General features: G+C 44.9%; 1 protein-coding gene across 1 annotated transcript; it reads left to right on the top strand.

Moving 5' to 3' along the window:
• The first annotated feature begins 61,496 nt into the window (after nucleotides 1–61,496).
• On the top strand, nucleotides 61,497–117,117 carry LOC122929284 (mucin-3B-like). The gene is made up of 6 exons (XM_044282801.1): nucleotides 61,497–61,792; nucleotides 62,515–62,571; nucleotides 109,924–110,095; nucleotides 110,238–110,405; nucleotides 114,695–114,904; nucleotides 116,836–117,117. Exons 1-5 carry the CDS (start codon nucleotides 61,774–61,776, stop codon nucleotides 114,882–114,884), a joined length of 606 nt encoding a protein of 201 aa, XP_044138736.1. The 5' UTR covers nucleotides 61,497–61,773; the 3' UTR covers nucleotides 114,885–114,904; nucleotides 116,836–117,117.
• The last annotated feature ends 27,062 nt before the right edge of the window (nucleotides 117,118–144,179 follow it).

Below are 144,179 nucleotides of genomic sequence, written 5' to 3'. Positions count from 1 at the left end.
GGAATGTGTTTTGGGGTGTCATTTTACATATACCCATGCTGGGTGAGAAAAATATCTTGGTCAAATGCCAACTTTGTATAAAGAAATGGGAAAAGTTGTCTTTTGCCAAGATATTTCTCTCATCCAGCATGGGTATATGTAAAATGACACCCCAGAACACATTCCCCAACTTCTCCTGAGTACGGCGATACCAGATGTGTTACACTTTTTTGCTGCCAAGGTGGGCAAAGGGGCACATATTCCAAAGTGCACCTTTCAGATTTTGCAGGCCATTTTTTACACATTTTGATTGCAAGGTACTTCTCACACATTTGGGCCCCTAAATTGCCAGGGCAGTATAACTACGCCACAAGTGACCCCATTTTGGAAAGAAGACACCCCAAGGTATTCCGTGAGGGGCATGGCGAGTTCCTAGAATTTTTTGTCACAAGTTAGCGGAAAATGATGATTTTTTTTTTCTCTTTTTTCCTTACAAAGTCTCATATTCCACTAACTTGCGACAAAAAATAAAAAATTCTAGGAACTCGCCATGCCCCTCACGGAATACCTTGGGGTGTCTTCTTTCCAAAATGGGGTCACTTGTGGCGTAGTTATACTGCCCTGGCAATTTAGGGGCCCAAATGTGTGAGAAGTACTTTGCAATCAAAATCTGTAAAAAATGACCGGTGAAATCCGAAAGGTGCACTTTGGAATATGTGCCCCTTTGCCCACCTTGGCATCAAAAAAGTGTCACACATCTGGTATCGCCGTACTCAGGAGAAGTTGGGGAATGTGTTTTGGGGTGTTATTTTACATATAACCATGCTGGGTGAGAGAAATATCTTGGCAAAAGACAACTTTTCCCATTTTTTTATACAAAGTTGGCATTTGACCAAGATATTTTTCTCACCCAGCATGGGTATATGTAAAATGACACCCCAAAACACATTGCCCAACTTCTCCTGAGTACGGCGATACCAGATGTGTCACACTTTTTTGCTGCCAAGGTGGGCAAAGGGGCACATATTCCAAAGTGCACCTTTCGGATTTTGCAGGGCATTTTTTACACACTTTGATTGCAAAGTTCTTCTCACACATTTGGGCCCCTAAATTGCCAGGGCAGTATAACTACGCCACAAGTGACCCCATTTTGGAAAGAAGACACCCCAAGGTATTCCGTGAGGGGCATGGCGAGTTCCTAGAACTTTTTATTTTTTGTCGCAAGTTAGTGGAATATGAGACTTTGTAAGGAAAAAAGAAAAAAAAAGAAAAAACATCATTTTCCGCTAACTTGTGACAAAAAATAAAAAATTCTAGGAACTCGCCGTGCCCCTCACGGAATACCTTGGGGTGTCTTCTTTCCAAAATGGGGTCACTTGTGGCGTAGTTATACTGCCCTGGCAATTTAGGGGCCCAAATGTGTAAGAAGTACCTTGCAATCAAAATGTGTAAAAAATGGCCTGCGAAATCCGAAAGGTGCACTTTGGAATGTGTGCCCCTTTGCCCACCTTGGCTGCACAAAAGTGTCACACATGTGGTATCGCCGTACTAAGGAGAAGTTGGGCAATGTGTTTTGGGGGGTCATTTTACATATACCCATGCTGGGTGAGAGAAATATCTTGGCAAAAGACAACTTTTCCCATTTTTTTATACAAAGTTGGCATTTGACCAAGATATTTTTCTCACCCAGCATGGGTTTATGTAAAATGACACCCCAAAACACATTCCCCAACTTCTCCTGAGTACGGCGATACCACATGTGTGACACTTTTTTGCAGCCTAGATGCGCAAAGGGGCCCAAATTCTTTTTAGGAGGGCATTTTTAGACATTTGGATCCCAGACTTCTTCTCACACTTTCGGGCCCCTAAAAAGCCAGGGCAGTATAAATACCCCACATGTGACCCCACTTTGGAAAGAAGACACCCCAAGGTATTCAATGAGGGGCATGGCGAGTTCCTAGAATTTTTATTTTTTTTGCATAAGTTAGCGGATATTGATTTTTTTTTGTTTTTTTCTCACAAAGTCTCACTTTCCGCTAACTTAGGACAAAAATTTCAATCTTTCATGGACTCAATATGCCCCTCACGGAATACCTTGGGGTGTCTTCTTTCCGAAATGGGGTCACATGTGGGGTATTTATACTGCCCTGGCTTTTTAGGGGCCCTAAAGCGTGAGAAGAAGTCTGGAATATAAATGTCTAAAAATGTTTACGCATTTGGATTCCGTGAGGGGTATGGTGCGTCCATGTGAGATTTTATTTTTTGACACAAGTTAGTGGAATATGAGACTTTGTAAGAAAAAACAAAAACAAACAAAAAATTTCCGCTAACTTGTGCCAAAAAAAATGTCTGAATGGAGCCTTACCGGGGTGATCAATGACAGGGGGGTGATCAATGACAGGGGGGTGATCACCCATATAGACTCCCTGATCACCCCCCTGTCATTGATCACCCCCCTGTAAGGCTCCATTCAGACATCCGCATGATTTTTACGGATCCATGGATACATGGATCGGATCCACAAAACACATGCGGACGTCTGAATGGAGCCTGACAGGGGGTGATCAGGGTAATCAGGGTGATCACCCCCCTGTCACTGATCACCCCCCCCTGTAAGGCTCCATTCAGACATCCGCATGATTTTTTACGGATCCATGGATACATGGATCGGATCCACAAAACTCATGCGGACGTCTGAATGGAGCCTTACAGGGGGGTTATCAATGACAGGGGATGATCAGGGTGATCAGGGTGATCACCCCCCTGTCAATGATCACCCCTCCTGTAAGGCTCCATTCAGACATCCGCATGATTTTTTACGGATCCATGGATACATGGAACGGATCCACAAAACGCATGCGGACGTCTGAATGGAGCCTTACAGGGGGGTTATCAATGACAGGGGATGATCAGGGTGATCAGGGTGATCACCCCCCTGTCACTGATCACCCCCCCTGTAAGGCTCCATTCAGACGTCCGCATGTGTTTTGTGGATCCGATCCATGTATCCATGGATCCGTAAAAATCATGCGGACGTCTGAATGGAGCCTTACAGGGGTGTGATCAATGACAGGGGGGTGATCAATGACAGGGGGTGATCAGGGAGTGTATATGGGTGATCACCCGCCTGTCATTGATCACCCCTCCTGTAAGGCTCCATTCAGACATCCGCATGATTTTTTACGGATCCATGGATACATGGATCGGATCCACAAAACGCATGCAGACGTCTGAATGGAGCCTTACAGGGGGGTTATCAATGACAGGGGATGATCAGGGTGATCAGGGTGATCACCCCCCTGTCACTGATCACCCCCCCTGTAAGGCTCCATTCAGACGTCCGCATGTGTTTTGTGGATCCGATCCATGTATCCATGGATCCGTAAAAATCATGCAGACGTCTGAATGGAGCCTTACAGGGGGGTGATCAATGACAGGGGGGTGATCAATGACAGGGGGTGATCAGGGAGTGTATATGGGTGATCACCCGCCTGTCATTGATCACCCCCCTGTAAGGCTCCATTCAGACGTCCGCATGATTTTTACGGATCCATGGATACATGGATCGGATCCACAAAACACATGCGGACGTCTGAATGGAGCCTTACAGGGGGGTTATCAAAGACAGGGGATGATCAGGGTGATCAGGGTGATCACCCCCCTGTCAATGATCACCCCTCCTGTAAGGCTCCATTCAGACATCCGCATGATTTTTTACGGATCCATGGATACATGGATCGGATCCACAAAACGCATGCGGACGTCTGAATGGAGCCTTACAGGGGGGTGATCAATGACAGGGGGTGATCAGGGTGATCAGGGTGATCACCCCCCTGTCACTGATCACCCCCCCTGTAAGGCTCCATTCAGACGTCCGCATGTGTTTTGTGGATCCGATCCATGTATCCATGGATCCGTTTAAATCATGCGGACGTCTGAATGGAGCCTTACAGGGGGGTGATCAATAACAGGGGGGTGATCAATGACAGGGGGTGATCAGGGAGTGTATATGGGTGATCACCCGCCTGTCATTGATCACCCCCCTGTAAGGCTCCATTCAGACATCCGCATGATTTTTACGGATCCATGGATACATGGATCGGATCCACAAAACACATGCGGACGTCTGAATGGAGCCTTACAGGGGGGTTATCAATGACAGGGGGTGATCAGGGTGATCACCCCCCTGTCACTGATCACCCCCCCTGTAAGGCTCCATTCAGACGTCCGCATGTGTTTTGTGGATCCGATCCATGTATTCATGGATCCGTAAAAATCATGCAGACGTCTGAATGGAGCCTTACAGGGGGGTGATCAATAACAGGGGGGTGATCAATGACAGGGGGTGATCAGGGAGTGTATATGGGTGATCACCCGCCTGTCATTGATCACCCCCCTGTAAGGCTCCATTCAGACGTCCGCATGATTTTTACGGATCCATGGATACATGGATCGGATCCAGAAAACACATGCGGACGTCTGAATGGAGCCTTACAGGGGGGTTATCAAAGACAGGGGATGATCAGGGTGATCAGGGTGATCACCCCCCTGTCAATGATCACCCCTCCTGTAAGGCTCCATTCAGACATCCGCATGATTTTTTACGGATCCATGGATACATGGATCGGATCCACAAAACGCATGCGGACGTCTGAATGGAGCCTTACAGGGGGGTGATCAATGACAGGGGGTGATCAGGGTGATCAGGGTGATCACCCCCCTGTCACTGATCACCCCCCTGTAAGGCTCCATTCAGACGTCCGCATGTGTTTTGTGGATCCGATCCATGTATCCATGGATCCGTTTAAATCATGCGGACGTCTGAATGGAGCCTTACAGGGGGGTGATCAATAACAGGGGGGTGATCAATGACAGGGGGTGATCAGGGAGTGTATATGGGTGATCACCCGCCTGTGTTTGGCGGATCCGATCCATGTATCCGTAAAAATCATGCGGACGTCTGAACGGAGCCTGACAGGGGGGTGATCAATGACAGGGGGGTGATCAATGACAGGGGGTGATCAGGGAGTGTATATGGGTGATCACCCGCCTGTCATTGATCACCCCCCTGTAAGGCTCCATTCAGACGTCCGTATGCTTTTTGCGGATCTGATCCATGTATCCGTGGATCCGTAAAAATCATACGGACGTCTGAACGGAGCCTGACAGGGGGGTGATCAATGACAGGGCGGTGATCAGGGAGTTTATATGGGGTGATCATGGGTGATCAGGGGTTTATAAGGGGTTAATAAGTGACGGGGGGGGGGTGTAGTGTAGTGTAGTGTGGTGTTTGGTGCGACTCTACTGACCTACCTGAGTTCTACCTTCCGTTTCTGTGAGCGCGCGCGCCTGTGTGCGCGCGTTCACAGGAAATCTCGCGTCTCGCGAGAAGACGCGTATATGCGTCCAGGAGGAATAAAGCAACCACCTCCCGGACGCATATACGCGTACAGCGGTCGGGAGGTGGTTAATGATTGATGGTTTATTTAAAAAAAAGTAAAAAAATTAAAAATCACCTCCCTTTCCCAAAAATAAAAATAAACAGTTTCAAAAAAACATCATAGGCATCGCAGTGTCTGAAAACACCCTTACTATTAAAATAGAACAATATTTTTACCGCATAGGGAACACCGTAAAACAAAACCCATAAAACTGTGGCAGAATTGTGTTTTTTTTTTCCAATTCCACCCCATTTGAATTTTTTTTCCTGCTCTCCACTACATCATGTGAAATTTTAAATGGTGTCATTACAAAGTACAACTTGTCCCACAAAAAACAATCCCTCATACGGCTATGCGAACGGAAAAATAAAAAAATTATGGCTTTGGGATACGTGGTGGAGTGAAAAGCAAAAATGCAAAAAAACTGAAAATAGCAGGGTCCTCTAGGGGTTTCTAGCAGAATTGTGTGTTTTTGTGAATATCCAATCCGTATGATATAATAAATAATGAATTATATAATTTTAGCTAAAGTCGTCATCAAGGTCAATGTCACCGTCTACATTGTGAATGAGGAGTTTACAGATGCCCTGAGTAATGAGAGCACCCCCGTATACAGAAACTTCTCAGCCAGGTTCACAGAACAGGTAAGTCCAGCATCTTACGGTATGTTACCGAGGAGAAGCACAGGGGAGGTGGTGGGGATACTTTTATTCCCGGGATTATCTCTGAGTGTATTATCATGATGTCCACACTTCCCTCATAATCCAGTCCTTAATGGGGGGGGGGGGGGCAGCAACTGGTTAGTTATACAATAAAATTATTTTTACGTTCAGCCGCAGCTCTAGCATTGACAACATTAATTTTAGAACCTCCCCCATGCAATCAATTGAGGGCCCAGGAATCAGACCTACATCAATCCCATTGTTTAATTGTACTATTATTCTGATGGGAAATCATCCTTAACTTTTTGGGACAGCACTATTTGTACATCATGATTACTGATAAAAATTAAGATTTGTGACAACTCACAATCTCAAATTTATTACATCTGCATGCATGTATTTTGGAGGAGAAAAAAAATAAGATAGGGAGTGTTTTAGGGCAGCTGTAAAAATTTTTTTTTGCAGTATCACAAATGACCACTAGAGGCTGCACATAGCCTGTTCTGTCCTTCTCCAGTCTTTGCTCACTTGGGATGGGAAGCAGGGTTGCCAACCAGAAGTTTTCTTTTATTTTTGACAACTTATCCTAAAATCATGGATAGCCAACATTTTTCATGGACAATTTGGAAAACCATGTTGAATGATAAAGATTATAAGCAATACATGGCTATTACTCGATATACTGATAGGAATTCATTATCAGCATGTACTGTGAGTTGTAAAATGATAATTAACACCAAAATAACATAGTCAAGAACCACCAGCTTAAAAAAATAAAAAAAAATAACAGACATGCCTATTTTTAAGGACTGTCCAGGAATTCCTCGGCGATTGGCAATTCTGATGGGAAGGGACTGGCACGGTTGAGGATGGAGGCATAATAGAAAAATTAAAACTTGGAAAATATTCCTTATCTATATATTTTTGTAAATATTATTTTGGCTAATCAAGGTTGCCCCAATTATATTGGCAAGCCGTTGGTGGAATACAAGGATGGCAGATATCAATCCTTAACTCACTTATATCCATTAGTATCCTTAACATCACAAATATAAATTATAGCCATAATGTTATCATTGTATGTAGACCCCCAACCCCTGGTAATGATCTTTGGGGATGGTTCTAAATGTCGGGGAACATAATGTAGAGAACATAATGTAAATGACAAAATCCTAGTATTTGATGATCACATGACTCTTCCTATAGTTGTAGAGCTCCTATGAGGCTGTCTATGTAGACATGCCCATGAGAAAAGATGTTTTTGGAATGATTTCAATTGTCTCTTGGATGTTTTATAAGACGCCATTTTGTTTTTCCTGCAGATGAACCATTTCTACAGAATGAGGGTTCCCTACTTTACAGAGGTCAGGATCTCCTCAATCAGGTGAGAGACTTAATACAATAGAGTAGATTTGGTGTAGAACATAAGGATGCACACTGACTTAGTGCATGCCTTTCTCAAGATTGAACGTTTTTGGTTCATCCACCGAATGAAAGCTCAGATCAGGCATACATCTTAGAAGGAGTTTAATCTTCTTTTACCCTTAACCCATCCAAAACCACCACAACCCCTTAGATGCATCGTGAGACTTTAATCATCATCTTTTACTCCATCGAAACCCTTACCCCATCCAAAATTACCACAACCCCTTAGATAAAATAAAGGGTTTTCTGGGTTAAAGAGGTTGTCCGGTCCCAAAATCAAAATTCTTTTTATGTGCTCCTAACACCCCTCACCATCCATCCATATGCCCCCAATACCTGTTTTTCATGTCTGAGCTTTCCTTCCCCCCTGGACGACATCACATTATCCTGGCAAATCTGTTTACTTTCTGCCCTTCTTGTTTTCTTGAATACATAACTTTATTGATACACAAGCCTGGCTGCACTGCACAGTGATGAGTCACAGGCTGGCCACAGCCCCCCCCTGCTCTGTCTGCAGCGGCTACTCCATCTACAACTCCTGTGTCCATGTTACTACACCCAGACTTGAATCTACTTCTCAACTAGTATCTAAATCCCATCACTGACGGTCCACAGGCTCTGCCCTCACATGTGTATCTAATCCTATCCTGTGTGATACAGCCTGCTGAGCTGTGTATCTAATCCCATCACTGACCGTCTGCAGGCTCTCCCCTCACCATCTCCAGAGTGTAATAAACAGCTGGAATCGGCAAGCACATCCAAACACATGTGTATCTAATACTAACATGTATGTGTGCCTGATACATAGCCTGTTGTATGCGATACTTCCAGCTGGTTTGTAACTAATCCCATCTTCAATGATACAGCCTGCTGAGCTGTGTATCTGCAATGAGCAGGACACCGGGTCAGTGAGGTTGCTATGCAGTGGGTCAGTATATAAGTCTATGGTTTGTGACGCCAATTGCAGCTTGCGCAGGTACTGTAGCAGGGCCCTTTAAGATGTTATAACTCACGTACCAGGTGAGGAATGCCAGAGGGGGATAATGTCTCTGTGTAGTAGGTATAGTAGTGTCAACGGTGTCTCCTACCTTGGTACTGCTGGACTCCTGGAGTTATGGTGGAATGATTGAGATCCAGACAGGAGATATAATCCAACTTGTCTTTACTTAATGGCAACAGATATCCATACGAGTTACAGCATAAGTATTTTTGGGTCCCAGCAGGTATTGGCAATATGTGGCAGGAATTTATATCTATTTCGCTTCTTGTCATATGCCTAAGACATCTGGCAGGTATTTATCTTCTGCTCTGTCTGTCTTCCGCTTGGTATGGGCCTGACTAGCTGAGGAGGGATTTGGCTTCTCCTGGACTCTGGATATGTACTCACAGCACTGCTCGCAGGGAATGGTGTCGTCCTGGAGATCTAAAGTTCTGGAGGTTGTTGCTTGCTTGTCACCAGCTGAGGTAGATTACTCAGGCATGGGAAGATGGATCCTTGGCCTCAGCCGAGGATAGATCCAGGGTTGGGATCTCTGTAGCTGGGAGCTCCTACCAACACAGCCTGCCCCTGGCAGGGGTGGCTGGTACACACTGGCCAAACAACTTCTTCTCCTCCTCATGAGACAGGACATGGGAACGTCCTACTTCTGCTCACACAGGGGAGGCTAGACTGGAATGGAATATTCCAGGCTAGATATACTAACTGGCTATGGTCTGCTACATTTTGCTGCCATCTGCTGGCGGACAGGGAAATTACAGCAAATACATAATACAGGCCTGGAAAATACACATAATTGAAAATGCAATGTTTGACTACACAAGATGGCAAAAAATAAACACTTAACATGTCGTAGCAGGGAAACAAAGTTTTTAGTGACATACTCTGGGATGTTACATATCTAATCCCATTTTGTATGATGCAGCCTGCTGAGCTATGTATCTAAATCCTTATGCACACTACCATATCCATTTTGCGTTCTGCAAGACGCAGATCCGCTAAATAAGGATACTGTCCGTGTGCGACCCATAGAGTCCTATCGATTTCAAGTCTGCATTATGAGGACCAGAATAGGACATGTCTTTTTTTTTTGCAGAACTGACATACAGATGTGGAAAACACATGGACACATCAGTGTGCTTTCCACATCCATATATCAGTACAGAAAAAGATAGAACATGTCTTATTCTGGACATAATGCAGATCTAAAACCCATAGAACTCAATGGCTCTGGAAAAAATGCACATCTCACACAGGCAGTATCCTTATTTAGCAGATCTTCTACTTGGATAAAGCAGAACCGATACGGTCCTGTGCATGAGGTCTAATCCTATCTTTTTTGGTCCTGACTGCTGAAGGGTTTATCTTGGGCCATCATATGTGATACACGTGAGATAAGACCATGATCAGCCTGGAAAACATGGTCCGTGTGTCGCCGCATCTCCCAGGCCGACCGCACTCTCCTGATCAAACTGACGATATGACAGTAATATATGATACAGCCAGTCTCTTATCTGGTCAGGGGAGCCAAGGTTGGAAATTGTGGCTGACACATGGACTGAGACATGGATTCCTGGGCCGATCACAGTAGTTTGCATGATCCCTATCACTCATACTGAGCCGCCATAACAGTGACATCCACAGTGTCCCCATAACAGTGTCATCCACAGTGTCCCCATAACAGTTGCATCCACAGTGTCCCCATAACAGTTGCATCCACAGTGCCCCCATAACAGTTGCATCCACAGTGTCCTCATAACAGTTACATCCACAGTGTCCCCATAACAGTTACATCCACAGTGTCCCCATAACAGTGACATCTAGAGCACCCACATAACAGTGACATCCACAGTGCTTGGTCAAAAATCTGGCAACTAAAATTTAATGTTGATAAGTGCAAGATAATGCACCTGGGGCGTAAAAACCCAAGAGCAGAATATAAAATCAGTGATACAGGTGTCCAATGTCTAGTTTTAAATGTCTTTGCTCCAAGGTGTTAATGAAACACCTCCATAACCACTGGGTTATGTGATTCTGTGATCAAGTAGACACCACGGTCATATTATTTACATATGAGCACAGGCTACTGGTGGGAGGAGAAACTATTCTATAATAGAAATCACCCATGAAGCCTCACTGAAAACCTACTAGTACTAGGTTTAGATTGAATATGTTCACAGAATATATTTGCCCTAATAATAGTTTTGACAAATATACATTATATGTTGAATATGGGGTCAAAGGCGCTTATCTTGAGGTAAAGGAGTCAAGTTTGACTTGTAAATAGATGTAGTCATTGTCCAGTTCTGAAAAGCCATTTGCATAACCCTCTTAGACAATTCTTATAGAGTTCATCTGTTTAGGATCCTTCCTCATCTCTTGGCTGGAGTGGACAGTAGTTAAGCAGAGCTTACCTCACTTTGGAGACCCTGTCCTGTCCAGAAAATCCATTAACATGAAAGAGCATGGCATAATATGTATTTCTTACTGTGGGAGTGTGGCAGGCGCAGCACTATGAAGTGCCTTTTGCGCTGTGGCATTAGAAGAATTTTGGTATCTCTGACTTTTAGTCTAACCAGACTATTACTCTGTAATTCCTCTAGCGCCATTCTATGGAAACAGTAGAAAAGAACACACCAAATTCTTAAAATAACTTCTTTATTAACTTCAACTTTTCTTCATATATAACACTGCCGCCTCCGCAGCAGATAGTCCATGTACATAACACGTGCTGAAAAGTTATCACAAAATGGCGTTATGCATAAGCTGGTGGTTCAACTGTTCAATCTTGTCATTCAACATAAAATGGTGGTTATATTTCTCTCTTTAGTATCTGTACTCTCACTTTAGGTTATTTAAGCACTTTATGATCTCTCTGTAAGTAAACACATATATATCTAGTTCAGTATACAGTTCTAAGCACAATACTAACAATATGAACATTATATAACTGTTTTAAATACCTATATTGGCCTCTTGTTCCCATAAAACTCAGCTCTCAGTGGAGTGAATGTCTCTTCAGCTCTTGTCTCTGGTGAATAATGATTCTAGTAGCAGAAGCTGGGGGTATTCCGAGACAGGCTGTGTGGGAGGCTGGCTGTGATTGGTGAAAACTCTTGCTGTGTGAGAGGATGGCTGTGATTGGGCTAGACTTCTGTCCAGTAACAACAGATTAACACCATACTTTACTTTCTGTTGTTTCTGCTGTGTCACTTAGCTTACCTTACATTACCAAATGAATCTTAAAGGCATATTATCTTTTTCTACTTCCAAAACATAATGTCACAGTAAATAACTCTACTTTTGTCTTTAACACATAAACATAGGAACTGTGTTAAGGTTATTGGCAGGTCTAGCTGTATAAACACATAAGCTATATTAGCAACCTAGGGCAGGTCTTAGCTGTGCACAGTGGAGGGTGGGCATCATCCAAACAACATAAAAATAAGAAAATTATGGGTCGGCTGTCCACCTAAGGGCGGACTAAACCACCCATGACCCTCGGGTGTATTAAAATACATAATCAATAATAATCATCAATTTGACGTGATAAAGCTATCTCCATAATAGTGTCAACAAAATATACAAAGTGCTTCTTCACTGATCATAAGTGACAGTACCATGAATAGTGTTGGATAAGGGTCCGTCATGGGGACACACCCCATGTCTCCCTCTCAAATCACATCATGCAATTGACAGACTTTCTTGTGGTTCGTGGTTGTCCACCATCCAATCTCACTCCATCTTAAATCTAAACAGAAAATGAAAATTAGAAACATACATATAAAAAAGCTTATATGCCCATAATAAAATTCACATCTTACAAAAAGGACTTGAAGCTGTTATACTCATTTAAACCACCTGGAACTACTGTATCCAGCACAGTAATCTACTTCGTTTCCTTTTGTAGTAATGCTTTTTTTGCGTCACCACCCCGCACCCCCAACCTCACTCTGTCAATCCCTCTTACCCTCAGGACACTGGGATCACTATAGTGGCACTTGAGGAAGTGCCATGGAACAGATTGTAATTCATCCACGTCCTGGTCTTCACTAGTGATGCCCCGAACTATTCGCCGGCGAATAGTTCCCGGCGAACATAGCTTGTTCGCGTTCGCCGCTGCGGGCGAACATATGCGATGTTCAGTCCGCCCCCTATACATCATCATTGAGTAAACTTTGACCCTCTACCTCACAGTCAGCAGACACATTCCAGCCAATCAGCAGCAGACCCTCCCTCCCAGACCCTCCCACCTCCTGGACAGCATCCATTTTAGATTCATTCGGAAGCTGCATTCACAGTGAGAGGAGGGAGAGTGTAGCTGTTGCTGATTCAATAGGGAAAGCGTTAGCTAGGGCAGTGTTCTGTGTCCACAGACTCATCTGCTGTAAGGACAGCGTCCTGACAGCACCCCAAAAAGCCCTTTTCAGGGCTGGTACATCAGTCTGCTTTTTTTTTTTTTTTCATATATATATATTGCAGTTGCCTGGCTGCCCGTGTGTGAGAGGCTGCAGGCTCAGTCACAGACAGTACTGTGTGCACACCATTCATGCAGGGTGTGACAGAAAATACCTTGCAGATAAAAAAAAAAATCTATTTAAAATTTAACTGTGATCTAATCACATTAGCAAGCCTGTGTGTGTCAGGCAGCATTACACACATGGACGTACAGTGTGATGATGATGATGATGATGTTGTACCCGCTGCTGCTTCCTTTGCTGAGGTGTCAGATACAAGTGAAGCGGTTGGTGTCCTCAACCACTGCTGTCCTTCTTGCCCCCTCTCAACCACCCGCCACTCCGCCTCTCACCTTGAGCAGTTCCATCTCATCTGCCCACAGTCAGGTGTCTGTTAAGGAAATGTTTGAGCGTAAGAAGCCAATGTCACAGAGTCACCCCCTTACCCGGCGTCTGACAGCTGGCTTGACGGAACTCTTAGCCCGCCAGCTTTTACCATACCAGCTGGTGGAGTCTGAGGCCTTCAAAAAAATTGCCGCTATTGGGACACCACAGTGGAAGGTACCCGGACGATTTTTTTTTTCTAATAAGGCAATCCCAAACCTCTACTCGGTGATTGAAAAGGAAGTCATGGCATCTCTGGCATACAGTGTTGGGGCAAAGGACCATCTGACCACTGATACCTGGTCTGCAAAGCACAGTCAAGGCAGGTATATAACCTACACTGCGCATTGGGTCAACTTAATGACGGCTGCCAAGCATGGAATGTGTGGCTCTGCAGCGGAGTTGATGACACTGCCACAACTTTCAGGCAGGCCTACTGCCACCTCCTCTACTCCTCCTACTCCATCCTCTTCCATAACCTCCTCGGCTGAGTCCTCTTCTTCTGCGGCGTCTGGCTGCACATCAACTGAACCCCCCCAGCTCCCCAGGGGCTATTCCACATCCCGGATAAAACAGTGTCACGCTGTCTTGGGGTTGACTTGCCTGAAAGCAGAGAGCCACACCGGACCAGCACTCCTGTCCACCCTGAACGCACAGGTGGATCAGTGGCTGACCCCGCACCAACTGGAGATCGGCAAAGTGGTGTGTGACAATGGAAGCAATTTGTTGGCGGCATTGAATTTGGGCAAGTTGTCACATGTGCCGTGCATGGCACATGGGTTGAATCTCATCGTACAACGCTTTGTGTCTAAGTACCCAGGCTTACAGGACGTCCTCAAGCAGGCCAGGAAGGTGTGTGGCCATTTCAGGCGTTCCTACACGGCCATGGCGCACTTTTCAGACATTCAGCGCCGAAACAACATGCCAGGGAGGCGCTTGATTTGCGACAGCCTGACACGTTGGAATTCAACACTCCTAATGTTCGACGGCCTGCTCCAACAAGAAAAAGCCGCCAATGAGTATTTGTATGACCGGGGTGCTAGGACAGCCTCTGCGGAGCTGGGAATTTTTTTGCCACGTTACTGGACGCTCATGCGCAATGCCTGTAGGCTCATGTGTCCTTTTGAGGAGGTGACAAACGTAGTCAGTCGCACCGAAGGCACCATCAGCGACCTCATCCCATTTGTTTTCTTCCTGGAGCGTGCCCTGCGAAGAGTGCTGGATCAGGCTGTTATCATCGCTTGCCGGACCTGCGGCAACGCTGCAAGAGGAGTATGCGGAAGAGGAGTCAGAGGAGGAATGTGGCTTTGAGGAGGAGGAAGACCAACCACAGCAGGCATCCCAGGGTGCTCGTTGTTGTCACCTATCTGGGACCCGTCGTCTTGTACGTGGCTGGGGGGAAGAACAGACCGTCAATGACATCAGTGAGGAGGAGGAATGGGAAATGAGTAGCTCGGCATCCAACCTTGTGCAAATGGGGTCTTTCATGCTGTCGTGTCTGTTGAGGGACCCTTGTATAAAACGGATGAAGTAGAACGACCTGTACTGGGTGGCCACGCTACTAGACCCTCGGTATAAACAGAAAGTGGCGGAAATGTTACCAAATTACCGGAAGTCAGAAAGGATGCAGCAATTCAAAACCAAACTAAAAAAGATGCTTTACACAGCTTATAAGGGGGATGTCACAGCACAACGGGAATCTAACAGGGGAAGAGGGGAAAGTAATCCTCCTCCTACCACGACCACGGCGGCAAGGACAGGACGCTTTACAGATGTGTTGTTTATGGAGGACATGCAGAGCTTTTTCAGTCCTACACATCGCCACAGCCCTTCGGGATCCAGCCTTAGAGAACGACTCGACCGACAGGTAGCAGACTACCTCGCCTTAACTGCAGATATCGACACTCTGAGGAGCGATGAACCCCTTGACTACTGGGTGTGCAGGCTTGACCTGTGGCCTGAGCTATCCCAGTTTGCGATAGAACTTCTGGCCTGCCCCGCTTCAAGTGTCCTGTCAGAAAGGACCTTCAGTGCAGCAGGAGGCATTGTCACTGACAAAAGAAGTCGCCTCGGTCAAAAAAGTATTGATTACCTCACCTTCATTAAGATGAATGAGGCATGGACCCCGAAGGGACTGACAGTAGGGGATACGTTTAACTAACAAAATGCCTGATGACATGCCTTGGCCTCAAAATGGTCCCCACGCTGCTGTATACCGGATGACTTTCGTGAATTCTCCGCCACCAACTAGGGTTCAAGCCGCAATGTTTTAGCCACCTTTGTGCCTGGAAAACATCAATTTTCAATTTTCAATCAATAACATTGTTTTAGCCGCAATGTTTTAGCCACCTTTGTGCCTGGAAAACATCAATTTTCAATTTTCCATCAATAACATTGTTTTTCAGGCATGTGTACAGGCCTAATTTTTCTGGCCTCTGGTGCTGCACTGTGGCTGCAAAAACAAAACTAAAAAAAAAGCACATACATGTGTCAATTCCCCTTTCGTGATCGTTACCTTGTTGTGGTGAAGGGGCTTGCATATCACAATGAAGTGATCATCACCTCTATGAGTGTGTTGGCAATGTTGCCACACTCCAGATGATAAGGCCGTTGCTTCATTATGATTAGACCAAAAGCGATCGGGACGGCTGGATGTTTTTTCATAGAAAAAACTAAAAAAAAAAAATATTTATCTTTTTTTAAGTTATATGGGTGGGTTTTCAATACATTAAATAAAATAAATCATAATAAAGTCTCTTAATAGTTTTATTAGAAATAATGCAGACAATTTAAAAAATCCCCATCAATTCCAATACAAAGCAAGTACAGAGCTCAGAACTAAATTATTCCAGGATGTCGTAATGGTTCGTTAATTCGACAATGGTTAATCAATTCGACACACGTCCCAGGATAGGGGACGTAACAGGGATTAAACTGATAGGAATAGTACTAGTTAAGACACCACTCATATAGGGTGTCACAGCACATTGCTCCGTGCACGCAGCAGTGCCCCAACTTGGGAGTAAGAGGACCGACCAAGCTGCTTTTTCCATCTCCCGGTTCCTAAAATCAAATCAGTTTGGTGTATCAGAGTTTGGTCTGTCACTGTGAAGGCAGTCGAAGATACCCGGCCTAAATTTTTTTTCACAAAAGGCAATCCCTGATATGGGACGTAACAGGAATTAAACTGATGAGAAGAGAGAACTACAGGAAATAGCACTCATATCGGGTGTGACAGTAAATTGCACAGCACAGGCGCAGTGACCGTGGATTCAAACAAAGGGGAGGGAGCCAGCGTTTTTTTAACCATCTCCCCATTCTAAAAATCTATTAAATTCACCTTTCCGGGACCCTTGGTGTTGTACGTGGCTGGGTGGAGGAAGAAACCTTCAATGACATCAACGGGACATGGCTAGCTTGGTATCCATCCTTGTGCAAATGGGAAGTTTGCGGTTGGGCAAATGGACTGTTTGCGGTGGTTTGCGGTGCATTAAAAGGGGAGTTTGGTCTATCAATGTCTGTGAAGCGGGCGTAACCCTTACACTACCTGATCGATACAACATCATACCTGATCGTATACACACACTGGATGTTTTAAACCACGTAAAATTTGGATTGTTAGGTGATTTATGCCCTTTATGGATTAAAATCCAACTCTGCGTCAACTATGTAATTTTCCATGGGAGTCCCTGTGGGTTTTAAAATTCGCCTGCCCATTGAAGTCAATGGCGGTTCGCCCGTTCGCAAACATTTTCAAAAATTCGCGTTTGCTGTTCGCGAACGGATAATTTATGTTCGCGACATCTCTAGTCTTCACATTGTGAGGCTGTGCGGTTTTTGCTGGCGTGTTCCAGTATCCGAGTTTTCAAGGCTCTAGTTGTCATGCCGATATAAATCAATCGGCACGGACAAGTTAGACAATATACGACTCTCTCAGGGGTACAGGTTATACAATGAACGATCTTAAACTCCACATCCCCGGAGGCATCATAGAAAGTGGTGGAACGTTCCATATACATACATGCAGCACATTTGCCACAAGCTCTCGAACCCCACAGGGGACTCTTACTCCCAAATATCCCCTTGGGAATATCTGCTACATAATGACTCCTCGTCAGCATGTCCTTCAAAGTTCTGTACCTTCTCCAAGTAATTTGGGGATAGTTGGGTAGGGAAGACGGCAGATCCCTGTCGGTCATCAGCACTGACCAATGCCTCTTCATTATCTCCTGCATTCTAAGCCATTCATTGTTGAAGGGAGTAATGAATCTAACTGAGCCATCTTTAGATTTCTCAAATGGCTTTTTTCTACACAATAAGGCCTCCCTCGTCTTGGTTTTGGCCATCTCATAGCCCTTTGTCACCACCCCCATCTGGTATCCCCTGTCCAGGAAGCGTTTTGTGAGGTCTGAGGATTGTTGTTCGAACCTCTCATCCTTGGAACATATATATGCCTCTTCCTCATAAATTGGCCTTTCGGTATGGCCTGTATTACCTTAGGATAATGTGATGAGGTGGCATGCAACAATGCATTCACCGATGTAGGCTTCCTATGCACATCTGTCGCTACCATCCCCCTATTCTCCTTTTTAATCATAATATCATGGAAGTCCAGCTCCATTGGGCATACAAGTGAGCCTGATGTTGAACTCATTAACATTGAGGGTGGCCAAGAAGTCATCCAACTGCGACGTGGAGCCCTGCCAGATGAAAAACACGTCATCGATATACCTCGACCAGAGCTGGGCCGCGGCAAAGCCCACCGAATTCTGGACGATTTCTCCTTCCCATATCCCCAGGAACAGATTTGCATACGAGGGCGCACAAGGCGTCCCCATCGCAGTCCCCTGGAGCTGTAGGAAGAAGCGATCCTTAAAAAGAATATAATTATGAGTTAATAAAAATTCCAATAATTTCAAAATCAACTCAATCAGATCATCGTCCAGATTCATCATTGTGAGAAAATATCTAGACTCTCTCAGGCCCTGGTTGTTGCATATCGACGTGTACAGGGACTCCACGTCGCAGGTGACCAGAAGCATATCATCCTCCAGGCACAATCCATCCAATCGCCTCAACATGTCAGATGTATCTTGTACAAAAGATGGCAGAGTCTCCACACAGCCCTTAAGATAAAAATCTATAAATTTCCCAATATTGGCACACAATCCACCAATCCCCGAGACGATTGGTCGTCCCGGTGGATTGGTGGCATTCTTGTGTACCTTGGGCAATAGGTATAATGTGGGGCTGACTGGAGACTCCACCATCAACCCTTCCATCATTTTGGAGCTGATGACATTATTAGTCACTGCCTCCTGCAGCAGCATGTATAATTCCGCCTGGTACTTAACCAAAAGGTTATCGTCCAGGCGCATATAACATGATGTTTCATTGAGTTGCCTGAAAACCTCCTGCTCGTACATCTGCACCGGCCAGATCACGACATTACCCCCTTTATCTGCCTGTTTAATAATCACCTCTTTGAGAGATTTTAATTCTCTCAATGCCTTCCTTTGTGGTGGAGTAAGATTATCTCTATATTTTTTAGATGAAATTTTCTTAAAATCTTCTTTCACTAACTTAGTGAATATATCCACTACTGGACAAAGTGACCAGGGGGGAATGTCTGTGATCTCCTGTGCAGGTGCACAGGGGTAGGCATCCCAGGCTGGCTCTCCTGTTCCTCTAAGAGGGACATCAAATCCTGAAGCGCCTGTTGTTCGGTTGCATTCACAGGTGCTGATTTATCGTCTTTCTTGTTGAAGTATTTCTTCAACAGTAATTTGCGGGAGAAAAGTTCCAGATCCTTCACTGCCTCAAAGAAGTCAAATTTCCCAACAGGGGAAAAAGACAGACCTTTTTGTAACACCTGTATTTTGGTAACACTAAGTGTTGGATTTCTAGTTCTTGTCGCTGTTGTTCCCATTTGTTCTCTTCTGAGATGGGGTGTGTAGATTGTACTTCTCTTTGTCCACGTCTTGACCTCGCCCAGGCTTTGGACGCTCCCCTAAAAAAGTCTGTCCACATTCTTCTTCAGAGGCAACCGAATTACTAGATATGGAGCGTCTCCTATTCCACGTTTTCTGCCACCTAAACACCTTGTTTTGTTGGTAATCTCTTAGGTCACGTTGGAATTTTGTAGCTTTAGTGGTTTGGATATCCTTCTCACATTTGAGCAAATCCTGCTCTACCACTTTGTCAAACTCATCCAGCTCCTCTTTAGTTAAGGCCTGTTGGATCTTCTCTTTCATGCAATCTATCTCCCTCTCTACAATTTCAAGGGATCTGCGGTCAGCCCTAATCAGCAATTCTACCAAGGTCTGGGAGCACCTGGTCAAGGTTTCCTCCCACTTGCCTATGAATATTGGATCCTCAATCTCCAGGGTCGGAAATACTTGGATCCGTAATCCCCTCGGGATGATGTTTTTTGTAAGTCATTTTCTAATGCCGCCTTATTCCACCACAGTCTAGTGCACCTTCTTAGGGACTCCGGGATTTTTTGCTTCAAGTCCTTAATATCTTGTTTCTCCACATCAGATGGTGTTTTGTCTCCAAATACCGATCCCAATTGGCTCAACCAATTAGTGTCACGTCTCCTAAAGTCCATATACGGAGGGTTTTCTGAAACAATATAAACAGTTATAGCCTACAATACCCCAATAGCAATACCTAACTCCCCAACCTACTACAACTTATACACCAAAAGGGCGAGGATTTTTCGTGGTAAAAAATCTCATTTTATTCAAATAAAACGATCAATACAGGTCAGAGCTAAGGGGACAAGACATGGAGACTAAGCCACAATATGGCTCTACAATGTGGAGAATCACATTTGGGGATGATGTAACCATACACAGCAGGTAACACAACTATTTAAGCAGAGACTATGAACACTGGAGTAGTTGCAGGTGCAGATGCTGTTCCCTAATGAATAACAACTACCTTCTCTCAGTCATAGCATCTAACAGATGGACACTGTAGGGTGTAGGAGGACGGTGAAATACTAATAAATTAGATGGTATTATACAAATAATTCAAGCCACTCGTCCCACCCTATGCCAGGTACCATATTACCAACCCATGTTGCTGCTGTGAACTGGTGACACAGATCCCCAAACGCTTCAACCTCGACACTTGTTTCGCCACGTAGGCTTTGTCAGGAGGTACAGACAAACTAAGACAAGATTGGGCATATAAAGACTAAAGAGGAGGGATTAATTACCACTGACCATGATCATCTGTACCAGGGGCGTTCCTGCGCGATACCGCTCATGTTGTATGACTGCCTCCTTCAGCATTTCCTGGTCATCTATTTGCGACCTGATCCAAGCACTTCCGGACAGCAGTCACACAGCTCATGCGCCGGCCGCTTCATCCCCCAATCACATGATCGCTAACTGGTCACCTGGTCCTGACGTCATAGACACATGACAATCTCCCAGGTCCTTCAACGATAGGTGCTCCCATTCATTGGTTGTTTCACTGGTAGGTATGTGATATCGATCTAGAGGTATATCGTCTTTTGTATATGCTGGAGGTAGATCTAATGTGCAGTTTGAATGAAGTCCTCTAACTCTCAGTCCTTTGACCCTTTGACTGTTCTCTAATGTGTCTCTCCCCGTCATTGTGATGAGTTTGAGCTTCACTGGTTCTACAGTCACACTCTGGGAATCCAGTAGAGCATAGGCATATACCTGTCACAACCAGACAGCTGGGAAGCTCTGACAGAAGCCTTTCAGAACCTCCTCCTTGAGTTTTCTTTGTTTTGAATTTCAGTTCCTCATCTCGTTAGCCTCTCTCAGCTGTCATGTAGTTGGACTGATTGCATCCCTTTAAATTCCTCCCCATAATGCATTAGTGTGCGGCTTATACAACTTCCTGGAGTGTGTGTGCATGCTGATCCTATTTTCCAGCCTCCTACAAGATAAGTGCTATACATTTATTTGTGATTTTCTGTTTGCTGGATCCCAGGTGACCCTGACTCCCTTCGTGTCTAGTGTAGGGAGCCGGTGGTCGTGTCCCCTCACTATTGTAGGGTGTTCAGGTGGTATATAGTCGAGGTACGTGGATATGCGATCATCCACCATTGGGATTTTCGCATAGGCTGAGCAGACAGGGAGAGTGCCAGGTCTTATGCAGGGGTCTCCCTTTTGTTCCTTAGTTTTGGATCCAGTGAGTCATATATTCATTTTTATGCACAGTAGCGTGTGTGTGAAGTTATTGAGAATGACCCTATCTGCACCTTGAATCTAATATACCCTTTTAGGGATAAATTTAAAGTAGGCCTGATACAGCAGAAACCACTAATTTAGAGAATTGCTAAATTGGGAATTGTATTTCAACCCAGAACAAAAACTGTGCTTTGACGGACACTAAATAACTTGACCAGCTAGAGCAATAACGACAGATTTGGGTGACTATAAATTTGAGGCCTATTATTTAGGCGCTGGGTGACAGGTATACGTTTACAGACAGGATTTTGTAAGGCCCAATAAACCTAGGACCCAACTTCCAGGAGGGAACCTTCAATTTGATATTCTTGGTAGACAACCACACCAGATCACCAACATTCAGGTCCGGATCAGGCACAGTTTTTGTTCTGGGTTGAAATACAATTCCCAATTTAGCAATTCTCTAAATTAATGGTTTCTGCTGTATCAGGCCTACTTTAAATTTATCCCTAAAAGGGTATATTAGATTCAAGGTGCAGATAGGGTCATTCTCAATAACTTCACACACACGCTACTGTGCATAAAACTCAAGGAGAAGGTTCTGAAAGGCTTCTGTCAGAGCTTCTCAGCTGTCTGGTTGTGACAATACCTTCTCGTTCCTCCTTTTAGGATTTAATATGCACACTGGTACAACCATTGATGTGCCATTGCTTTCTCCTTCCCTCACTCTGCAAGAGAATACCGATACTTTCTTTTCTTCCTCATTATCTTTAGGTATTGAGGATTTATCTTTCTTTGGATGTTCTTCATGTAGTGGTGTAGGATAGTGTCCTTTGCAAACACTGCATGTGGCCTTTTTCTTACACTCTTTAGTAACATGGCCTTTTCTTAGACATCCAAAACACAGTTGGTTATCCAGTACAAATTATTTATTTTAATCTGGGGACTTCTCCTTGCAGAAGATTTTTTGGTTTTTGGCACTTGTGCATGCAGAAGATTTTTTGGTTCTGTCTCTCTAATGATCCCAGTAGTGACTTTGAACTTGCTCTCGTAGGTATCTGGACCTTTAGCTGCTGTGTTGGTTGCAAAGCTAGTTGCTCTTGCGCGTCTTATATCTCTCACAGACCTTTCTTCTAAGGATTTTAAGACGTAAGATATAGGGATGAGCGAACCCGGACTGTATAGTTCGGGTTCGTACCGAATTTTGGGGTGTCCGTGACACGGACCCGAACCAGGACATTTTCGTAAAAGTCCGGGTTCGGGTTCGGTGTTCGCCGCTTTCTTGGCGCTTTTTGAAAGGCTGCAAAGCAGCCAATCAACAAGCGTCATACTACTTGCCCCAAGAGGCCATCACTGCCATGCCTACTATTGGCATGGCTGTGATTGGCCAGAGCACCATGTGACCCAGCCTCTATTTAAGCTGGAGTCACATAGCGCCGCCCGTCACTCTGCTCTGATTAGCGTCGGGAGAGGTTGCAGCTGCGACAGTAGGGCGAGATTAGGCTGATTAACTCCTCCAAAAGACTCCATCCAGTGATCGATCTGCAGCTGTGGGTCATTGAGCCTCTTATATTCAATTGCTCACTGTTTTTAGGCTGCCCAGACCGTTTGTCAGTCACTTTTTTCTGGGGTGATCGGCGGCCATTTTGTGTCTTGTGGTGCGCCAGCACAAGCTGCGACCAAGTGCATTTAACCCTCAATGGTGTGGTTGTTTTTTGGCTAAAGCCTACATCAGGGTGAAGCTGTCACACCAAGTGCATTTAACCAGCAATAGTCTGTTTATTTTTTGGCCATATACTACATCAGGGGCAAGCTGTCACCAAGTGCATTTAACCCTCAATGGTGTGGTTGTTTTTGGGCTAAAGCCTACATCAGGGTGAAGCTGTCACACCAAGTGCATTTAACCAGCAATAGTCTGTTTATTTTTTGGCCATATACTACATCAGGGGCAAGCTGCGCCTGTCACCAAGTGCATTTAACCCTCAATGGTGTGGTTGTTTTTTGGCTAAAGCCTACATCAGGGTGAAGCTGTCACACCAAGTGCATTTAACCAGCAATAGTCTGTTTATTTTTTGGCCATATACTACATCAGGGGCAAGCTGCGCCTGTCACCAAGTGCATTTAACCCTCAGTAGTGTGGTTGGTCAAGCTGTCACACCAAGTGCATTTAACCATCAATAGTGTGGTTATTTTTTGGCCATATCCCAGTCTAATTCTGTCAGTAAACGTATACCTGTCACCCAGCGCCTAAATACTAGGCCTCAAGTTTATATCCAGCTAAATCTGTCGTTACTGGTGTAGCTGGTCAAGTTATTTAGTGTCCGTCAAAGCACATTTTTTGTTCTGGGTTGATATACAATTCCCAATTTAGCAATTTCATAATTTAGTGGTTTCTGCTGTATCAGAGCTATTTGAAATCTATCCCTAAAAGGGTATATCATATTCAAGGTGCACATAGGGTCATTCAGAATAACTTCACACACCCGCTACTGTGCATTCCCAAGTCTAATTCTGTCAGTAAACCTATATCTGTCACCCAGCGCCTAAATACTAGGCCTCAAATTTATATCCTGCTAAATCTGTCGTTACTGCTGTACTGTTTTGGCTGGGAAAGTTATTTAGTGTCCGTCAAAGCACAGTTTTTGTTCTGGGTTGAAATACAATTCCCAATTTAGCAATTTCCTAATTTAGTGGTTTCTGCTGTATCAGGCCTACTTTAAATACATTCCTAAAAGGGTATATCAGAATCAAGGTGCTGATAGGGTCATTCTGAATAACTTCACACACGCGCTACTGTGCATTTCCAAGTCTAATTCTGTTAGTAAATCCATACCGGTCACCCAGCGCCTAAATACTAGGCCTCAAATTTATATCCAACTAAATCTGTCGTTACTGCTGTACTGTTCTGGCTGGGCAAGTTATTTAGTGTCCGTCAAAGCACATTTTTTGTTCTAGGTTGAAATACAATTCCCAATTTAGCAATTTCCTAATTTAGTGGTTTCTGCTGTATCAGAGCTATTTGAAATCTATCCCCAAAAGGGTATATAATATTCAAGGTGCACATAGGGTCATTCAGAATAACTTCACACACACGCTACTGTGCATTTCCAAGTCTAATTCTGTCAGTAAATCTATACCTGTCACCCAGCGCCTAAATACTAGGCCTCAAATTTATATCCAGCTAAATCTGTCGTTACTGCTGTAGCTGGGCAAGTTATTTAGTGTCCGTTCAAGCACAGTTTTTGTTCTGGGTTGAAATACAATTCCCAATTCAGCAATTTCATAATTTAGTGGTTTCTGCTGAATCAGAGCTATTTGAAATCTATCCCTAAAAGGGTATATCATATTCAAGGTGCACATAGGGTCATTCAGAATAACTTCACACACCCGCTACTGTGCATTTCCAAGTCTAATTCTGTCAGTAAACCCATCCCTGTCACCCAGCGCCTAAATACTAGGCCTCAAATTTATATTCAGCTGAATTTTAATATAATACATTGGGCCAAATAATATTTTTGTTGTTGTGGTGAACGATAACAATGAGGAAAACATCTAGTAAGGGACGCGGACGTGGACATGGTCGTGGTGGTGTTAGTGGACCCTCTGGTGCTGGGAGAGGACGTGGCCGTTCTGCCATATCAACACGTCCTAGTGTACCAACTACCTCAGGTCCCAGTAGCCGCCAGAATTTACAGCGATATATGGTAGGGCCCAATGCAGTTCTAAGGATGGTAAGGCCTGATCAAGTACAGGCATTAGTCAATTGGGTGGCCGACAGTGGATCCAGCACGTTCACATTATCTCCCACCCAGTCTTCTGCAGAAAGCGCACAGATGGCGCCTGAAAACCAACCCCATCAGTCTGTCACATCACCCCCATGCATACCAGGGAAACTGTCTCAGCCTCAAGTTATGCAGCAGTCTCTTATGCTGTTTGAAGACTCCGCTGGCAGGGTTTCCCAAGGGCATCCACCTAGCCCTTCCCCAGCGGTGAAAGACATAGAATGCACTGACGCACAACCACTTATGTTTCCTGATGATGAGGACATGGGAATACCACCTCAGCATGTCTCTGATGATGACGAAACACAGGTGCCAACTGCTGCGTGTGCAGACTGAACAGGAGGTCAGGGATCAAGACTGGGTGGAAGACGATGCAGGTTACGATAAGGTCCTAGACCCCACATGGAATGAAGGTCGTGCCACTGACTTTCACAGTTCGGAGGAAGAGGCAGTGGTGAGACCGAGCCAACAGCGTAGCAAAAGACGGAGCAGTGGGCAAAAGCAGAACACCCGCCGCCAAGAGACTCCACCTGCTACTGACCGCCGCCATCTTGGACCGAGCACCCCAAAGGCAGCTTCAAGGAGTTCCCTGGCATGGCACTTCTTCAAACATTGTGCTGACGACAAGACCCGAGTGGTTTGCACGCTGTGCCATCAGAGCCTGAAGCGAGGCATTAACGTTCTGAACCTTAGCACAACCTGCATGACCAGGCACCTGCATGCAAAGCATGAACTGCAGTGAAGTAAACACCTTAAAAACAAGGAAGTCACTCAGGCTCCCCCTGCTACCTCTTCTGCTGCTGCCGCCTCGGCCTCTTCTGCTGCTGCCACCTCGGCCTCTTCTGCTGCTGCCGCCTCGGCCTCTTCCTCCGCCTCTGGAGGAACGTTGGCACCTGCCGCCCAGCAAACAGGGGATGTACCACGCTGCAGCACGCACGGGTCAGTCGCACTGCGGAACAGCACCACTTCACCACCAATGACTGGGCCTCCATGCGAGACCTGTGTGCCCTGTTGCTCTGTTTCGAGTACTCCACCAACATGGCCAGTGGCGATGACGCCGTTATCAGCGTTACAATACCACTTGTATGTCTCCTTGAGAAAACACTTAGGGCGATGATGGAAGAGGAGGTGGCCCAGAAGGAGGAGGAAGAGGGGTCATTTTTAGCACTTTCAAGCCAGTCTCTTCGAAGTGACTCAGAGGGAGGTTTTTTGCAACAGCAGAGGCCAGGTACAAATGTGGCCAGCCAGGGCCCACTACTGGAGGACGAGGAGGACGAGGATGAGGAGGAGGTGGAGGAGGATGAGGATGAAGCATGGTCACAGCGGGGTGGCACCCAACGCAGCTCGGGCCCATCACTGGTGCGTGGCTGGGGGGAAAGGCAGGACGATGACGATACGCCTCCCACAGAGGACAGCTTGTCCTTACCCCTGGGCAGCCTGGCACACATGAGCGACTACATGCTGCAGTGCCTGCGCAACGACAGCAGAGTTGCCCACATTTTAACATGTGTGGACTACTGGGTTGCCACCCTGCTGGATTCACGCTACAAAGACAATGTGCCCACCTTACTTCCTTTACTGGAGCGTGATAGGAACATGCGCGAGTACAAGCGCACGTTGGTAGACGCGCTACTGAGAGCATTCCCAAATGTCACAGGGGAACAAGTGGAAGCCCAAGGCCAAGGCAGAGGAGGAGCAAGAGGTCGCCAAGGCAGCTGTGTCACAGCCAGCTCCTCTGAGGGCAGGGTTAGCATGGCAGAGATGTGGAAAACTTTTGTCAACACGCCACAGCTAACTGCACCACCACCTGATACGCAACGTGTTAGCAGGAGGCAACATTTCACTAACATGGTGGAACAGTATGTGTGCACACCCCTCCACGTACTGACTGATGGTTTGGCCCCATTCAACTTCTGGGTCTCTAAATTGTCCACGTGGCCAGAGCTAGCCTTTTATGCCTTGGTGGTGCTGGCCTGCCCGGCGGCCAGCGTTTTGTCTGACCGTGTATTCAGCACGGCAGGGGGCGTCATTACAGACAAACGCAGCCGCCTGTCTACAGCCAATGTGGACAAGCTGACGTTCATAAAAATGAACCAGGCATGGATCCCACAGGACGTGTCCGTCCCTTGTCCAGATTAGACATTAACTACCTCCCCTTAACCATATATTATTTTACTCCAGGGCACTTCCTCATTCAATCCTATTTTTATTTTCATTTTACCATTATGTTGCGAGACGACCCAAAGTCGAATGAACCTCTCCTCTGTCTGGGTGCCGGGGCCTAAATATATGCCAATGGACTGTTCCAATGTTGGGTGACGTGAAGCCTGATTCTCTGCTATGACATGCAGACTAATTCTCTGCTGACATGAAGTCAGATTCTCTGTTACGGGACCTCTCTCCTCTGCCTGGGTGCTGGGCCTAAATATATGACAATGGACTGTTGCAGTGGTGGCTGACGTGAAGCCTGATTCTCTGCTATGACATGCAGACTGATTCTCTGCTGACATGAAGCCAGATCCTCTGTTACGGGACCTCTCTCTTCTGCCTGGGTGCTGGGCCTAAATATATGCCAATGGACTGTTGCACTGGTGGCTGACGTGAAGCCTGATTCTCTGCTATGACATGCAGACTGATTCTCTGCTGACATGAAGCCAGAATCTCTGTTACGGGACCTCTCTCCTCTGCCTGGGTGCCGGGGCCTAAATATCTGACAATGGACTGTTACAGTGGTGGGTGGCGTGAAGCCAGATTCTCTGCTATGGGACCTCTCTCCAATTGATATTGGTTAATTTTTATTTATTTTATTTTTATTTTTATTCATTTCCCTATCCACATTTGTTTGCAGGGGATTTACCTACATGTTGCTGCCTTTTGCAGCCCTCTAGCTCTTTCCTGGGCTTTTTTACAGCCTTTTTAGTGCCGAAAAGTTCGGGTCCCCATTGACTTCAATGGGGTTCGGGACGAAGTTCGGATTGGGTTCGGATCCCGAACCCGAACATTTCCGGGAAGTTCGGCCGAACTTCTCGAACCCGAACATCCAGGTGTTCGCTCAACTCTAGTAAGATGCTGTTACAGGATTACATGCTATCCATGCTTCCTTATTGATGAACTCAGAGAACTCTTTAAAACTTGGAAAGTCCTTACCTAGCTCTAACTGTTCAGTCACATAGCGATTACATCTCAAAGCCACTTCTTCAGGTATGTAGCTTAGTTAGCATCCTGTGGTTTTCTAGATAATAGTTCAGTACTTCTAGTCCTCATACATGTGGGATGGCATTGCTGCATGCTTGCAGGAAGTCACCATACTTTTGGAGTTTGAAGTGTTCATTTGGACCTATTTTAGGCCAGTTATTTAGTTTGTCTCTAAAGGCTCTTTGTACTAAAAACGGATGACCATATCTTATATTCAATTTTTCCCAAGCTTGTTTGTAGGCTTCTTCATCTTTTCAATAGAAGTTACCTTCAAGAAATTTCTTAGCTTCTCCACCAACATATCTCTGAAGATAGAATAACTTGTCAACTAGACTGAAGCAATGATGCTCAATGATTATCTCAAAACTTGCCTTCCACTCCACTTGAACTTCAGTGCGTCTCCTGAAAATACAGTAGGTTCCGGAACGGGAAGTCTAGCTAGGACTGTTCTCTGTGGTCTTGCTGGGACAATGGTTGTAACACTTTCCTGAGCATTGCCATGGCATCTAGGAATAGAATCATCCGGTTCTATTTTCTCACTTACTTTTGAATTAGGTAAGTCCTTTTCTTCATCTTTTCCGGTAGAGATAGAGGGTAGATCCACACACCTTTTTCTTAACACTGGACTAGGTCTCTCTTTGTCTTTCTGAGCAGGGATGGAAGGATAATTACTTATTTCCTCACTAAGTGCTGGATATTTCCTTCCATTCTCCTGGGAGTATGTAGGAAAGTAGGAGTCTGCCGCTTCACTTAGTACAGATTTGAACCTATGACCACTCTGATTCATATCCTCCTCGTGTACTCTGATTCTGGCTTCTATGATCTTAACTTCCCTTTGCCTTTCCAGACTTTTCAATTCAGCTTCCATTTGATGGCGTTGTACATCATTATCAGCTTCCTTTTCAGCCATCAGTTGGCGCTGCGCCTCGATGGCAGCTTCCATTTAAATTTCTGCTCTCTTGACAGCAAGTCGTTCAGCTAATTCCTGTCTTTTGGCTGAAGTATTTGAGGACTCTGATATATGGGTGGCACTTTTGCTAGCGAAGGAAGCCCCACTTGAGATTGTGGTTACCCCTAAGGACCTATCATAGTCTCTCATTAAAAGCTCATTCATTCTACTTCTTGCTTTAACTTGATCATAGTTTTCTGCAGATGATAGTTCTCTCATGAGCTTTACCAAATCTTTAGTGACTGCAGTACATGTGTCCATGTTCCTTACAATATCCTGGGAAGGTGTCGTAAGCGACTGCAGGTTGACATATGCTGCCATAAGCTCTGATTCAGATTCTTCTACCGTCTCTACCAAATTACTCAAGTTCCCTTTTATACCTTCTTTAGCTTTTTACGAATGTCTTTAATGTATAATTTCCATTTATCATACTTTTTTTTTTCCTTTCAGTGCTTTTTCTTGCTCCAAATTTTCTAATATCTTTGGGGTCGGTTTTCTGGCATGTGATGAACGTCTTAGTTCATCTGTTTGGGCTATATTTTGTTGAGGCAAGACTAATGCTGCATCAGACTCTTCTACCTCAGATAGGTTCCCTTGCTCTTCCCCCTCTACTCTATCTATCTTTGTATCCTCTAACAGTGGCATGGTAATACTAGGTTCAGGCATTTTAGCTTTAATTGCTATAACAATCAGTACAAATATTAGGAGTCCTTTCACTTTAAATGCAATATAGACAAACGCAGAAATAAATGACTTTCACTTTATTGTAACAGCGATAAATGCAGGCAATAAATGACTTTTACATTAAATGCAATAGAGTCCATGTAATACAAACTGTCTTTTGTTTTACTTTAAAGTATTTATCTGAACACAAAAATATCTTTTTATGCCAAAGCCTATATGCAATGATAAGTAATAAAGGAAAGCTCTGACCTTATCATGAAGAGCAGGATACTGCGATTTGAAGGTTGCTGGAACAAATGTCTGTCTTAAAGGAGACTTGTCTTTCTTGATATGATGCGATGCTGTGCGCTGAGTTGAGATGCTCTGTGCAGACTTGCAATGCTTTGTGATGACTTGCGATGCGCTGGCATGGATACGCTGCTGCAGGCTTTGGGCCTAGTGGTGGGAAACTAGCTGACTGCAGTACGCGGTCATTCCGTGGATATCGGTGCAGGCACTCTAGCTCTGGACTTTGGCCTCCCACCATGCGTCTCTTTCTCTAGGGATTGCAGGAGGGTTGGGGCTCTTTCTCTGACTATTTTGTCTTTGCCGTTCTGCCACTTTAAGAGTCAGGTGCAGTTTGCCCTCTGAGGGCTATAGTTCCACTGTGACAGGCACATCACTATGAAGTGCCTTTTGCGCTGTGGCATTAGAAGAATTTTGATATCTCTGACTTTTAGTCTAACCATACTGTCTATTACTCTGTAATTCCTCTAGCGTCATTATATGGAAACAGTAGGTTTAAAGAGCACATCAAATGCTTCAAATAACTTCTTTATTAACTTCAACTTTTCCTTATATATAACACTGCCGCCTCCGCAGCAGATAGTCCACGTACATAACACGTGTTGAAAAGATATCACAAAATGGCGGTATGATTAAGATGGTGGTTTAACTGTTCAATCTTGTCATTCAACATAAAATGGTGGATATATTTCTCTCTTCAGTATCTGTTCTCTTACTTTAAGTTATTTAAGCACTTTGTGATCTCTCTGAGAGGTGAGAGAGGATGGCTGTGATTGGTCTAGACTTCTGCCCAGTTACAACAGATTAACAATATACTTTCTGTTGTTTCTGCTGTGTCACTGCTTACCTTACATTACCAAATGAATCCTAAGGGCATATTATCTTTTTCTGCTTCTGTGAACACAATATATAACAGTTATATGACATCCAAAACATGATGTCACAGTAAATAACTCTGCTTTTGTCTTTAACACATAAACATAGGAACTGTATTAAGGCTATTGGCAGGTCTAGCTATATACACATATAAGTTATACTAGCAACCTAGGACAGGTATTAGCTGGCCAGCTACAGGGAGTGCTTTAGGGAAACTGAACATTTACTGCTTGGTGTCATGAACTAGGGAGTGGGTAAGAGGAAGTGCACCCACTAGCTGCCACCCACGCCTCTGTCCCTGCCTACTTACACTAACTGTCCTAAGCGACTGGGCGTAACTGGGCGACGGTCCCTAACCTCTATAAGTGCAGAGAGGCAGAGTGGACAGAGACAGAATATAGCCAGGGAGAGGCAGTAGGAGGAAACCCTGCAGTGGATTTAAAGTCACGTAGTGTCAGGAGCGATACTAAAATGCCAGAGATAAACACTAACTTAGGCGAACAGGGGTAACAAGGATAGTAACCAACACGCCTAGGGTCAAACCAGGAATAGCAAGGACGGGTTAGAGTACAAGCCGAGGGTCAAACCTGGAGGTCACGTCAGTACACAAAGGCAGGCGAGGTCGGGTCAGGAACAAAAGCCAAGGGTCAAAATCCAGAGTAGCAGAAACACAGAGTAGTAGCTGTTAGGCACAGGACCAAAATCACAGGCAACCTGTGGCCAGCAGGCTGCCTGATTAAATAGTGAAAGGCTAAGGTAATGTGACATGGCCAGCATCATATAACCTGCTCAGACACAGAAGCCAAACACCAAGTGGCCAGCTCAGTGCTCAGCCTGATATTGTTGCCAGGGGAATTGAGAACGCCAACAGCACAGATAGCAGGAGCGCGGTCAGGTCCGCTGTGCCCCCTGTTACCTGGGAGACGGGGACGCCGCGTGCGTCATCGCTCAGGGAGAGAGGCAGGACACCAGTGGCGCAGCGCAGGAAGATCGAGTCGCCGGCGCCCTGTGACACTTGGTTTTTCTACAGACAAGAGACTTTATCCTATATAGATCAATTTAAGTGTTAAAATAGAGAAAATGTCACGCAAAAGAATCTGATGATGATACAACATAGACCGTCAAAATTTGAAGATGTAAATTTCAAAGCCAATTTCTTCCTGAAGGCCATGCTGATTTTGTGGTCTTAGAGACTTGATCAGTATACACAATTGAAATCTATAGGCCAGCTTTGTAGAAGAGATTATTACTTAATATAAGGCTGGATCTTGGGTCGACAATTGGATGTTGACTTTGCCTCCTCAGGAAGATAATGTTTGAGATAACGATCTGTAGATCATTACCACATCAAAGACAAGGATTTGCATAACATGGATCAAAAACCAAGGAACACCAGTAAAATTTGTTATTTTATGTTGTTATTTTAAGTTATGATTCAGAGTTAATTAGCTGTTGACATCACAGCCACTTATTCATTATCGTAAATTACATGATGTCATATAAGGAAACTGTACAGGCCGCTGATCTACCATAGATAGAGCGGCACTGGCCATAAATTTGAGCCAATAAAAATGATAAAGCCAGGTAGAGCTGCCAACTTATTTCACACTCTGAAACAAGTCTCTTAAATTCTCCTGTAATCGAGAAATAGTAACATAAAAAAAAGAGGAAACCTGAGAAGAAAGAGGAAATACATTTGCTCTCATGTTGTCCAATAAACAACGATTCTGTCCAGACGGGTTAAAACTAGAGATGAGCGAATTTTTCAAAAATCCGATCCACCGATTCGCCAAATTTTTGGGGAAAAATTTGGTTCAATCCAAATAAATTTGTGGCGAATTACGTAAAAAAACTGCTATTTCCTGGGTGCAGAGAGCCTTTATAGTGGTGTAGAACACTGTGCCTTGTAGTAACATCCATAGGGAGTCTGCTGTGGTAGTGAAACAATACTGTCAGTCCGTCTAACACGCACATGACAGGTGTCGCACTTAGAATCACTGCACAGTTCAGTCATTTGGGCAGTCAAGGGGCCAAAACTGACCAAATAACTGAAGTATGAACTCTGCCTTATAGGTTGATGTTAGCACCAAGAAGAAGCGCACTCCTGTTACACCGTCATAAGCTGATTCCACATAGATGTCTACAGAACCTGTTCTATTAAACGCTTATACAAGTAGAGCCCTGGAGAGGGTGTCAGCAGTAAGTTTGTGTTGACGTCACTGATTATTTTGCCCTTACTCTGATACGTTAGAACACTAACACACAAAAAACGGATTCTGTCTGTGGAGCTTCCGCCTTCACTCTGTCAGCATTTGATCAGTAATCCATCAGTATTGCTAATGGCAAAAAAAACTGGAGTGGATCCAAAACAGAGAAGACATGTGAAAGGAATATTTGCATGTCTTCTGTGTTTTGTACCCACTCCTGCTTTTGCCTACCAAATCATAAGCCAATTCTGATGGGACCATACAGGCCTTACAGCTGCTATGCAGAGAGGATCCATTGTGCGTCTAATTTTTCCTTATTTCTAACAGATCAGAAGACGGGTTAAATTAATGATGATGTCAGCCAAGCCAAAAAGTCTAAATAGTGGCCAAGTCATGAAGTGGGGAGGGTGGGAACAATGTGAGAAGTCCACATGGTAGCCCTATGACATAGTGGTAAGGTAAAAGCAACATGAGGAGACCACAGAGTGGCCCAATAACAGAGTGTGGAGGTAGCGGCAGCATTAGGAGGCCACATAGTCGCCCAATGACAGAGTCTGGAGGTGGCAGCAGCATGAGGAGGCCACAGAGTGGACCAATGACAGAGTCTGAAGGTGGCGGCAGCATCAGGAGGCCACAGAGTGGCCCAATGACAGAGTCTGGAGGTGGCAGCAGCATGAGGAGGCCACAGAGTGGCACAATGACAGAGTGTGGAGGTGGCGGCAGCATCAGGAGACCACAGAGTGGCAAGGTAACATAGTGTGGAACTAGGTGGCAATACCAGTACCCGATGACAATGGTGGGTTGAATAAGGAGCACTTGGCATCAGATGTGTGACATCAGGTGGGTGGCAGCATCAGAATAGAAGATGAAGCAGGTAGCCAAACAAGTCTGTCTTTATTCAAACAAAATGCATATCATATACTGTCTTGGCAAGGAAGGGGGTCATGACCATATTTGTACATATATGTGCTTATAGAAACACAGAATGTAAATGTCAATTAACCGCAGACGCATACAATTGAGAATATAGGAAATAACGGTTAGAGCTAGCAGTTTCAATCTATCGAAAATTGCAACGGTGGGGGCTAAGTTACTTCCTGCAGAGACTTTGCATGTCAAAGTTTCTGATCTATTAACTTCAGAGAGGTTGTCATACAATGTAAAATGGTTGCTGCAGACTTCAAGATAGAGTCTCATCCCTCACATCCCCCCATTTGAGAAAATGGTAAGCTCGTAAGATCTGGCTGGACGTACCCCAGATGTTTCACCTCATGGATGAAATGTACATCTGCAGGATGCCGTGCAAGGATTAGTTGAACCAGGGTTCCAAGCTCATCCATTGTCTCACTATGGAATTGGTAAAAAGTTACTTCTGTCTGCAGTCTTTTATTACATGGCAGAATACAATATACCACTATTACAAGCAAGATTATAATAACAAGCAGTGATACAAATATTCAAGATGGACCCTTCATCTTTGAGACATCTGTGGACTGTCACCGCCCAGAAGTACTGCAGAACAAGCTAATCCCATTCTGTCCTTTGGGATCCTTTCCAGGGGGGGGACAGTACCACAGATCATTCAGTCCCTCAAACAGCAACTGATGGTGCCATATCAAAGCATTGTCCCATTCATCATTCAGCCATCTTAGTTTTTAACAAAACTTGGAAGGGACCATCAAATCTGGGCTCAAATGTCTTTCTCACGTGCCTTTTTATGACAGTCCCTTCCACTGAGTCTGGATCTGGAATGGAAGCAAACACTTGTTTGTGATTGTGCTCCAACCTACGGGTGAGGGCCTTCATGTAACTGACCATGCTGTCAGTCTGGAGCTGCAACTGTTGAGGAAAATACAGCCCCAGTTTGGGTAAAGAACCAAACAAGATTTCATATGGGGATAGGCCAGACCTTTTCCCTGGGATGGTGCGGATGGAGTACAGGGCAAGCGGGAGGCACTCAGTCCAGGGCTTCCCGGTCTCCTTCATAGCCTTCTGGATTTTTAATAGTGCCGTTCAATCTTTCCACACGGCCACTGGATAGGCCGCGTGAAAGGCCTGAGTTACCCCAAAGGCTCCCATCACCTCCCTCATCACCTTCCCTGTGACATGGCTTTCTCTGTCTGATTCTATCACTTCAGGGACTCCATACCTGCACACAAGTTCACTGACCAGCTTCTTTGCAGTATTCTTGGCATTTGCAGGAGATACAGGGTAATCCTCCAGCCATCCTGAAAAGTGATCAACGCGCACAAGCACATATTCGTATGTTCCTACCTTTGGTAACTGTATATAGTCTATTTGCAGTCTCTGGAATGGGTAAAATGTCCTAGGTGTATGTATTTTACATGTCTTAACTACCTGTCTGGAGTTGTTTAGAGCACATATCATACAGCCTTGTACAAATCTACTGGCAATAGTGGAGAAACCAGGTGCGACCCATCTCTTCAGTACCGTGCTCACCATAGGACCCTTTGATTGGTGTGTGGGCCTCCTGTGCCATCATAGGATAGAGGGCTCTGGGGAGGCATATTTTTCCAGAAACTTCCCAGAGCCCCTGCCCATTCAGCACTTGTTAATTGGACACAATCATGTTCATCAGTATCTTGTAATTTTTGTAAAAGAGGGCCTGTACCCCCATTTCTGAATCCAAAATTGGTAGGAGAGTTGCAGGATTCAGAGTAGTACTTCTCTTGAAAGTAATGGACTCGATTAAAGAACATAGTAGTTGGCGTGCCATGGATATGTGCTTTGGTTGCACCTGACTTAGGATACCTTGGATGTCATGAGGGTCTGTACCACCAGGGAATAGTCAAGTACAACTTCAGAAGATTTTCCCACCATCAGCTGCACTGCCACGACCGCCCTGACACAAGAGTGGGCGCCGCGTGAGACTGGATCTAATCTTGCTGAGAAATAGGCAATTGACCTTTGTCTGTCCCCATGTTTCTGGGTCAGGACTGAGGTCCTATGGTCACTCAGTTCTGAGCAGAACAGGTTAAAAGGCTGGTCATAGTCTGGTATGCCCAGTGCCGGTGCTGACAGGATTGCCAATTTGAGTGAGTAAAAAGAATCCTCTGATTGAAAAGGGTCAGAGGCCAAGCAGTCATAAAGGGGTTGCATCAACATGGATGCATTCCGGATCCAAGGTCTATGATAAGACACCAGTCCCAAAAACATTCTGAGGGGCTTCGGCCCCTGAGGGAGTGGAATGTCCTTCACAGCCTGTTTTCTCTCCTCGGTGAGGTGCCGGGCACCTTCTGACAAACAGTGACCGAGGAAAGTAACACAGGATTGGCAAAACTGCAGCTTGTCTTTGGAAGACTTACACCCATTCTCTGCCAGAAAAAAAAAAATCAACAGTGACAGAGATGCATCTTTACAAGTGTCTTAGTCAGGAGCACATAACAATAGATCATCAACATATTGTAACATGACAACCTGATCAGGAGCCCGCCAACCTGTCAGGACTGATTGGAGGGCTTGAGTATACATGGTGGGTGAGTTTTGAGCTCCCTGTGGCAATACCGTCCATGTATACTGTTTACCCTTGAATGCAAAAATATATTGACATGTCACGTGGATTGGGACACTGAAAAAAGCATTTGCAAGGTCAATCACAGTATAACACGATGCGCTCGGAGGGACCTATGACAACAAGGTGTGTGTTTGTTCGGGACAGTCATGCACCATCCTACAAGTCACAGGCTGGCATTTTACTGCTTTCTTTTTGACCGCAAACAGGGGGGGGTGTTGGCGGGAGAATAAGTCACCACCAGGACCCCCATTTGAACATACTGGTCAATCTGAGTGACCACAGATTGTTCTTGTGAATGACTCAAGGGGTACTGAATGACTCGGGGTGGTGTACATCCTGGTTTTAAATGTACACTACTATAAAATGAGTGACATCCAATCTGCCAATATCAGCTTTACCCTTTTCCCACAATTTGTCGGGGACTGGCTGCAGGTCCCGCTCCAATTGTACCACACAGGATGTTTGGTCCGGCTCCAGGTGTAAAGCTAGAACCCGGGTTAAAACATCATCGGGGGTGTCAATATCTACATGTGTGAATATAAGCCCCCAGTGCCTTCAGGACATCAGTACCCAACAAATTGAATGGGATATTTTATTTTACTAACAACTGTACTGTCTTTGATTTTTAACTTCATAAGTATGGTCTCTGGGATAAAGACCACTTCCCCTGTGAACCCTGATGCGGGGACACACTGTGTACTTATCTGCCATGGCTTAATATAATCAGGATTGATCACTGTCTTGGCTGCCCCCGTGTCTATTAAGAAAGGAACCTGTTGGTTGCCTACCTGGACTGGTTTCTCAATGTAGCAGCCCACGGCTGCTGCAGTCATGGCAGATAAGTACACTGGGTTGTCGGCTTTCTATTGTGAGGTCACCGGACCAGGGGTGTGCACTGAACCTTGGTTCTGTGAGTTCACCTATTGTCCTTGAGGGGGTAACCGGCAATTTCTGCGTATGTGACAAGGTTTGCCACAATTGTAACATTTGATGTCATCCCTCCTCTGTCTGGTCTGTCTCTGTTGACCAAGCCATGGTCTCTGTTGTCCTTGTACCATATTGATTTTTGAAGATTTGGTAGTGGACATGTCTAGTTCCAAACCCTTAGGAGCAGCAACTAACTGAGGTAGTCCTGTCACCCTCCACAGTGTCCGTAGTCTAGACTCAAATGCCACTACATCTTCTTTAGTCTCCTGTATTATATCTTTTAAACTACTGGCACTGTCATCTTCCTTTGTCCTGGCCCATCTACCAAAAATTCTGCAATATTCTATGTCCAATGTGTCAGTTTTTTCCCAGTCAGACCATGAGGACTGGTCAGTTTTTACCCTTTCAGCCAGTAACTGTTCTTTTAGAGAGTTATATGGTGATTCTCCCATTTTTAAGGCCACTATGTCATTTAAGTCAGCCCATGTCGCTCTATATGTGGCTTGTATCTGTTGTAACATACGGTGGGCAGGCATAGGTCTTGTCAATGGATCAGGAATTCTACCTAAAAGTCCCATTTGGTCCTTAGGAGTCCATGGGGAGTAAGACAATATGTGCTGTTGCACATATTGGACTTGACCACCTGGTGGTGGTGCCTGAAGGGATTGATTGTCTCCTCCATCTCCTGATCCCCCTCCTCCATCCAGTGTTGTAGGTGGGGGGACTTGTGGGGTGAATCCGGTACGTATGGTGACCGGATAGAGTCCTGTACGCAGTCTAGGTCGGGGTGCCCCACATACTCTACAAATTTTCATCTTGTAAGGATTCTGGTTTCCACACATTATACATGTCCAGCCTGGTCTACCCATCGTCCCAGAAGATGCTGGTGGGGGAGCTAAAGGTGGCAGACATATTTTCTTTTCTGTCTCACTGTCATTGTCATGTTTTACACTTGTGTCATAATACAAATTTCCTCCAAATGTTACATTTGGCCATTTCTCATTCTTCACTTTCTCTGCTGTCCGACACCAACATTCCACAACCTCCTCACATTCCTGATCCTTCATCCAACCACTATGGGTTCTTTTTAACCTTTCCCAAACTTCAGAATCTAAGTTACCATGTTTCATACCCGCCTTCTGTAACACCTTCTCTTTTTTTTTTCTTCTTCTTCTTCTTCTTGTCTTGTCTTCCTTCTGCCTCTTCAACTATCTGTTTGGCTAATTTGTACCCCTCAGGTATACTCTGCGTATTGCCCATGTCTATGTGTTAAGAATTTCTCTACCAGACGTCTGAAATATCTACCGTTATTACTGTAGACCCATCCATGTGCTTCCTTATAGCCGATTTCTCCATTAATCTCCTGTTAATGTATCAACTATATTACACATAGGAAACAACCATCTAATCTGCTTCCTTATAGTGACTTATCAACTATATTACAGATTAGGAAAACTCTATATTGTCTTAACACATTCTCAGAGGACTCAATGGTTCACTATTTCCTCTACGGCATTTTCTGTGATACAATACAAAATCCAAACAACAACCAGTACGTAAATCACAACACCAATAACCAACTCAAACATTTACCAAGACCCATCAAATTTTATATATCAGCATAAATAGGTTCTTACCATTTTAAAAGACTTGACAATCAGAGAAACTTTAATAGACCCACTGTCCGAGACCCAGGTGAAGACACTGGCAACACATATGTTTTTGTAAGAATAAGTGTTGAGGGGAGTGTTGGATTTAAATATATATGTATATATGCCCTTACATATATGCATATATATATATTGGCCCTTTTGCATGGGCCCGTCCAGGTAGTAGGTGTATACATAAAGATGTATGTATGCCCCTTTGTCAGCATACATCTCTATGTATATAATATATGTATGGGTGGGCTTATTGCTGCCCATTGAGACCCCCTGTGTTATATATATATATATATATATATATATACTTATGGATGTGCCCCAAGCATCTATAAGTGTATATATATACAGTTAACTGTCCCCAGAAGCTCCCATGGATACCCCCCCTCTGGAATGTGCCTGCTGGGTGGGGAGAGAGCGACAACTGGACAATTATGTCCAGTTTCGGCCTCTTCAAAGGACAGATGATCAATAAAGATCCTCTGCCCTTTGTCACCATCTCCGGCAGCGCTGGAGATGGTATGCCTAACAGGGACATGGGAACAGAGTTCCCATGCCCCTGTGTGCCGCTCACCTCCGGCGCTGTAATTACAGCGCCAGAGATGTGCGATATCTCCACAGGCGGGAGGATCAAAGGACCCCCCTGCCTGGGAGCGCGGGCTGGCGCAGGGCGGTAAAACGGGCGCGAGCGCTGCAGGGTTTAAATACCCATCCCCCCCCCCCCCGACGATGAGCGGATCCGTCGCTCAGAACGGGACCCCTCCATGCAGAAGAGCGCAGGCAGCGATGTGCTGCGCTCTGAAGAAATGACCGGCCACCTTTACAGAGAAGAGAGAGAGAGCGCAGGCAGCACTGAGCCCTGCACCCAGAACAGGAGCTGAGAAGAGAGTTGGAGAGCCCAGAGCAGTTGAGCCCAGAGCAGCCCAGAGGAGGAGAGCAGAAGGACGAAGCTGAACAGGCTAAGTATCGCTTTCCCTGTCCTGCCTCCTCCTTAACCCCTGCTGCCCTGAACCCCTAATCCTTTCACTGCCCCCCTGCCATTAACCCCTTCAGTGCCCAGCAGTCCCCCAATGGACCCTGCAATCCCAGCAGCATTGCTGCTGCCCTTAACTCCTGCCGTGCTGCCCCAGTTCACAGTCCCCTGCTCTGCAACTCTGCTCCCCTGCATATCCATACCCCTAATGACCCTGGTGGCCCTGATTAACCCCTGGGTTATCCCAACCCCTGCATCCCCTGGTTAACCCCTGCATCCCCTGGTTAACCCCTGCATCCCCTGGTTAACCCCTGCATCCTGCATTCCCCTGGTTAGCCCCTGCTCTGCTGCTCTGTAGAGCATGTCTCTGCTCTGCAAACAATATTTCATGGCCTGCAGGTATTAACCCCTGCAGAGCCATTGTTGTGTTTAACCCTCTTGTTACCCCGTAGGGTCAGTGAGTAGACAGGCGGGTGGGTTATGGTTAACCGATAATTGTATGTATGTAAGTGTATTATTGCAATGTATAGATAGTATGTGGGGTGGAATTTGGTAATGAGCTGTGTAGTGTAGTTAGGCTTGTATTGTGTTTATTGTAGTACTGTTTCTGTACTGCGGTGCGTACGTCTATATGTTGAAGGCTGCTTGCAGCCTGTAATTGTGGGAGGAGCGTGCTCACCCTTTATAAACCCCCTCCTACAAGCAGGAGGGCGCCCGTTGTTGCATGCTTGGTCGTTTGGCTTCAGCAACTCAGCGCCTGACGTCACTTCCGGTCGCGTCTCCCGTCGGTGTGTTCTCCACGCTGCCCCTTCGCGCTCCCAGCCGCGTTCCCTGTCGTGAGTATTGCCGCTCTGCGGCTGGCCGGACGCGCCGCCACCGGCACCTCGTATTTCTGGGTGGCAGCGCAGCTGCCCTCGAACCCCCGCTCTGCCCGGCCGCCGCTGCGCCCCGGTCTGTATCCAGTGCGGGGCCTCCCCTCTCCCGCCCCCGCTCCGGGTTCCTCTCCCCCCCCTCCTCTGCTACAGATCCTCCGGCACTTGCATCGCGGGTGCGGGGGGGGGTGGGTGGCGGTGGAGGGGGGGAGGGTTGACGGCTCACAGCTACTCCGAGCGGGGTTTTCCCTGCGGAGGTGTCCCTGGCAGTAGGGGCAGAGGCATTCAGGTTGTGCCTTCTAGCCCCCCCCCTGCCACTGGTAAAATAAATAAAATTGCTCATCGGGCCACGTTCCCAGTGCGGGGGTCCGGGACGGCCGGCTTCCGGGTGCCGGCCTGCTGCCATTAACACCCGCACTGCTGTGTAAAAAAATAAAAAATAAAAACATTTCAAATGCTTGTCCTGGCTTGGCATGCTCCTGTCAACCCCTGCAGGGAAGGAGAAGTAGAATGGAGCACTTCCATGATCTCCCTGGCAGCTGGCCATCTCCTGGTCAACCCCTGAGAAAAAATAAATAAAAATGAGATAAAATTATAGAAAAGGGGGGGAAATAGGTTGCGATGCCAGGCTGGGCAACCTTCACCCACGCCGGTGCAGTATCCGGTCTCGCCCCTTGGGTGTTCAGGGGCAGTCGTTCGCTGAGATCAGGGGTCCGGTACCTGGGCCTCACCAGTGCGGCTGCCCTTGGGTCACCCGGGGAGGGGGGGTCGACTCCAGGACAGGTCTCCCTGTTCGCTCTGGCATATGCCTCCATGATTCGCCGGTGATTTCTCCCTGAATCACTCAGGTATATGTCTCCCTGAATCGCTCGGGTGTAATGTCTCCCTGAATCAATCAGGTATATGTCTCCCTGAATCGCTCGGGTGTAATGTCTCCCTGAATCAATCAGGTATATGTCTCCCTGAATCGCTCAGGTGTAATGTCTCCCTGAATCGCTCAGGTGTAATGTCTCCCTGAATCGCTCAGGTGTAATGTCTCCCTGAATCGCTCAGGTGTAATGTCTCCCTGAATCGCTCAGGTGTAATGTCTCCCTGATTCGCTCAAGTGTAATATCTCCCTGAATCGCTCAAGTGTTATGTCTCCCCGAATCGCGCTTGTGTAATGTCTCCCCAAATCGCGCTGGTGTAATGTCTCTCCGAATCGCTCAGGTGTAATGTCTCCCTGAATCGCTCAGGTGTAATGTCTCCCTGAATCACTCAGGTGTAATGTCTCCCTGAATCGCTCAGGTGTAATGTCTCCCTGAATCGCTCAGGTGTAATGTCTCCCTGAATCGCTCGAATATAATGTCTCCCTGAATCGCTCGAATATAATGTCTCCCTGAATCGCTTGAATATAATGTCTCCCTGAAGCACTCAGGTGTAATGTTTTCCCCAAATCATTCAGGAATGATGTCCACCCAGCTTCATGTTGGTGTCACGTGTTCACTGGGTCAATCAGGGGCCAGGTGTCACTTGTTCGTCCAGGGTCATGTGTTCCCTGTTCGCTCGGGTTTCATGGATCCCCGTGGTTGGCTGAGCTTCTGGTGTTCCTGTGCGTTCAGGGCTCATGTGTTCCCTGTTTCATTCAGGGGCATGTGTTCCCCGTGTTTGGGTCAGGTGTCACGGGCAGTACAAACCCGGGTGTCATGTGTTCCCTGGGTCACTCGGACCCGATTCCGGCCCAAGTTCCCTGGGGTCGGGGTCACGCACCCTTTCCCTGCTCAAGGGTCTAGCTGTTTGCATCCCTCGCCGGGTATCGGTCCGAACACAGCTTGTTTCTTCGCATAAACAGGGCCTCGGCCACCAGAGCTGCAAGCAAGCCACTGTTGTTGCGCCAAAGTTTCCTCCTTGTCCAGGTAAGATCCAGCCACGAGGCTGCTGTTACACCCTGTCACTGCGTTAAGTATTCGTCTTCACGAACTCCCGTTCATAGGTCTTCATCTCACTGCAGAAGTCAGTAGCGTGGTTCTCTTCCCGGATTCGCTCAGGCGTCATGTTTTTTCTCCAAATCGCAGGTGTCATGTTCCCAAAAATCGCATGGGTCATGTCTTCCCTGAATCGCTCAGGCGTCATGTTTTTCTCCAAATCGCAGGTGTCATGTTCCCAAAAATCGCATGGGTCATGTCTTCCCTGAATCGCTCAGGGTTATGTTTTCTCCAATTCACAGGTGTCATATTCCCAAATTGCATGTGTCATGTCTTCCCTAAGTGACTCAGGGGCCAGGTTCCCTGGATTGCTCTGGTGTTATGCCTCCCCTTACTCACTTAGGGGTAATGTTCCCTGGATCGCTCGGGTCTTGTGTGTTCCCTGGATTTCTGTTTTCCGCAGGTTTGTTGCATGCGGCGCGACTTCGGGCTCTTATTATGGCTGTCCAGGGTTACCCAGCAGTTGGCCATGGCGCCCAGGCTGCATCCCGGTTCTCCGTCGCCTCTTCCAGTGCCACCAGATCGCACCTCTTTCGGGTCTCGTACTAACAGAAGCTTATTTTCGGGTAAGCAAGGCCTCAGGCCACCGGAATTTCGATCCATCATCAATGGTGTCGCAGGGCTCCTCCATGCCCGGTCACTCCACGGGGCCAGGTTTCAGGTAAGTTCCAGCCGAGTAGCGGCGTGATGCTTCTCCGCAGCTCAGAGCCTTCCTTCGTTCTTCACGAGCCGCCATTCCTAGGTCTTCAGTATCGCCGGAGTCGGCAGCGCTGTCCGTTGATTCGGTTAGGTTGCGATCCTTTCTATACCATGTTCATTCCTGTTTCCTTCTGATTCTCAGGTTCATGTATTTCCCGGATTAGCTCAAAAATTCACGTATTTACCCATTCACCCAGGTCTAATTCCCCCGAGTCGCGCGATTGTACGTGTTTCCTGGATCACTCAGGTTCATGTATTTACCTGAATCACTCGGGTTTATGTTTCCATATTCGCCCGGGTTCATGTTTCTGGATCGCTCAGGTTCATGTAGGTGCCCAAATCACTCAGGGTTCACGATTTCCCTGAATCGCTCAGGTTTCGTATTTTCCTGTCTCTGTCAGGTTGCCGGTATTTCCAGGTGGTATGTTTTTCTGATTCACCCAGGTTACGTATTTCCCTGAATCACTCAGGTTTTGTATTTTCCTGTCTCTTTCAGGTTGGCGGTATTTCCAGGTTGTGTGTATTTTCTTGATTCACTCAGGTTACGTATTTCCTGAATCGCTCAGGTCTTTCTTCCCACAGGTTATTCGCATGTGCCTGAATCACTCAGCTCTTTTTCCACAGGTTGTTCGCATTTGCCCGATTCGCTCAGGTCTTTTTCCCGCAGGTTGTTGGCATTTGCCTGAATCGCTCATGTCTTTTCCCACTGGTGGTACACATTGGCCTGAATCACTCTGGATCCGTTATATTTGCCTGAAACGCTCGGGGTTTTTCCAGCAGTATCCAGTGGTTTCTGTTTTACCCGGTTCGGGTTCCGCGTGTGTGAATCCCTGATTGAATGGGATCCGGGTGCATCACGGGGGTTTGGACATGGTCACCCATTATCTTGACAGTTGTTATTACATCAGGTATTGTACTCTGCTCCCACTCAAGCGGCATTCTCCTGTTTTTTGCTACGTCATGGTTTGCTCAGTCTCACCTGGGCAGTCTGCACCCTGATTCCTGATCGTCAGGGGACCTCAGGGCGTCCCCTTGGTCTGGGCTAGTTGCTCCAGCTTTCGCCAGGCTTGAGGCCCCCGTGGCGGCCGCCAAGCTGGCTAAGATCCAGGCCGCCGTTTCTTCCGCAACTTCTTCCAGGGTCCTGTCCAAGTGGGAGCTCCAGTCCCTGTTAGGGTTCCTCAACTGTGCATTTACAATCATGCCCAGGGCAGGTCTGTCACTTCCCGGCTCCTTAGTCTCGAAAAAAAAAAAAAAAAAAAACATCCTCGGGGGGAGGTGGACGAGGCCATCAGGCCCTTAAAGCCACCCTCAGGGTTAGAGCGACGGTCCAGGTGCGTAGGCAACCCGTGTCAGGCGAGCTTTCCGCAGATTGTCCGTAGCCCTAGACGGTCTCCCTTTTGGGCACTCAGCAAGCATCATCACCAAAGCAGCCATGTACCTAGGGTCCTATGGGTTCTTAGACCCGGGGAGTTCACGTGCGGCACGGTCAACCGTGCAACCCTGCTCAGGCGACATCTCGCCTGGCATTCGGTCCACCTTATACTGTCCATCCCAGCCACCAAGTCCAATCAGGCTGGTCCTCCCACCGAGGTAGAGTTCTTCCCTACGGCCAACTGTTGGTGTCCCGTCAAGGCGCTCCAAGAGCTCCTGGCCTCACTCCAGTCTCCCGCGTTAGACGACCCGTTGCTCCCGATCAACGGTAGGCCCCCTTCTTCGGCCCAGTTTGTCTCCGATATCCGCCCCCTGGCGGCTGGGTTGGGGTCCAACCCTAGCACGGCATCCGGGCACTCCCCCCACGTAGGGGCCGCTTCCGCAGCATCCAGTCATCAGGTAGCGGCCACGTCATCCGCAATTGGGTCGTTTAGCGGTCGTCCTGCTACGCTAGGTACATTCCCAATCTGCGATTTGAGATTGTCAGAGACTTTCGTTCTTTGGGCTTCATGGGTCCCATGATGCTCCGATAACACATTGCACCCTACTCTATGGGTTCCTCAGGCCCGGGGAGTTCACCTGCAGCGCCATCTCCCGCACAACCCTGCTCAGGCGACATCTCACCTGGCACTCTGATCACTTCATCCTATCCATCCCATCCTCAAAGACCAGTCAGACCGGTCCTCCCACAGAGGTGGAATTTTTCCCTACGGCCACCTGCTGGTGTCCTATCAAGGTGCTCAAGGAGCTCCTGGCCTCCCTTCAATCTTCCGATCTAGACGACCCGTTGCTCCCGATCATCTCCAACATCCGTACCCTGGCCGCAGGGCTGGGTTTCAACCCTAGCACGATATCCTGGCACCTCCTTCCGCATAGGGGCCGCATCCGCAGCATCAAGTCGCCAGGTACCGGCGCATGTCATCCGCAAGATGGGTCGTTGGCGGTCGTCCTGCTTCACAAGGTACATTCCGAATCCACGGGCGGAGATCTCCAGAGCCTTTTGTTCTTTGGCATTATAGTTCACACCATGCTTCAATAAATGCTTCACTCCCTGCTACGCACCAGTTCTCTTTTTGGCCACTATTCAGGCCTTACCTCGTCACTGGCGCCGGGCACACTCCAGCCAGTTGGGTTAGGACAGTCCGTAGGCATGCCTATTCTGTTCCTCGCTTAGCTCCTCCCACAAATGTATTAAAATGTATATATATTCATATCAATTGATCTATGAATATATAAAGATATAGCATATTGTTAGACTTGTATAATTGTATTGTGTATTAAATATTCCTTATTGTTCATAATACAGTGTATGGTGTTTTTACTAGTCACCGCCCTAGTATAGTGATAGTAAGGCGCATGCAGCTAGTTTAGTGATTAGTGTAAGGCAATCAGTAGCGATTTGTTGTTAATTAAGCCATAAATAGGCGGAGATATCATAAGACGACTCACGCCTATTTATGAATATTAATTATCAATATTTGCATAAATATTGGTGATTAATATTCCCCTTTAACAATAAGCTTCTTACCTTACAGTGCTGTTTGTAGTATCTGTGAGTCCGGGTCTCCTCCTGTTGCGGACCGTACCGTAACCGTACCGTAACATCAGAGCTCACTGCTCAAGCCCCATGTTTTGGGCGCCAAAGAAATTGTGGGGGCAAAGACCCCTTACCCCTTTTTTTTTTTTTTTAAATTGTATACTTTCTGTTTTTAATCATGGATTCAAACATACAAAAAAAAAATTCCTGCATGCTACATCCATCGACAATGATAACATGGTTATGTAGAAATATGTAAAATTTAACAATCCAACATCTAAAGTAAAAAAAAATTGGAGAGATATGGAAAGTGGGACCCAAAGAGTATTTCTGCACAGGTTTTGATTCTATATTCTTTTTTTTTTTTTTTTTTTTTTATTTGTTTATTTTTTCATAGCATCAAAAGACGACAGTGAGTTACAGGGAATAATGTAACATGGAATCGGTACATGATATTCAGTAGCAAATAGTACAAGCATATATAGAGGAAATAAGCATATTCGTGACCAACCGGCGACAACCGGAATAGTGTTAATGAGGCTAACAAAATTCAGAACATTTATGTTACAGCACGCTCTCCAGACCCATTCAAAGGCCTATAACTGTAAGTGTGCCTATCCAAACCTAGGGAGTTCTAGTGTACTTTGATCCAGTGTCAAAGGCAGTCATTTAATCAAGGGCAATAAGGGGACCTAGAGAGCTAGGGCTACAAGTGGTTTGTGGTTACGGAGCACTGGGAGTATAGAGTAGAGAAACCTATGGGGGGGACTGTGGGTACTTGCTGGTGGAAAACCTAAAGGTAGACCAAAGTGACCAACGCTTCTGGAAGGCTGGGTGCGTGCGAGATTCCCAAGCAGAAAGCTCTTCAAAACGGTAGAGCTGGTCCACCTTGAGTTTCCACTGTTCAATTGTTGGCAGGGTAGTCTGGAGCCAATGTTTGGGAACAAGTAGGCGAGCAGCACTCAGAAGCTGCTTAAAGAGGTGGCTAGGGGTGGGTTGGTTTGTGTCTGTAAAATAAGACAGCAGTGCTCCCAGTGGGGACATCTTTACAGATTCCCGGCTTATCTGGTTGCTTAAGCGAAAAACATCTGACCACCATTTGTTTATTACGGGGCACTTCCACCAAATATGGAGGAAGGTCCCAGTCTCCTCGGAACACCTCCAGCATCTGTCAGAAGAGAATTCAGCAAAATGGGTAGATCTAGATGGAGTTATATACCATTGAGTCAATATTTTGTATCCATTTTCCTGAATACGTACACATCGGGAAGCCTTATGGGGAGTGTTAAATAAATCAGGCAGATCATTGAAGGGTATGGTTACCCCGGTGTCTCTTTCCCAGTGATGAATGAAGGATGGTTTCGCAATGAGTGGCGAGGTCTTCAGTTTGTTGTGAATTTGCGATATTAGCTTTCTCGGGGGTTTGGGGTTGATAAGAAGAGCTTCAAACCAACCTATTGGCCGAATAAGTTCTCCCTCAGTGTTGTTCTGTAATAGAAAGGATCTAATGTGCGGGATTAAAGTAAGGTCACATGGGTGGGGATTAAGTAATTTGTGAATGGTATCAGTCTCAAGGGGCTTACCGATAGAGTCTAGGAGATTTCTTATGGGCAAAGAGGAAGATTTAACTCGTTTGGAAAAGGATCGCAATAGTGTTGGGGAGGACGTGCCTAAGATATCCGCAACATTCAATATAGGTGAGGGGAAAGGAACTGAGCAATGAGAAGAGTTCAGCCATCTCCAAGCCTCAATCGTAACTTTCAGTATTGGGAAGTTTAATAGAGGTATATGGGGTGGAGATTGATGACCCAATAAGACTGTCCGGAATGGAGTGTCAAGTATACTTTGTTCAAGGCTCACCCAAGGTTTGTCAGTAGAGTTACGGAGCCAATCGACCGCTCTAGCTAATCTTATTGCTAACCCGTAAAGTTCTGGGTCTGGGAGGCCGATACCGCCTAACTGGCGTGGGAGAGCTAAGAGCTTGTAGGAGAGTCTGGCTTTCTTGCCATTCCATATGAAAGTTCTAAACTTTTGTTTCAGAGATGTGTAGAAGGATTTGGGCAGAGGGATAGGGAGAACCTGTTGGAGGTATGTGAGGCGCGGTAGGATCAATGAGGTGAGTAGGTTCTTACGTCCAAACCATGAAAGCATGGGTGTCCTGGCTTGTAAATGGTCTATGGCTGTAAATAAAGAGTTTTTGAGGGGGATGTAGTTTAGGGAAAAGAGGTCTGAGATTAGAGGGCCGATTTTAACTCCCAGGTAGGTGATGGTCGAGGAAGACCAATTAAAAGGGGAATTTTCCATCAGTATAGACTTAGTATGAGAGGATATTCCTAACGTGAGGATCAGTGATTTGCTAGTATTTATTTTAAAGTTAGAGACGGAGCTATATTGTTGTAAATGTTTTTGTATGCGGGGTAGAGAAGTAGTGGGATTTGTTGTCATGATCATAACATCGTCGGCCAAAGCCGCAATTTTGTGGTCTCTTCCTCCCAAGGTAGTACCTTTAATGTTATGATCATTCCTAATTGTGGTTAAAAGGGGTTCCATCGCCAGGATAAAAAGGAGGGGAGACAAAGGCCAACCTTGACGGGTACCATTGTGAATGTAGAAGGGCAAGGAGAGACTACCGTTAACCATTACCAGGGCTGTGGCCTGTGCATACATAGCAAAGATCGCTTGAACAAAGGGACCAGGCAGACCAAAGCGCAAAAGTACTTGTCTCAGATAAGTCCATTTAATTCTGTCAAACGCTTTTTCTGCGTCGGTACTAAGCAGTAAGAGAGGAGAGGAAGTATGTTTGGAATAGCACATTGCATTGATAACCCTCGTAGTGTTATCTTTGCCCTCCCTATTACGGACAAAGCCCACCTGGTCCCCATGTATCAAGGAAGGAAGGAGGTTTGCAAGCCGATTGGCTAACATTTTAGCTAATGTCTTGAGATCAATATTTAAGAGGGAAATAGGTCTATAGTTAGCGCAGAGTTTGGGATCTTTCCCTTCCTTGGGGATCAGTGCTATGTGTGCAGTTGTCATATCCCTAGAAAGGGCCTTACCTTGAAGCGCAGAGTTGCATACCTCAAGAAGATACGGAATTAATTGGTTCTTAAAGGTTTTGTAATATGATGACGGGAGGCCGTCAGGGCCTGGACTTTTTCCCAAGGGCATTTGAGAGAGAGCTACTGAAAGTTCCTCGGTTGAAAAGGGAGTTGCTAGAAAAGTTTTCTGAGTATCAGTGAGTGTGGGGAGGGTATTCGCCTCAAGAAAGGAGGATATTAGGGACAAATGAGTATCAGGGGATGAAGTGGCTGGGATATTGTAGAGCTTTTCATAGAATGCCCTGAATTGATCAGCTATTTGGTCTGTGGAGAAGGTGGTTTCGCCTGTTGGGGAACTTAGTTGGTGTATGTAGTTTGCGTCCCTTCTTGCCTTAATTCTATTCATCAAGAACTTTGTGGTCTTATCGCCGTGAGCATAAAATTTATGCTGCGAGTTCAGATAGTATTTAGCGGATTTAGCATCCAATAAAGCTTTCAGTTCTGCTCTAAGACTAGAGAGGTCTTGACGTTGAGAATCGGCTAGTGTACGTTTGTGTAAAGTCTCAAGATTTTTAATTTTAGTGAGGAGAGAGGTTATCTTTTGTTCCCTAAGCTTCTTAACGTAGGAGCCAATGCTAATAAAGTGTCCTCTTATGAAAGGCTTATGTGCATCCCACAGGGTTTGAGGGGAAATAGATGGATCAGTGTTTAGTTTAAAGAATTCCTCAAGTAGGGAAGAATTTTTTTTAATGACTTGGGGGTCTCCTATAATGGATTCGTTTAAACGCCAATTGAAGTGTGAGGTATTGCGCGTAGGGGACGTGACTGTAAGAAATACAGGGGCATGGTCGGATATATGAATAGAGCCTATTTTAGCTGCCGAACAGTGCTGGAGGTGTTCCTTGGACACAAACAAGTAGTCGATGCGGTGGTATGTATTGTGGACATGCGAAAAAAAAGTATAGTCTACTTCGCTAGGATGCAGGGTGCGCCATGAGTCCACCAAATGTAATTTCCAAAAAACATCCCTCACCCGTCTAAGTGAGGACAGTGAGTGAGTAGATTTATGAGAGGATAAGTCAAGTTGCGGGTCAAATGCTAAATTAAGATCGCCTCCCAAAACCACAATATCTTCTTTAAAGGACTCAATGGTCGCATACATTTTGGAAAGCCATGAGGTTTGTTTGGTATTAGGGGCATACAAATTTATAAATGTGTATGTATGAGGGCCTATGGATCCTTTCACTAAAAGGTATCTCCCATCTGGGTCCTGATGGTGTCGTGAGTATTTAAATGGGACTTTTCTTCTAAAACCAATACTAACACCTCCTGATGCTGATGAATTACCACCACAGTGGAACCACACAGGATAGTGTGAGAATTCCAGGTTGGGATAGTGATTAAACCTGAAGTGTGTCTCCTGGAGAAGCAACACATCTGATCCCTCTTTGCGTAACATCGCCATAACTTGGCTTCTCTTAGAAGGAGAATTAAATCCTCTCACATTATATGAGGCGATTCGTAGATCAGCCATGAGCAATAAGTGAGTGGGGAGCGAGGCGCATCAATGTGTCAGTCCCCCAGGGGAGAGCACTTATCGGTAAGGTGTCAGTCGGGTGGTTAGAAGAAATGGATAGGTTCCATAAGTCGTAGTGAGATCCTCTACTGTGATGTAGACCTTGTGTCATGTACCTTATAACAAACCGGGGAAAAAAGAAAAACGTTAAAACAGAGAAAAAAGAACAGTTCAAGCGTAGGGTCACCCCTAAGCTAAACATCTTGGGGGAAATAAGGTCAACTGACCGAGTTATGTGCCGTCCAGCACAATAATAGGCAGCCTGCATGGGACATTGAAGCCTCATGTTAATATAGAGGGTTTTGAACATACTTGGAGTGGGTCTATGAACTAGTGATAGGAACTAGGCAAATTTATCTTTGGAAAATATGTATAGGCAGTAATGGTTAGGCATAAAGGTGAGAATTGTGTGACAGAAGCGAGCAAAGAAGATCGCAATAAGGGATGAGAGAGTGGAGAGAAAAAGCAAGACGCACAGACAGTAAGATATAATAGGCGAGTAAGACTTCTCCAGAATTCACTGAATCAAGTCCATTCCGTAGGGTATCTGTCGTCGTCCATTCTGGTATATTAGGGAAAAAGTTCAGGAGGCAAGTTGTGGTAATGAGTTCACCGGCTTGATCTTCAGTAGATTCACTAGTCATGAGAAAGTCTCTTTGGAGTTAGCTGCTTACTTCTTTTACTCGCTTTATGGGCTTTAGGGGTGTGCAACAAAGAGAAAGGCGTAACGGTTGGGACTTCAGGAAGGACAGCAATATCTTGATATAAGTCCCAGTTCTCAATCTGAAAAGGAGGAATTTGCAAAACGTCGTACATTGCGTCCAGATCTGAATGTGAGGTGATATTAAAACGACGCCCCTCCTGAGTAAAGGATAGCCCAAACGGAAAGTTCCACTTGTATAAGATCTTATTAGCCCGTAGCCATTCTGTTAAAGGCTTCATGATCCGGCGTTTTCTGAGCGTAGAGGGGGCTAAATCTTGATAAGTAGATATTTGTGCCCCTTCAAATATAATATCAGGGCGATTTCTGGCAGCTTCCTGAACCGCGGCTTTGACCTGGAAGTTAAGGAATTTACAAATGATATCCCTAGGAGGTTCTTCTGCTTTAGGCTTTGGACGTAAAGCCCTATGGGCTCTCTCCAGTATTATTTCTGGAGTGAAGTTTGGACCCAGGAGCGATATGCAGAGGTGTTTAACCGCATTTGGGATGTCTCCTGGGGCTACCGCTTCTGGGATCCCTCGTATCCTGAGGTTATTGCGGCGCCCCCTGTTCTCCTGGTCTTCCAGGGCGTTGTGCAGATCGTTGAGATAACCGCTGCACTTCTGCAATGAAGACGCTGTGGCTGTCTGGTGTTCCATAACCAAGATCTGATGGGTCTCGAGGGCTTCTACTCTGTCCCCCACTTGTCTCAGGTCTTGACGCATGGCTGCTATTTCGGTGAGTATCGGCTCCATGGCTTTACACAGCGTGTGTTTCAGGTAATGTCGGGTTATGGGGAGAGACCCTTTACCTTGCGGTTCGTCTGTCTCGCTGTCATCATCAGACTTCTCCTGCGTGCTGGCTCTGTGGAGCTGCGTAGGCTGGGACGGCGCCATCTTAGAGCTACAAACGAGGTCGCCGCTTTTTTCACAAACTTGTCCATCTCTCCACTTGCTGGCAAGTTCTTCTGTTGAACCGGAAGGTCACCACTCCTCTGGTTGCCAATTTTCACCATGGTAAAGGCTGGTAGCTACTGATAGCTGATGATATGGACGGCAGCAGTGCAGGAGCTCAGCAAAGCGCGGCCATCTCAGACCGATGCAGGCTCCGCCCCCCCCCCTTACCCCTTATTTATGCTGAGTTCCAAATCATCATTGCCCATAGATTTAGTAATGGGTACCCATTTAGAATTGATTGACCGACACTCAGTGATCAAACAAGTCTCTCTTTATTCAAACAAAAAGCATATCATATACTGTCTTGGCAAGTAAGGGGGTGGAAAAGCCACCCACACACATCTCATGAAGGTCATGACCATATTTGTACGTATATGTGCTTATAGAAACTGAGAATGCAAATGTCAATTAACCGCAGACGCATACAATTCAGAATACAGGAAATAACGGTTAGAGCTGGCAATTTCAATCTATCGAAAATAGCGAAGGTGGGGGTTAAGTTACTTCCTGCAGAGACTTTGCATGTCAAAGTTTCTGATTAGAGTTGAGCGAACACCTGGATGTTCGGGTTCGAGAAGTTCGGCCGAACTTCCCGGAAATGTTCGGGTTCGGGATCCGAACCCGACCCGAACTTCGTCCCGAACCCGAACCCTATTGAAGTCAATGGGGACCCGAACTTTTCGGGACTAAAAAGGCTGTAAAAAAGCCCAGGAAAGGGCTAGAGGGCTGCAAAAGGCAGCAACATGTAGGTAAATCCCCTGCAAACAAATGTGGATAGGGAAATGAATAAAAATAAAATAAATAAAAATTAACCAATATCAATTGGAGAGAGGTCCCATAGCAGAGAATCTGGCTTCATGTCAGCAGAGAATCAGTCTGCATGTCATAGCAGAGAATCAGGCTTCATGTCAGCCACTACTGTAACAGTCCATTGTCATATATTTAGGCCCAGCACCCAGGCAGAAGAGAGAGGTCCCGTAACAGAGAATCTGTCTTCATGTCAGCAGAGAATCAGTCTGCATGTCATAGCAGATAATCAGGCTTCACGTCAGCCACCACTGCAACAGTCCATTGTCAGATATTTAGGCCCAGCACCCAGGCAGAGGAGAGAGGTCCCGTAACAGAGAATCTGGACAAGAGATGGACAGGTCCTGTGGGATCCATGCCTGGTTCATTTTTATGAACGTCAGCTTGTCCACATTGGCTGTAGACAGGCGGCTGCGTTTGTCTGTAATGACGCCCCCTGCCGTGCTGAATACACGTTCAGACAAAACGCTGGCCGCCGGGCAGGCCAGCACCTCCAAGGCATAAAAGGCTAGCTCTGGCCACGTGGACAATTTAGAGACCCTGAAGTTGAATGGGGCCGAACCATCAGTCAGTACGTGGAGGGGTGTGCACGCGTACTGTTCCACCATGTTAGTGAAATGTTGCCTCCTGCTAACACGTTGCGTATCAGGTGGTGGTGCAGTTAGCTGTGGCGTGTTGACAAAACTTTTCCACATCTCTGCCATGCTAACCATGCCCTCAGAAGAGCTGGTCGTGACACAGCTGCCTTGGCGACCTCTTGCTCCTCCTCTGCCTTGGCCTTGGGCTTCCACTTGTTCCCCTGTGACATTTGGGAATGCTCTCAGTAGCGCGTCTACCAACGTGCGCTTGTACTCGCGCATCTTCCTATCACGCTCCAGTGCAGGAAGTAAGGTGGGCACATTGTCTTTGTACCGTGGATCCAGCAGGGTGGCAACCCAGTAGTCCGCACACGTTAAAATGTGGGCAACTCTGCTGTCATTGCGCAGGCACTGCAGCATGTAGTCGCTCATGTGTGCCAGGCTGCCCAGGGGTAAGGACAAGCTGTCCTCTGTGGGAGGCGTATCGTCATCGTCCTGCGTTTCCCCCCAGCCACGCACCAGTGATGGGCCCGAGCTGCGTTGGGTGCCACCCCGCTGTGACCATGCTTCATCCTCATCCTCCTCCACCTCCTCCTCATCCTCGTCCTGTTACGGCTGAGAATGGGGAAAATCCTAAGCCGTGCGATGCCAGATGATGTTAGACTGCTCGGCCAGGAAAACAGGAGTAGGGAGCAGGTCACCTCCTAACGCATCCCTAACCTGACCCTAACTCCTAGCTGCATGGGCTGACCTTTAAGGTAGGAGGACCCATGCTCAGGAACCTCGGATCCCTAACTCACCCTCTGTCCGGTCCCTGGGCTAGGAGTCAGGGTAAGACGACCTACTCCTCCTAGGCACGGAGGAGCGGGAGTCTCAATGGCCAAGCTGCTGGGAAAAAGGGGAAAGCATACAGCCTTACGGATATGGCAGGCGAACTAAGTAGTTCCACCAACCTGCCACAGCCTTGCTGACTGGATCCCTGTGCAAACAGGAATCCAGAACCGTAAGCTGCACAAACCACATAAGAATGTCCCAACAGAACATAACATGGACATCACATACAACATGACATAAAACATAAAGTGACATTCTCTTTATGACCACAGGGGTGGCTCTCACTGGCAGATAGAAACACAAGAGGCTGCTCCAGCAAGCATGGCTGAAACAACCCACAGACCTGAGCAAACAGTCAGGCTTTATGGGCCAAGAAGCCACACCCCACAGTCGAACACACCCAGTGACACACACACACTGGGAAAGGAGTTAACCCTTCCAGCACCAGAGAAGGGAAACACACATTAAAGGGGAAGTGCACACAATACATAAACACAAGTGCACACATACACACACACCTAACATAAAGGAAGTCAGGTGAGACTGCATGCCAGGGCAGCAAGCTGCCTAGCGACGCTCAGGCTGCTCTGCTGCAGACACACTTACACAACTAGTTGACCGCGGCAACCACAAGTGAGGCCACAACCAGCAACCCGCACCTGTGGTTGAAGCCCAAACTAAACCGCAGGCAACCGCATGCGGTAAAGGAGTCACGGTCATAGCCATGGCCGTGACACGTCCTCCTCGTCCTCCAGTAGTGGGCCCTGGCTGGCCACATTTGTACCTGGCCTCTGCTGTTGCAATAAACCTCCCTCTGAGTCACTTCGAAGAGACTGGCCTGAAAGTGCTAAAAATGACCCCTCTTCCTCCTCCTCCTCCTCCTCCTGGGCCATCTCCTCTTCCATCATCGCTCTAAGTGTTTTCTCAAGGAGACATAGAAGTGGTATTGATAACGGCGTCATCGCCACTGGCCATGTTGGTGGATTACTTGAAACAGCGCAACAGGGCACACAGGTCCCGCATGGAGGCCCAGTCATTGGTGGTGAAGTCGTGCTGTTCTGTAGTGCGACTGACCCGTGCGTGCTGCAGCTGAAACTCCACTATGGCCTGCTGCTGCTCGCACAGTCTGTCCAGCATGTGCAAGGTGGAGTTCCACCTGGTGGGCACGTCGCATATGAGGCGGTGAGCGGGAAGGCCAAAGTTACGCTGTAGCGCAGACAGGCGAGCAGCGGCAGGATGTGAACGCCGGAAGCGCGAACAGAAGGCCCGCACTTTATGCAGCAGCTCTGACATGTCGGGGTAGTTGTGAATGAACTTCTGCACCACCAAATTCAGCACATGCGCCAAGCAAGGGATGTGCGTCAAACCGGCTAGTCCCAGAGCTGAAACAAGATTTCGCCTATTATCGCACACCACCAGGCCGGGCTTGAGGCTCACCGGCAGCAACCACTCGTCGGTCTGTTGTTCTATACCCCGCCACAACTCCTGTGCGGTGTGGGGCCTGTCCACCAAACATATGAGTTTCAGAATGGCCTGCTGACGTTTACCCCGGGCTGTGCTGAAGTTGGTGGTGAAGGTGTGTGGCTGACTGGATGAGCAGGTGGAAGAAGAGGAGGAGGAAGCTGAGTAGGAAGAGGTGGCAACAGGAGGCAAAGAATGTTGCCCTGCGATCCTTGGCGGCGGAAGGACGTGCGCCAAACAGCTCTCCGCCTGGGGCCCAGCTGCCACTACATTTACCCAGTGTGCAGTTAGGGAGATATAGCATCCCTGGCCGTGCTTACTGGTCCACGTATCTGTGGTTAGGTGGACCTTGCCACAGATGGCGTTGCGCAGTGCACACTTGATTTTATCGGATACTTGGTTGTGCAGGGAAGGCACGGCTCTCTTGGAGAAGTAGTGCCGGCTGGGAACAACATACTGTGGGACAGCAAGCGACATGAGCTGTTTGAAGCTGTCTGTGTCCACCAGCCTAAATGACAGGATTTCATAGGCCAGTAGTTTAGAAATGCTGGCATTCAGGGCCAGGGATCGAGGGTGGCTAGGTGGGAATTTACGCTTTCTCTCAAATGTTTGTGAGATGGAGAGCTGAACGCTGCCGTGTGACATGGTTGAAATGCTTGGTGACGGAGGTGGTGGTGTTGGTGGTACATCCCCTGTTTGCTGGGCGGCAGGTGCCAACGTTCCTCCAGAGGCGGAGGAAGAGGCCGAGGCGGCAGCAGCAGAATAGGCCGAGGCGGCAGCAGCAGAAGAGGTAGCAGGGGGAGCCTGAGTGACTTCCTTGTTTTTAAGGTGTTTACTCCACTGCAGTTCATGCTTTGCATGCAGGTGCCTGGTCATGCAGGTTGTGCTCAGGTTCAGAACGTTAATGCCTCGCTTCAGGCTCTGATGGCACAGCGTGCAAACCACTCGGGTCTTGTCGTCAGCACATTGTTTGAAGAAGTGCCATGCCAGGGAACTCCTTGAAGCTGCCTTTGGGTTGCTCGGTCCCAGATGGCGGCGGTAAGTAGCAGGCGGAGTCTCTTGGCGGCGGGTGTTCTGCTTTTGCCCACTGCTCCCTCTTTTGCTACGCTGTTGGCTCGGTCTCACCACTGCCTCTTCCTCCGAACTGTGAAAGTCAGTGGCACGACCTTCATTCCATGTGGGGTCTAGGACCTCATCGTCCCCTGCATCGTCTTCCACCCAGTCTTGATCCCTGACCTCCTGTTCAGTCTGCACACTGCAGAAAGACGCAGCAGTTGGCACCTGTGTTTCGTCATCATCAGAGACGTGCTGAGGTGGTATTCCCATGTCCTCATCATCAGGAAACATAAGTGGGTGTGCGTCAGTGCATTCTATGTCTTCCACCGCTGGGGAAGGGCTAGGTGGATGCCCTTGGGAAACCCTGCCAGCGGAGTCTTCAAGCAGCATAAGAGACTGCTGCATAACTTGAGGCTCAGACAGTTTCCCTGTTATGCATGGGGGTGATGTGACAGACTGATGGGGTTGGTTTTCAGGCGCCATCTGTGCGCTTTCTGCAGAAGACTGGGTGGGAGATAATGTGAACGTGCTGGATCCACTGTCGGCCACCCAATTGACTAATGTCTGTACCTGCTCAGGCCTTACGATCCTTAGAACAGCATTGGGCCCCACCAAATATCGCTGTAAATTCTGGCGGCTACTGGGACCTGAGGTAGTTGGTACACTAGGACGTGTGGATGTGGCAGAACGGCCACGTCCTCTCCCAGCACCAGAGGGTCCACTAACACCACCACGACCATGTCCACGTCCGCATCCCTTACTAGATGTTTTCCTCATTGTTATCGTTCACCACAACAACAAAAATATTATTTGGCCCAATGTATTGAATTCAAATTCATGCCTTTTTTTAAAGACACCTAACACTATCTATTTAGGTACCGTATTACACTAATACAGGCACAGCAGTAACCACAGATTTAGCTGACTATAAATTTGAGGCCTAGTATTTAGGCGCTGGGTGACAGGTATAGGTTTACAGACAGAATTAGACTTGGAAATGCACAGTAGCGTGTGGGTGAAGTTATTGAGAATGACCCTATGTGCACCGTGAATCTGATATACCCTTTTAGGGATAGATTTAAAGTAGGTCTGATACATCAGAAACCACTAAATTAGGAAATTGCAAAATTGGGAATTGTATTTCAACCCAGAACAAAAACTGTGCTTTGACGGACACTAAATAACTTGACCAGCTACAGCAATAATGACAGATTTGGATGAATATAAATTTGAGGCCTATTATTTAGGCGCTGGGTGACAGGTATACGTTTACAGACAGAAATAGACTGGGATATGGCCAAAAAATAACCACAATATTGATGGTTAAATGCACTTATTGTGACAGCTTCACCCTGATGTAGTATATAGCCAAAAAACAACCACACTATTGAGGGTTAAATGCACTTGGTGGCAGCTTGTGCTGGCGCACCACAAGACACAAAATGGCCGCCGATCACCCCAGAAAAAAGTGAATGAAAAACGCTCTGGGCAGCCTAAAAACAGTGAGCAATTGAATAGCAGCAGCTCAATCATCCACAGCTGCAGATCGATCAATGAATGAAGTCTTTTGGAGGAGTTAATCACTGCCTAATCTCGCGCTAACGTCGCAGCTGCAACCTCTCCCTACACTGATCAGAGCAGAGTGACGTGCGGCGCTTAAATAGAGGCTGGGTCACATGGTGCTCTGGTCAATCACAGCCATGCCAATAGTAGGCCTCTTGGGGCAAGTAGTATGACGCTTGTTGATTGGCTGCTTTGCAGCCTTTTAAAAAGCGCCAAGAAAGCGACGAACACCGAACCCGAACCACGGACACCCCAAAATTCGGTACGAACCCGAACTATACAGTTCGGGTACGCTCATCCCTATTTCTGATCTATTAACGTCAGAGATGTTGTCATACAAGGTAAAATTGTTGCTGCAGACTTCAAGATGGAGTCTCATCCCTCACAATAACTACACCGCTAAGCGGCAAATATATTTTTTCTTTTTGCGCTAATACACGTCACAAAAAGCTTAACAAAAAATAACTGCACTGCTGAGCGGCAAATATATTTTTTCTTTTTACGCTAAAACACTCCACAAAAGCCTTTACTATAGATAACTACACCGCTGAGTGGCAAATTTATTTTTTATTTTTGCGCTAATAAACGTCACAAAAGGCTTAACAAGAAATATCTGCACTACTTAGCGGCAAATATGTTTTTTATTTTTGCGCTCAAACACCCCACAAAAGCCTTTACTACAGATTACTGCACCTCAGAGCGGCAAATATATTTTTTCTCTTGGCGCTAACACACATCACAAAAGGCTTTAAAAGAAATAACTGCACTGCTGAGCGGCAAATATATTTTTTCTTTTTACGCTAATACATGAAAGGCTTTACAAGAAATAATTGCACCTTTGAGCGGCAAATATATTTTTTCTTTTTATGCTAAAACACCCCACAAAAGCCTTTACTACAGATAACTGCACCACTGAGCGGCAAATATGTTTTTTCTTTTTCCGTTAAAATACCCCACAAGGGGAAATATGACGTAGAAATATTTCCTTGTAATAAGCCCTGTTAATGCCTGTATCAATCAGCACTTGCACCTTAATAAGAACAGGTTTGCTGGAATTACAGAGCTGTATAATCGCAATTTGGATCCCCAGTCAGTGCAGCAAGGTGTAATAGGATTGTTCCTATTTCCCAGGCTGTTACCTCCCCTACTGAACCCTGTTCTACAGAAATGCTGTGGAATGATTCCTCCCGATCCTTTCCCTACACCTTGAATAATCTTTCCCTGCACTTGTAAATCGTTTTTTGTAGCACAATTACGTTTTTCCTAGCACTGTCCCTAGCATTCTGAAAGGGTAGCCCTTGAAAAATCCTTGTAGGGAAAACTGAAAATTATTTTCTCTAGTAAGTAGAATAATAAAGGGAAGCATCTGCATTCACTTGGATAAAGATCTGATGCTCTCAGCATTAATGTCCAGCAGCAGCAGCAGCCCCCCCCCCCCCCCCGAAATCTACTGTATTGCCTTCCTCAGGATGATGATAGTTGTATACTGTGGTGAGGGTGGCAGTAGTTTGTGTTGCATTGTGGTATTTGGTTCTGTTGGGGCGGTATTTTATTCTGCACTAAAGTATTATTGGCCCTGCCTACTTGTGTTTGCCCTACCTACTTGTGTTTTCCCTGTCTACTGTTTGCCCTGTCTACCTGTGTTTGCCCTGCCTACTTGTGTTTGCCCTGCCTACTTGTGTTTGCCCTGCCTACTTGTGTTTGCCCTGCCTACTTTTGTTTGCCCTGCCTACTTCTGTTTGCCCTGCCTACTTCTGTTTGCCCTGCCTACTTGTGTTGTCCCTGTCTACTTATGTTTTCCCTGCCTACTTGTGTTTGCCCTGCCTACTTGTGTTTGCCCTGCCTACTTGTGTTTGTCCTGCCTACTTGTGTTGGCCCACCTTTTGTCTGCTTGGAACCAACTACAACATGGGGCCAACTTTAGGTGCCCAATCCGACCCTGCCAAAGGCATTTGCAATATCTAAAGTATGTCTCTATTGTTCCCAGCCAGGGTAGTATTCGGGTAGATCACGTGGTACTTCTAAGCGTTGATTCTGACAGAGTCCGTGAGCAACACGGGAGGGCTGTACAAAGTCTTTATGAGACGTTAAGGAATGAAAACTGCACAATGAGCTTATCTTTTGCTGGTAAGTGTAGAATTAGTAGACTTCATGGAAATGGTAGCAAAAACACAAAATGACTGTAATATGTAACCCCGCCTCTAAACGTCCTGCATGGACAGGGTCCAAAGACTGGCCTCAGCAGCGACGTGTCTCCAAGTGTCACGTGACTCAGAAGTTATGAGCTCTCTTTACAAGGCCTGCTTAGGAAAGGTGCCACACCTGTCCACTAAGGGTGCCTGTGGTATTGCTGATTAACTCCTCTTAACAAAAGGCATGACCACTACACACTTTACAGAGCTGTGTAGTTCCCTTGACTGGTTCCAATGAGGAAGCCATTGAAAACAGCGGTGCTGGAAGGCAGACCCCGATAATTTGATACTGATGACTTATCCTAAGGATAGGTCATCTCATCAATAGCTAAGGTGGTAAACCCTCAAAGCTTAGATTAAAGCTGTTCAGGGAATCAGAAACGCAATATCGAAGGAATCAGTGGTATGTATACCATCAGGTATGCCACACTATTCTACGTGGCAAACAACGCAAGGGAGTGTAGAGGTAGTAGTCACACGAAGGTCCTTGTACCTGAAGGGAAAGAAAGGTCGCTATGTTACACAAGAAGACACCGGTGTTATAAATTTCAGTTTTTTGGTGGTGACCCATTCATAGATTTTACTTTAGGCAAAAAAGAAGCAAAACATCACAATTCAACCCTGATGATTACAGTATATTCTTACTTTCACCAACAGGAATCCTATGTTTCAATTTGAGCCGAGCAGTTATCAGTGATCAAATGGATGTAAAAGGTAACAAAATATGAATTAGTATTACAGAATATTCTATCAAAAAGTGCCGATAGCAACCAATCAGATTCCACCTTTCATTTTTCAAAGGATCTGTCAAAAATAAAAGGTAGAATCTGACTAGTTGCTATGGGCAACTAAATCAGTTCTTTTTTTTTAAAATCAGATGTTTCTTTATTAACATTTTTTTAGACATGTTCTATCACATCAACATGACAGTTCTTTCAGGTCGCAGACCTATACCGTATCTATCGCATATAATATATATACCATATACATTATATTACGCATATCCACGAAAGACATGACATAAATCGTCAAAGAAGCACAGATATCAAAACATATCTAGCACGAATACTAATATTTTCCATGAACAAAAAGACCCATAACCCACCCCCCTCCCATTCCCAATAAGGCAGGACACATATATAGTCACCTCTGTTATTCCAACATTCCCGGGGTGTCGGCACCACAATACCCCTCAGTAAACCATCTTCCACCATCAAGTTCCAATCCCCGATATTTCATAAGACATCACAATCCAGCAGCCATCTTCCCATACAGCCTCACTTCAATGTCAGGTAACCCATTCACCAACAAGCATCTGTATATACACCACACACCTGCTGCCACCCAATATCCTATGTATCCTCCATCCTCGCTGCATTAACCTTATATAGAAAAACTCCTTGTAAGCGCCAACCAGGAGCTGCAACACCCAGAATTATCGATCCAGCTGCCCCAGATTGCTTCAAATTTGGATAGACATTTCCTTTTCTGATATACTCCTCTTTCTAAGCGAATTACTATATTTAATCTAGCAATATATTCTGATATGTCAGGAGGTATGGATTGGATCCACTTTGCTGCCAATGTTTTCCTAGCTTGATATAGCATTCTTCCTATACCAGTAGTTATAACAGATTGTAAATTATTATCCGGTACCAAGCCTAATACACACAGTTTGGGATCCAACTTAAGATTAGCACTGTACACCTTGTTCACCAGGTGTAGTACTGCTTTCCAATAAGACGTCAGTGATGAGCAAGTCCACAGCATGTGCAATAGATCAGCCTCCATACTTCCACACTTCGGACAGGCCGGGCTATCTCTATAGCCTATTTTATGCAAAAATACTGGGGTCTTGTACACCCTATGTATTAAATACAGATGTGATAAACGCGCCGCCTCACTAAGGGAAACTAAATCAGTTCTACTTTACATCAGTTTGCTAAATGACCACAAATGTTTTTATTTTTTAAAGCAAATACATTGAAATAACCTACTTTTCTAAAAGCATATTTTTGCAATAAAACTACTATATTAAAGACCTCCATTCACAAGGATATAACAAGCATAATACTGTCTCCTATGTACAAGACTATAACTACTATAATACTGCTCCTAAGAACAAGAATATAACTACTATAATACTGCCCCTATGTACAAGAATATAACTACTATAATACTGCTCCTATGTACAAGAATATAACTGCTATAATACTGCTCCTATGTACAAGAATATAACTACTATAATACTGCTCCTATGTATAAGAATATAACTACTATAATACTGCTCCTATGTACAAGAATATAACTACTATAATACTGCTATATACAGGAATATAACTACTATAATACTGTCTCCTATGTACAAGAATATAACTACTATAATACTGCTCCTAAGAACAAGAATAAAACTACTATAATACTGCTCCTATGTATAAGAATATAACTACTATAATACTGCTATATACAGGAATATAACTACTATAATACTGTCTCCTATGTACAAGAATATAACTACTATAATACTGCTCCTAAGAACAAGAATATAACTACTATAATACTGCTCCTATGTACAAGAATATAACTACTATAATACTGCCTCCTATGTACAAGAATATAACTACTATAATACTACTCCTATGTACAAGAATATAACTACTATTATACTGCTCCTATGTACAAGAATATAACTACTATAATACTGCCTCCTATGTACAAGAATATAACTACTATAATACTGGTCCTATGTATAAGAATATAGCTACTATAATACTGCTCCTATGTACAAGAATATAACTACTATAATACTGCTCCTATTTACAAGAATATAACTACTATAATACTGCTCCTATGTACAAGAATAGAACTACTATAATACTGCTCCTATGTACAAGAATATAACTACTAGGGGGCGGAGCTTGACTTCCGGCCAAGCCAGACGCATGTGAGAGAGCTCCTCTCCATGTGAGCCAGCAAACAAGTTAATATCGCTATCTAGCTCGGAAAGAATGGGCAAAGTGGGTCGGTATATACCCAGAGACAAGCCTGAACCCCACAGATTGGACCGCGGTCCACAAGAAATGGACAAATTTCTGAATAAGAAGCTTCCAGCCGCGAGTGCTGCCAAGATGGCGCCGCCGGAACATGAGGCCTGGCTACAGGACGCAGAGGGAACGGACGGCGTCTCCTCAGAAATAGACGCTGGGTCCCGGGATTACTCCTCAGCGCCCATCTCGCGCCAATTCATACAGCAAGCCCTGACCTCAGCGTTAGCTCCGGTGATTCAAGATTTGAATGAAATCAAGAGCGACGTAAAGCACATTGGGCACCGGGTGGAGAAATTGGAGCACACACAAGAGGCCATATTAACTTTTGCCCAGACGCTGGGTGATAATAGCACAGCGCTTGCCTCCTCACTGGACACTGCGTTTGCTCTGATAGAAGACCAGGAGAACCGCAGTCGGAGGAAAAATATCAGGCTGCGGGGTCTCCCAGAGCTAGTACCGCATGAAGCACTTCCGGAAGCGGCAGCCGCCATATTCTCCAACCTATTGGGCGCCGACAGGGCCGCAGAAGTCTGCGTGGAACGCATCCACAGAGCATTAAGGCCGAAGCCGAAGGACACTGACCCGCCGAGAGACGTAGTCTGTGGTCTCCTTCGGTACACCGACACAGCGGCGATCCTTAAGGCCGCCAGGGAGCAGAAAGAACCGCTCTATGAAGGAGCCAAAGTTCTCCTGTTTCTCCTGACGTTAGCCAAGCGGAGAACCCTGAGGCCGCTCATGGACCATCTGAGGGCTATCAAGCTTCCCTACAAGTGGCTCTTCCCATTTGGATTGACCTTCTCATCTGAGGGGAAAAGGTGCACAATCCGCACCCCAGCGGACCTACCAGCGGCATGGACTCTGCTGCAGACAACCCCCCTGGACATCCCGTCATGGCTCCCGTCTGCAGACACGGGAGTCCCACTGCCTGAATTGCCATCGGAGCAGAGGTGGATCAAAGCGGCCGCGAAGAGAAGATTTAACAACAGGCCCTGATTAGTAAGCCTGATTTACCGCGTTCATCTTGCTGACTGAGGGCGGCTGCCTGACCCAGAGAGCTCGGGCCAACTTGTGTCATGGACACTTTCAACGTCTGGTTATGCAAGTATATTCTGCACTATATATGCCTGTTTGTTTAATATTGATAGGGAGGTGTACAGCCGTTACCCCGGGTTGCGGAGCCCAGGATGGGATGCAATTGTGTGCTGGGTGGCGGTTGTGCAGCTCCTGGGTGTTCCGACTCGGCTGTGGGGTTCACGGTACATTTCTGTGCAGTGCCACCCCCTGTACCATTGATAGGGTGCGCAACTACACCACAGGCAGCCCTATGTGGGCCACGATCTCCCCATACAGGGATTAACAGCGGTTAATATGACTGGTTGCATTACTTCCTTGCTGAGGTAAGGGGGTAAGATCGGTTGGGGCCTACTAAAGAGCCCTTGGGTTAGCTTGACCATTAGATTGATAGCTAGGTTATTAAGCTATTCGTTTTATATTGAATCTGTTTGCTATGGCGTGGGAGACTGAACGGCTCCCTCCCCCCCACCGTCAGACACTGACCACCAGGGATTTTCAGGCGCAATCCTGGTGCGAGCGCCTTCAATACGGCTGGCTTGGGCCATTCGCGCTTTGCCTCCTTCTGATGGGCTGCGCATTGGGCACAAGTCGTCCGATCATTATGTTGGAGATTTACTCCATTATCTGGTTATTGTTACTGGTTACTGTTCTACCATGTTTCCCTGGTCGCACTAGATGGTACTCATCTAGTCGGTACAATGGCATCAATTAAATGTACTTCATTTAATGTTAGGGGGTTCAACACCCCACAGAAGAGGTCACAGGTAATCCGCATGATGAGGAAATTACACACAGATGTCTGTTTCCTGCAAGAATTGCACTTTAAGTCAGCGCACGTTCCCACCCTTCCCAAAAATTACTTCCAGCACTGGTTTACTAGCGAGTACTGTAGGGCAGCAAGGGGGGTGGGTATTGCCATATCGCGGAGAGTCCCTTTCCAATTGAATTGCACACAAACTGATCCGGACGGGCGATATGTATTTGTTAAGGGCACAATTGGTACCCAGGTAGTGACCCTTGCCAGTCTATATGCCCCTAACCGTGGCCAGACGAAATGGCTCATTAATACCCTGAAAACATTCACATCTTTTGCGGAAGGTATCAGGTTAATAGGAGGCGATCTCAATATGACTCTTAACCCCTTGATAGACGCGTCTGATGGCACGTCTCAATTGACTCAGGCGGCCTTGGGACGGGTTAACACATATTTGGCTGATGCCAACTTAGTGGACGCATGGAGGTTGCTCCACCCTGCCGAAAAAGACTATACTTTCTTTTCAGCCCCGCATAACACTCATAAGAGGCTGGACTATGTCCTGATCTCGGGTAGCTGTGCTGACAGGGTGGAGCGATCTACCATTGAATCCATAGTGGTCTCTGACCATGCACCAGTGACTGCCTCCCTCCAGTTCCCAACTCTGCCAACGCATGCCAGACAATGGCGGTTAAATGAAACACTTTTGGATAAAAAAGCGGATCTAGACAATCTCACCCAGAAAATGACATGGTTCTTTCAGGAGAACTGTACAGAAGGTATGCCACTCACAACTGTCTGGGAGACACACAAGCAGGTCATGAGGGGCGAGCTCATTGCACTAGGCAGTAAAGTTAAAAAGGACAGACAGGAGCATTTGAACTCTCTACTTAAAAAGATTGCAGCTATTGAATCTGTGCATAAACGTTCTAGAGCCCAGTTGGCCCAAGAGCAGCTGACCATGTTGCGTAAGCAGCTGACAGACCTCTTGAACGTTGGGTATGCTAAAACATACCAATATTCACAATTTCGCTTTTATTCCCATGGGGACAAGGGTACGAAACTCATGTCCTCACTTCTTAAGCAAAAAAAGGAATCGATGTACATAGCGGGAATCAACAGGACTGATGGTACTACCGTGCATAAAACGTCAGATATAGCAGACGAATTTCAGAAATTCTACCGCGGCCTCTATGGTCTCTCTGATGAAGTACCTGGGTCTACTACGGATAGGAACACACTGATAGATAACTTTCTGCAGCACCTTCATCTTCCATCCTTGACAAAGGAGGAAGGCCAAGCGCTACTCTCCCCTGTAACAGAAAAAGAGATCACTGGCATTCTGGGTTCTATGCCACTAGGGAAGAGCCCAGGTCCCGATGGCTTCCCAGTGGGATATTTTAAAAAATTTGCAGGTACCCTTACTCCTTACATGGCTGCCTGGTGCAATGAGCTCATGAACGGATCTAGCCTGCCTAGGCAATCCCTCGAGGCCACAGTCACTATACTCCCTAAGCCAGGAAAGGATCCAAAATTGTGTGGCAGCTATAGACCAATCTCACTCTTGAACGTGGACGTTAAGGTCTGGGCGAAACTCCTGGCAACTCGGTTAAGTGTCCTTCTGCCGAAACTCATAAACCCCGAACAGGCGGGTTTTGTACCTGGTAGGGAAGGCAGTCATAACTCTTGTAGAATTATATCCGCTATACAGCTAGCGATAAACAAACGCATCCCTCTGGTTCTGCTTGGTATAGATGCGGAGAAGGCCTTTGACCGGGTGAATTGGGCCTATATGACAAGTACCCTGCAAAAGTTTGGCTTCCCCCAACAGTTTCAAAGAGCTATCATGTCATTATATGGTGAACCAAGCGCTAGGATTAGAGTGAATGGTACCCTCTCACCTTCCTTCCCTATACGGAATGGGACGAGGCAGGGTTGTCCCTTATCACCTGCCTTGTACATTCTTGTAATGGAAACCTTGCTTCAGGCTATTAGGGAACATCCCGGTATTAGAGGTCTTAAGTTGGAGAATAGCCCCATTGAATACCTTAACGCAGCTTACGCCGATGACCTTCTGGTTATGGTTTCCAACCCGGTCGAGGCCTTCCCGCATCTGTTGTCCTTGTTTGAGCAATATGGACGGGTGTCCAACTTTAAAGTAAATTATACTAAGTCAGAGGCCATGAATGTGTCTACACCCGCCAAGCAGATCCACTCACTCAAATCCAAAACGCCTTTCCTATGGCAAACCTCTCACCTGTCCTACCTGGGTACCAAGATTCCTTGCAAATTAGATAAAATATTTCCATTAAACTACACTTCGTTACTGAAAGATATTCAGCAACAGCTGCACACATTGTGAATCCCGTATGTCTCATGGATGGGTCGGAAGAATTTGTTGAAGGCATTCATTATGCCTAAGTTATTGTACACCATGCAGATGCTGCCTGTCTTTCTCCCCTCTTCCTTCTTCACACAAATCAGAAGGCTTTTTAGCATATTTCTTTGGGGGGGGAGGGGAGCGAGACTGGCACATCGCATACTGATCCTGAGGAAGGCCCAAGGGGGCATGGCTCTACCTGACGCCCAGCTATATTATAAGGCCATACACCTGAAGAGGTGGCTACACTTACACGCCCCCTGGTCACACATTTTGGGTAAAGAGCTTGAAATCTCCCAGCTGGATAGGAAACAGAGAGCGGGGTTGTGGGGCCTGAACTCTTCTTCGCTTCACTCACATGTTCTACTTAAAGGTACAGTGGCCGTCATTAAACAACTGAATAAGGACGGCAGCTTGCTTCATACACCGTCACCACTGATGCCAGCTGACCTTGCCCCTTTCATTGCCAGACCCACTGCAGACAATACATCGCCGGCGTGGAGCAAACTACACAAATACACCATCACTGAATTCTTGGACGGGGCTTCTGGTGCCCTTCAGGAACAGCACCCCATTCTCCGCGTTCTGTCTTCTAGTAACTTTCTAGATACTATTGAACTTAACTCTGTTAGTAAACCATTGCTGGATAGTAGACAGGGCACAGTAGACGCTACTTGGTTTGAGAAGCTACTGCAGCTGGACTCTCCCCCTAGTAAAGTGATCTCCAAGTTGTACTTAGCACTTAATGTACAAGCCCCTATAGGGATCCCATACTATTTAACGACTTGGGCCACGGAATTAGGACTGGACTTCTCTGAAACAGACATTCTGCGCATACACGCACACTCACATGGCTTCTCGAGATGCGTGAGGGTGCAGGAGCACTCATACAAGACGCTGACCCAGTGGTACCAGACACCTAAGCAACTTTTCACCAAGGGCCTCAGTACTTCTGACCTGTGCTGGAGGTGCAAAGAAGCGACTGGATCGCAAACCCACATATTTTGGGCTTGCCCAAAACTTCGCCCGTACTGGGATGGGGTCTCAGCTGCGATAGACAAAGTCATGAACACCCGCATCCAGCTGACCCCAGAACTAGTGCTTCTCTGGCTTCCCACACCGGCCTTGTTTCCTTCTAAACGAAATCTGCCTACACACTTGATACAGGCAGCGAGGCTACTTATTCCACAGAAATGGCTTAGTGAGGATCCGCCATCACTATCGCACTGGGAGGTGAAGGTGGACCAGTTGTGCAGATTGGAGGAGCTGGCTGGGTGGGAAGCCAGACGGCATGAGAATTATCTCAAAATTTGGACCCCTTGGCTGACATTTAGGAGTCGAGTGTAGAGAGTCGTGGGTTAGGGATAAGGTGTCTGTGCAATGCTTGTCACCCGCTTCTGAGCTCAGTTTAGTCTGCCAGACAGTGGTACCGCCTACTAGAGTACTCCTAAGGTATAGTTCCAACAGAAAGCAATTGAGACATGCGAGTCCAGGAGGGCCCCCTACATAGGGCCTACTTGTTCTGTTCCCCCCCCCCATCCCCAGTTGCGGGATCGTGATCTTCCCCCCCCCTCCTTTTCTCTTCATGCCACTCCTGAATCCTGGTCCTGTTCATAGCCTTCGCTTACATCTAAGTGTAAATGGTTTAGGCTCGCTTAGTTACCAGGAGACAAATATAAACAAGTAATTGCTATAACCATTCTGTATGCACTTGATTAAAAGAGGTACCTTTTTTGCACATATCACCCTGATAGGTAGGGAGACTTTCTACATGCGAGACTGTTAGCACAGGACGCCTGCCTAGCACTTTGCATCACGTATGTCATGATTGTAAACCCGAATGTATGTACTTAATGATATTACATGTCTATGTATGCTTCATTTATATGTACTGAATGTGCATTGTGGAGAGGGGTTGGATCCTTTCCTTTGTTGTCATTTTCCTTTGATGTCATTTTTGCTCAATAAAAAGAAATTTGACAAAGAATATAACTACTATAATACTGCTCCTATGTACAAGAATATAACTACTATAATACTGCTCCTATGTACAAGAATATAACTACTATAATACTGCTCCTATGTACAAGAATATAAATACTATAATACTGCTCGTATGTACAAGAATATAACTACTATAATACTGCTCCTATGTACAAGAATATAACTACTATAATACTGCTCCTATGTACAAGAATATAACTACTATAATACTGCTCGTATGTACAAGAATATAACTACTATAATACTGCTCCTATGTACAAGAATATAACTACTATAATACTGCTCCTATGTACAAGAATATAACTACTATAATACTGCTCCTATGTACAAGAATATAACTACTATAATACTGCCTCCTATGTACCAGAATATAACTACTATAATACTGCTCCTATATACAAGAATATAACTACTATAATACTGCTCCTATGTACAAGAATATAACTACTATAACACTGCTCCTATGTACAAGAATATAGCTACTATAATACTGCTCCTATGTACAAGAATATAACTACTATAATACTGCTCCTATGTACAGGAATATAACTACTATAATACTGCTCCTATGTACAAGAATATAACTACTATAATACTGCTCCTATGTACAAGAATATAACTGAGCTATCCCTGAGGAGACACATGGACCTCAGACACCAGCACTACAAGTCCCAAGAGGCACAGTGCAGCAGGACAATGGACATCTATCCGTACATCCAGGTGATGGGGTGGCAGAGCAGATCTCTACTGCTGGGGCAGAGGCTGGGGGTGATGGTGGACATGTACCTGAGGGGTCAGTGTCTGGGGGAAATGTACAGTCTGTATGGGAGATATCTGAGGATGGCATAGAGGTGGACGAGCTGGAGGAATCTCCACAGAGTAATGAGGGCGATTTTCCACCTTTACCCTCGAGCACAGAAGGTGTGAGTAACCCCCCTAGTGCAGACACCCCCCCAATAAGTCAGGGCCCTGAACCCCGCCAGGTCCCCCCCAGTAATGCCTGGAGCCGTGGTGCTCCATCTTTGTCCTCCGGCGCTCACTATACAGGTCAGGCCTTTAAAAGGAGGAATGTAGTGAGGTTTAAACATCGAGGCGCCAAAGAAGACCTCCCAGATCGGAGACTTGTGGTCCGAGAACTCCTGTGTCGCCAGATGGGGTTTGTGCCAGCGGACATCTTGGCAGTCATTAATCTACCAGATAGACAGGGCTATGACATCAGCTTTAAGGTCATGTCTAATCTGGATAGATTTTGGGCTAATTTCCCTAGGTTCAGGGACACTGACGATTGGAGTAAATTTATTTTTATTCCAATATCCAAGCCAGATACCGTCACTGTTAATATCATCTTCTGGAATGAAGCCGTCCCTCCCCAGGACATTGTGGTGTGGCTCAGGAGACACTGTGACATGGTCTCTGATCTCACCAAGAACCGAGATGATGATGGTATCTGGACTGGAGGGTGGAAGGTTTTGGTGAAGCTGCGCCAGCATAATAATGTCACGTGGCATCTACCAAACTCCTTCTTCATTGGGAGAGAGAAAGGCGTCTGCTTCTACCCAGGTCAGCCCAGGAAGTGTTTTAAATGTGGCAGAGCCGGTCATGTCGCGAGTGTGTGCACTGTGGTCAAGTGCAATCTGTGCAGTGAGGTCGGTCACATAAGTGCAAATTGTCAGAACATCAGATGTAATCTATGTGGTGCGATGGGTCACCCTCACAGAGATTGTCCGGACGCATGGCACAATGTCTGTAAGGAGCTTCCTGATGAGGAATTGTTAGAGGCAGATGCTGTAGAGGAGGAGGCCTTAATGTCAGGGTCAATTCTGACCACACAAGAAGTCCAGCAGGGATCAGGTACTGCAGCTCCAGAACATGAGGTCCCAGATACTGCACAGGGGAGTATGGAGGTTGTCCCTGAGGGCCAGCAACAGTCAGAGGTAGCCTCTTCTTCATCGCCAGCAGTATTTGAGGAAAGTAAGAGCAACAAGAGGAGGAAAAAAGACAAGTCCTCCCGTAAGCCTGAGTACAGCATGGCCGAGAGTGTCAGGAAGAAAGTCCATAAGGGGGCAGAGGTTATGGTCATATCAAATAGGTATGAAGTACTGTCAGAATCTGAGGGAGATTATGAGAGAGAACTGAAGAAAATAGATGATGAATGTGAAGGGGACACTGAGGATCCTCCGACCAAAAGGAAACCCTATGCTGTAGAGTCCCAGGTAGAATCAGACATGGAGACTGGTGGTAAGCAGGGCAACTCCGACCTATGATGATGGGTATTACCTCGCTGCTCTTTCTTTTGTGTTGTGTAATGATGGCCGGGTTCTCTTTAAAAGTGCTTTCCAGCAATGTCAATAGTATTAAAGTAAGAAAGACAAGGCACATAGTGTATGACCACCTGGGATCTATTGATGCAGATGTCATCTTCTTACAGGAGACGCGTCTGACCACATCAGGACTTCTACGTGAGGCTGAGAGGGAATGGAGGTCTGGTCCTTCTTTCTGGTCACTGGCTGTGGAGCCTTATGCCGGGGTTGCTATATTGTTCACCACCAATGATGTGACTATACATAGACTGACAGAAGTTATTATGGGTCGATGTCTGGTCCTGGAGGTCACAATCCATGGTAGACGACTCCGGCTCATTAATATCTATGGTCCACAGTCAGTGGCGGAAAGGGTCCAGTTATTTAACGAGGTTAAGCCGTATCTTTTTACCTCTGTCCCAGTGGTGTTGGCTGGAGATTTCAATGTCACTAGGACATCGGGTGACAGATCCTCTGGCCGAGCAGTGACCAGGGACTCCAAGGTCCTAAATAGCATGATCCAGCAGGCAGGCCTCAGCGATGTGTTCATACAGGGTGGTAGGAAGCCAAAATTTACATACTCCTGTGCTGACAGAAGAAGTCGCATTGATATGGCTTTTGTAAACCCTACAGAAGTGGTTAGTGGGATGTGTGAGAAAATTGTCCCTTTCTCTGATCACTTGGCCTTGTCATTCTGTTTGGGATCCATGAAGCGTCCAGATGTTGGTAGAGGGCTATGGAGACTTAACTCCAGTCTCCTGGAGGATCCTTATGTCCAGGATTGTGTCCACTTTCTTTTTCAGCAACAACTAGAGAGAGTGGACTTTTATGATAGCATGGCTGACTGGTGGGAGGACGTCAAGGAGGAGATCAGATCCCTCTTGAGGAGACTGTCATTTAAGAAGGGGAAGAGTAAGTACAGCCAGTATCTCAAGCTGCGGAAAGAATTGGAGTCACTGTATTCGGCAGATGGGGGGGACCAACAAAAGATAAACCGACTGAAATCTGATATAAGGCAGTATCAGTACAGCAGGTACACCTCCCTGGTTCTGGAACGAGATTATGGTTCCTTAGGGTCACCTGATCCCTTTGAGAACTGCCGGGAGCGTGTAGTAAACAAGGTGGTCACAGGTCTCACTGACTCCCAGGGTGTTTTGCAGGAATCTCGGGAGGGTATCCTGGGGGTGGTGAGATCTTACTATACTGACTTATTTCAGAAGAAGGTTTTGGATAAAGAGAAGATGACACAATTCTTGGAGGCAACTCCAGGCCCTGATACTCATGATTTGGACTTCTCTCCTTTAACAGCAGAATTAACGGTGGAGGAAGTTAAAGTGGCCATTGATAAATTACATCTGAAGAAGGCACCAGGTCCGGACGGTATTACTGCAGAATTCTATAAGAAATTCAGAGACCACTTGGCTCCAATCCTCGTGGACGTCTATAAAAATTGTCTAGAAAATCACCTGATGCCTCCGTCCATGAGGGTGTCATCGCTAATTCTGCTTTCTAAAGGTAAGGAGCCTAGTGACATCAAGAACTGGAGGCCGATTGCCCTCTTGAATGTCGACAGGAAAATTCTGGCAAAAATCCTTTTCTCTAGATTAGTCTGTTTGTCCCGGGCACTGTTGGCAGGCTGTCAGTTCGGCACAGTGAAAGGGCGGAACATCTCTGGAGCAGTCATCTCGATAAGGGAGATGTTTGAGAGATGTAAAGCTCTGAGGTGTGGGAGATATGTTGTTGGTCTTGACCAGGCTAAAGCCTTCGACAGAGTAGACCACGAGTATCTATGGGCCACTTTGTCAAAGTACGGTATTCCGGGACAATTTATTGATTGGCTGAAAACCTTGTACAGAGAGGCAGAGAGCTTTCCTCTGGTCAATGGTTGGCAGGGTGGCACGTTCAGGGTTGCGGCAGGGGTGAGACAGGGTTGCCCGTTGAGTCCACTGCTGTATGTGTTTGCCTTAGACCCGTTCCTGAGGTCGCTGCAGGAGTGTGATTTTCAGGGGGTGCCGGTCCCCCACTGCTTGCCTCTGAGTGTTGTCGCCTACGCGGATGATGTGACTGTGGTGATATCTGAGCCTCGTGAGGTGCAGATGTTGTCGGCAGCCATCAGAAGCTACTCGGAGGCCTCAGGGTCTCTGGTCAACCTTGAGAAGAGTCAAGTTTTCTGGACACTGGATTCTGATCCAGACTTTGACCTGCCACAATTTGCGAAAGCCTCCACCTATATTAAGATCTTAGGGGTTAAATTTGGGAGGGACGATAACGCCAGGATAAATTGGGAGGAGAAGTTGGAAACCGGAAATGCAAAGGTTCAGCGATGGAAGAACTGGAGGCTGACCTATAGAGAAAGGGTTAAAATGCTGAAGACTTACCTGGTCCCTGTCTTCTTGTATATCTCTGTCGTTTTTCCTTTGCCAGAATCTTTCTCGGCTAGGCTCTTTAGCCTGTTCTTCCAGCTTCTTTGGGGGAACAGGTTAAACCCAGTAAAAAGAGGGATCACCTACCTGCAGAGGAGAGAGGGTGGGCTGGATATGTTAAATCCAAGGGTGTTCTTTGACTCCTTGTTCCTAAAAGTCAATTTTGGTGACCTGGACTCAGAGAACAGCTCCCTGTGGGTGAACAGTGTCAGGGACTGGATATTGCCTTTTGCAGAGTCTTGGGTGCGAGGCGGCAGTCTCAAGAGGGGTCGGTTTACTCGTGGCTTCCTCCCCCAGTACCTGAACTATGGTCTCCGGTGCTTGAGAAACTGGCGGATTGATAAAGGGTGTATTGAGAGTAAGACCAGGAAAGAGCTGTACCTGACCATATGTAGGACTTTCTTTTATATACAGCCCGCATTAAAAGACTGTATAACCGTAACCTTAAAAGAAAGTCTGAGGTTTCTTAATGGAGTCAGGCTCCCTGCAAAATTTTTTGACATAGCCTGGCTGTCCTTGCAGGGAAAGCTTTATGTTAAGGGGAATCTAAAACATCTGAGTGTCTCAGAGCGTAAGTGTCCCTTAGGATGTCAACAGGAGGAGACAATGGCACATTTTATATCCGAGTGCGAGGAAGGGCAGAAAATATGGCAGGAGGTATCATCTAGGTTAAAGATCCCCAGACTGCGGCGTCTTACATACCCTGATATTATCTATGGGGTACCAACCAGTATACCTGACATTGACCGGGGGACCATGTACCTGATTATTACAGTCATCAAATACTACCACTGGCATACTAGAACGAAAGTGTCCGTACATAGCGAGCCGTTCCATCACAGGCAAGCGGTGACCCTGATCCTGTCAGAGCTGAGGTGGATAAAGAGCTTAGAATGTAGGAAAAAGGAGAGAAACAGGATGTTATGGAGGAAGGTACATATGGTGGATGTGGACTGATCCTCATAATGGAATTGTGTTTATTACTGATTTATTTACTTTATTCTCCTTTAACAGCAATGGACTATTGTTAAGTTAAAGTTATCATCATTATTATTATTTATACTGTTGGATATGTATGATTTCTGGTAAATGACCATTGTTTCTGTTCATTCAGATTGAATGTATTGTTATGTTTGTTTATACTAATAAAAATTGCCTCCTATGTACCAGAATATAACTACTATAATACTGCTCCTATATACAAGAATATAACTACTATAATACTGCTCCTATGTACAAGAATATAACTACTATAACACTGCTCCTATGTACAAGAATATAGCTACTATAATACTGCTCCTATGTACAAGAATATAACTACTATAATACTGCTCCTATGTACAGGAATATAACTACTATAATACTGCTCCTATGTACAAGAATATAACTACTATAATACTGCTCCTATGTACAAGAATATAACTACTATAATACTGCTCCTATGTACAAGAATATAACTACTATAATACTGCTCCTATGTACAAGAATATAACTACTATAATACTGCTCCTATGTACAAGAATATAACTACTATAATACTGCTCCTATGTACAAGAATATAACTACTATAATACTGCTCCTATGTACAAGAATATAACTACTATAATACTGCTCCTATGTACAAGAATATAACTACTATAATACTGCTCCTATGTACAAGAATATAACTACTATAATACTGCTCCTATGTACAAGAATATAACTACTATAATACTGCTCCTATGTACAAGAATATAACTACTATAATACTGCTCCTATGTACAAGAATATAACTACTATAATACTGCTCCTATGTACAAGAATATAACTACTATAATACTGCTCCTATGTACAAGAATATAACTACTATAATACTGCTCCTATGTACAAGAATATAACTACTATAATACTGCTCCTATGTACAAGAATATAACTACTATAATACTGCTCCTATGTACAAGAATATAACTACTATAATACTGCTCCTATGTACAAGAATATAACTACTATAATACTGCTCCTATGTACAAGAATATAACTACTATAATACTGCTCCTATGTACAAGAATATAACTACTATAATACTGTCTCCTATTTACAAGAATATAACTACTATAATACTGCTCCTATGTACAAGAATATAACTACTATAATACTGCTCCTATGTACAAGAATATAACTACTATAATACTGCTCCTATGTACAAGAATATAACTACTATAATACTGCTCCTATGTACAAGAATATAACTACTATAATACTGCTCCTATGTACAAGAATATAACTACTATAATACTGCCTCCTATGTACAAGGAATATAACTACTATAATACTGCTCCTATGTACAAGAATATAACTACTATAATACTGCTCCTATGTACAAGAATATAACTACTATAATACTGCTCCTATGTACAAGAATATAACTACTATAATACTGCTCCTATGTACAAGAATATAACTACTATAATACTGCTCCTATGTACAAGAATATAACTACTATAATACTGCTCCTATGTACAAGAATATAACTACTATAATACTGCTCCTATGTACAAGAATATAACTACTATAATACTGCCTCCTATGTACAAGAATATAACTACTATAATACTGCTCCTATGTACAAGAATATAACTACTATAATACTGCTCCTATGTACAAGAATATAACTACTATAATACTGCTCCTATGTACAAGAATATAACTACTATAATACTGCTCCTATGTACAAGAATATAACTACTATAATACTGCTCCTATGTACAAGAATATAACTACTATAATACTGCTCCTATGTACAAGAATATAACTACTATAATACTGCTCCTATGTACAAGAATATAACTACTATAATACTGCTCCTATGTACAAGAATATAACTACTATAATACTGCTCCTATGTACAAGAATATAACTACTATAATACTGCTCCTATGTACAAGAATATAACTACTATAATACTGCTCCTATGTACAAGAATATAACTACTATAATACTGCTCCTATGTACAAGAATATAACTACTATAATACTGCTCCTATGTACAAGAATATAACTACTATAATACTGCTCCTATGTACAAGAATATAACTACTATAATACTGCTCCTATGTACAAGAATATAACTACTATAATACTGCTCCTATGTACAAGAATATAACTACTATAATACTGCTCCTATGTACAAGAATATAACTACTATAATACTGCCTCCTATGTACAAGAATATAACTACTATAATACTGCTCCTATGTACAAGAATATAACTACTATAATACTGCTCCTATGTACAATAATATAACTACTATAATACTGCTCCTATGTACAAGAATATAACTACTATAATACTGCTCCTATGTACAGGAATATAACTACTATAATACTGCTCCTATGTACAAGAATATAACTACTATAATACTGCTCCTATGTACAAGAATATAACTACTATAATACTGCTCCTATGTACAAGAATATAACTACTATAATACTGCTCCTATGTACAAGAATATAACTACTATAATACTGCTCCTATGTACAAGAATATAACTACTATAATACTGCTCCTATATACAAGAATATAACTACTATAATACTGCTCCTCTGTACAAGAATATAACTACTATAATACTGCTCCTATGTACAAGAATATAACTACTATAATACTGCTCCTATGTACAATAATATAACTACTATAATACTGCTCCTATGCACAAGAATATAACTACTATAATACTGCTCCTATGTACAATAATATAACTACTATAATACTGCTCCTATGCACAAGAATATAACTACTATAATACTGCTCCTATGTACAATAATATAACTACTATAATACTGCTCCTATGCACAAGAATATAACTACTATAATACTGCTCCTATGTACAATAATATAACTACTATAATACTGCTCCTATGTACAAGAATATAACTACTATAATACTGCTCCTTTGTACAAGAATATAACTACTATAATACTGCTCCTATGTACAAGAATATAACTACTAGGGGGGCGGAGCTTGACTTCCGGCCAAGCCAGACGCATGTGAGAGAGCTCCTCTCCATGTGAGCCAGCAAACTGGTTTATTTCGCTTTCTAGCCTATCCAGAATGGGTAAAGTGGGACGATACATCCCCAGAGACAAGCCGGAACCTGCCAGATTGGACCGAGGTCCACAAGACATGGATAAATTCCTGAACAAGAGGCCTCCGGCCGCGAGTGCCGCCAAGATGGCGCTGCCTGAGCACGAGTACTGGCCTCAGACAGCAGAAGGAGTAGACAGCGTTTCATCAGATCTAGACGCTGGACCCCGCACCTCCACCTCGGCGCCTATTTCGCGCCAGTTCATCCAGCAAGCGCTGTCATCTGCACTAGCCCCGGTAATTCAAGATCTTACCGAAATCAAGTGCGACGTGAAGCACATCGGGCACCGAGTGGAAAAGCTGGAGAACACACAGGCGGCCATCCTGATTTTTGCTCACACGTTGGGCGACAACAGTGCCGCACTTGCTACCTCTTTAGACACGGCTTACGCTCTGATAGAAGACCAAGAGAACCGCAGCCGACGAAAGAATATCCGGCTGCGAGGTCTCCCAGAGCAGGTGCTACACGAGGCACTACCTATAGCGGCAAACGCCATTTTTTCTGGCCTGCTGGGTGCAGACAGAGCGGCCGAAATTTGCATTGAGCGCATCCACAGAGCACTTCGGCCGAAACCGAGGGACAAAGACCCACCGAGTGATGTGGTCTGTGGCCTGTTAAAGTATGTGGACACGGCGGCGATCCTTAAAGCTGCCAGAGAGCAGAAAGAACCGCTCTATGAGGGGGCGAAGATCCTCCTATTTCAAGACCTAGCACTTTCCACATTGAATAAGCGAAGGTTACTCCGTCCACTAACGGATCATCTGAGGGCTGTTAAAATGCCCTACAAGTGGCTATTCCCATTTGGATTGACTTTCGCAACCGACGGCAAAAGATGCACGATCCGCACACCGGCGGACTTACCAGCGGCGTGGGCTCTGCTTCAGACGGCTCCCCTGGATATACCATCATGGCTCCCGTCGGCTGACACAGGAGTCCCTTTGCCTGACTTGCCAGAAGAGCAGAGATGGGCTAAAGCCTCTGCTAAGAGAAAGTCCAACAATAGGCCATAAGGCCTGCTGCCCCGATTTAGGGCCTTTGCAACACTCGCGGATGGTAGCACATGGATCCGGTGCGGCCCGACTACAGATCGATCGTTCGGCCTTGAACGCAAGTATTTACTACGGCCACAGGTGACTTCTTTGTTTGCAGTTTGCTTATGGTCACCAGTTAGGACCTGATGGCTCCGGGACTTACACGTTGTCTCGGTCGGTGGGTCGGTGAGCGGTGGAGCACTGGGTCGGGTTGGCCCGGATGGGCGACCCGTAACCACTGCTATACAATCCAACCATCTATGCAGTGGTGGCTACATGTCATCCGATTCCGCATGTTTAACTCACAGGTTTATATTATGCTTGTATTCGACCCTGTTGTCCTATAGCAATGGCTGGGCAGTAGGGGGTGTCAGTCTTTTGATTGGCCCTGGTTCTGTCGGGCCATTCAAAATATTGTCTAGGCTATTTTACGGAACGTTATCTGCTGTTATGTTTGCTATGGCTCATGTGACAGGCTGGCTTACTCCCCCCCTTATAGCCGCCTGCCTATGATCGGCATGGCACACACCAGGGACCTAATGGCGCAACCCTGGTGCAAGCGCCTTACAATAGGCTGGCATGGGCCATTCGCGCTTTGCCTTGCTTTGCTGGGCTGCGCGCTGGGCACAAGCCACCCGACCCCTATGTTGGAGATTTTCTCCATTCCCCGGTTGTTCTTGAGGTTGGATATCTCATTTTGTTTCCCTGATTGCACGCATGATCCCGAACGATTAGCAGCTCATAGGTCTATACTTGTCATGGCATTGATTAAGTGCACTTCCTTTAATGTCAGAGGATTTAACACACCGCAGAAGAGGTCACGGGTTGTCCGTATGTTAAAAAAGTCGCACACAGACATCTGTTTTCTCCAGGAATTACACTTTAAATCAGCACATGTGCCCACTCTCCCCAAGTCCTACTTCCAGCACTGGTTCATTAGCGCGTTCAGCAGTGCAGCTAGAGGAGTTGGCATTGCTATTTCAAAGAAAGTTCCCTTCCAGTTATCTTGAATACAGGATGACCCAGAAGGACGCTATGTGTTTGTGAAAGGATCAATAGGCACACAGATGGTGACCTTGGCCAGCCTGTACTGCCCCAATCGCGGTCAGACGAAATGGCTTGTCAGTACCCTGAAGACGTTTGCCTCCTTTGCTGAAGGAATCAGATTAATAGGTGGTGATCTTAATATGACGCTAAATTCTTTATTGGATGCATCTGATGGCTCTTCCCAATTGACTCAAGTGGCTTTAGGTAGGGTTAGTGCCTATCTGGCAGAGGTCAACTTAGTGGACTCCTGGCGGTTGCTTCACCCTGCTGACAGAGACTACACTTTCTTTTCGGCGCCGCATAACACCCATAAGAGGCTGGATTATGTCCTGATCTCGGGCAGCTGTGCTGACAGGGTGGAGCAATCTACCATTGAGCCGGTCACAGTTTCGGACCACGCTCCGGTGTCAACTTCACTCCACTTTCCCACGTTGCCTACACAAATCAAACAGTGGCGTCTAAATGAGACACTACTAGACAAACAGTCAGATTTAGATAATCTTAGCCAAAAACTGGCGTGGTTCTTTGCCGAGAACTCCACTGAGGGGATGCCACTTGCTACAATATGGGAGACACATAAACAGGTCATGAGAGGCGAGCTCATTGCGCTGGGCAGTAGGGTTAAAAGAAACAGACAGGAGCACTTGAATTCCCAACTTAAGCAAATTGCGGCTATTGAGTCTGTACACAAGCGCTCTAGAGCCCTGGAGGCTAGGGAACAGCTAGCCACCCTGCGTAAGCAACTAACGGATCATCTCAATGTATGCTATGCTAAAACATACCAATACTCACAGTTTCGCTTTTACTCCCATGGAGATAAGGGCACGAAATTGATGTCTTCTCTCCTAAAACAGAAGAAGGACTCAATGTATATAGCAGGGATTAATAGGAGAGATGGTACCACTGTCCACAAAACATCAGATATAGCTACTGAGTTCCAAAAGTTTTACCAGGACTTGTACGGTCTCCCTGAGGAGGTTGCAGGGTCCACTGTAGATAGGGCTTCCCTGATTGATGACTTTCTACAACACTTACAGCTCCCCACTCTAAGCGAAGAGGAGGGTCAATCTCTTTTATCTCCAGTAACGGAGAAGGAAGTTATGAGCATTTTAATCTCCATGCCGATGGGGAAAAGCCCAGGCCCCGATGGTTTCCCTGTGGGATACTATAAGAAATTCTCGGGGGTTCTAGCTCCCCACCTTGCTGCCTGGTGCAATGAGCTCCTGAATGGCTCCCAGCTACATAAGCAGTCCCTGGAGGCCACGGTCACTATTCTTCCCAAACCCGGTAAAGACCCTAAGTTATGTGGCAGCTATAGACCAATTTCGCTTTTGAACGTTGACATTAAGGTCTGGGCGAAATTACTAGCAACTAGAATTAGTGCCCTTCTTCCGAAACTCATTAACCCTGAACAGGCAGGCTTCGTCCCTGGCAGGGAGGGTAGTCACAACTCCTGCAGAATACTGTCCACCATTCAGCTAGCGATGGAGAGGCGCCTCCCCCTGGTTTTGCTGGGTGTGGATGCGGAGAAGGCCTTTGACTGGGTGAACTGGGCCTACATGATAAAAACTTTGCAAAAATGTGGCTTTCCTGAGCAATTTCAGAGAGCTATCATGTCACTGTATGGCGACCCTAGCGCTCAGATCAGAGTTAATGGCACCTTATCACCTCCCTTCCCCATCAGGAACGGGACGAGGCAGGGTTGCCCCCTATCCCCTGCCCTATACATTTTAGTCATGGAGACTTTGTTGCAGGCCATCAGAGATCATCCTGGCATCAGGGGACTCAAGTTGAACTATGCTGCACTGCTGAACGACGCTCAACAACAATTGCACACGCTGACAATTCCGTATATTTCCTGGATGGGCCGGAAAAATTTGTTAAAAACGTTTATAATGCCCAAGATACTGTATGTGATGCAGATGCTGCCTGTCTTTCTCCCCTCCTCCTTCTTTACACAAATTAGAAGGCTCTTCAGCACTTTTCTTTGGGGGGGGAGGGGAGCGAGACTGGCACATCGCACCTTGATTCTGAGGAAGAATCAGGGGGGTATGGCTCTACCTGACGCTCAGCTATACTATAAGGCCATTCACCTGAAGAGGTGGCTGCATATCCACGCCCCCTGGTCTACCATCCTGGGTAAGGAGCTTGAGATATCTCAGCTTGACAAAAAACAGAGATCGGGGTTATGGGGTCTGAACTCATCCTCACTTCACACACAGGTGTTGCTTAAAGGCACAGCGGCTGTCATCAGACAACTGAACAAGGACAAAGGCCTATTACATACTCTGTCACCACTGATGCCGGCCGACCTTGCTCCATTCATTGTGAGGCCCATTGCTGACACCGTGTCGCCTGTGTGGAATAAGCTACGCAAATACACTGTTACAGAGTTCTTAGATGGGGCATCAGGGGCTCTCCCTGCACAGCACGCTCTGAACCGCATCTTACACTCTAGCAACTTTTTAGATGCTATAGAATATAACTCTATTAGCAAGCCATTATTAGCTTCTAGGCAGCCTGCTCCAGAAACAACATGGTTCGAGAAATTGCTGCTCTTAAAATCTCCCCCTAGCAAGATAATTTCTAAGCTATATCTGGCTCTTACTGTCCAAACTCCTATAGGGGTCCCACAGTACCTGAAAACCTGGGCATCAGAGCTCAATTTGGAATTTTCGGAAACAGACATATTACGCATACATGCTCATTCTCACGGATTCTCGAGATGTGTGAAAGTGCAAGAGCACTCATACAAGGTGTTAACCCAGTGGTATCAGACCCCTAAACAGCTGTTCTTAAAAGGGTTTAGCCAGTCTGACACGTGCTGGAGGTGTAAGGAGGCGTCAAGGACGCAAACGCACATTTTCTGGTCCTGTCCTAGGCTCCGCCGGTACTGGGAGGAGATATCAGCTACGATAAACAAGGTAACGAATACTAATATTCAGTTATCGCCTGAACTGGTGCTTCTCTGGCTTCCCACACCGTCCTTCACGCCATCCAAAAGGAACTTAGCAACACATTTGATACAGGCAGCGAGGCTACTCATACCACAGAAATGGCTCAGTGAAGACCCACCTACACTCCCACATTGGGAACAGAAAGTGGATCAGATATGTAGGTTGGAGGAGTTGGCTGGTTGGGAAGCCAGACAGCAAGAGAAGTATCTAAAAGTCTGGGGACCTTGGCTGGCATTTCGTAGTGAAAGACAAGGCGACATGGACCCCACAAGCATTGGCGTGGCCAGTTAGTCTGATATCATCTGGGATCCCCCTGCGGTCTCACCACAATGCCATTTGACCTTAATTACTTTTGCTAAATTACTGCTTAGCTTAGTTAGCTTAAATGGGAAGCAACGTTGACATGCGTGTACAGGAGGGCCCCATCTTAGGGCCTGTTCACCTGCTCTCCCCTCCTAACTCATTCCAAGTTGAGGGAATGAAGTTTCCCGCCTCCCCACCTCCCCCCCCTCCCCTCTATGCTACCTTTGTTTGGGTTCAGGTCTCCACCTTTCCAGTGGTACCTCAGGTTGTTCTAGATGGATGCTATAGGGATAGGTATGACCCGCGCAACCTGCATTTAGCAGATATCTGTTAAATAAAGTTTAATGCGTCTTTTGCACAATATGTCTTTTACATGACAGCACTTGAAAGCATCTTACAATAGGTAAAATTACTCTGTAATGCTTAGTCTGGTATATTTAGAGTTGTAAACACCGTGATGTTAGCATCAATGTACAATGTCTTGTGCTCACATGTATATGTTGCATTCGTCTGCTTTATATTTGCATTCATGTGACTTGCTGTTGCTATGTATGTGCAAAAGTGGTAAGGGGTCGGATCCTTCCACCCGATGTTATTATTTTCCAATAAAAAGAAATTTGACAAAGAATATAACTACTATAATACTGCTCCTATGTACAATAATATAACTACTATAATACTGCTCCTATGTACAAGAATATAACTACTATAATACTGCTCCTATGTACAATAATATAACTACTATAATACTGCTCCTATGTACATGAATATAACTACTATAATACTGCTCCTATGTACAATAATATAACTACTATAATACTGCCTCCTATGTGCAAGAATACAACTACTATAATACTGCTCCTATGTACAATAATATAACTACTATGGGGGCGGAGCCTAGCGCTGCTGAATGGCCGCACGAGCTTGAGCTCCTCCAGCATTCCGGCTCATTTGCCCTATATAAGCCTATAATTTGCTTGATTATGGGGAAACCTGGCAAGGAAAAGAACAGAGGAAGCTCAGAGTCTACCCCACTGCGCTCCAGACAGCCTGAGATGGAGAAGTTTCTTAGGAAAACGTCGAGGTTCACCGCGCAGAAAGGCCCTAACATGGCGGCGTCTGTTGCACATGACTCCGATGCAGGAGAATTATCAGATGCAGGCAGCGGCTCCGATACCTCGGTTAAGAGGCCTAGAGATCCACCTCTCTCAGAGTGGACCCTGCGCCGGGTCCTTGAATCTGCCCTCTCGCCCCTGAAGCAAGATCTGTCTGATATTAAGGACGACATGAAGCATTTAGGGCAGAGAGTGGTAGCGCTAGAAGCTACTCAGGAAGCCATTATGACCTACGAAGGTGAAGTGTCGGAGGCACTGGCGTCTCATAAGGCCTTAATAAACGATGCCTTCCTGAAGTTGGAAGATCAAGAAAATCGTAGCCGCCGGCGCAATGTCCGCATCCGCGGCCTACCTGAGTCGTTTGCAGCGGAGGCCTTACCGACAGTGGCACGGGAATTGTTCTCCAAGCTGCTGGGTCCTGATAGAGCGGCGGGAATCGTGGTGGAACGCATACATAGGGCGCTGCGCCCTAGGCCTAAACCGCAAGAACCGCCACGTGATGTGATATGTGGCTTATTGAGCTATGTTGATACCGCAGCCATCCTTAAAAGTCAAAGAGAAATGGAGGTACTGGAGTACGAAAATACCCCGATCCAGATGTTCCAGGACATTGCACCATCCACTTTGGCCAAGCGGCGCCTATTCAGGCCTCTCCTGGAAATACTAAGGAAAACCTCGACCCCATTCCGTTGGCTGTACCCTTTTGGGCTGGCGATCTCCAGGAATGGTAAGCAACTTACCGTGCGTTCTCCTGCTGACCTGGAATCTGTCTGGCGATCCCTGGACGTTCCTCCGATGGAAATCCCCTCATGGTTACCGGCAGACCAAGATGGCGCCCTTCCCACACCACCTCGTGTGACCGCCTGGCAAACAGCGTCTGCGGGCAAATCGGATCGATCGGGCCGCAGCAGGATGGATAGAGCTCCCACCTGATCAGAGGTGTTTGTACGCATATCATGCTGTTGTTTCTACCTCCCCAGAAAAGGAGATGACTGTCGCTCACCTCCATGTATACGGGTTATTTAAGGCGGACTTGGCCTTTCTACATTTTCCACATTTTAGATGTTTTCTACGTTTTAATGTTTAATTTTTGCGGCCTATCTCATGTTTGGGCTTAATGCTCTCAAAAGTTATATATGTGGATCTGGGCCGCTTTATTGCTGTTACTGGACGCTTCCTCTAGGTCGACGTATTCTGTTCCTCATTGCAGGGTAATGTCCGGATGGATTAAGATGCTGGACGCATTTTTTGTTTTTGGTCTCTTTTGTTTAGACCATAGGTACTTTTCTTGCCCCCTAACCAGTCCAATCCTGTCTTGGCTGGTGATAAGTAAAGTACCAACCCCTTCTCGGACGGGTGCTTTGTCTGAGATAGTCACTTGTCAACTTGACATGTTCAATGTTCTCTTATTAATTTTTTGTTCTTTTCTGTTTCTTCCACCTTCCTTCCCCCCTCCTGCTCATATCATCTGTCTACCTTTCCGTATTTCCATGGTCGTATTATGCCTTTATTCATCTGAATGTATGCAGTAATGTCCTCTATAGTGGTCGCTTCACTAAATGCACATGGGCTGAACGAGCCATGTAAAAGGTCTCAAATACTATCTCTCCTTCTGAAAGATAAGGTCTCTGTGGCTTTTTTGCAAGAGACCCACTTCAGAACGGGTAAAGTTCCTGGTCTTCCCCCTAAGAAATTTGTCCAGTGGTTTCACAGCACTCATGATTCCGCCAGTAGGGGGGTTAGTATAGCTGTGCATAAATGTCTCCCCTTCAAACACACGGCTATTTCAGCAGACCCCAAGGGTAGGTACATTTTTGTACGGGGCTTATTGGGCGAGTCCCCAGTAACCTTTGCCAACTTGTACGCTCCCAATAAAGGCCAAATACCATGGCTCGTTCAGACCCTTGCTATGCTGTCCTCCTTCTTGGAGGGGTTATTGGTTTTGGGGGGTGACTTCAACGTCGCCCTGGAGCCTGCGGTGGACACCTCGGCGGGTAGACCCTCTGTATCTTACAGGCTCTTGAAAAGGCTGAAAATCTCTTTAAGGAAACTTAAAGTATTAGATGTATGGCGGGCCCTGAACCCCAGTGGCCGAGATTATACATTTTACTCACATGCTAAACTATCTTTCCACAGATTGGATTATATTTTCCTGTCTAGTTCGAATATACGTAATGTCTCTGGAGCCCGGATAGGTAATATAACATTATCTGATCATGCCCCTGTTATTGTTAGCTTCTCCCTGTCCGGACCACAGAGAAAGGAGCGCTTATGGCGTCTCAATGACACCCTGATCTCAGATCCTAGTCACGCCGGTAAACTCAAAGCCTCTATATCTGAATTTTTCGCGTTTAATGACACCCCAGACTCACCCCCGTCCCCTTCCATACTATGGGAATCCCATAAGGTAGTCCTGAGGGGGGAACTTATTGCTTTAGGCGCTTTTGTGAAAAAACAAAGGACACAAGCCCTGGATGCCTTATTGGCGACCATAGCCCGTCTAGAATCCTCTCATAAGGAGTCGCGAGCTATAAGCACCCTAGCAGAGCTAACTGAAGCCAGAACGAAATTAAAGAATTTACTGAATGTTACTTCTGCAAAGCTAGTCCTACGTTCCCGATTCAAGGCTTATGCACATGGGGATATAGGAAACAGACTGATGTCGGCAATTGCCAAGAAGCAGTTTTCTGACTCCTTTGTTTCTTCTATTAAAGACCCCAAAGGCAAAATACATAAATCCACTCCAGAAGTCGCCAAGGCATTTAGCGCCTTTTATGAGGCCTTATATAATTTGCCATCCCCTGATGGGACTACACCTGGAGACTTATCTGAGGCTACCGACAAATTTTTGCAATCTCTAGACCTTCCCTCCATATCCTCATCTAAAGCTTCTCTCCTGACTAAGCCCATTTCTGATTCAGAGGCCCGCAAGGTACTTATGTCTATTCCGTCAGGTAAAAGTCCTGGCCCTGATGGATTTTCCATTGTATATTATAAATCCTTTCAAGATGTTTTAATCCCACGTTTCAGGAATTTGTGCAACTATCTTCTGACAGGGGGTGCTCTTGCTCCTCATTCCTTACTGGCGCACATCACTGTTCTCCATAAGGAAAACAAGGATCCAACTTGCTGCAGTAATTATAGGCCAATATCATTGCTTAATAATGATGTGAAGTGGTGGGCGAAGATTCTGGCTTCCAGGCTTCAAGATATTCTCCCTGACATTATACATGAGGAACAAGTGGGCTTTGTCCGTGGCAGACAGGGGTCGGAAAATACAGTGCGGCTTTTACATCTTGTGAGCTGGGCCAAGAGATCCTCTAAACCTTTGGTCCTGGTAAGCACGGATGCAGAGAAGGCCTTCGACAGGGTCAGCTGGCTCTTTATGTCGCGGTCCCTGGCGAAGTTTGGCCTCCCGGACCAGTTTATTAGTGCTGTTAACACCCTATATTCGGCCCCTTCTGCCATGGTCAAAGTCAATGGAGCATTATCCCCACCATTTCGCATCACCAACGGGACAAGACAGGGGTGCCCCCTTTCCCCAGCGCTTTTTGTGCTGGTGATGGAGACCCTTCTGTGTAAAATCAGATCAGACCCTGTTATTAAAGGCCTTCAGGTGGGCTCACAAACCCATGTTACTGCAGCATTTGCGGATGACCTCCTGGTTATGACCTCCAACCCTGCAGAAGCCTTGCCCAAATTGTTGAATACCTTTGAGGATTTTGGTTTTGTATCCAATTTTAAAATAAATTATGGGAAATCTATGGTACTAAACATCTCTTGTCCCCAATCTGTAGTCAATAACCTTAAACGCACCACCCCATTTACCTGGGCCTCCAGAGACATTACGTTCTTGGGAACGCATATTTCGGCCAACATTCAGGATCTAGCTTCCCTTAACTATGCTCCACTCCTGCAAGGGGTTCGCACCCAGTTACAGAATCTGAAACTCCCTTTTGTTTCATGGATAGGGAGAAAGAATTATCTGAAAACTTTCATCCTTCCCAAATTCCTCTACTTGCTGCAAGCCATTCCTATATGGTTGCCAAACTCATACTTTTCAGAGGTCCGCCGGGTGTTCACGCGCTTTCTCTGGAATGGCAGGTCACCACGTATAGCCTACTCTGTCCTTACAAGGGATAGGAAGTTTGGAGGCTTCGGGATGCCTGATGTAAAGTCATATTACACTGCTGTTCAGTTATGTAGATGTGTAGCTGCCTTGACCCGCAAATCTAGCTCCCTTTGCTCACGTCTCGAATCTGTGCTACTCACCAACCAAGATCAGCTTACTCTATGGGGTGTTAGGCCCTTCTCAGCCAATCACTACGCCTCCTCCCCGGTGTGGAAGGGAATGCTAGTAGAATGGTCTAAAATGGTCCAAACCAAGCAGTTTAACTTCCCCAATCCATCTATGCCTCTCAAATTGCTTCAGAGCTATATTCACCCTTCTGTGCTAAACCCCTCTGGGATTTGGTCTAGGCTTGCTGACTTATCCCTGCGGGATGTCCTTCTCCCAGACGGCAGTTTACAATGGGATTTAATACTGGACCGTCCCGAAATTAAGACAGCTTCCTTTTTCCATTTGGCAGATTTTAAAAGGGATATCAAGTCATGTGTTAGACCCCTCATTGGTAGCAGCTCCCCTTCTTGGCTCGAGAAGAAAATCTTGGCTCCTAAACTTCCCTCTAGACCACTGTCCCAGATGTACAAGGAAATGCTTTCCTCCTTACCACCGGAGCTTGCTTATGTGACTTCATGGGAACGAGAGCTTTCGGTGACTCTGACGGATCCGGAGAGGGCCTTTGTTCTGGCTCACTCTCACGGTTTTAGTCGTTGTGTGAGAGTTCAAGAGAATTCATTTAAGCTACTAAGTAGATGGTATAAAACTCCTGAATTCTTACACAAACTTAACCCTGAGGTTTCTGAGGTGTGCTGGAGGTGTGGCATAGAAACAGGTTCATTATCACACATCTGGTGGCTGTGCCATAGGATCCAACCGTTTTGGAAATTGATAGAATCAATGATTAATAGTGTTTGCAAAACCAAAGTCGTCTTAGATGCCAAACTTATCTTAATGTGGTGCCCTAATGACACGCTCACCCCCGCCAAGAATAACCTCCCTACAATGTTGATTACAGCAGCTAGATTACTGGTCCCCTTTTTGTGGAAAACTGATTCTCCTCCAGATCTCAGTATGTGGACGGATAAGGTAGATCAAATCTACCGCTTTGAAGAATTGGCGCATTGGGAAACAAACTCACGCCACTGCTTCCTAAAACTATGGTCTCCGTGGAAATCACACAGGAATTTCACATGATAGAGCAGGAACCCTCCCCTTCCCTGGTTCTCTACACCTTCCTATCCTAGTGTCTCCCCTCCTCCCCCCCCCCCTTTTTCTTTTCTTTTCTTTACATGTTTATTTCTGATGCAGATGATAATCGCTGGTAATGTTTACACATGACTTGTATGCTGGATAACTATTGTGACTCTTAATGTTATGATTCTGCTGTCATGTGTGGGCGTGTGGCCCTGTTTTCTTACCACAATAAAAAGAAATATGGTTAATAATATAACTACTATAATACTGCTCCTATGTACAAGAATATAACTACTATAATACTGCTCCTATGTACAAGAATATAACTACTATAATACTGCTCCTATGTACAAGAATATAACTACTATAATACTGCTCCTATGTACAAGAATATAACTACTATAATACTGCCTCCTATGTACAAGAATATAACTACTATAATACTGCTCCTATGTACAAGAATATAACTACTATAATACTGCCTCCTATGTACAAGAATATAACTACTATAATACTGCTCCTATGTACAAGAATATAACTACTATAATATTGCTCCTATGTACAAGAATATAACTACTATAATACTGCTCCTATGTACAAGAATATAACTACTATAATACTGCTTCTATGTACAAGAATATAACTACTATAATACTGCTCTTATGTACAAGAATATAACTACTATAATACTGCTCCTATGTACAGGAATATAACTACTATAATACTGCTCCTATGTACAAGAATATAACTACTATAATACTGCTCCTATGTGCAAGAATATAACTACTATAATACTGCTCCTATGTACAATAATATAACTACTATAATACTGCTCCTATGTACAAGAATATAACTACTATAATACTGCTCCTATGTACAAGAATATAACTACTAAAATACTGTCTCCTATGTACAAGAATATAACTACTATAATACTGCTCCTATGTACAAGAATATAACTACTATAATACTGCTCCTATGTACAAGAATATAACTACTATAATACTGCTCCTATGTACAAGAATATAACTACTACTACTATGGGGGGCGGAGCTTGACCTTGAAGCTGAATGGCAGCAGCTTCCTGAGCTCCTCACTTCTGCTGGTGATTAAACCCCTTTATCTGCTATAAAAACGCTCACTAATGGGGAAATTAGGCAAAGATCGATCCAGGGAACATCTGGAGCTGACACCCGCTCGTTCGAAGCAGCCTGATATGGAGCAGTACCTTACAAAGCAGGCGAAGCTGCGTCCCGCCGAGAGCTCCAAAATGGCGCCGCGAGCGCCGCAGCCCTCAGACGCTGAAGACCCGTCTGAAGCGGGAAGCGCATCGGAGGCATCGGTATGCAGACTGCCGCGGAGGCACTCAAACCTATCTAAGGAAGTTCTTAAGGAGCTTCTGGACGCGGCTCTGGCTCCCCTGAAGAGGGATCTAGAGGACATTAAAGAGGACCTCCGGGGCCTAGGCCACAGAGTGATGGCGCTGGAATCTAGAATATATATAATATAATAGCCCACCCGCGCTCCCAAACACTACCAGGACTCGGTATCCTTCAGATGATCGCAGCTAGAGTCCCTGCCACAGTCTGCTGCTGTGACTGTTAGGTTCAAAATATCATCAAGGTCTGATTTCAGGATATGAAGTCAGAGTAGGGACTAGCGCAGATCTGGATGCCTATATGGGTTGGGGGTGATTTGGTTTGTATGTCAGAGAAGCGTCGCTGACCTGTTTCTGATGGTAATCTATGTAGCAAGTATTAGTGAGGCTGTAAGTGATTACCTGTATCAAGTGGCGATCTGTGGATACGGTTCCAAGTGGTTGATTCTGCTTTAGATGGCGATCCTTACAGAGATGTTCTTCCTGTTGTTGGATCCGGATAGATTCAGGCTCAACCTCGAGTGTGGGTGGCGCTCCGGCCGGTAGCTAATCCACTCACACGAGGGAACCCCAGTTGAAGTCCGGGAACTTCGGCGTGTGACGTCACCGCACTGTGTATGGAAGCCTGCAGGGGACACAATTAATCCGACGCGTTTCTGAGCCAAAACGGGCTCCTTCGTCAGGGATAGTAAGGTGTGTCTCTCCTGCAGATAAATAGGCTACCGTTCCCATGACAACCACTGGTTTGTTTGGATCAGGAATATTTAACCCTATCTGTACTGTTTTGTGTTTAGATTTAATTTAATCAAATGCAAACAGTTCAATCTCTTGGTTAAGGCCATATGGGGCCAGGCTGTTTAATTTAAAGATCCATTTGCTTTCTTTTCTGGACATCTCCTTTATGTAATTGCCACCTCTCTTGTTAATGGGTACTTTTTCAATCCCTCCAAAGGTGGATCCATTAAATTTGCTTGCATGATACTGTGTATAATGGCGGGATAGCGGATGACCCTCAAATTTTTTGTGTATGTTTCTCACATGTTCTCCAATTCTTGTTTTGAGTAGTCTCTTTGTCCTACCCACATATAATTTCTGGCACGGGCATTTTATATAATATATTAAACCTGCCGTATTGCAAGTCATGTAATAGTTGAGTTTGAAGGTAGACTCTTTTGTCTTAATTTCTGTAATTGGGCCTTTTATGGATTTATTGCTCAGTCTGCAGTTTGCGCATAATTTACACGGAAAAAATCCCTTTTTCAGGCTGCATTTATTTGTAGGTAGTTTTTTTGTTGTAGTGGCAGAGGGTGCCACCATATTCAGGAGGTTGGGTGTCTTCCTGAATATAAATTTTGGAAGCCCTGTCATCATTTCTCCAATTTGTTTGTCTTGTCTTAATATTTCCCAATGCCTTTTTATGATTTTTTTGAAGGTAGATGCACCTTCACTGTAGTTGCTGATAATAGGGATGTCGATTATATGTGGGTTATTTTCATTTGTTGTTTTCTCAACCGGTTTGTTCTGCAGAAGTGCGCGTTGATCCAAATTGTTAATTTGCTCTGTGATAGGTGTCAATTTTCTTATATCATACCCCTTGTCTATAAATTTTTTATTAAGTTTCATTATTTCGACTTTGTAATCCTCCACGTCAGTGCAATTTCTCCTAGCACGTATGTATTGACTGCGTGGGATATTGTTGAGCCAGGTGGGTAGGTGGCAACTATTCAAGGGTATGAAGCTGTTTGTATCAGTTGGTTTATGGTAAGTTTTTGTTAAAATTGAGCCATTTGAGATGGATATGGTCAGGTCCAGAAAGTTAATCTCGGTCTTGCTCCAGGTAGGACTAAAATTAAGATAAAAGTCATTTTTATTTAAATTCGTTAAAAATTGTTCTAATAAAAGTTCATCTCCCTTCCATATAAAAATCACGTCGTCTATAAAACGTTTCCATAGGACCAGATTCGCACCGATCCCGCCCGAGGTCTGGTAGGTTAGCTCCTCCCACTGACCCATATACAGGTTTGCGAAACTCGGTGCGAATCTGGTCCCCATCGCGGTCCCCCACGTCTGCAGATAAAAGTCGGATCCATACTTAAAATAGTTATGCTTCAAAATAAAAGTGATGCAGTCACCGATAAAACTGATTTGGTTCTCTGGCATAAACCCACCTTTCCTCAGAAAGTGTTCTGTTGCTTTTCTTCCTTTTTCGTATTCGATGACTGTATAAAGTGAGGTAACATCCAGGGTTCCTAAAATATAATCATCTTTCCATTCAATGTCCTTCAGGATCTGTAAGATGTGTTTAGTGTCTTTTAAGTAAGCCGGTAATTTTTGTACATAAGGTTGTAGTAAAACATCTACATATTTCGATAAATTAGATGTTAGTCCATCGATTCCTGAGATTATGGGCCTTCCAGGTGGGTTGATGTTACTCTTATGGATCTTTGGCAGGTAATAAAATATTGGGATCCTAGGGCTCTGGTTATTGATGTACGTGGCTTCCTCTGCTGTTAGAATGCCATTTAATCTGCCATTTTTCACTAGAATGTTCAGTTTTGTCTTATAGGAGTCTGTCGGGTTCATTTGGAGTTTCCTATATGTTTTTATATCAGATAATAGGCGTACACATTCTCGATGATAGTCTTCTTGTTCCAGTATTACTATACTACCCCCCTTGTCAGCAGGTTTAATGATTATTCCATTGTTGGATTGTAGTGTTTCTATGGCCTTTAGTTCGCCCTTAGATAGGTTCCCTGGGCCTCTCCTTCTGTGTGGATTGATTTTGCGCAAATCCCGGGTCACTAGGGTTTGGAAGGTACGTATGGCATCAGAATATTCACTGATAGGGTTAAAGTTGGACTTTTGTTAATTATGCGCAAACTGCAGACTGAGCGATAAATCCATAAAAGGCCCAATTACAGAAATTAAGACAAAAGAGTCTACCTTCAAACTAAACTATTACATGACTTGCAATACGGCAGGTTTAATATATTATATAAAATGCCCGTGCCAGAAATTATATGTGGGTAGGACAAAGAGACTACTCAAAACAAGAATTGGAGAACATGTGAGAAACATACACAAAAAATTTGAGGGTCATCCGCTATCCCGCCATTATACACAGTATCATGCAAGCAAATTTAATGGATCCACCTTTGGAGGGATTGAAAAAGTACCCATTAACAAGAGAGGTGGCAATTACATAAAGGAGATGTCCAGAAAAGAAAGCAAATGGATCTTTAAATTAAACAGCCTGGCCCCATATGGCCTTAACCAAGAGATTGAACTGTTTGCATTTGATTAAATTAAATCTAAACACAAAACAGTACAGATAGGGTTAAATATTCCTGATCCAAACAAACCAGTGGTTGTCATGGGAACGGTAGCCTATTTATCTGCAGGAGAGACACACCTTACTATCCCTGACGAAGGAGCCCGTTTTGGCTCAGAAACGCGTCGGATTAATTGTGTCCCCTGCAGGCTTCCATACACAGTGCGGTGACGTCACACGCCGAAGTTCCCGGACTTCAACTGGGGTTCCCTCGTGTGAGTGGATTAGCTACCGGCCGGAGCGCCACCCACACTCGAGGTTGAGCCTGAATCTATCCGGATCCAACAACAGGAAGAACATCTCTGTAAGGATCGCCATCTAAAGCAGAATCAACCACTTGGAACCGTATCCACAGATCGCCACTTGATACAGGTAATCACTTACAGCCTCACTAATACTTGCTACATAGATTACCATCAGAAACAGGTCAGCGACGCTTCTCTGACATACAAACCAAATCACCCCCAACCCATATAGGCATCCAGATCTGCGCTAGTCCCTACTCTGACTTCATATCCTGAAATCAGACCTTGATGATGGCGCTGGAAACCTCACAAGAAGCGATCCTTCTGCATGAAGGAAAGACCTGCCAGGCTCTACAGGTGCACCGGGATATGCTTAACGAGGCCTTACTTCGGATAGAGGACCAGGAAAACCGGAGCAGACGCCGGAACCTGAGAATCAGAGGCCTGCCGGAATCCATTGCGCACGAGGCCCTTCGCAAGGTGGCGTCTGAAATTTTTGCCCAGCTACTAGGCCCGGACCGGGCCGCCACGGTGGTGGTGGAGCGCATCCACCGCGCACTACGGCCAAAGCCGAAACCATCGGACCCACCGCGCGATGTAATCTGCGGTCTGCTGAGTTATGTGGATACAGCAGACATACTCCGATCCGGCAGAGAAGCTGAAGACCTGAGGTATGCAGATTCCGCCATATTGTTCTTCCAAGATCTAGCGCCCACCACGCTGGTGAAGCGGCGCATACTCAAGCCACTACTAGAGGCCTTAAAGGCATCTGCCACACAGTTCCGGTGGCTATACCCATTTGGCCTAGCCATTTTGAAGAATGGCAGGCAGCTCACGGTCCGCACACCGGCGGATCTGAAGACCATCTGGGGTCCGCTGGGCCTGACGCCTATTGATGTCCCGTCATGGATGCCCGCTGACCAGGGGGATCCCTTACCTGCCCCTCCAAGCGTTGAGACCTGGTCAGAAGTCTCCCCAGGGAAAGCGGAGAGAAGCAAGAAAAGCCGCCAAGTCACCTGAACTGCGAGTCTTAGCTTCTTGCTATCCGCATGAGGTTCTTCATCTCCCCTCGTACAGCAGATGCAGCTGTGCAGCATGATATTGGGCTGTATGCCCTTGTCTCCAGCTCCTTTGATCGTTTTCGAATGGAGAAGTTTTGCTCTGAGTTATGGACGCTATCCTGCCCTGCGGTTCATAGTGGCCTAGTTTACTGGCTGAAGATGTCGGCTGACTGTGTGGCCTTCCGTCCACTTGAATCCGGGTAGCCATGTCCTGGTTCGGACGGTTTTGGTGGCTATGTTTTGTTCTACCCCAGTTAGTCCAGTTTTGGGGTTTCACCGGCTCCTCACCACATGAGGTTCATCCCCCTCCTGACAGCCTCTCAGCGGCTTTCAGTTGTCCCATGGAAGCCCCCCTCTGATGTTAGATCCCGGCTTACTGTCGCAATGAGAAAGGGTCTAGCCTGCATCAGATGTCTCATGGGACTCCCACAATGCGAGCTTGATTGCTCGGTTCAATTGTTTGTTTATTTGTCTTTAATTTGCTTTACCACCTGTTTGTTGTCTCCCCCGGTCTGTCCGTCTGTCTTTTTTCCTTTTGTTCTCCTTCCATGCTCTACCACGTTTTATTGTGTATTTGCATTATGTGATTCTCAGGTGGCATATGCTTTTTCTTCATTCTATATTAGGTTGTCATGACTACCTTTGTCGTATCCTCACTGAATGCCCGGGGTCTGAACGAGCCATGTAAGAGATCTCAGGTACTGTCGCTTTTGCAAAAAGATAAAACTTCTATAGCTTACCTGCAGGAAACACATTTTAAAACCGGGAAGGTCCCAAAATTGTCTACTGCAAAATTCTCCCAGTGGTTTCACAGCACTCATTCGTCGGCTAGCAGAGGGGTCAGCATTGCAGTGCACAAAAGTCTTCCGTTCCAGGTTACTGCGAATTCCACGGATCCTGAGGGGCGCTTTTTGTTCCTCAAGGGCCTGATTGCTGGCACCTCTGTTACCCTGGCGAATGTTTATGCCCCTAATAGGGGTCAGGTCCCATGGCTCGTTCAGACCCTTAAGCAGTTGAGCTCCTTTAAAGAGGGAATGCTTATTTTAGGGGGGGATTTTAATGTGGCCCTGGAACCGTCTCTAGACTCATCTGCAGGCAGGTCATCCATTACGCACAGACTCTTGAGGCGTCTCAAGATTTCTTTGAGGAGGCTGGGAGTAATGGATGTGTGGCGCACATTGAATCCCTCCGGAAGGGATTATTCCTTTTATTCTCCTGCCAAAACATCGTACCATAGGATTGACTACCTTTTTCTCTCATCAGCTAATGCCCCACTTGTCGCTGGTGCTAAAATTGGGAACATTGTATTGTCTGATCATGCGCCAATCTCCCTGACCTTATATCTGACCGACCTCCCAAAGAAAGACTGGACATGGCGACTGAATGATACACTTATTCAGGACCCTGACAGTGTTTCCAAATTGTCAGCTTTACTGGCAGAGTTTTTTAAGATAAATGCATCTGGCCCATCTGCTCCAGCTATTCCCATTATTTGGGAGACGCACAAAGCTGTGATTAGGGGGGAGCTGATTGCACTTGGCTCTCATATCAGGAAGAAGCGTTCCCAGGCCCAGAACCTGTTAGTGTCCCGTATTTCGGCCCTTGAACTCTCACACAAGCAGTCCCAGGCCTCTCAAGTAGCTGCTGAATTATGTGAAGCTAGAAATGATTTAAAGAATCTTTTAAATGTCACCTCTGCCAAATTACTGTTTAGAGCGAAGTTTAAAGCCTACGCTCATGGTGACAAAGGAAATAAGCTAATGACAGCGCTCAGTAAGAAGCAGCAGACAGACTCCTTTATTCCTGCCATTAAAGACGCATCGGGTATCAAATGTAAAACCACACCTGAGATAGCGAAGGCTTTTTGCGCCTTTTATTCCGGTTTATATAACTTACCCCCCCCGAACCAGGCAACTCCTGATATGATTGCCTAGGCATCAGATGCTTTCCTTAGCTCGATTAATCTCCCATCACTGAACCCCTCTCAAGTCTCCCAACTCACCTCCCCGATTACAGATGAAGAGATATTGAAAGTGTTATCTTCTATCCCATCTGGTAAAAGTCCCGGCCCCGATGGCCTAAACATTGCATACTATAAGACCTTTAAAAACACGCTCCTCCCCTACTTTAACTCCTTATGCAACTATCTACTACAGGGTGGTTCTTTGCCCTCACAATCCCTGATGGCCCATGTGACCATTCTCCCTAAAGAGAATAAGGATCCCCTTGAATGCGGCAGTTACAGGCCCATTTCACTATTGAATGTGGATGTCAAGTGGTGGGCGAAAATATTGGCCCAGCGTCTTCAACAGATACTCCCAGATATAATCTATGGTGAGCAAGTTGGCTTTGTCCCTGGCAGACGGGGCACGGAGAACACCATCCGTCTACTGCATCTGATGTCTTGGGCGAGAGCTAAGGCGGTGCCGGTAGCGTTATTGAGCACTGATGCGGAAAAAGCTTTTGACAGGGTGAGTTGGCCCTTCATGTCTAAAACAATGGCCAAATTTGGAATACCGGAGCAATTTATTTCTGCTGTGTTCTCACTATATTTGGCCCCCTCTGCCAGGGTCAAAGTCAACGGGACCCTTTCCCCATCATTTGGCATCACAAATGGCACACGCCAGGGATGCCCACTCTCTCCAGCACTATTTGTAATGGTGATGGAGACACTTTTAAGCAAAATTCGCCAATCATCTGGGATTGAGGGAATTACCATAGGATCTCAGAGACACCTGACTGCTGCCTTTGCGGACGATCTGCTGGTGATGACCTCAAACCCTAAGACGTCCTTCCCCAAATTGCTTGCTATTTTTGAAGAGTTTGGTTTTGTTTCCAATTTTAAGATTAATTACTCCAAATCCATGGCCCTTAATATTTCCTGCCCTACTAATGTGGTGCAACACCTGAAAAACTCCACCCCCTTCAAGTGGGCCCCGAAAGAAATACCATTTCTTGGCATTCGTGTCACAGCGGATCCAAAAGAGCTGTTCCCGTCTAACTACCTGCATTTACTGAAGTCTGTCAGGACACAATTACAATACTTAAACATGCCATTTATCTCCTGGATAGGAAGGAAAAATTACTTAAAAACTTATGTAATTCCTAGGTTTTTGTACCTTATACAGACATTACCCATATGGATTCCGCAGTCCTACTTCATAGAAGTTCGCCGGATGTTGTCCCTCTTTCTTTGGAGAGGTCGGTCCCCTAGAATAGCCTATACCATCCTGACTAGGGAGAGGAGGTTTGGGGGATTTGGACTACCTGATGTTCATGGGTACTATAAAGCAAATCTTATGTGCAGAGGCTTGGACCTTCTTTCAGACCGCTCTGGAAGTATTTGTTCGCGTTTGGAACGAGCTTTACTTACAGACCGTGAAAGGGTGATACTGTGGGGTGTTCGTTCCTGTCCCCCCACAGCTTCTAAATTGCCATTATTGTGGAGAGGGGTACTACTCACCTGGTATATGTTATATGGCTCCAAGACGCTTAACTTCCCTAGTCCCGACCTTCCGCTACATCTCCTGCAGTCCTTTATCAATCCTAAGGTATCTAATGCTACGGGAGTATGGGCTTTGCTCAGAAATCATACTTTACAGGAGGTGGTGTCCACAGGGGGAGGGCTGGATTGGGAGGGGATACTCGGATTGCCTAGGGTTAAATCAATAGCATTTCTACATCTCCTTAGCTTTAAGAGAGATATTAAACTTTTGAAGTTGCAGACCTCTCACCTTGCTTCTCCCACCTGGCTGGAACAGAGGCTGAGGGCCGCTCGACCCTCCAGCAGACCCTTCTCAGTGATGTATAAAGAATTGCTATCTTCTGCGTACTCTGAACCCCACTTTATAGGCTCCTGGGAAAAAGAATTATCTCTCACACTGTCTGACCCAGAGAAAGCCTTTATACTGACCCACTCACACGGCTTTAGCCGTTGCATCAAAATTCAGGAGAACTCGTATAAGTTGCTAACCCGCTGGTATAAAACACCTGAGTTCCTTCATAAACTTAATCCGGAGATTCCTGAGGTCTGCTGGAGGTGTGGAGCGGGCATCGGCTCTCTCTCGCACATATGGTGGAGTTGCCCTATTATTCGCCCCTATTGGAGACAGATAGAAAATGAATTGAACAAGATCTGTTCTACCTCCATTGTCTTGGATCACAAGTTGATTTTACTCTGGTGCCCAAATGTGTCGATCACCCCAGCTAAGTCAGATTTACCTACTATACTTATTACAGCAGCCAAGCTCTTAATCCCCCTTCTATGGCGACAAACCGAGCCTCCTACTGTTATGAGGTGGATAGGAAAAATAGATCAGTTGTACAGGTTTGAGGAACTGGCCCATTGGGAGTCACATACTCGTGCTAAGTTTCTGAAAACATGGAGCCCCTGGGAAAACTTTAAACATCCTGCCGGATAGAGCATTCCATCCCTCCCCCCCCCCTCCCCTTCCCCCTCTTTCCTTTTGTCTGTCTTCCAGTCCTTTTCATTTATTTTAACTTATGTCTAATGTGTTACACTCTTTGAGGGTGTCTTTGTTCATCTTTGCCATGTGCAGTTTGCTGAAAGTGCCTGAAAAGATGTATTTTACTTCTGCCGTTTTTGAAGCTCCCTGTATGTGTATTGATGTAAAAGGGATCTTGTATCAGTACATTTTTGTTTGCACATGATATGACCAATAAAAAGAGAATTGGTTAAGAATATAACTACTATAATACTGCCTCCTATGTACAAGAATATAACTACTATAATACTGCTCCTATGTACAAGAATATAACTACTATAATACTGCTCCTATGTACAAGAATATAACTACTATAATACTGTCTCCTATGTACAAGAATATAACTACTATAATACTGCTCCTATGTACAAGAATATAACTACTATAATACTGCCTCCTATGTACAAGAATATAACTACTATAATACTGCTCCTATGTACAAGAATATAACTACTATAATACTGTCTCCTATGTACAAGAATATAACTACTATAATACTGCTCCTATGTACAAGAATATAACTACTATAATACTGCTCCTATGTACAAGAATATAACTACTATAATACTGCTCCTATGTACAAGAATATAACTACTATAATACTGCCTCCTATGTACAAGAATATAACTACTATAATACTGCTCCTATGTACAAGAATATAACTACTATAATACTGTCTCCTATGTACAAGAATATAACTACTATAATACTGCTCCTATGTACAAGAATATAACTACTATAATACTGCTCCTATGTACAAGAATATAACTACTATAATACTGCCTCCTATGTACAAGAATATAACTACTATAATACTGCTCCTATGTACAAGAATATAACTACTGGGGAAAGACGCATGTGAGAGAGCTCCTCTCCATGTGAGCCAGCAAATCAGTAAATTCTGCTATCTAGCCGAACAAGAATGGGCAAAGTAGGCAGATTTATCCCCAGAGATAAACCAGACCCCAACAGGTTGGACAAAAATCCGCAAGAAATGGATAAATTCTTCCACAAGAAACCACCGGCCGCATGTGCCGCTAAGATGGCGCCGCTTGAACACGATGAGTGGCCACAAGACGCGGAAGGAGCTGAGGGCGTCTCGCCTGGCACAGACACCCAGACCCGTGCAAGCGCATCGGCACCCATTTCACGCCAGTTCATACAACAAGCTCTGACCACAGCACTGGCGCCGGTGATGCAGGAGCTCACGGAGATCAAGAGCGATGTGAAACATATCGGGCACCGGGTGGACAAGTTGGAGCACAATCAAGCAGCCATATTGACTTTTGCTCATACCTTGGGCGACAACAGTGCAGCGATTGCTTCTTCACTGGACACTGCTTTTGCTCTAATAGAGGTCCAGGAAAATCGTAGCCGCCGGAAAAACATCAGGCTGCGTGGTCTCCCAGAGCTGGTGCCTCATGATGCACTACCAGAAGCGGCTGCCGCCATTTTTTCGGGCCTATTGGGAGCAGAGCGGGCTGCTGAGATCTGTGTGGAGCGAATCCACAGAGCGCTGAGGCCGAGGCCGAAAGATACAGACCCGCCGAGGGACGTCGTATGTGGTCTGCTACGGTACGTCGATACAGCAGCCATACTCAAAGCGGCCAGAGAGCAGAGGGAGCCGACATATGAAGGAGCCAAGATCCTACTATATCAAGATCTAGCACCCTCGACCCTAAGCAAGAGGAGAATCCTGAGGCCACTAACGGATCATCTACGTGCAGTCAAGCTACCCTACAAGTGGCTATTTCCATTTGGGCTAACCTTCTCTTCCGAGGGCAAGAGATGCACGATACGTACTCCAGCGGACTTACCGGCAGCATGGTCCCTCCTTCAGACGCCTCCACGCCTGGTTGCCGTCGGCTGATACGGGAGTTCCACTGCCTGAACTACCGGTGGAGCAGAGGTGGATGAAAGAAACAAATAAACGGAAGTCTAACGTCAGGCCTTAAGCGGCATGCAAGGTTCTTCAGCATTGCCTATGCTCACAGATGGCGTTTGTTGGGAGCGAAGGGTCGGACTAGGCCGCACTGTAGACGTTGGTTTTTGATGCACCGCTCTGCAAGTATACTGTAATACCATTTATGATTGCCTTTTTCATAACCGTTATGAGACGCCCAGCTGCCGCCTCGTAGTCGGGTCCCGGACGGGGCCCTGGCTGTGACGCTGCAGATGGGCCGCTCCATGGAGGGCTCACACAGTGAGTTGAATATAGACGCTGTTGTACCCCCCTTCCTGGTTCGACCAGGGATTGCAGTCATTTCTATGTCTGTTTGCTGCATAGATTGGAGCCTTGGGGTTAAGGTTTATTAGGCGCCTTATAACTTATGCAATGTGGTATAGTATGACTTAGATACAGTGTGGCCCTAGGGCCGGCCAGGCTAGGTTGTTATGCTGTTAACATACTTGAGTCAGTTTGCTATGACTCATGGGACAGGTTGGCTTTCTCCCCCCGTACTGCCACCTGCCTTCAGTGCCAGATGGTACTCACCAGGGATCCACTGGCGCAGTCCTGGTGCAAGCGCCTTAGTACAGGCTGGCTTGGGCCATTCGCGCTTTGCCTTTTTGTGATGGGCTGCGCGTTGGGCACAAGTCACCCGACACACATGTTGGAGTTTTACTCCACTTATCAATTGTTTGTAGTTTTTTGTATGTTAATGAGTTTCCCTGATCACACACATGCATCTGATCCATTACTCGCTATAAGGTACCTAGTCAGACGCTATCATGGCATTAATTAAATGTGCGTCATTTAATGTCAGGGGGTTTAACACCCCGCAGAAGAGGTCACAAGTTATACGGATGATGAGGAAATTGCATACTGACATCTGTTTCCTACAAGAATTGCACTTTAAGTCAGCGCATGCGCCTACCCTTCCCAGAACCTTTTTTCGGCATTGGTTCACTAGTGCATATAGTAAGGCAGCTAGAGGCGTGGGCATTGCTATATCTAAAAATGTCCCTTTTCAACTGATTTGTAAACAGGAAGACCCGGAAGGGCGCTATGTATTTGTGAAGGGTTCAATTGGTACCCAGGTAGTGACTCTTGCCAGCTTATATAGTCCTAACAGAGGTCAGGCGAAATGGCTTATTAGTACTCTGAAAACGTTTGCCTCCTTTGCAGAGGGGATAAGATTAATAGGGGGTGACTTAAATATGACGCTGAATCCCTTACTAGACGCTTCGGATGGCATCTCACAATTAACTCAGGCGGTCATAGGTAGGGTGAATAATTACCTGGCAGATGCCAACTTGGTGGATTCGTGGAGGCTGCTTCACCCTGTTGATAAAGATTTCTCGTTCTTTTCAGCCCCACACAGCACCTATAAGAGGCTGGACTATGTCCTGATCTCGGGCAGCTGTGCGGACAGGCTGGAGCGGTCCACCATTGAACCCATCACAATATCGGACCATGCCCCGGTGACGGTTTCACTTCAATTCCCAACTTTGCCGATTCACGCTAGACAATGGCGGCTAAATGAAACACTCTTAGATAAACAATCGGACCTGACTAATCTCACTCAGAAACTGACCTTGTTTTTTAGAGAGAATTGCACGGAAGACATGCCGCTCACGACCATCTGGGAAACGCACAAACAAGTCATGGGGGGGGAGCTCATTGCGCTGGGCAGCAGAGTCAAGAAGGTCAGACAGGAGCACATTAATAACCTGCTTAGGCAAATAGCTGATATTGAATCACTACATAAGAGGTCTAGAGCCATAGAAGCCAGGGATCAGCTATCCATCCTCCGTAAACAGCTGACGGACCACCTAAATGTAGGCTATGCAAAGACGTACCAGTACTCGCAATTTCGCTTTTATTCACATGGGGATAAAGGCACGAAACTCATGTCCGCTTTGCTTAAACAAAAAAAGGACTCTACGTATATTGCAGGCATTGATACAAAAAATGGCACTACCCTACATAAAACGTCAGATATAGCCATTGAGTTCCAAAAATTTTATAGCGATCTTTACGGTCTCCCAGAGGAGGTGGCAGGATCCACTGAGGGGAGAGATACCCTGATAGACAACTTCCTAAAACATTTACAGTTGCCCACCTTAACTGAGGTAGAAGGCCAGGCTCTATTATCTCCTGTAACGGAGGAAGAAGTTACTAAGCTGCTGGGTTCCATGCCACTAGGGAAGAGTCCAGGCCCGGACGGCTTCCCAGTGGGTTATTATAAAAAAATTTCCAAAGTACTGACTCCTCACTTGGCTGCCTGGTGCAATGAGCTCTTGAACGGATCACAGCTACACAAGCAGTCCCTTGAGGCCACAGTCACTATCCTCCCCAAACCAGGGAAAGACCCTAAATTATGTGGCAGTTACAGACCAATCTCGCTCTTAAACGTCGATATTAAGGTCTGGGCGAAACTTTTGGCTTCTAGGATAAGTGCTCTTCTACCTAAACTTATAAACCCTGAACAAACAGGTTTTGTACCGGGCAGGGAAGGAAGTCACAATTCGTGCAGAATCTTGTCCATAATGCAACTAGCTGTTAAAAAAAGAATTCCCCTGGTCCTGCTAGGTATAGATGCGGAGAAGGCCTTTGACCGGGTGAATTGGGCATATATGATGGGGGCCTTGCAAAAGTTCGGGTTCCCTCAACAGTTCCGGAACGCTATCATGTCACTGTATAGTGATCCAAGCGCCCGGATCAGGGTTAATGGCACTCTGTCGCCTCCCTTCCCCATAAGGAATGGGACGAGACAGGGTTGCCCGCTATCGCCTGCTCTGTATATATTAGTAATGGAAACATTGCTTCAAGCTATTCGGGAACATCCCGGCATCAAGGGCATTAAATTGGAGAATAGTCCCATCGAACATCTTAATGCAGCCTACGCAGATGACCTTTTGGTTATGGTGTCTAACCCGGTCGAGGCCTTCCCGCATCTGATAGCCCTGTTCGAGCAGTATGGACAAGGGTCCAACTTTAAGGTAAACCACACAAAATCAGAGGCAATGAATGTGTCGGCATCAGCCAGCCAGATCAACCTACTTAAATCCAATACTCCCTTTATATGGCAAACGTCTCACCTGTCCTACCTGGGTATCAAAATCCCCTGTAAGCTAGATAAATTATTCCAACTAAATTATGCTACATTACTGAAGGACATCCAACAACAGTTACACACCCTGCGTATTCCATATGTATCGTGGATGGGCCGGAAGAATATGCTGAAAGCATTTGTTATGCCTAAGCTATTATACGCGATGCAGATGCTGCCTGTCTTTCTTCCCTCCTCCTTCTTTACGCAAATCAGACGACTATTTAGCACGTTCCTTTGGGGGGGGAGGGGAGCGAGACTGGCGCATCGCACGTTGATATTGAGGAAGGCTCAGGGAGGGATGGCTTTACCCGATGCTCATCTGTATTATAAGGCCATACACTTGAAGAGGTGGCTATACCTGCACGCCCCGTGGTCCAACACCCTGAGTAGAGAATTAGAGATTGCACAACTTGACAGGAAGCAGAGGGCGGGTTTGTGGGGTCTGAACTCCTCTTCACTACACTCGAATGTGCTGCTCAAAGGCACGGCAGCGGTGGTGAAGCAACTAAACAAAGATAAATACTTGCTAACTGCCCCGTCTTCACTGATGCCAGCTGACCTAGCTCCATTCCTAGTTAGACCCACTGCAGAAAATGTATCGCCAGCTTGGAACAGATTGCAATCCTACACCATAACGGAATTTCTAGATGGGTCATCAAAGGCTCTCCCTGACCAGCACCCCATAAATAGCGTTTTGTCATCCTGCCACTTTCTGGACTCCATAGAATTTAGGTCTGTCAGTAAACCACTATTAAAAAATAGACAGAGTACAGCAGAAAGCACCTGGTTTGAAAAGCTGCTGCATTTAGAGTCCCCCCCCAACAAACTGATATCTAAACTATACTTGGCACTTAATACACAAAACCCTGTGGGGATCCCGTATTATATAGAAACTTGGGCCACAGAACTAGACTTAAAATTCTCAGAAACAGACATATTGCGTATTCACGCACACTCGCATGGATTTTCCAGATGCGTGAGGGTACAAGAGCACTCATACAAATTACTAACTCAGTGGTACCATACCCCAAAACAATTATTCATAAAAGGTCTCTGCGCTTCTGATTTGTGCTGGAGGTGTAAGGAGGCGAGCGGATCGCAAACTCACATATTTTGGTCGTGCCCTAAGATACGGGGATATTGGGAGGGAGTATCGGAGGTAATAAATAAAGTCATGAACAAAAACATACCGCTGTCACCGGAACTGGTGCTCCTCTGGCTTCCCACACCAGCCTTGTTTCCGTCCAAAACAAGCTTACCTACACACTTAATACAAGCGGCGAGGCTCCTAATACCACAAAAGTGGCTCAGCGAGGAATCACCTGCAATTCCACATTGGGAGACGAAGGTGGACCAGATATGTAGAATGGAGGAGCTGGCTGGCTGGGAGAACAGACGGCACGAAAACTTTTTAAAATTATGGACCCCGTGGTTGACGTACAGGAACCAGAGAATAGACCCTCAGGCCCACTAGATGAAAGGGTTGCGTTCAGTAGAGTCTTTATTTCTCAGTCCCATGCCATGACTATTTAAAATCAGGAATGTTTATGTAGCGCGCGTAGGTAGAGTACATATGGAAAGCACTGGAAGTATGTGTGTACAGGAGGGTCTCCACCGAGGAGATCTTATCCCCCAAACCCCCCGTCCCTCCATGTTGGAGGATCAGGGTTAATTTTCCCCCTCCCTCGTTATCCCCCTTTTTCCCATCCTGGTTGGAACTTTTCATCCTCCTTGCTGTGGACAATTAGGAGGGTACATATAGGGTCACTGTAGGACCATCAGTGCCCCTCTAGGATGTCTGCTCTGCACAGGGGTACATGACGCCTATATATGTGGAGCATGTATATGCAACTGCACCATGAGTTTCCATAGGTTCTAGGATACTTATGACCAGGTTTAATCGATGCTGTTTATGGTAAATTACTCAACAACTCAATAGGATGTATTTTGTAACTGATCGCATGTATTACCTGTAACGGAATACTATGTCCATGCAACACTTGAATCTGTAGAAGCAACGAATGGAGATGGAATGTTCTGTCAATGTTTTGATGATTTTTTATTGCTGTCAATAAAAAGAAATTTGACAAAGAATATAACTACTATAATACTGCCTCCTATGTACAAGAATATAACTACTATAATACTGCCTCCTATGTACAAGAATATAACTACTATAATACTGCTCCTATGTACAAGAATATAACTACTATAATACTGTCTCCTATGTACAGGAATATAACTACTATAATACTGCTCCTATGTACAAGAATATAACTACTATAATACTGCTCCTATATACAAGAATATAACTACTATAATACTGCTCCTATGTACAAGAATATAACTACTATAATACTGCCTCCTATGTACAAGAATATAACTACTATAATACTGCTCCTATGTACAAGAATATAACTACTATAATACTGCTCCTATGTACAAGAATATAACTACTATAATACTGCTCGTATGTACAAGAATATAACTACTATAATACTGCCTCCTATGTACATCACTATGGCTAGTATATTACCAATAGCTGTTAATAAAATATCACTGTAATAGTTTGCAGTTTTACATTTAACCACCATGTTTTGTGATTTATTTCAGATCTTTGCTCTGAACTGGAGACAATCCCCACTGAATTGCATCCTTTTTTCTCTGGCATCATTACTGTCTCTAATCAGTTCTTGTGTGTTACCAACTGTAGTCTTGAGAGTCCACATGTAATAGACTGCAATAATGGACAATGTCTGGTGTCAAACAAGGGTCCCAACTGCTAGTAAGTTTCCATAGTGTTCCTTATACATATTTGTACATATATATATATATATTGTTATCCCATCATATGTTTCTTTCCTTTTAGCTTTTACCTTTTTCTTTTTATGTTAAATTAATTTCATATTTCTTTTATCTTTTTATAGCTGTGCATCATCAAGCCAGTTCTGGTACACTGGTGACCAGTGCCAGGTAGCAGTCAGTAAGCCTGGTATTTATGGCAGTGTGGCTTCCATTCTAACTTTACTTCTGATAATCATTTTCTTGCTGGCTTTCTCTTTATACCGGCGGCAACGTAACAGGGACAATCAAAAGTAAGTGCAACATATTTGCAATTATTTATGCCTCTTTCACACTTGCGTTGTCTGGATCCGGCGTGTACTCCATTTGCCGGAATTACACGCCGGATCCGGAAAACCGCAAGTGTACTGAAAGCATTTGAAGACGGATCCGTCTTCAAAATGAGTTCAGTGTTACTATGGCAGCCAGGACGCTATTAAAGTCCTGGTTGCCATAGTAGTAGTGGGGAGCGGTATACTTACAGTCCGCGCGGCTCCCGGGGCGCTCCAGAATGACGTCAGAGCGCCCCATGCGCATGGATGACGTGTCCATGCGATCACGTCATCCATGCGCCTGGGGCGCCCTGACGTCACTCTGGAGCGCCCCGGGAGCCGCACAGACGGTAAGTATACTGCTCCTCCCACTCCCCGCTACACTTTACAATGGCTGCCAGGACTTTAGCGTCCCGGCAGCCATGGTAACCATTCAGAAAAAGCTAAAGGTCAGATCCGGCAATGTGCCGAAACGACGTTTAGCTTAAGGCCGGATCCAGATCAATACCTTTCAATGGGCATTAATTCTGGATCCGGCCTTGCGGCAAGTCTTCAGGATTTTTGGCCGGAGCAAAAAGCGCAGCATGCTGCAGTATTTTCTCCGGCCAAAAAACGTTCCGGTCCGGAACTGAAGACATCCTGATGCATCCTGAACGGATTTCTCTCCATTCAGAATGCATTAGGATAAAACTGATCAGGATTCTTCCGGCATAGAGCCCCGACGACGGAACTCTATGCCGGAAGACAAGAACGCAGGTGTGAAAGAGCCCTTAGATAGATGGGAGCTTTTAAGTTTAAGGTAGGCTTTGAATGTCATGGTTTCCACCAAAATTCTATTATGCGAGAAATTTGGGTTGATATTAGTCCCAGCTTACAATGAATGACAGCACGTAGTGAGAAATTGGAACACTGAAATGTAATCTCCTTTGGTTTTTTCTTGTCCTTTTCATTATTAAGTGTTGGAGGAGTGCACCTGCAGAAGCAAATTGCCTTACAGACAGATACATAGATCTTGGGACATAATGAGAACAATTCTTACTATATATTTTAGATTTTTATGAGACAGAATAGTTTAAAAGGAGGCAGAGATGGTGCCTCGAGCATCTTGAATCCAAACTTGATCAAAGTCCCCACACCTACTATATAAAATACTGAAGTGTTCTTTATGTATCAATTGGGCCTTTGGACCTCCACAAGGACTATTTCAAAGATGTGATTTTTTACCTCTCCGCCACAAACCTGAAGCATGTTTTATAATTTTATGGCTCTTGTCTGGGATGAAGTATCCTAAGATGTCTTCAAACCATTCATTACTGTAATAAAGAAATATAATCTGGGTTAAGGTTGCTTAGATGAGGCTACCGTAGGTGGAAATTGTATTATTTCTTGGGAAGGTAACTCCAACCAAAATAAAGGATTACCGTAGTCTTTAATTGTCTAAAATATTATTTGAAAATATTTCCATTAGAGTTTTTAAAAAAAGTATCCAAACAGTGTAATATAATAGGTTGCCCATGCTTTATGGTCCCCTATTGGTCACTGCTTCTTGGTCCTTCTCGACACACAGGAAATCACTAGCTAAGGCAGGTCATCACTGAGCCCAGTGATTGGCTGTTTGGTCATTTGCTGTGTGTTGAGAGGGACCAGGAAGTAGAGATTGGTGAGGAACCGTGAAAGATCGGAATCAAAGCAGCTTGGGATTTGTAAGGTGAGGATGAGTTATTTTATTACACAAATCTGAGACTTTTTTTTAAAATAAATCAGTGACTCTTTAATTGGATTTGGTTTTTCACGGGAAATATGACCAAGGCATAAGGTGGCAGTACTAAGACTTAGGGCTCGTGGTTATCAGGAGTGTAAAAATCTCTCCACTAGTGATGAGCGGCAGGTGCCATATTCGATTTCGACGAAATTCGCGAATATTCGATAGAATATTCGTTTTATATTCGTTGAAATCGAATATTCGTCATTATTCTTGTTATCGCGATTAATATGCGATTTAAATAATCGAATTTCGATTTTAACTTAAAGGCTACTCTCCTATTGAAATCGCAATTCGATTTTTTCAAGTTATAATAATCGAATTTCGATTTTAACTTAGCACTGCTATATGCCATATTAGGCTAACTAATATGGCATATAGCAGTGCTAAGTTAAAATCGAAATTCGATTATTATAACTTGAAAAAATTGAATTGCGATTTCAACGTAATTCTCAAATCCGACAGTACATTCTAGTATAAGGAGTCGTTCCCATGGTGATGGGGACGCTCCATAAGCATGGAATATGGCTTCAATGGCTTGGTAGAATTAGCGAATTGACGAATATATGCGTTATATTCCCCAAACGAATATAACGAATGTATTCGTCATATTCCACAAAACGAATATAACGAATGTATTCGTCATATTCCACAAAACGAAGATAACAAAGTATTCTGCATCTTCATTTTAGCTACCTATTCATCAATTTCGCTAATTCTAGCAATGATATAGGAAAGTTGACTATAGAGACAGCTAAGTATAATTCGCTATGCGATTATATTACTGCTTTTTTTTTAAATAAATAGAATAATTATAATACCTGATAATTATTATAATTATACTATTTATAAAAAAAAGCAGTCATATAATCGCATAGCGAATTATACTTAGCTGTCTCTATAGTCAACTTTCCTATATCATTGCTAGAATTAGCGAAATTGATGAATAGGTAGCTAAAATGAAGATGCAGAATACTTTGTTATCTTCGTTTTGTGGAATATGACGAATACATTTGTTATATTCATTTTGTGGAATATGACGAATACATTCGTTATATTCGTTTTGTGGAATATAACGAATATATTCGTCAATTCGCTAATTCTACCAAGCCATTGAAGCCATATTCCATGCTTATGGAGCGTCCCCATCACCATGGGAACGACTCCTTATACTAGAATGTACTGTCGGATTTGAGAATTACGTTGAAATCGCAATTCGATTTTTTCAAGTTATAATAATCGAATTTCGATTTTAACTTAGCACTGCTATATGCCATATTAGTTAGCCTAATATGGCATATAGCAGTGCTAAGTTAAAATCGAAATTCGATTATTATAACTTGAAAAAATCGAATTGCGATTTCAACGTAATTCTCAAATCCGACAGTACATTCTAGTATATGGAGATGTTCCCATAGTGATGGGGACGCTCCATGAGCATGGAAGTCGGCAGAAGCGGCAACGGGCACTGACTGGAGCAGCCAGGAAGCCAGGAATCCAAAGGGCAGGTAAGAACAACTTTAGGGAAGTGGGAAAGAAAAAAATATAACAATAAAAAAAAAAAAAAAAAAGAATATTCGAAATATCGAATTTATATCACTATATTCGAAATATTCGCGAATTAGCGAAGTGCCGATATTCGCGAAAAAAATTCGAATATTCGCGCTCAACACTACTCTCCACCTAAGGCTAAGGCCATCGAGGCTTTATTTGTCACAAGTACAGAAATATTCTGGTTCCCCATATCGATGACCAGGTCATTAATATCAGATCGGCGGAAGTCTAACCCCTCCCCCCAATCAGCTGTTTGCAGGGTTCTATTCACTGTTTATGTGCATGATGTAGACAGGAAAACTTGTAGGCCTCCGCTTATGGCAGACTTTTGAGACTTTGCATTGAAATCTTTGTATTGTTTATTTGCTTTGTTTGTGAAAAATTATGCAAATTCCACAATAGTCTTCAATCCTAATTTCCCACCAATTTGCTTCTGCAGAGTGTATGCATATCCTTCACCTACTGTAGCTGCTGCTGTGGCTGAATCTGACATAAATCCATCAGAGCACTGCTCCTGTTTCTGTCTCTCTCTACTCTCCCCCTCTCTTCTCTCAATATTAGAGAGAGCAGCAGAGTGGAGAGGGGAGAAAGAATCCAATAAGGGAAGCTCACACAGGTTGTAGATAGGTAGGAAAGCATGCACAAAGGAGTAGATATCAGCATTCTGGGCACACTGATCTAGCATATATTACTGGGAGGCACATGTTCAGCAAGTAGTAAACTGTATATCAGGGTTCTGAAATACAAAGAATGATGATTGCAGACTGAAACAAGGTGAAACCTAACACATTTCAAAGAGGTACTCATAAGCCCTATAGCAGTAGTAAAGTATTGTTCCCCATGATTGCTTCAGAATTGGCCATGGCATTTAGGGGTTATATGATTGAAGACCAACTTTATTGTATCCTGTTGGCCAAGGCAACATGCTGTTCTTATTGTCTTCAATTTTTTCTAGTTTAATTGATCCAGAAAGAAACTATCAGGAGGATGACTGGGATTTTACTGTTCAAGATACTGTCATTGTCAATGCCAGTTGTGTCTTGGAGACATCATCTGAAAGTGATGCAGCATCAATAACTCTTCCAACTTTGGGGTCTCCATTCAGATCTCAGAGTTCTAGACCCGGCAAACAAAACTGTCCTTAGAAAATGCTAATTTTTACAAGGTAAATTTAAGGAATTATATAATATGTTGCTTGCATCAGTAGTAATTAAAGATGAGCAAAATATTGTAAATTACGATTTTGCTGCTTTGCCGAACTTTACAAAAAAATTAGCTTTGTGACAAATTATTTAGTAGTGGGTGCTATGACACGGAGCTGCAATTATGCTGCTCTCCATCATTGCACCCCTCAGATGCCGCGTTCATACATGATTGTGGAATCTGATAGCAATAATATTGTGTAAAAAATTATTAAATCCGACTTACCCTCATCCATTTGATCGTGAAGAGCTGGCCGTTGCAATCTTGTTGAAGATCTAACGCAAATTCTCGCACGACACACATCTGTCAGCGTGGTGACGTCATAAATCACCGCGCACACAATTTTGAGTGCAATCTTCAATCAAGATGGGCCGGCTCTTTGCATTCAACTGGATGAGGTAAGTATGATTTTTTTTTTTGTTATTTATCATTTCAGGTAAAAATTGATTCATTACCATGAAGCACAAGGAAATTCAGCTTTGCAGAGAATTCCACTTCGTGAAGTTTGATTCACTCAACACTAGTAGTAATAAGTCAGAGCAGTGGGATTTTTTTTTTTAAGAGGTTTTGTTAGGCTACTTTCATACCTCTGGTGTGAAACTCTTCCAAGGCCGTTCCGGCAGACAAGTCGAGGATCGGACAAATACAAACCTCAGCATGCAGCGGTCTGTGGCTGTTCTCTGCTTGTCTGCCGGAATGCGTACAGATCTCTGCCAGACCCCATTATACTTAATGAGGCCAGCAGACATTCCGTCCATATCTGGCAGCGCCAGATCTGGAGAATTCTGGCTTACTGTTTTCTGCCGGAACAGCCTGCTGGAATTCAAACTGGAGATGTCAAAGTAGTCTAAGTCATCCATCTGGCTTTCTCAATTAGAGTGATTTGTACAGGAAATCTCTGGCATTAAATACTGGTGAATCATAGAAAATGTTAAACATTGAACAAGACAATCCCTATTTATTAGAAATAATAACAGGAGTCTCGAGAGAAGAGCAAATTTCCTAAAAAATTTGGGCCAAAAATGTTGATTCTACCTAAATCAAAAGTGCTTTAAATGCCTGGTCTATCTCTCTCATCTGTTATAATGTGCAACCTGAACCACCACTGTAGGAGAAATTAAGCATTATAAGGTACCTAACGCTATTAATGGGCTTTCCATATATGGTATGGATATGCCAAAATTCTTTGCAGCTGATCTAACTGGTAGTGTAGGTGGTGGACCAGAACAAAGGACCTCCGTTTGCCATGACAGAGTGGTTAGGTTCTCCAAAGTAGGGTTGTCTCTTGCACTGGAAGCCCTTATCCTAGTAGACTCAGGATGTCCATATATTACATCACTTAGCTGGCATCTCAAGAGACTCCAATATTGTCTCACAAGGGAACTCTTTTAACTCAAAATTCCCAAATGGCCTATTTGAAAAATGGGGTTCCTGGCTCAGATAGCTCTTTGTCAATGAAGGACCACACTCTTTACTTGAGTTTATAAGTTTATTTCACCCCTTATATTTTTTATCACCATTTTGCTCCCAAACTCTGTAGAAAATTGTTCAAAAACATCCAGAGATATATTAAGTTCACTTCTCAAATGATCGACTTGTGTGGCCCTCTTGTTAACCTACAGAACATCAAAATGCTTAAGAAAGGGGTTGTACAACTTCAGAACATGTATTTTTTTTTTTAAAACAATGCCACACCTACCAGTAAGTCTGGTAATACAACTTCAATGTAGCTAGAGCAATAGTAGTGGACAGTGGTGGCCAAGTTTTTCTAACTGTGTACAACTGCTTTAATATTATAGTATTCACCCAACTATAAAATACCCTAGACAGACAGTATAATATTGATATTGAAGTTTTGGATGATAATAACCAGCTGTTTCCATTATTTTTCAGGTGAGCAGACCCAGATCCAACCTAATCAACAAATCTTTACAGTGAGTCACCAACATCTCTGTGTACAAAAACGTTACAACAAGTGGTTCATAACGTTCTGTCAACTCTGTAGCAAAGGAAATGCACCTCCATAAATTACTTCAAAAGGATGGCATTCTTCTTCTTCGGTCATTGGAGTAACCAAGCACCAAGTATGAAGATCCTAGATCCTTGAAAGCAGAACATCTAGAAAAATAAAAAATAAAATATATTTATATTACTATTTAATTTTAATTTATAGGAATATTTATTTGGACGAATTTAATATTTATGACATCACAAGCACTTTAACAAAACAACCATGTGTGACCAAGGTCCAATAAAACAATGTGAGAATTTTTCTAAACTTTTTAAGACTGTTTATTGCTATGTTCAAGTAAGACTGTCACATACTGGTTTTGTGGCACCAGCTTAAGAAGATTATTGATGTTAATATGTGCTGTATAACATTGCAGTTGTTATATGATTCTTGAACATAGCCAGAAGATAAGGTATAAATGTTGGGTCCAACCAGAAGACAGGAATGCCCTATTCCTGTGTCTGAATGGAACAGTAGTGCTCATGCTGGTCCACTACTCCATTCATTTTTATGGAGCTGACGTTGTCGATTTTCCTGCTAACAGCCTCAGATGCTGTAGGAACATACCTCAAGTAGTGTAGCAGTGGTTCATTTATTCATCTAGGAGGAATAACATAGCAACAGCACAGTGTAGCATTCTGAATAAATAGCTTCAGAACTGTTATTTCATCGGAAATCCAATATTTACAAAAACAGACATGTCATGAGAAGCAGCAGATCCCCTTTAAATTGTTGCATAGGATTATCAATGTACAGTAAACTGGGCAGTGTAGTCACCTGTGACCTACAGTCTGACATAGAGATGAGCAAATTGATTCAAAATTGGTCCCCAATTACTTGGAAAGAGAGTGCACAAATGGACTCTTAGCAAGCTCCACAAGGAGATATTATATTCCCCAAATGCCACATTTTTTGTGATTCATTTTCGGCAAATCACAGATAAAATTGCTCTGGTCAGCTGAGTGGCTTTGGGAGCACTCTTGGGGGGTGCTTTTTTTCATTAAGGAGACCAAGACGTATGCATGAGGGTTATTGTAGTCCAGTCTATGCTACTCTACCTTTCTGGGAAACATTTATTCAAGTTTTTGTATCTTACATTTGGTGGCATCAGATTTTTTGTTTATTTTTTTATGCCTCATGAATAATTTCTGGTTTCCCTAATGAGAAAGAGTACCCCCAAAGAGGTCATTCAGCTAGCAAAAACAAAGTTCTCTTGAAACACTCAGTATTCTTGTCCTTTTGAAAGGAGTATTACACTTGGTATATCTCTGGTCTTCTAGGAGTTATTTATTCTCTGAAGCTTTTCAGAAAAAAATATAAGGCCTAGGAGACTAGAGACTATTATATGCAGTACCAATTTTCAGAGCAGTTGGTGCATATTTGATTTGGGTAAAAATCAAATTGTACCCAGACTGAATTTTCTAAAAAAATACACCAAATCGGATACTAAATGAATTTAAAGAAATTTACTAATATCTGTGCGCCAGACACTTACCGAACATGAATGACTTGCTACCCTGACCACAGTAATGGGGGAACAATAGTTCCAGGAGGCAGCAGTTATCATACTGTGAAAAATGTACATGGTCCCGAGGCATGAATTTTATTGCCATATTTGTTTTATTTCTGTGGCTTTATAGAACAATTTAAATATAATAACCCTTTCCAGAAGAGATGTATAGAACACATTTATTACTCTGCTCCACTTCTCACCTTCACCTACAAGCCAATAATCGGAGCACAGATTCAGGGCCATAACAAAATATTAACAGAAAGTTGTACTGGATCCCAGTTCCAGGATTTGGAGGTACCATTTTCATAGAATGAAGAGCCACTTTAAGAAAAAAATTGAGAATTTCAGATTAAAGAAACAGATACCCTGGACTGGTCTTAGTTATGTCTATTCCTGGGAAAGCTGGGGGACTGACAATCAGTATGGCCAAAATCACAGCTTCCATGTGGCTCATGATCTAGAGTGTCTTCCTGTATACAGCTAAGAAAAGAATGGAATCTTTACTTTAGTTTTATAATTATTACTACTATTATTTTCTCTCTCTCTCTCTCTCTCTCTCTCTCTCTCTATATATATATATATATATATATATATATATATATATAGATATATATAGATATATGTAAAGAGAGAGAGCCTGCAAAGAAAGAAATGGGCGTCAGTCAGCACATCCTAGTGTGCCGGTGCACGTCGCCATGGCTAAAAGCACAAAAGCAAAAACAATACTATAGTTCTATACTCACTATAGAAAATCTACTAATGCTACGTTATAAATGTGAGACTCTTGACAAAAAAACTTTGTACAAAATCATTTGTGCCTGTCCACCAACGACAAGACAATCTCTTTGGGACAGGAACCTACACTAAATACTACCTCCTCTGGTGCTATACTGGCCTCCAGTAAATTCAGGGAATGCAGGTTCCACATGTATGTTGAGCTCACACTATATTATACCTCTTTTGGTGCCACAATGGCCTTCATTAAATAAAGGGAATGCAGGCTACACATATATGTTGAGCCCACTCTGTATTTTACCTCTCCTCATGTCAAATGACCTTCAATGAATGTAGGGAGAGCGGGCTTCAGCTTTATACTTGCACTAATTAAAATTTGCCTATGATGACCAATTGAGTCAGCCACACCTCTAATACAGACTGCAAAGAAAAAAATGGCGATAGTCAGCCCATCCCAGTGTGCAGGGGCACATTGCCATGTCTGCACTCTACAGCACCTCACCCCCTTAATAGTGACCTTCACAGCACCTGTTTCCTTAACAGTAACCTCCACAGCACCCCACTCCCTTAACTGTGACCTTCACAGCGCCCCACCTCCATAATAGTAAAATCCACAGCACCACAATGACTTAACAGTGACATCCAAAGTGCCCCACCCCTTAACAGTGACATCCACAGCACCTCACCCCTTTAACAGTGACCTATAACAGTAAAGAGAAATGGCTGAGTTGTTATGGAAACCTGGTGTAAAACTGTGTGTATGTGAAGACTTAAGGACCTGCGAGCTTCTATTGGCTAATAAGGGTCACGTGTTTGTTTCTATAGAAGTTATTATATGAGTGAAGGACCTGTGAACTTCTATTGTCTAATACATTTTTTGGGAATATCTGAAGAACGGTACGTCCTACAGAGCTGATGCGAAAGTTTGGGCAACCTTGTTAATCGTCATGATTTTCCTGTATAAATCGTTGGTTGTTACGATAAAAAATGTCAGTTAAATATATCATATAGGAGACACACACAGTGATATCTGAGAAGTGAAATGAAGTTTGTTGGATTTACAGAAAGTGTGTTATAATTGTTTAAACAAAATTAGGCAGGTGCATAAATTTGGGCACCACAAAAAAGAAATGAAATCAATATTTAGTAGATCCTCCTTTTGCAGAAATTACAGCCTCTAAACGCTTCCTGTAGGTTCCAATGAGAGTCTGGATTCTGGTTGAAGGTATTTTGGACTATTCCTCTTTACAAAACATCTTTAGTTCATTCAGGTTTGATGGCTTCTGAGCATGGACAGCTCTCTAAGTCACACCACAGATTTTGAATTATATTCAGGTCTGGGGACTGAGATGGCCATTCCAGAACGTTGTACTTGTTCCTCTGCATAAATGCCTTAGTGGATTTTGAGCAGTGTTTAGGGTCGTTGTCTTGTTGAAAGATCCAGCCCCGGCGCAGCTTCAGCTTTGTCACTGATTCCTGGACATTGGTCTCCAGAATCTGCTGATACTGAGTGAAATCCATGCGTCCTCAACTTTGACAAGATTCCCAGTCCCTGCACTGGCCACACAGCCCCCCAGCATGATGGAACCACCACCATATTTTACTGTAGGTAGCAGGTGGTTTTCTTGGAATGCTGTGTTCTTTTTCCTCCATGCATAACGCCCCTTGTTATGGCCAAATAACTAAATTTTAGTTTCATCAGTCCACAGCACCTTATTCCAAAATGAAGCTGGCTTGTCCAAATGTGCTTTAGCCCACCTCAAGCGGCACTTTTTGTGCTGTGGGCAGAGAAAAGGCTTCCTCTGCATCACTCTCGCATACAGCATCTCCTTGTGTAAAGTGCGCCGAATGGTTGAACGATGCACAGTGACTCCATCTGCAGCAAGATGATGTTGTAGGTCTTTGGTGCTGGTCTGTGGTTTGACTCTGACTGTTCTCACCATTCGTCGCTTCTGTCTATCCGAGATTTTTCTTGGTCTGCCACTTCGAGCCTTAACTTGAACTGAGCCTGTGGTCTTCCATTTCCTCAATATGTTCCTAACTGTGGAAACAGACGGCTGAAATCTCTGAGACAGCTTCTGTATCCTTCCCCTAAACCATGATGGTGAACAATCTTTGTCTTCAGGTCATTTGAGAGTTGTTTTGAGACCCCCATGTTGCTACTCTTCAGAGAAAATTAAAAGAGGAGGGAAACTTACAATTGACCCCCTTAAATACTGTTTCTCATAATTGGATTCACCTGTGTATGTAGGTCAGGGGTCGCTGAGCTTACCAAGCCAATTTGAGTTCCAATAATTAGTTCTAAAGGTTTTGGAATCAATAAAATGACAACAGTGCCCAAATGTATGCACCTGCCTAAATCCAATAAACTTCATTTCACTTCTCAGATATCACTGTGTGTGTCTCCTATATGATATATTTAACTGACATTTTTTATCGTAACAACCAACGATTTATACAGGAAAATCTTGATGATTAACAAGGTGTCCAAACTTTCGCATCCCACTGTATATGCCAAATCTGGTGTCCAACAGTTCAGGAATTTGCATGCCTATAGAAGACAGATGGACAGACAGACAAACAGACATTGATTTTTATAATATACTGCAGATTTATTTTTTTATCTGCAGTTGAGTGTTAAAGTTTTTTTTTTTCCCACAACTATCCACCGATGGAGGCTCTATTTCCAACAGTCCTTTAGAAGTGAATGGAGCAGTGGTAAAGCATCCACACTACTGCTCAATGCACCAAGGAGACTTGGGGACCTCTATTTTTGTGTATGCTGGCAGTTCCAGTGGTTGGGCCTCCTTTACCTTATGGATAGGGCTTAAGACTTATTTGTGGGAAAGTCCTTAACTGATGAACAAAAAATGTGCTGGCCCCTGAAGCTGTTCACAATGGGGTATCATCATCAGAGAGCAGCAGAGTTATGATGAACAATAACACTTTTTTTTTTATACCCCTGCACAGGTAACAGAGCATGCAGAAAACATTCTCCTGTAAGCATCATGAGCCATAGTCAGTGATCACCTTCTCTGCCTTGCTGCACATTTACCTCTGCAAAGGTCACAGTGTATACCCAAAACATTCTCCCAAACAATGCCATGAGCCAGGGCTCCACAAATCCCAGGCGCCATGGCGATCAGGAATTTGGTCCTGGTGCTTGGGTATTTGTCAGCCTGTTTTCAAAGGTGCCCGGGCGACAGGTGCGGAGCGCCGGAGGGGGGCCCGTTCTGTCCGGAGGCAGCAGGAGTGGAGATGAGCGCCTCCATTGTGGAAGTGCTCATCTCCATATTCATTTGTATCGCCGTCCTAAGGACAGTGATACAGATGAATGGTGCGGAGGAGCAGGGGAGAGGCGTCTCCCTTGCCCGTTCTTCTGATAGGCTACAGGCCTAGTGCCTGTAGCCTATCAGAGGCCGTTGCAGACGGCGCAAAGACGTCATCGCGCCACCTGAGCCAGAAGAGGCCTGCATCACAATACTGACAGCAGCATAAGGTAGGTATATGAGTTTATTGTTTTTATTATTTATAATATACTGTAGCAAGAAGGGGGATGGGGGCCCTATATACTGGCACAATATGGGGGGGGGGCACTATGGAGAAGAGGGGAAGCCCTATGCGGCCCTATATACTGGCACAATATGGGGGGCTCTATGGAGAAGAGGGGAAGCACTATGGTGGCCCTATATACTGGAACACCATGGGGGCACTATGGAGAAGAGGGGAAGCACTATGGTGGCCCTATATACTGGCACAACATGGGGGGCATTGTGGAGAAGAGGGGAAGCACTATGGGGGCCCTATATACTGGCACATTATGGGGGGCACTATGGGGGCCCTATATACTGGCACATTATGGGGGGCACTATGGAGAAGAGGGGAAGGAGCACTATGGGGGCATCTACTGGGGGCCCTATGTACTGGCATGCATTATTGGGGGGCTCTATGGAAAAGTGGGGGGGAGCACTATGGGGGCATCTACTGGGGGCTTTATGACGCGGCTCCGCCTGGCTCCTAACTTTTTTAGCTGGCTCCTAGATTCCAAGGAAATTTGTCAAGCCCTGCCATGAGCCATGCTTTTTAACAATTCTTAGTTTTTTTTTAGTTTTATGTACAGATACCTGAAGTAAATCTGTGCTGTTGTCTGTCCCCATAATCAAGTAAATACAGTAAGCAGAATAAAAAAAATACAATTAGAAAAATTTAGTAAGTTCAGTGTTTAGACTTAAACAAGTTAAACAAAAGAAAAATATGTGACGCTGTCATAAGGAGAAATATTTACTTCCCCTGTTGTAAATCCATTCTATTGTTTGCACTTTTTTATGTGTTTGCCTTTTAACTTTTTTATTTTACAATTCTTTGGACTATTTATAGCTATGTTATACTGATATGTAGTTATGCAGTTACCTAGGCTGATCGTTGACCTCCAAGTCTGGTTGGAAAGGTGCCAGGGAGGTGTGGGCCCAGACACTGAGTCTCACATGAGGCAGGTCAGTGGAATAGGTCTGTCCTTAGCTAGCCCTTTAGGACATTTGAAGAACGTAGAAGCCTAGGCAAAGCAGAGGAGGATATATAAGAAAGTGCCTTTGACACCAAGGTTAGTTTGTGTGCGTTGTGGTAACAAGAGGGATGCCTTGTTGTGACTACTGTGGGTAGGAGACAAGCTGCAATGTGAGGACTACAGCTTCCTGGCAGCACAGAAAAGATGGACCCAATTCCAAAGCGGAATTTGGTCCAAAATTTAAGAAAACTTTAATTCTAAACAAATCTGAATTTCTTTGTGCTTCATGGTAACAAATCAGTTTTCCTAAAATGGTGGCTGAATGTGTTAGAAAGTGAAAGTAAGTGCAGAGGAAACAAGCCCGGAATGCAAGATCACCCATAATGCTATGCATCCAGCCAATCCGCATGTAGCCACCCCGCTGTGATGTCACAGCTAGGCAGAGCCCCTAAAAAACCCTGATCCCATGCAGTTGTCACCATTTTCCTGTGACCTGAGCATAAGGAGAAATGTGACAAGATGCTCATGCTCTAGGGACCGTGTTGCTGCAAACTGTTAGTGTAGGACAATATTGGAGAGGGAGAGTGCGGAGAGAGTCATAGGAAACTACCGAACTACCAACTCTGCTACAATTTATAGCCATGTACATAACTGTGCAGTGAACCAATATTCATAGCTAATCCTTTCTGTTACCTGTAACATTACTGTGCGTCAGAATTACAGGCCACTGTTACTGTCAGGTCTAATTTATCTCCATATACCTAAGTGTGCAGTGCACCGAGATTCATAGCTAATCCATTCTGTTAGCTGTAGAGTTACTGTGCGTCAGTATTACAGGCAGGTCTAATTTATCGCTGTGTACATGAGTGTGCAGTGTACCAAGATTCATAGCTAATCCGTTCTGTTAGCTGTACAGTCATGGCCAAAAGTTTTGAGAATGACACAAATATTAGTTTTCACAAAGTTTGCTGCTAAACTGCTTTTAGATCTTTATTTCAGTTGTTTCTGTGATGTAGTGAAATATAATTACACGCACTTTATACGTTTCAAAGGCTTTTATCGACAATTACATGACATTTATGCAAAGAGTCAGTATTTGCAGTGTTGGCCCTTCTTTTTCAGGACCTCTGCAATTCGACTGGGCATGCTCTCAATCAACGTCTGGGCCAATTCCTGACTGATAGCAACCTATTCTTTCATAATCACTTCTTGGAGTTTGTCAGAATTAGTGGGTTTTTGTTTGTCCACCCGCCTCTTGAGGATTGACCACAAGTTCTCAAAGGGATTAAGATCTGGGTAGTTTCCAGGCCATGGACCCAAAATGTCAACGTTTTGGTCCCCGAGCCACTTAGTTATCACTTTTGCCCTATGGCACGGTGCTGCATCGTGCTGGAAAATGCATTGTTCTTCACCAAACTGTTGTTGGATTGTTGGAGGAAGTTGCTGTTGGAGGGTGTTTTGGTACCATTCTTTATTCATGGTTGTGTTTTTGGGCAAAATTGTGAGTGAGCCCCCTCCCTTGGATGAGAAGCAACCCCACACATGAATGGTCTCAGGATGCTTTAGTGTTGGCATGACACAGGACTGATGGTAGCACTCACCTTTTCTTCTCCGGACAAGCCTTTTTCCTGATGATTCAAACAATCGGAAAGAGACTTCATCGGAGAATATGACTTTGCCCCAGTCCTCAGCAGTCCATTTACCATATTTTCTGCAGAAGATCGATCTGTCCCTGATGTTTTTTTTTGGAGAGAAGTGGCTTCTTTGCTGCCCTTCTTGACACCAGGCCATCTTCCAAAAGTCTTCGCCTCACTGTGCGTGCAGATGCGCTTACACCTGCCTGCTGCCATTCCTGAGCAAGCTCTGCACTGGTGGCACTCCGATCCTGCAGCTGAATCCTCTTTAGGAGACGATCCTGGCATTTGCTGGACTTTTTGGACGCCTTGAAGCCTTTTTAACAAGAATTGAACCTCTTTCCTTGAAGTTCTTGATGATCCTATAAATTGTTGATTGAGATGCAATCTTAGTAGCCACAATATCCTTGCCTGTGAAGCCATTTTTATGCAATGCAATGATGGCTGCACGCGTTTCTTTGCAGGTCACCATGGTTAACAATGGAAGAACAATGATTTCAAGCATCACCCTTCTTTCAACAGGTCAAGTCTGCCATTTTAACCCAATCAGCCTGACATAATGATCTCCAGCCTTGTGCTCATCAACATTCTCACCTGAGTTAACCAGACGATTACTGAAATGATCTCAGCAGGTCCTTTAATGACAGCAATGAAATGCAGTGGAAAGTTTTTTTGGGGATTAAGTAAATTTTCATGGCAAAGAAGGACTATGCAATTCATCTGATCACTCTTCATAACATTCTGGAGTATATGCAAATTGCTATTATAAAAACTTAAGCAGCAACTTTTCCCATTTCCAATATTTATGTAATTCTCAAAACTTTTGGCCACGACTGTACAGTTACTGTGCATCCGTATTACAGGTCACTGTTACCGTCAGGTGAAACTTATAGTCCTGTACATAACTGTGAAGTGCACCTAAATTTATAGCTAATCCATTCTGTTAACTGTAGAGTTACTGTGCATCAGTATAACAGGCCACTGTTACTGGCAAGTCTGGTTTACTGCAGTGTACATAAATGTTCAGTGCACCAATATTCATAGCTAATCCCTTCTGTTAGCTGTAGAGTTATTGTGCATCAGTATTACAGGCAGGTCTAACTTATTGCTATGTACAAAACTGTGCAGTGCACTAAGATTCATAGCTAATCTGTTCTGTTAGCTGTAGAGTTACTGTGTGTCAGTATTACAGGTCACTGTTACCAGCAGGTCTAATTTATCACCATGTACAAAAGTGTGCCGTGCACAAAGATTCATAGCTAATCTGTTCTGTTAGCGATACAGTTGTTATACACCATGGCCAACAGACAGTTGCCTGGGCCCTCAAAAATTATTCTATAGCTGGCACAAGTAGCAGCAGGAAAAGGGGTGGTGGTAGCAGCTGCTGCAGCTGTCATCCAGCTGTCATGTTTTGACCAAAAATCTATCTGTACTGGAATTATTGACTCACTGTTCACAATTATCTCAAGTTACAACGTATATACACAGCCCGCAATCGGTGGGTTCCTCTGACACAGGGTCAGGGACTGCCTCTATTACTCCCTCACCTGTCCTGAACTTGCTTCATGCTTTTACTGCTCCGTCTGTTTGCCAAGAAATGGTAGCTGCTGCCACGGCTCTGATTTACAGTGACAATGAACTTTGTTAGGACAGTCAGCAGTTACAGGCCAGCACAGACTTGGAGAAGAGGTCCGCTGCAACTACTGATGATGACAGTGGGGTCTGAGCACATTTTTCAAGAGGTCGGGTGGATGTGTGCAAGAGACGGGTAAAGGTGACACAAGTGAATCGCAAACATATGTTTTGTGGTGACCTATGGAGAGTCAGGTCACCAGACCAATCAGGTTTTGGTCCTGGGGTATGACTTTCTATTTTAATCCACTATTGGCACCATTGCCAGTGATAGTTTTGGCTCACTAGCATTGTTCCTAGTTCTCTGATTGATATTCTGTGCTTCTGACCCTGGATTGTCTTCTCACTCTTCTTTGTCTCTTATGTTTGGTACTGTGTTGCTCATTTGGTTATGACCCATTTCTGTTGACTCAGCCTTTTTGTTGTCTGTCTGTGTTTCTTTTTTTCTCTACATTTATATTGATTAGGGACCGTCGTTCAGTTTCGGTTCTGCCAATTTGGCACTGCAAGTCAGTAGGGGAAGTGGGTTGATTTTGTTTAGGGACTCAATGTCCTCATCTGTCCCTGCTCTACAGCTATAACAGTACTATAATGCTTTGATCTATTACTGACTAAATTAGTCCTCTAGGTGGTGCATCTGAATGGAATCTCTATCACATTTCTTCTTAAAGATGATCTTGAAAATTTTAAAAAATTATATTTATTGATTCTTAGAACATTTTGCTTGAATTTTGGGATTTTCCTGGTTGGGTTTTTGAATAATTCTGTTTACAAAGTCACGTGGAGCACAGACTAGAAAATTATGGATGTTCCTCTTCTATGTCACCTTGGGCTATAAAGCCATTTAATGGCATGTGTTTTACCATGGGAAGTGTAAAAACTATTTATAGAGATTTTAAATGTATGGTGCCATCACAGGTCGCTGTGCCTCTCCCTGCTTTATTACTGAGCTCATAAATTTGCTGACTTTCAATATTGTTTGGTTCCTTTTGAACAAAGTGTGACCATAGCTTTGTGGTTCCTCTCACACATACATTCATTAGTCTTACAAAGGATCATTAATAACACTTGCAACATAAAAGAAATGTTAATCAAGAGTAGAGTTGAGCGAACACCTGGATGTTCGGGTTCGAGAAGTTCGGCCGAACATCCCGGAAATGTTCGGGTTCGGGATCCGAACCCGATCCGAACTTCGTCCCGAACCCGAACCCCATTGAAGTCAATGGGGACCCGAACTTTTCGGCACTAAAAAGGCTGTAAAACAGCCCAGGAAAGAGCTAAAATCAATTGGAGAGAGGTTCCATAGCAGAGAATCTGGCTTCCCGTCACCCACCACTGGAACAGTCCATTCTCAGATATTTAGGCCCCGGCACCCAGGCAGAGGAGAGAGGTCCCGTAACAGAGAATCTGTCTTCATGTCAGCAGAGAATTAGTCTGCATGTCATAGCAGAGAATGAGGCTTCACGTCAGCCACCACTGCAACAGTCCATTGGCATATATTTAGGCCCAGCACCCAGGCAGAGGAGGGAGGTCCCGTAACAGACAATCTGGCTTCATGTCAGCAGAGAATCAGTCTGCATGTCATAGCAGAGAATCAGGCTTCACGTCAGCCACCACTGCAACAGTCCATTGGCATATATTTAGGCCCAGCACACACACAGGCAGAGGAGAGAGGTCCCGTAACAGAGAATCTGGCTTCATGTCAGCAGAGAATCAGTCTGCATGTCAAAGCAGAGAATGAGGCTTCACGTCAGCCACCACTGCAACAGTCCATTGGCATATATTTAGGCCCAGCACACACACAGGCAGAGGAGAGAGGTCCCGTAACAGAGAATCTGGCTTCATGTCAGCAGAGAATCAGTCTGCATGTCATAGCAGAGAATGAGGCTTCACGTCAGCCACCACTGCAACAGTCCATTGGCATATATTTAGGCCCGGCACACACACAGGCAGAGGAGAGAGGTCCCGTAACAGAGGATCTGGCTTCATGTCAGCAGAGAATCAGTCTGCATGTCATAGCAGAGAATGAGGCTTCACGTCAGCCACCACTGCAACAGTCCATTGGCATATATTTAGGCCTAGCACACAGGCAGAGCAGAGAGGTCCCGTAACAGACAATCTGGCTTCATGTCAGCAGAGAATCAGTCTGCATGTCATAGCAGAGAATGAGGCTTCACGTCACCCACCACTGCAACAGTCCATTGGCATATATTTAGGCCTAGCACACAGGCAGAGCAGAGAGGTCCCGTAACAGACAATCTGGCTTCATGTCAGCAGAGAATTAGTCTGCATGTCATAGCAGAGAATGAGGCTTCACGTCACCCACCACTGCAACAGTCCATTGGCATATATTTAGGCCTAGCACACAGGCAGAGCAGAGAGGTCCCGTAACAGACGATCTGGCTTCATGTCAGCAGAGAATCAGTCTGCATGTCATAGCAGAGAATGAGGCTTCACGTCACCCACCACTGCAACAGTCCATTGGCATATATTTAGGCCTAGCACACAGGCAGAGCAGAGAGGTCCCGTAACAGACAATCTGGCTTCATGACAGCAGAGAATCAGTCTGCATGTCATAGCAGAGAATGAGGCTTCACGTCACCCACCACTGCAACAGTCCATTGGCATATATTTAGGCCTAGCACACAGGCAGAGCAGAGAGGTCCCGTAACAGACAATCTGGCTTCATGTCAGCAGAGAATCAGTCTGCATGTCATAGCAGAGAATGAGGCTTCACGTCACCCACCACTGCAACAGTCCATTGGCATATATTTAGGCCTAGCACACAGGCAGAGCAGAGAGGTCCCGTAACAGACGATCTGGCTTCATGTCAGCAGAGAATCAGTCTGCATGTCATAGCAGAGAATGAGGCTTCACGTCACCCACCACTGCAACAGTCCATTGGCATATATTTAGGCCTAGCACACAGGCAGAGCAGAGAGGTCCCGTAACAGACGATCTGGCTTCATGTCAGCAGAGAATCAGTCTGCATGTCATAGCAGAGAATCAGGCTTCACGTCAGCCACCACTGCAACAGTCCATTGGCATATATTTAGGCCTAGCACACAGGCAGAGCAGAGAGGTCCCGTAACAGACGATCTGGCTTCATGTCAGCAGAGAATCAGTCTGCATGTCATAGCAGAGAATGAGGCTTCACGTCACCCACCACTGCAACAGTCCATTGGCATATATTTAGGCCTAGCACACAGGCAGAGCAGAGAGGTCCCGTAACAGACGATCTGGCTTCATGTCAGCAGAGAATCAGTCTGCATGTCATAGCAGAGAATGAGGCTTCACGTCACCCACCACTGCAACAGTCCATTGGCATATATTTAGGCCTAGCACACAGGCAGAGCAGAGAGGTCCCGTAACAGACGATCTGGCTTCATGTCAGCAGAGAATCAGTCTGCATGTCATAGCAGAGAATGAGGCTTCACGTCACCCACCACTGCAACAGTCCATTGGCATATATTTAGGCCTAGCACACAGGCAGAGCAGAGAGGTCCCGTAACAGACGATCTGGCTTCATGTCAGCAGAGAATCAGTCTGCATGTCATAGCAGAGAATGAGGCTTCACGTCACCCACCACTGCAACAGTCCATTGGCATATATTTAGGCCTAGCACACAGGCAGAGCAGAGAGGTCCCGTAACAGACAATCTGGCTTCATGTCAGCAGAGAATCAGTCTGCATGTCATAGCAGAGAATCAGGCTTCACGTCAGCCACCACTGCAACAGTCCATTGTCATAAATTTAGGCCCAGCACCCAGGCAGAGGAGAGAGGTCCCGTAACAGACAATCTGGCTTCATGTCAGCAGAGAATTAGTCTGCATGTCATAGCAGAGAATCAGGCTTCATGTCAGCCACCACTGCAACAGTCCATTGGCATATATTTAGGCCTAGCACACAGGCAGAGGAGAGGTTCATTCAACTTTGGGTAGCATCGCAATATAATGGTAAAATGAAAATAAAAATAGGATTGAATGAGGAAGTGCCCTGGAGTCCAATAATATATGGTTATGGGGAGGTAGTTAATGTCTAATCTAGACAAGGGACGGACAGGTCCTGTGGGATCCATGCCTGGTTCATTTTTATGAACGTCAGCTTGTCCACATTGGCTGTAGACAGGCGGCTGCGTTTGTCTGTAATGACGCCCCCTGCCGTGCTGAATACACGTTCAGACAAAACGCTGGCTGCCGGGCAGGCCAGCACCTCCAAGGCATAAAAGGCTAGCTCTGGCCACGTGGACAATTTAGAGACCCAGAAGTTGAATGGGGCCGAACCATCAGTCAGTACGTGGAGGGGTGTGCACACGTACTGTTCCACCATGTTAGTGAAATGTTGCCTCCTGCTAACACGTTGCGTATCAGGTGGTGGTGCAGTTAGCTGTGGCATGTTGACAAAAGTTTTCCACATCTCTGCCATGCTAACCCTGCCCTCAGAGGAGCTGGCCGTGACACAGCTGCCTTGGCGACCTCTTGCTCCTCCTCTGCCTTGGCCTTGGGCTTCCACTTGTTCCCCTGTGACATTTGGGAATGCTCTCAGTAGCGCGTCTACCAACGTGCGCTTGTACTCGCGCATCTTCCTATCACGCTCCAGTGCAGGAAGTAAGGTGGGCACATTGTCTTTGTAGCGTGGATCCAGCAGGGTGGCAACCCAGTAGTCCGCACAGGTTAAAATGTGGGCAACTCTGCTGTCGTTGCGCAGGCACTGCAGCATGTAGTCGCTCATGTGTGCCAGGCTGCCCAGGGGTAAGGACAAGCTGTCCTCTGTGGGAGGCGTATCGTCATCGTCCTGCCTTTCCCCCCAGCCACGTTGGGTGCCACCCCGCTGTGACCATGCTTCATCCTCATCCTCCTCCACCTCCTCCTCATCCTCGTCCTCCTCGTCCTCCAGTAGTGGGCCCTGGCTGGCCACATTTGTACCTGGCCTCTGCTGTTGCCAAAAACCTCCCTCTGAGTCACTTCGAAGAGACTGGCCTGAAAGTGCTAAAAATGACCCCTCTTCCTCCTCCTCCTCCTCCTCCTCCTGGGCCACCTCCTCTTCCATCATCGCCCTAAGTGTTTTCTCAAGGAGACATAGAAGTGGTATTGTAACGCTGATAACGGTGTCATCGCCACTGGCCATGTTGGTGGAGTACTCGAAACAGCGCAACAGGGCACACAGGTCTCGCATGGAGGCCCAGTCATTGGTGGTGAAGTGGTGCTGTTCTGTAGTGCGACTGACCCGTGCGTGCTGCAGCTGAAACTCCACTACGGCCTGCTGCTGCTCGCACAGTCTGTCCAGCATGTGCAAGGTGGAGTTCCACCTGGTGGGCACGTCGCATATGAGGCGGTGAGCGGGAAGGCCGAAGTTACGCTGTAGCGCAGACAGGCGAGCAGCAGCAGGATGTGAACGCCGGAAGCGCGAACAGACGGGCCGCACTTTATGCAGCAGCTCTGACATGTCGGGGTAGTTGTGAATGAACTTCTGCACCACCAAATTCAGCACATGCGCCAAGCAAGGGATGTGCGTCAAATTGGCTAGTCCCAGAGCTGCAACGAGATTTCGCCCATTATCACACACCACCAGGCCGGGCTTGAGGCTCACCGGCAGCAACCACTCGTCGGTCTGTTGTTCAATACCCCGCCACAACTCCTGTGCGGTGTGGGGCCTGTCCCCCAAACATATGAGTTTCAGAATGGCCTGCTGACGTTTACCCCGGGCTGTGCTGAAGTTGGTGGTGAAGGTGTGTGGCTGACTGGATGAGCAGGTGGAAGAAGAGGAGGAGGAAGCCGAGAAGGAGGAGGTGGCAACAGGAGGCAAAGAATGTTGCCCTGCGATCCTTGGCGGCGGAAGGACGTGCGCCAAACAGCTCTCCGCCTGGGGCCCAGCTGCCACTACATTTACCCAGTGTGCAGTTAGGGAGATATAGCGTCCCTGGCCGTGCTTACTGGTCCACGTATCTGTGGTTAGGTGGACCTTGCTACAGATGGCGTTGCGCAGTGCACACTTGATTTTATCGGATACTTGGTTGTGCAGGGAAGGCACGGCTCTCTTGGAGAAGTAGTGCCGGCTGGGAACAACATACTGTGGGACAGCAAGCGACATGAGCTGTTTGAAGCTGTCTGTGTCCACCAGCCTAAATGACAGCATTTCATAGGCCAGTAGTTTAGAAATGCTGGCATTCAGGGCCAGGGATCGAGGGTGGCTAGGTGGGAATTTACGCTTTCTATCAAATGTTTGTGAGATGGAGAGCTGAACGCTGGCGTGTGACATGGTTGAGACGCTTGGTGACGGAGGTGGTGGTGGTGGTGTTGGTGGTACATCCCCTGTTTGCTGGGCGGCAGGTGCCAACGTTCCTCCAGAGGCGGAGGAAGAGGCCGAGGCGGCAGCAGCAGAATAGGCCGAGGCGGCAGCAGCAGAAGAGGTAGCAGGGGGAGCCTGAGTGACTTCCTTGGTTTTAAGGTGTTTACTCCACTGCAGTTCATGCTTTGCATGCAGGTGCCTGGTCATGCAGGTTGTGCTCAGGTTCAGAACGTTAATGCCTCGCTTCAGGCTCTGATGGCACAGCGTGCAAACCACTCGGGTCTTGTCGTCAGCACATTGTTTGAAGAAGTGCCATGCCAGGGAACTCCTTGAAGCTGCCTTTGGGGTGCTCGGTCCCAGATGGCGGCGGTCAGTAGCAGGCGGAGTCTCTTGGCGGCGGGTGTTCTGCTTTTGCCCACTGCTCCCTCTTTTGCTACGCTGTTGGCTCGGTCTCACCACTGCCTCTTCCTCCGAACTGTGAAAGTCAGTGGCACGACCTTCATTCCATGTGGGGTCTAGGACCTCATCGTCCCCTGCATCGTCTTCCACCCAGTCTTGATCCCTGACCTCCTGTTCAGTCTGCACACTGCAGAAAGACGCAGCAGTTGGCACCTGTGTTTCGTCATCATCAGAGACATGCTGAGGTGGTATTCCCATGTCCTCATCATCAGGAAACATAAGTGGTTGTGCGTCAGTGCATTCTATGTCTTTCACCGCTGGGGAAGGGCTAGGTGGATGCCCTTGGGAAACCCTGCCAACGGAGTCTTCAAACAGCATAAGAGACTGCTGCATAACTTGAGGCTGAGACAGTTTCCCTGGTATGCATGGGGGTGATGTGACAGACTGATGGGGTTGGTTTTCAGGCGCCATCTGTGCGCTTTCTGCAGAAGACTGGGTGGGAGATAATGTGAACGTGCTGGATCCACTGTCGGCCACCCAATTGACTAATGCCTGTACCTGCTCAGGCCTTACCATCCTTAGAACGGCATTGGGCCCCACCATATATCGCTGTAAATTCTGGCGGCTACTGGGACCTGAGGTAGTTGGTACACTAGGACGTGTGGATGTGGCAGAACGGCCACGTCCTCTCCCAGCACCAGAGGGTCCACTAAAACCACCACGACCATGTCCACGTCCGCGTTACTTACTAGATGTTTTTCTCATTGTTATGGTTCACCACAACAACAAATATATTATTTGGCCCAATGTATTGTATTCAAATTCAGCGGGATATAAATTTGAGGCCTAGTATTTAGGCGCTGGGTGACCGGTATGGATTTAGTGACAGAATTAGACTTGGAAATGCACAGAAGCGTGTGTGTGTGAAGTTATTCTGAATGACCCAATGTGCACCTTGAATATTATATACCCTTTTAGGGATAGATTTCAAATAGCTCTGATATAGCAGAAACCACTAAATTATGAAATTGTTAAATTGGGAATTGTATTTAAACCCAGAACAAAAAATGTGCTTTGACGGACACTAAATAACTTTCCCAGCCACAACAGGACAGCGTTAACGAGAGATTTAGCAGGATATAAATTTGAGGCCTAGTATTTAGGCGCTGGGTGACAGGTATGGGTTTAGTGACAGAATTAGACTTGGAAATACACAGTAGCGGGTGTGTGTGAAGTTATTCTGAATGACCCAATGTGCACCTTGAATATTATATACCCTTTTAGGGATAGATTTCAAATAGCTCTGATATAGCAGAAACCACTAAATTATGAAATTGCTAAATTGGGAATTGTATTTCAACCCAGAACAAAAAATGTGCTTTGACGGACACTAAATAACTTTCCCAGCCACAACAGGACAGCGTTAACGAGAGATTTAGCAGGATATAAATTTGAGGCCTAGTATTTAGGCGCTGGGTGACAGGTATGGGTTTAGTGCCAGAATTAGACTTGGAAATACACAGTAGCGGGTGTGTGTGAAGTTATTCTGAATGACCCAATGTGCACCTTGAATATTATATACCCTTTTAGGGATAGATTTCAAATAGCTCTGATATAGCAGAAACCACTAAATTATGAAATTGTTAAATTGGGAATTGTATTTAAACCCAGAACAAAAAATGTGCTTTGACGGACACTAAATAACTTTCCCAGCCACAACAGGACAGCGTTAACGAGAGATTTAGCAGGATATAAATTTGAGGCCTAGTATTTAGGCGCTGGGTGACAGGTATGGGTTTAGTGACAGAATTAGACTTAGAAATACACAGTAGCGGGTGTGTGTGAAGTTATTCTGAATGACCCAATGTGCACCTTGAATATTATATACCCTTTTAGGGATAGATTTCAATTAGCTCTGATATAGCAGAAACCACTAAATTATGAAATTGCTAAATTGGGAATTGTATTTCAACCCAGAACAAGAAATGTGCTTGAACGGACACTAAATAACTCGCCCAGCTACAGCACTAAGGACAGATTTAGCTGGATATAAATTTGAGGCCTAGTATTTAGGCGCTGGGTGACAGGTATGGGTTTAGTGACAGAATTAGACTTGGAAATGCACAGTAGCGGGTGTGTGAAGTTATTCTGAATGTCCCTATGTGCACCTTCAATATGATCTACCCTTTTAGGGATAGATTTCAAATAGCTCTGATATAGCAGAAACCACTAAATTATGAAATTGCTAAATTGGGAATTGTATTTCAACCCAGAACAAGAAATGTGCTTGAACGGACACTAAATAACTCGCCCAGCTACAGCACTAAGGACAGATTTAGCTGGATATAAATTTGAGGCCTAGTATTTAGGCGCTGGGTGACAGGTATGGGTTTAGTGACAGAATTAGACTTGGAAATACACAGTAGCGGGTGTGTGTGAAGTTATTCTGAATGACCCAATGTGCACCTTGAATATTATATACCCTTTTAGGGATAGATTTCAAATAGCTCTGATATAGCAGAAACCACTAAATTATGAAATTGCTAAATTGGGAATTGTATTTCAACCCAGAACAAGAAATGTGCTTGAACGGACACTAAATAACTCGCCCAGCTACAGCACTAAGGACAGATTTAGCTGGATATAAATTTGAGGCCTAGTATTTAGGCGCTGGGTGACAGGTATGGGTTTAGTGACAGAATTAGACTTGGAAATGCACAGTAGCGGGTGTGTGAAGTTATTCTGAATGTCCCTATGTGCACCTTCAATATGATCTACCCTTTTAGGGATAGATTTCAAATAGCTCTGATATAGCAGAAACCACTAAATTATGAAATTGCTAAATTGGGAATTGTATTTCAACCCAGAACAAGAAATGTGCTTGAACGGACACTAAATAACTCGCCCAGCTACAGCACTAAGGACAGATTTAGCTGGATATAAATTTGAGGCCTAGTATTTAGGCGCTGGGTGACAGGTATGGGTTTAGTGACAGAATTAGACTTGGAAATGCACAGTAGCGGGTGTGTGAAGTTATTCTGAATGTCCCTATGTGCACCTTCAATATGATCTACCCTTTTAGGGATAGATTTCAAATAGCTCTGATATAGCAGAAACCACTAAATTATGAAATTGCTAAATTGGGAATTGTATTTCAACCCAGAACAAGAAATGTGCTTGAACGGACACTAAATAACTCGCCCAGCTACAGCACTAAGGACAGATTTAGCTGGATATAAATTTGAGGCCTAGTATTTAGGCGCTGGGTGACAGGTATGGGTTTAGTGACAGAATTAGACTTGGAAATACACAGTAGCGGGTGTGTGTGAAGTTATTCTGAATGACCCAATGTGCACCTTGAATATTATATACCCTTTTAGGGATAGATTTCAAATAGCTCTGATATAGCAGAAACCACTAAATTATGAAATTGCTAAATTGGGAATTGTATTTCAACCCAGAACAAGAAATGTGCTTGAACGGACACTAAATAACTCGCCCAGCTACAGCACTAAGGACAGATTTAGCTGGATATAAATTTGAGGCCTAGTATTTAGGCGCTGGGTGACAGGTATGGGTTTAGTGACAGAATTAGACTTGGAAATGCACAGTAGCGGGTGTGTGAAGTTATTCTGAATGTCCCTATGTGCACCTTCAATATGATCTACCCTTTTAGGGATAGATTTCAAATAGCTCTGATATAGCAGAAACCACTAAATTATGAAATTGCTAAATTGGGAATTGTATTTCAACCCAGAACAAGAAATGTGCTTGAACGGACACTAAATAACTCGCCCAGCTACAGCACTAAGGACAGATTTAGCTGGATATAAATTTGAGGCCTAGTATTTAGGCGCTGGGTGACAGGTATGGGTTTAGTGACAGAATTAGACTTGGAAATGCACAGTAGCGGGTGTGTGAAGTTATTCTGAATGTCCCTATGTGCACCTTCAATATGATCTACCCTTTTAGGGATAGATTTCAAATAGCTCTGATATAGCAGAAACCACTAAATTATGAAATTGCTAAATTGGGAATTGTATTTCAACCCAGAACAAGAAATGTGCTTGAACGGACACTAAATAACTCGCCCAGCTACAGCACTAAGGACAGATTTAGCTGGATATAAATTTGAGGCCTAGTATTTAGGCGCTGGGTGACAGGTATGGGTTTAGTGACAGAATTAGACTTGGAAATACACAGTAGCGGGTGTGTGTGAAGTTATTCTGAATGACCCAATGTGCACCTTGAATATTATATACCCTTTTAGGGATAGATTTCAAATAGCTCTGATATAGCAGAAACCACTAAATTATGAAATTGCTAAATTGGGAATTGTATTTCAACCCAGAACAAGAAATGTGCTTGAACGGACACTAAATAACTCGCCCAGCTACAGCACTAACGACAGATTTAGCTGGATATGAATTTGAGGCCTAGTATTTAGGCGCTGGGTGACAGGTATGGGTTTAGTGACAGAATTAGACTTGGAAATGCACAGTAGCGGGTGTGTGAAGTTATTCTGAATGTCCCTATGTGCACCTTCAATATGATCTACCCTTTTAGGGATAGATTTCAAATAGCTCTGATATAGCAGAAACCACTAAATTATGAAATTGCTAAATTGGGAATTGTATTTCAACCCAGAACAAGAAATGTGCTTGAACGGACACTAAATAACTCGCCCAGCTACAGCACTAACGACAGATTTAGCTGGATATGAATTTGAGGCCTAGTATTTAGGCGCTGGGTGACAGGTATGGGTTTAGTGACAGAATTAGACTTGGAAATGCACAGTAGCGGGTGTGTGAAGTTATTCTGAATGTCCCTATGTGCACCTTGAATATTATATACCCTTTTAGGGATAGATTTCAAATAGCTCTGATACAGCAGAAACCACTAAATTTTTAAATTGCTAAATTGGGAATTGTATTTCAACCCAGAACAAAAAATGTGCTTTGACGGACACTAAATAACTTTCCCAGCCACAACAGGACAGCGGTAACGAGAGATTTAGCGGGATATAAATTTGAGGCCTAGTATTTAGGCGCTGGGTGACCGGTATGGATTTAGTGACAGAATTAGACTGGGATATGGCCAAAAAATAACCCCACTATTGCTGGTTAAATGCACTTGGTGATGGGCGCAGCTTGCCCCTGATGTAGTATATGGCCAAAAAATGAACAGACTATTGCTGGTTAAATGCACTTGGTGTCACAGCTTGACCAACCACACTACTGAGGGTTAAATGCACTTGGTGACGGGCGCAGCTTGCCCCTGATGTAGTATATGGCCAAAAAATGAACAGACTATTGCTGGTTAAATGCACTTGGTGACGGGCGCAGCTTGCCCCTGATTTAGTATATGGCCAAAAAATGAACAGACTATTGCTGGTTAAATGCACTTGGTGTGATAGCTTGACCAACCACACTACTGAGGGTTAAATGCACTTGGTGACGGGCGCAGCTTGCCCCTGATGTAGTATATGGCCAAAAAATAAACAGACTATTGCTGGTTAAATGCACTTGGTGTGACAGCTTCACCCTGATGTAGGCTTTAGCCAAAAAACAAACGCACCATTGAGGGTTAAATGCACTTGGTGACAGGCGCAGCTTGCCCCTGATGTAGTATATGGCCAAAAAATAAACAGACTATTGCTGGTTAAATGCACTTGGTGTGACAGCTTCACCCTGATGTAGGCTTTAGCCAAAAAACAACCACACCATTGAGGGTTAAATGCACTTGGTCGCAGCTTGTGCTGGCGCACCACAAGACACAAAATGGCCGCCGATCACCCCAGAAAAATGTGACTGACAAACGGTCTGGGCAGCCTAAAAACAGTGAGCAATTGAGGATCAGCAGCTCAATGATCCACAGCTGCAGATCGATCAGTTAATCAAGTCCTTTGGAGGAGTTAATCTGCCTAATCTCGCCCTACTGTCGCAGCCGCAACCTCTCCCTACGCTAATCAGAGCAGAGTGACGGGCGGCGCTATGTGACTCCAGCTTAAATAGAGGCTGGGTCACATGGTGCTCTGGCCAATCACAGCCATGCCAATAGTAGGCATGGCTGTGATGGCCTCTTGGGGCAAGTAGTATGACGCTTGTTGATTGGCTGCTTTGCAGCCTTTCAAAAAGCGCCAAGAAAGCGTCACAAAAGCGCGAAGAAAGCGACGAACACCGAACCCGAACCCGGACTTTTACGAAAATGTCCGGGTTCGGGTCCGTGTCACGGACACCCCAAAATTCGGTACGACCCGAACTATACAGTTCGAGTTCGCTCATCCCTAATCAAGAGTAAAATCGGAGTAAAATTGATCAAAATGTAAAAATTTTACAAGTATGAAGCTTGTTCGGATCCACTGAATAGATTTCTTGAACTGGAACCAATATTTTTAGCATAAAAAGGTAAAATGTATTAAAGTATGCCTATAGTTATAATTCCAGTGTATAAGGATGCATGAAACCTATAACAAATGTGCAAAGTTTTCAAAAATTCAATTCGGCTTCTTCGCCAAACTATGACAAGAAATTGAATTGTATCGAGAAGGTGCAATGATGTGGCACGGCGATCACACCATCCCCCATCATTTAGCCCCGCAGATGTCGCGTTCAACGCTGATAGCTGTGTCTGATAGGGGGAGTTAAAACTAAAAAATATATATACACTTACTGTCTTGATTGAATAAAACACACCAATTCTCGTCATCAAGCTGGTTGGGAGTGGTGACATCATCACTGACATCAGTCATAGTCACTGACGGGTGGGCTTCTACTCGCTAATCTTCTTGCTGCCTTATGTGTATTTGCATTTCAGTGGACTGCAGTGAAGGGAGTTGGAGTCAACTTGTTAATTAAACTAAACAAGCTTGATTACCTATTAATCCCAGCACACAGTTCCATATAAATTCAATCATAGTATTGAGGGCATGGATGAGGGGTTTGGGAATGGGTTGCCTTACCAAAGTGTAATTGCCAAATGTGTTGCAGTTAAACATGGCAGTTAGACAGGACCAAAGACAGGTAGGCTATGACAGATCTACAAGTGCACTAGCAACCACTTCATTACCAATTTGCATTGTATCCCTGTTCATATTATTTTGAGCACTTTTCCATCACACTCACTGCACGTTACCCCTTCATTGCTTTCCATCCACATCAGCCCCTCTCTCCTTCCCTCACCCATGTACAGCTCACATCCTGTATTCACCTTTATGATTCATCCCATCATGTCCCAAGGTGCAACACAATAGTCACTGTAACAAATCACAGAACCATTTTCTTTATACTTTTATTTCTGTTGTATCTTCAGGGGATATCTCATTTAACCCTGGCCAACCATATTCAAATTTTACCCCCTTCCCCATCTCACATAGAAACTCTACAAACCTTATTGACATTTATTGTACACATTCCTTCCCTCTTTTAACTGTGAGCTCTGGAAGCTAATGTATGTTGAGTGTGCAACAAACTCCTCTACATTAGTGACTTCTTCTTCACTAATTCTCTTGCTGGCCCTCACTGAAACTTTGATTCGGCAATCTGGCACTGCTTACCTTGCTGCCCTGTGTTATCATGGCTTAAAGGCTATGTATGCCTTCTGGAGCAATTTTTTTATGATTGCATTTTACTAATTTTGAGCTAAAACATTTTAGTTCAATTGATCTTTATTAAAAATATTAAGCCATTCTGTCCCAAAGGGTTAATTGTGTGAATCATACTTTCACTTTGTGACAGTCATCTAATAACCCTTATCTCTAAATTACTAAAAGGTCATAAACACTTATTTAAGCCACAGATAGGAAGGTCAGAGATCGAGATAGGGAGCCTGCCAGCTGAGCTGCCTGACGGAATGGAGTGAAAATTCAGATCCTGCTACTAAAGAAACTCAAGGTTGGACAAAGACAGTGGTTCAACATTTTTAATGAATAGTATTGATCGCAAATATTCTAAATGCTCATTTTTAGCGCGAATATCGGCACTTTAAGAATTCGCGAAGATGTAGAATATAGTGCTATATATTCATAATCGCGAATATTCTAGATTTTATTTTCATTAGTAACCTCCCTTCTTGCTTGTGGCCAATGAGAAGGCTGCAATATTTTTGTCAGAGCTTAGCAACATCCCTAGAAACCAATAGGAAAGTTGCCTACCCCTTACTATATAAGAACCTCCCCCGCAGCCATTTTCTGCTGTTATTTGCAGTTCTGAGAGAGAGAGAGCAGTGACATTGCTGTGCTCTGTGCTTTCATCTGGATCCTATTCCTTATCCAATTACATTAGTTAGTTAGTTACTGTAGCTCATATATAATACAGATAGTTAGTGGGAGATAGTCAGTGTAGGTTAGATAGTGATATAGTGTAGCTGATACAGTGCAGGTAGTGTGATAGGAATTACTGTTTCTCTGCTGTCGATACATACATGCTACAGACATAGTGCTGTGATATCACATCAATACTTAGTGCACCAATCACACCACCAACTCAGACCTGATCAAATGTGAAGTTGCATGTGTTGTGCAAAAAATATGAGCATCTTTAGTGCAGATTTGCGCAATTGTCAAAATAACGACTGAAGATCACGAATTCTAGAATTCGTGAATTTATTGAGAATATTATGCAAAAAATGTGTGAAATATCATGAAAAAGGAATATTGCCTATGCCGCTTATCACTATTAATGAAGACCAATGTAAAAAAATGACATTTACAGTAGCTCAAACTGAATGCAATAATAAATATAAAATGCCCCCAAAGGTTTACATAGCCTTTACATTTTTTTTATACCCACAGACCTGAGAACAGACACAGTGGTGGAGTCAGCAAACTTCTTTACCCACAATGCACTTTCCAGGTTATTCCTCCAGTACTATGACTCTCTTTCCCATGTATCTTCAACTCCCGTCTTCAAGACTCCTCCCAAGCTGCACCAGTTCTTTGGAAAGTCATACCCCAAGAAATTACATAAATTCACAACGTCCACAGTTTTAGGCACTTCCTAATAGCATTTTTTTTTTTTTTTTTGGGTGACCTATCACATCCCCTAATACGACCCTTCTCCATTCACCGCTCTTGACCATCATTCTTCGGAACCTGATCCATCCTCACACATCCACACTCCATGCACTCAGAAGCACTACAGATATTGGTTGGTGACGGCTCATTCAGCCTTATATATGCTTCCCAATTGTGCTGAGTGTACCACTGGACAAACAATCACTTTTTACCTTTTGTTTCATCTCTCCTCCTAGATTGTAAACTCTTGCGAGCATGGTCCTCCTCCTCTTGTTTTAATTGTTGACTTGTTTGTTGCTATTAAATTTATGATTGTTTGTACATGAACCCCCTGCGGAATATGTTGGCGCTATATAAATAAAGATTTATTATTATTATTGTTATTATATTACTATCATTATGAAAGCAGTGCGGCAGTGGAAGCAGAAGAGAAGAGGATTAGCTTGCATACATAATTTCTATGAGCCTAAATTACCCCCTGTACTGTATGTAAAGAACAGTAAGTTTTCGATGAGGAAGCAGGTTGAGTTATATGAGGACAAAGGAAACAACTGCTAAGGATAAGAAACAATAACCCATGGACACAATTTTTTATAACCATATATTATATGATGTAAACTGCACCTCATGTTCTGTTCTGAGTTCTTCAAATTATGGTTGGGGCTTACATGGAAATCTTGCCCATGACTTCTGTAGCTCGACCAAAGATGTCTGTGTAGCAGTGGAGCCATTGAACTGAATGGGATTGCAACTAGTGTTGATCACGAATATTCAAATTTTTATCCCGAATATAGGTACTTCGAAAATTCGCGAATATTTCGAATATAGTTATATATATATTCGGAATTTCGAAAATTCGAATTTTTTATTTTATTTTTATTTTTGGAGTAGTAGTGTTTGCGAATTTTGCTCTATATTCATTTTTTCGAATATTCGCTATATTGCTATATATTCTTGTTTTAGAATATTACGAATATTCGAAAAAACTAAGTTATAGCAATATAGCGAATATTCGAAAAAAAACGAATATAGAGCAATTTAGCTAATATAGTGTTATAATCTGTTTTTTTTATAGTTGTAATTTTTTTCCAATCTGAACTTCAGATGAGAAAAAAATTACAACTATTAGATAAAGAAGAATATAGCACTATATTAGCTAAATTGCTCTATATTTGTTTTTTTCGAATATTCGCTATATTGCTATATATTCATGAATTAGAATATTACAAATATTCGAAAAAACGAAGTTATAGCAATATAGCGAATATTCGAAAAAAAAAAACGAATATAGAGCAATTTAGCTAATATAGTGCTATAATCTTCTTTGTCTAATAGTTGTAATTTTTTTCCCATCTGAAGTCCAGATTGGAAAAAAATTACAACTGTAAAAATTATAGCACTATATTAGCTAAATTGCTCTATATTTGTTAGTTTTTTTCGAATATTTGCTATATTGCTATATATTCTTGTTTTAGAATATTACGAATATTCAAAAAAACTAAGTTATAG

This window comes from Bufo gargarizans, chromosome 2 (genome assembly GCF_014858855.1).
Source record: "Bufo gargarizans isolate SCDJY-AF-19 chromosome 2, ASM1485885v1, whole genome shotgun sequence".
Taxonomy (NCBI): Eukaryota; Metazoa; Chordata; class Amphibia; order Anura; family Bufonidae; genus Bufo; species Bufo gargarizans.
The sequence above is the reverse complement of the archived record's forward strand: the minus strand, read 5'-3'. Positions and strand labels throughout refer to the sequence as shown.

Bases quoted from the DNA above. Each gene is read 5' to 3' on its own strand.
- LOC122929284 (XM_044282801.1), top strand. The intron at 62,572-109,923 runs GTAACAAAATAT...GATTTATTTCAG, and splicing joins TGATCAAATGGATGTAAAAG to ATCTTTGCTCTGAACTGGAG. The intron at 110,096-110,237 runs GTAAGTTTCCAT...ATCTTTTTATAG, and splicing joins AACAAGGGTCCCAACTGCTA to CTGTGCATCATCAAGCCAGT.